The sequence below is a fragment of the Bemisia tabaci genome, chromosome 4 (genome assembly GCF_918797505.1).
Source record: "Bemisia tabaci chromosome 4, PGI_BMITA_v3".
Lineage (NCBI taxonomy): Eukaryota > Metazoa > Arthropoda > Insecta > Hemiptera > Aleyrodidae > Bemisia > Bemisia tabaci.
In genome coordinates, this window is record NC_092796.1 from 10,102,670 (window position 1) to 10,234,338 (window position 131,669).

Below are 131,669 nucleotides of genomic sequence, written 5' to 3' on the forward strand. Positions count from 1 at the left end.
TGATTTTCCTAAAAATTTGGAGGAGCTGCAGCTCGAACTGAGAGCATTTTTCAACAGGTTCAACTGAGAGCATTTTTTGAGCAGGCCTAACTGAGAGCAGGGAACAATACTCTCATTTCTACCAGTAGAGATCGCTCTCGCAGTGTGGATGTTGCACCCTACGAACCCTGTGTATTGAAGATTGAGCTTGGCGCCAATAGTGTTTGGCACTGCAAAGTGCATTGCGTTGATTCCAAGTTCATCGTCTGTTGACGCGTTGACAGGAAGGCATATCACCCTCTAGCTCTGCCGTACTAGAAAGGAACACCGTATGAGCCTTCAGATGTTATCACATTTTCTTCAATAAAAAACGAATTTAGAGGGAAAAATTTTGAATATTTGTCTTCAAACTTTTCAGGCAATTTTGTTCGCAATTCGATCTAAAATATCTGAACATTTCAAAAAAAAATATGAATAACTTTCCTTTAAAATACATGTTTTGCCATGGGAAATTCGGCAACTGTTATGTTCATACGACGTTTTTCTTTAGCACTGCAGACTGCTGAGGAAGAACGCCGCATTAACATTCGAGAGTTGCCGAATTTTCCCAGGAAAACATGTATTTTTGAGGAAAGTTATGCATATTTTTTCTGGAAATCCGCAGATATTTTGGATAAAATTGCGAACCAAATTGTCTGAGAAATTGAAAGGAAAAGATGGACAACTTCACCCAGTAAATTCATATTTTCTCGAAGGAAATTTGGCAGCGTCTGAGGGTTTGTGCGGCGTTTCCCATACTGCCGTGCTAAAGAAAAACGCCGTATGAACCTTCAGGCGTTGCCAAATTTCCTTTGATAAAACGCGAATTTTCTGGTAAACTTATGAATATTTTCTTCCAAATTTTTCAGATGATTTTGTCTGCAATTTCACCTGGAGATTCTGAAAATTTCAAGGAAAAATATTCATACTTTTCCTCAAAAATAAACGTTTCATCGAATGAAATTTGGCAACTCTCGAATGTTCATACGGCGTTCTTCCTTATCACGGCAGCATAGCACGCAGACGCGTGCGGCAACACGGGTGAACACGCAGAAAATAGCCAAAGCGCGTTGTAGTGCGCGTACGGGGGGTTCGGGTTATCTTGGCTCGGGGGGGGGGGGGGGCGGCTCCATTGAAGCGGAGGGTCGGAGATGCGTGGCGTCTGGGGCGTCGCGACGCGGACGCGGTTTCGGCGGCCGTCGCGGCGGTGATCGTCAGTTCACGATGCCCGGGTGCGGTGCTCTCCACGCTCTCGGCTTGGCCCTCGCGGCTGTGGTCCTGTTGACTAGGTCACGCGTCGCGCGCGCCTACCCCTTCGAACAGTTCTACCCCCACGGAGGCAACCTCGATGCCGCCCTCCCCACCGACCGCTGGGGGGTCTCCAGCCCGGAGGTACCCCTCACCGTCCCCATCCGCTTCTACGGGGAGAACTTCACGTCCATCTTCGTAAGTCACAATCAGTTTTTTCGCTCGCTGGAAAAAAGTATGGCAACGTCTACTATCAGTCTACTTGATTTTTTACACAGTAATACTATTTTGTGACGATAACCAGAATTATGGTAGTATTCACCAGAATTCTGGTGATAAACTGGAAAAGAGTCGCTTGGATCTAGAGTCCAGACTCTTGAAAACAATGACAAGAAAAAATACTCTTGATTCAATCGGATTTTCATTGAATCAAGAAGAAATCCGCTTGAATTAAGAAGCTTGGTTCTCGAACTAAGCGAAAAAGCGATTGAATCAAGAGGATTTTTTCTTGTCAGTGTTTTTAAGAGTCTGGACTCTAGATCCAAGCGACTTTTTTTTCCAGTGTACCATAAGACAGTAAATGTCACCATTCGAATCTGTTGCTGATTAGGATATTCGTATCACTGTGTCAGGTATGGTAAAATGTGCCATATTTTTTCAGTGCATTTCATCCAGCTACCGTCTTATCGTCTTACCTCTAAGAGCAGTTAAGTCCAAAATTGAAGTTTCAAGGGGAAAAAATCAAAAAATCCCTAGCTTAAAAAGGTGTCGGTCTGGCTCGACAATTCTTGTGGTGCTGTTACGTTTTGGGGGGCCCTGCAAAAAACTTTCCGGGGCCAATCGTCAGAATTTCTGAGGTGCTGAAGCACCCTAGCACCCCTGGCCAGACCGCCTTGGGTTATAAGTTTGAATGCATACACAAAGAAGATAAAAAATACAGCCATCTTGCCGGGCAAAATAGGCCCTCTCTTAACAATAAAGGTAAAATTCGTGGATTTTTAAAGTTAGAAATCTACCACATATACCCATTATGGATTCTTGGAAAATTGCGAGTTTCCCTACTATTTTCTCACATACTGCTCCGCAATTTTTTGCAAGGGAGTGATGCCGATGATGGCCAAGTTTACTTCTCGAGCTGCATTAAAAAGTGCATTGGAAAGTAGTCGAGGAACACTGAACATTCAATGTGGAACATTGGCTTCTGCCGTAAAGTTAATAAACTCCGACTAATTAAAATGTATGAATATCCTGTCAAACAAATCTTTTGGATTTTCGTAAAACTAAGAATGTTAATTTTACCGGTAACTCGGTGTTCTCAAAAGCAAACCTCAAAGTATTGACATTTTGAGAACTTAATAAGGTCGTTTATCATTTCACTTATCACATTGATGCGGCATTTTATCACTAAGATACAGGATGGTTTCCTATACACTTTTAGCTGATAAGCACGGATTTTGGAGCGCTTATTTCGGGGAACGTTCGGATGAACTGTGGGTTCTGTACGAAAGAATAGAATTTTACAATTCACGTAGTTTGATAAGATGATAGACTCTTACAGCACTCTGGCATAATCATTTCTCTGATTTATCGTAATATGCTGGAAGAGTTTTACAAAAATTATAACAAAGGTTGGAATAAATCCAGATTCGACTTTCTTATTAAAAGAGGCTCGTGTTTGTCAGGAAATACTGCCAACACCATGCCATACCAAATTTTGCCAGTATGCAACATGGTTGTTAAAATGATGTGATACAAAGATCTACTTTAACATCAAGCTGATTGCATTTTGCAATTGGGAACCAATATTTCTGGCTAACAGATAAAATCACCGATTTGCAAAGGAAATGAATGGCACATCAGTTGTCTCTCGGATGATCCAAACGTTGTGGTTACTAATATTCACAATGTAATCTAAATATTGCTGAGCCTGGAGGAGTTTATGTTTGGATCAAAAATATTACCCTCTTGCATAAAGAAATGGGGGGGGGGGGGGGATCCATCAGCATCAGCCAAAATTTGACTGTCACCTCCTTCATTTACCTCTCAGTCAGTTTGTGTCGATTGCACTAACTGAGTTTCAGTACAGAATCTAACAATACTGACCGACAAAGAAAAATTGTTATCATTTGTGAGATGAATTCTATAATAAGTGCCTGGTTACGTCACTGGAGAGTGTGAAAGGCTTGCAACTAGATCAAGAATGCTACGTATGACGCGCGAATAAACACAGTGGAGCTGTGACCTATGACCTGCAACTTGTAACTTGATAATTCGAATGTGCATGGAGATTCGAGTGCTGGTAGTTCCTTAATTAGGCTCTCAATCTGTCAAATAATCAATAAATCCATTTTAGTCAGTATACTACATGTGTCGGCATGGGTTACAGCATTGCAAGTTTGCATTATGGCGGAGCGAAATCTCTTCCCACCGCCTCGTAACAGCTCCTGATGTATTTACAAGACGGATTTGACCAAAACTCTGCCGTGCTAAGGAACTAATAATGAGTGAGTTAGTCAGAACTAATCATCATGTAGGTCAGAATTTTCTGTAAAAGTATAGATACAGTTTTAAAATAGTTTTTTGGTTCTAAGCGCTCGAAATTAAGTGGGAATTTAAGGAAATCTTAAGGAATATCCGTAGTTCACGTCCAGCTCAAGTTTGAAATAAAAAAAAGAGAGAGAACATTGTCAAAAACATGCAACATTTTGTAAATTTTTGAAATTGGACCAACTACCAAGGCAATGCACAAAAAGTTTGATTGTAATTTATGCCCAGTACCGAGAATTGAAATGGAGGAAAACTGAACACGATGAAAGGTTGAAACAGTGAGATAGGAAAACCGGGGAAGAATGTAAGCTCATCAAGCTAATCCAGCCGTTTCGAAAGAAAGAAGGAGAATTTCGAAGTTTCTCGTTGAAATACTTGGGAGCTTGAGGGGTGCCACCAAGCGATCACCCCCGTTCCATTTTACCCAAAAAAAGATAAAAATACTTAAGTTCGTTGATCTGCTTTCGCGTCTTGTAGGGTCCTTGTTCCTCGTCCTACAAATAACCTCATGAGCCGCTTCACACTTCGGTAGACTCGAGGAAGGTTATCGAGATGAAGATTTGAAATGTGGATTCCCTGGAATCATTTTGTCCTCAGCCTCCACTAGAAACTATTCCTGACCGATTTTTACCATCCGCGAATAAAGAACTAGATTGCCTGGAAAAAATCTCATTTGAATAGCATGAAGCTATATTTTTTTAATATATTCGTTTATTATTTTTTTTATTTTATCTTTTTACTGGAGTGGATTTACGATTATTATGAGAAAACGGTTTGACAATCGAAAAATCGATTCTGAAACTACTCGCTCATAGACCCATCACCCACGGTATGAATCACCCAGACCTTTCCATCAACAACCCTTGATCCTCAGCATTTAGAACCTCGTGCATTTTTGCATAAATTAAACTATTTTTACTATTTGTGAGGAAGTTTTCACCTACATTATATTTTTCACTACCCATCGAGGTCGGTGAGGTTCACTTAAAGTCTTAAATTCAACCTGGGGTTGGACATTTCGCTGCGATGGTCATTAAAAACACGAAAATTACATAACTGAAGTCACTCTTCCCTAGACATCACGCTCAACTTAAGTGCGTGATACAACTATTTAAACTCCTGAGCCGCTCAAATTGCATTCATCAAGTTGAAGGCAAACTTGATTTCTAACACCAGTTTCCAGTTACTCAGACGTAACTGCAAGAAAGCTGAGCGATTCAAACTTTTGCAACTTGAAACTTGACGAAAACAATTGTAAATAATAGTAAAAAAAAAAAAAAAAAAAAAACGCGTAGGATAAAAGGGTTGTGAGTGAATATCCGTGTGTTATAAGTCTTCGGTGCAAACAGGTGTATGAGCACTCCCTTTGGTAAAACGACTGTGTGGCTGTTCATGATATGCAATGTCTAGGTTTGACTATGTGCGTGCTGATATGACCTCTTTTTTTCTGAGTCATTCTGGGACTCATAGTCGTTGTAATGAATATGCCTTGCAGTCCCCTACAGTCCCCCTCTCGAAATATATGCCTTGACAAAATGCAAGCTTCAGCACTCAAAACTAACTAACCAATTTCTTCTTCATAAAAAAATTTCTCTATAGGCTGTCAATCAGCTAAGGGCATAGCAGAAATTTCAACACAAACTCTGTTTTAAAAAAAAAAATAAATAAAAGAGAGAGAGAGAGAGAGAAAAGAAAGAGAAAAAGAAAACAGAAAACAGAAAACAGAAAAAAGAGGGAAAAAAACTATGACGCTATTCCAAGATTGCAAAATCTACCTGGACGATTATTTTTCTTGATCGCATGCTCTTCTGCTCAAAACTTCACAAAAAACTGGTAATCCACAAAATCATCAGTGAAATTTTCGATGGTATATTTGCTACATTTACTGAGTAAAAATAAACATCGCGAAAAGAAATATCGCGACGATGAAGTTCAGTAAATGTTTCTTCGACGAAGAATTTTATGCAAGATATTCAACGGAGTTGCGTTAGTTATCACCACCGTCGCCGTTATAAATTAAGTCTTTCACTATTTTAACTCGCGCGCTCTTAAGCTCACGGCTATTAAAGTCATCCCGAGTAAATAAACATTGAAATTATGCGTTTGAGGGCGACGGTTTCTTGTTTTCTTTGTTCGTTTGTCACATATTTTCGTCACTCTACCGCGGCTACGCTTCGAGATGAGCCCTATCGTGCGTATTACTTTATGCTTCTCGAGGCTCACCTGATGAGGATGCTGTTATGTTCTTGCGTCCGTAGACCGAGGACTTTTGACTTTCACACTTTTTCGGGTCCCCGAAAATTATAGGCAAGGTCAATCACTGGCAGATTTGACGATCAAGGCCGCGTTCAACTGTCAACTTTTTGACCCCCTTCATAAGCCGATACGGTCGTAAATTATATCCTAGGAAGTGAAGTCGTCCATGGTGTGCTTTGTTTTTGTTTAATACCTCGCCTTCACCTTGTATTGATGCTTGATGGACGGCAGAGATCGCACAGTTATGGTGACGGCCAGTGGCGTGGCGTGCTTTGCGATTTATCGATTGATCTGTAATTCAAACCTATGGAAAAGGATCGATAAACAAGGTATTCGCAGCAAACACCTTGATAATCGATTCTTTACCATAGTTTGGAGAAATATCGATAATCGATCATTCACGCCACGCCACTGGTGACGGCAGCTAACGTCATAAAATTATGTCAAGTACTTAGGTCCAGGGACAATATCGTCACCTTCCGGCCAAAGTATCAGAGGCGCCATGCGACGTTTAAAAATTTTCGCCGCCGTTTTATTGGTTTACAGAGAAATATTTCAACGAAGCTGTCCGAAAATTTCACTGAATTTTCTTTGTGCTGCCGATAAAATTCAGTGAGACTTTCAAACAGATTCAACCAACAATTTCTCTAGAATAGACTAAAATGGCGGCGAAAATTTTGAAACGTCGCATGGTGCTTGTGATACTTTGGCCAGAAGGTGACGATATGTTTTAGACCCCGTACTGCTATCCTCCCCATAGCATAAAAGCTATTTTCAAAAGTAAACACTCCACAGTTGCCTATAATGCAATGATGACCTTTAACCAAAGAGTTGAGAAATTTGTTTAGTATGAACTAAATCATAGAAGCTCGTCTATACAAGTGCTCACCTCGACTTTCATATATCATAGTAAGGCGAATTTTATTCGAGTTTTGCTCAAGTAATTACCTGTCATTTACCACAAGACGAAAAGTTTTGATCTCTGAACTGAACTTTTGGTTCACTCGATTGCATTCCTTAAATTTGTAGTGCACGGTCTCGAAAAAGTTGTATTTCTAAATAGATCAAAAAGGCAAAATATTTTTGATTCCCCGCACGATCACTATCCGGATAAAGGGTAAAGATAGAGTTCTTTTTTTTGGCACAAACTAAAACATTATGTATACGGTAAATTTTTTTCTTAATTTTCCATTTAAATTATTCTTACAACTGAAAATGAAATCAACTTCTGAAGAAGATCTAAATATTTACAATGAGTCGCTGGTAGTTGACAAGTATAAAAATAACCTCATTTGTATGATTAGTATTTCATCCGGTCAGTGTTAAGTGTACTTGTTGATATCACGCTTTGGATTTGATTTTCCACACATAAACAGGGCCGGATTCACCTACTTGCCGCCCATGGGCCGCCTATATTATGCCGCCCCCTTCTTATTCGTTTTGAAACTCGATAAAAACCATCAAATGAACGTGCCAGCAGGGGAGGAGTACATAAGACGCATTTACTCGTGTTGAACACATTTTTTGGGATAGCCCTGTCAACACTACTAGCAAAAGTTCACGAAACTTTGCGCGAAAGTTAAGTTCCGTAAACCTATCTCTGTGTAGACAAGGCTTTCCATTCATAAGAAATGAACGAAAAAATTATGAAAGAACAAACATAAATGTAGTTCAATTATTTTAACTTCCGCCGCCGCGCTGCGCAGACTGCACCATGTTGGACGCAATGCGTAAAGTATTCACGCAGTCTTCTAGGCGCTGTGCGTTTCACGCTGACCGCACTAAGTTTGGCGCCATGCGTGAGGTATTCATGCATTCTTGTAGGCGCTATCTGTTTCACGCTGACTGCAATGACCGCACTGTGTTTGATGCAATGCGTGAAGTATTCGTGCAGTCTTGTAGGCGCTAATATGTGTTACATGCCGATCGCCGCGCCGAGGGCTTCTCCTTTTCATCTCAAGTCCTCGTTATCATTTCTCTCTAATTCGCGCCATTCCAGGCCAAATCGCGTGTTTGTCTCTCTCTTAACTCGACTTATTGAAGGTGCTGTCTCTTGTATCACTAAGAGACGACAAAATTAGAAATTATATACTATACTCTCAGGAAATGAGAGATTTTGTCACCTTTTCTCGTTTGTAATTTTGTTTTTATAAATCCGATTTTTTATTATACCTACACTTTAAAAAATTGCAAATTTTTGCCGCCCCTTAGATTTGCCGCCATGGTCCGCGGCCCATGTGGCCACCCCCTTAATCCGGCCCTGTACAAGTATTACAAGAATTGCATGCCACTCAAAAATGTGCGCAGGAAACATACATATGGCATAGTGCTTTAGTGAATATCTTGTCTAGTGCCGAGAGTTTTCCAGTCCTTCATAAACCGATGCCTTTTCCCTCATGATTAAATGCGTTTGGTCTACTTTTAAACGCGATTTTGATATAAATTGGATATAATTGGTATTTTAGGCACTCAACTCGAGGTATATGAGTTATGCCTCAAGTGACAATGCTACTGAGTGTTCAGGTGTACGGGCACGAGGTCGTTGTGCTGGTAGTCTATATGTGAAATGAAGGCTAATTGTCATCTACCTTTATGTCATCATGCAGGAACAGTGAGTAGTGGTGAGCAGTTGCGCATTCTGCCGCTAAGTTATCCGTCTTTATCGCTATTCTCACCCGTATTATCAAAATTTAAACCATTAGTTGATTTTTTCGTCACATTCCTACTTCGTAAAAATTTTACTCTTCGAATTTACTAGTCTTTGCACTACAGTTACAAAAACGCACAGGAAAAATGCGAATTTTTTTATGGTTTTACTGTTTCCCGGCAATTTAAAATATTTCCGGTCGTTTTCCGACATTTTCCGCTGATTTTCCGACTTCTGATGCGTCCACATCTGACACATGTTTATAGTCCCACGATCTGACACTGTCAGTGAGTCTGTCAGACTACTAGGGTTAATGATCTGTAATATGGACGTATTTCTATCAAACGGAACTATGTGCATAATGGCATGAGCCCTGTTATGCACCTATTCTTGTGGGTCTCAGGGCTCATGTCTTACTGCACATAGTTCCGTTTGATAGAAATAGTCCATATATCAATCGGCAACGCTGATTCTGCAATTAGCTTTGATGTAGCCGCCCCCTCCCCCGCACCGCGAGGCTGCTATAAACTGGTCCAGCGTTTGGGGCTCCTGGGCGAGGGGGGAGGTGGAACAGGGTTGACGCCGGCGCCTATCTTATCTCTCCGTTAGAGCCACACAAAAGCTCCTGCATTTGCATCAGATCAACTAGGAAGTAATCGCGCGCAGGAAGGGAATCGGGAATCAATGACCTCAGCTACGTCGAAAACGGGACCGTAGGCAGTGCGCGGTCCTTTGGGTAGACACCCAAACGATCTATCAGTCCTCCATCTATTACAGATGATAAACCTACATGGATAAAAATCACTCCGACCCGTTATAAAGGTATGAATAAAAGAACCGCAAATCTCATTTCCCCTCTTCACTTTTATTAGTGGAAAGCTGCTTACATGATAGAAAGTTTGGGAAAAATACTCCTAATCAAGATATTCTTCTACTTCTACAGGCAACTAGGACTTATGGACGGAGTTAAACAGAAAGGAACCAAGCCAAATCGGGATCGAAGCTAGAAAATGAGGTTTAAAGTTTGGCTCCTGCATAAGACTCAATGTAAAAGATAAACTTCAAGTTCAATTTCTGCAAGATTTTCTTCAACAAAAACTTTGAATTTTTGGCGAAGATAGTAGAGCAGTGGTTGAGTTCAAAACCACTCATAACTCAATATTTTCCAAAATGTGGGTTGGTTCCTTTCTGCTTAACTCAGTCCATATATAAAACTCATTCATGACCCGTTACAAACTTTAGAAAATAAGATATGAATGAAAGAGCCGCTTTCATGTCCCCTCTTGAAAATGGTTGGTGGAAAGCTGCTTACATGATAGAAAATTTGAAAAAAAACTCCTAATCAAGATAGTCCTCTAATTTTACGAACGACTAGGACATAGCCCTGTTTATCAGGACGTCTAGTAACGAGCACATTAAATCGTTTAAATATCATTTTCTCTCTTAAAAACTTTAATTCAAAGAGAGAGCATAAACATTTCAAAATCAAGAGTGGAGAAACGCTGCCTCTGCGAATTTGAATACCTAATAGAGCCGAACACAGAGCGGCCAATGCCAGCACGAAGTGCGTATTGGCGTCTACATGACTGTAAGGATACTTCACGCGTTGCGCATACAATTTGACATAGGAATGCAGGGATACTTCACGCATTACGCCTAACGCGCAATGCTTGAAGTATCCCTGCAGTCTTGTAGGCGCTAATACAACACAACAAGCGGCAAGCGTGAGCGGAGCGCTCACGCTTGTAAAATCTAAAAATCGTTAAAAATATAGGGCAGGACTAGTTAAATCAATGTGCCAATTAAGTCAAATCAAATTCCGTCCCCGCTCACCCCCTTGAATGTGAAAAAATTAAATATTAGGAATGATTTCCATGTGGAACTCTTTTGCGAGAATATGCAACGGAATTTTCTTTCGATTGGGGTAGAGATTTTTCCTAGTGTGACTGTCCAGCACAAAAACTTCGAGAAACCCGAAGCTCGAAAATACGCTCACCACGTGTTAGATGCAGCGTCGCTGTGGCGACCGGCAATTTGGAAAAGTTTCAAATTTTTTTCATCCGAATCTCTCGCTCTCGGTTTGTTAACCTTTGCTGTAACACTAACGGTGAGTCATGCGGTCATGTAACTCAATTTGCCCTGTCACTCTTGGAGTTCCCTGAATTATGTTTCCGTCGCGGGCGGTGGCGGTTTAGGAATTTTGTTTCATGCAGAGGTCGTTGTAAGGGTTTTAATTGGTAGAGGAATGCGTTTATGAAAATAAAATGCAAGGGAAGACAGTATTTATAGCTTAACAAATAGACATTAGTTATGTACAAAAAACATTAAGCATAGGGGATTCTTAAAAATAACACATAATCCGTCGAAGTGCTTCATAGGAGACGCGTTCTTTTCAATTATAGATGGCAAGGGTGGCATTTGTTAAATATAATTTTAACTTCTGCATAAGGATAAACTTCATCGCCGAAAATGCTCTTAAATTACATGTATGTATTCCATTTCGCATGAATGCGAAATGGAACGAAGTAAAAATTAAGCAAATTGAGAGGAACTATGTGCATTGGGTTTGCGCGCTACATAACGACGGCGAATCTTAACTTCCAAACCACGTGTCTCGATTTGCGCCGTTGCGAACTTCCTGTTATACTTTATTTTTCAAATTGAGAACTACTAAAGGTCGATTCTTAAAAACTTCCTTGAGTTTTCTTTTTTGTGAGAAGCAAATTCCGGAAAAATGTAAAGGAATGATGAGGATTTGCACATTGTTCTTTCATAAAAAAATAAAATTAGAAAGGAAATTTTCACACACCGCAAACAAGATGTGTGCTTTGGAAGTTTGCCGTCGATAGCTCCGGAGATGTATAGTACATCTTCACATGAGGCCCTTCAGCACGAACGTCCATATTGGGTTTTAATCCGTGCTGCACGTCCAAGAAACAGCACTTGGTTTATTGAACACCTAGACGTATTTCTGCCAAACGGAACCAGAGACAGGTGGGAAAGAAGAGGAGTGCTCGTTAGTCGAGGACCATAAGAACGAATGGGAATTATAAAGCGCCAGTGACGTCGGCGGCGACAAAGCTGCCGCCGCGGTCGCCCTTCCGCCGTATTAACTCATGAGCCCTGTCCAGAAGGCTCTTTTGCCATGCCCATGGCTCATAAGTTGCGGCACGTAGTTCCGTTTGACAGAATGTAAAATCCCACTTTTCCATTTCTCCATAGGGAATCACACCCACCTATAAAGTTTCTCACTGGAAAAAACCCATTGGATCTAGACTTCAGACTCTTGAAAACATCGACAAGAAAAAATACTCTTGATTCAATTGGATTTTTGCTTAAATCAAGAACGAAGCCTCTGAATTTGAGCGAATTTCCGTTTGATTTAAGCTTAAATCTGATTGAATCAAGAGAATTTTATCTTGTCAATGTTTTCAAGAGTCTGGACTCTACATCCAATGTGTTTTTTTTTTTTTTTTTTTTTTTTTTTTTTTTTTTTTTTTTTTTTTTTTCCCCCCATTGCTCTTCTGCAGCTTCAACGAGCACACCCATCTTCCCCACTCGTCCACAGTTCCGTTGGGCAGAAATATGTCCACTCTATAAAGACGTGCTTATCCATGAGACCCCCGACGCGAAAATTAAGAGCTCTTGTAAGTAATCGGCGGGCCGATATCGTTCTCTGCAAGGACCGATGGGTTTCCCAAGACGCAAAGCGAGATTAAGATCAGTGCCGGCTTTCAGGTTGCGATGCACAATTAGCAGCCCGATGGTAAAACACTTAACTCCCACCGCGGTGCATCAAACAGCCCGGGGGGGGGGGGGGGGGGGTTGGGCAGGGGGCAGGGGGCTGGAAAGTGAACAATTGTTTTATCAACTGAGCGGCGGGCGGCCTGCTAATCGCTCCTCTTTGCAAGCGCCGGCTCTCCGCGCCCGCCGACGACGATCGGGAGGCTACTGGAATTGACCATTTAATTCGCGACATTTCCGAACAACGCTCATTTGCGTCCGAGCTTTATCTTCATTCTCAGCCGCGTTGCCAGCTTTCGTGGAGGATGTGTGTGAAATTGGGTGTGCACAGAAAAAAATAGATTTCTGATTCAGAAATTAAATATTTAAAAAATATGTCCGACTCCGACATGTTTCAAGTGTACATTTTTCAATAGTGGAAAGCTAATTGGACTACATTTTGCAGTTTGGAACTATAAATTAAAACTGTAAATAAATTTTGGAACTATAAAGCCCGGTTTAAAAACAACGTATGTGCAATTAGTTTCCCTATGCACGTAAGTGTTTTCCTGGAGGAGCCAGAATTTATAGTTCCAAATTGCAAAATGCGGTCCAATTTAACTACGGGGACGGCCAAAGTAACTTTCTTAACTGTCAAATCTGCATTGAAACATGTCGGACCTTTTTTGTAAGCACAAAATTGTTAAATCAGCAGTATAAATTTTTTCCATGCAGTTTTTTATAATTTTTTGCCTTTAAACCCCCTCCCTATTTTAGTCGGATCGAAGGAGTTTTAGAAGATTGGTGTAAAAAATATTTAAAAAGACAATTTTAATGCATTTTACATTGAAAATGCTATGTTATCAAATTTTCGATAATGTTCCACATTTTAACAGAAACTAAAAAGTATCATTCAAATATTCTAGGAACATTCGGATGACACCCAAAAAACCCAGTAGAGCGTTTTTAAAATATTTTGAATAGACATTCAGCGCGGTGTCAGCACAAATTTTTGTAGAAAGTTTTCCAATATTTCAGTCGGTAATTGACTCGTAATGCTCTCTAACCGAAAGTTCAACTCTCTATCCCCAAAATCTGAGGGGGAAAAACTGGTTTAAAAACGCACTCAAACTTATTCCAAATTGCTACAAACTTGTTTCCAATTCGCTTTAGCTGGCGCAAGAGGCCAAGTTTTTCGAGTGAAAAATGCCTTTTTCAAGTACCTATGACGTTATTTTCATAAAACACACGTTGCCAATATATTTCCAACATCTCAAAAATTCTTATTTCTTTTTCTCTATAAATCTTGCTGATAATCTGTACTTGATTGCATAGTAGCTAAGTTTTGTTGAGTTTACGCACATTCACCTGCGCGGTCGGTTAACTTCTCACTCGGTTGGGCTGAAAAATATTTCAAAAATCAGAAATCAGTGAGTTCCACTTCTTGACACGTTTGGCAACCGTGAGCAATACAGATACGTTGGAAAATTTGCATTCCCACAGTCGGAGTCAATTCTCCACTCAAACCGATCAACACATTTGAAAGGCAGATACCGAATACCCTGGTGCATACCGATCCCAGAGCCGCGGGAACCCACAGTTCAAAGTAAAAAAAACCATTAAGTGCGATCTTAAGGAACAATGCGACCGTAAGATACGACTCCAGACAGCTGTGTTGCCTTTTCAGCGGATCATGTGCCAGCATCAGGACCAGGCCCGCGAGAAAATGAACAAATAGATGTTTAGCGGCAGTAAAATCGCCTGCAAGTAGTTAAGTAGGCAATGTGGTTGACTTTGGAGTTGAAATAGTTGCCAGTTTTGAGCGCTTTTCTCAACTCACATTCATGCTGTGGCAGTAGGAATTATGAGCATGAGTGGAATCAGGATTTTTGTAGAGAAGACGGACCTCTGAAGGGAGCCCCGTCCCTCAGCTAAGGCCAAAAATAGTAAGGGGATAACGTGCAAGTAAAGAGCTTGAACTGTTTTTGAAAATGTGACATTAAAATTGTATGATGAATATAACACATTCTTTAATATAAGAAAAAATGGGAATTGCTGGTGTTTGCATTCCAAGAGCTGAAACGCTTTTGAAATGAAAAATTCTGCATTGAACACACGATTTCAACTTAATTCATGGAGAAAAAAAAACTTCAGTTTGTAAGTTTTCAGTCGAGGTAACTAAGGTTTTCAGTCATGAAAACCGAAATTGAGTTCAGATGAGCCACGTTTTTGTCAGCCATACCAAACACTCGTATATTCTTCAGGTTTTCTAGACTACAGTTATCTCAACTAAAGTTTGGTTTTCAGGACTGAGAATTTTGGTTTTCTGAACTAAAAATGTCTACGCTCCATATGAAATGAAGTTCAGTCCTTGTGACTGAAGTAGTTTTCTCCGTGTATGACTTCAAAATCTGACTTCAGCCAGAAGTTTCTATCATCCACCCGGATTCAGCAGAAAGGGACCAAGCCACATCTATTGGCATATTCAACTGAGCAATTTAATTTTAACAAGAGAACGTGTGTGCGGATTCCTTTAAAAATGTTAAGGAATTTGCTTCGTACTGTGCAGAAAATTCACTAAAATTTGCACAAAAATCCGCACAACTGCTTTCATGTAAAAAAATTAAATGGTCCAATTTTTGGCGATAGCTGATGTGGCTTGGTTCCTTTCTGCACGGAGAAAAAAACCTTGTGCGTGGGACTTGAAGTTTAGGTCATGTGGATCTCTGAAGTTTTCAGATTGAGCATCTGAACACTTTAGGTCCAGCTGTCGGGGTTCGGGTCACACATTTGAAACTTCAGCTCTTACATCTGAAGTACTTCAGATGTGAGAACCGAAGTTTTTCGGATGTGAGAACCGAAGTACTTCAGATGTAAGAACTGAAGTTTCAGATGTGTGATCCGAACCTTGACAGCTAGACCTAAAGAGTTCAGATGCTCAATCTGAAAACTTCAGAGATCCATATGACCCAAACTTCAGGTCCCACGCACGAAGTTTTTTTCTCCGTGTGCTTAACGCAGTCCATGTTTTTGTCCTCTTGCGTCCAAATTAAAGGGTAAAAGCGTCCTCGATGTAGTACAGTGGACTCTCGATAATTCGAAATTGAAGGGAATCGGCTTTTTCTTCGAATTAGCGAGGTTTCGAAATAAAGAGAGTTCGAATTAAAGAGATTCATGTGGAGAAATTTCGAATTAGAGAGGTTCGAACGTAGAGAGGCAAATGGACGGATTTACGTCAAAAGGAACCAAAAATATCAGTTTATTTCTTTACGGCGGTAAAAATTACACTAAGTTATTATTAAGTATTAATTATTTATATTTAATTTTAAAATTATTAATAACATGTTTACATTTTGACAATCCTATCAGCTCTTTCAGACACCCAGGTACATAAACAGTTGACTTCGAATTGTACGGTGAATGTGCCGTCTTATTTCGAATTATAGAGGGAGGACCATATTTACTTCCCACACTTCGAATTACAGAGAGAATTTTCGTCGCAATTCCGAATTATAGAGGGCTTAAAATTTCGAAATAACGAGGGGAGAAAAATACATTGATTTTCTTCGAATTATCGAGAGATTTTCAAGGGAAACGGACTTTCCTTCAAATTATCGAGGTTCGAATTATCGAGGAGTTGAACATTTTGTTACGTTGCAGGTGAACGCGAACGGACTGGTGTCGTTCCTGACGGACATCCCGACGTTCTACAACCTGGAGTTCCCGCTGGACTACCCGATCATCGCGCCGCTCTACACGAACGTGGACCTGCGGGGCAGCGGTCAGGTCCTCTACCGGGAGACCAAGGACCCCGGCGTCCTCACCCGTGCCAGCACCAACGCCCGCTCCTTCTTCCCCAACACAGCCCGCGACTACCAGGCCACCAGCGCCTTCATCACCACCTGGCTCAGAGTCGGCTACTACGACAATGGAAGGGATAAGGTAACCTTTTTCAACTCGTTTTTGACCGTTTCAGTTCCTACACAAATGCCGAATAAACTGTAACGTTCCTCATATTTTATGATAGGAAGGTCAAAATTCTTGAGGAAGGTATCGATGAGGTGGACTGCGTTCAGCAGAAAGGAACCAAATCGCATCAGCTATAGCAAAAGTTAACTGGGCCTTTCCATTTTTCACGAAAGAACGATTGTGCGGATTCCTTTGAAAATTTTAAGGCATTTGTTTCGCATTATGCAGAAAATTCATGTAGGTAAAGGCATTCAATAGGTAAACCAACGGCACATATGTTGTTTCTAAAATAAGCCAGAAATAGTGGCTCCTTATTGCAAAGTTTAATCCATTTAATCATCGATAGTGAAACTGCAAAAATGCGTATCTCGGCTATCGGGTTTTGAAATAATCGCTACTATTTTACTTTTTAAAAAAAAATATGCCGCCTATGTCCTACGATTTGAAACTACAAAAAATTGATGCTGCATAATCATCAAAAATGGAATCAACAAACTTCTCCAAAAAACCATACAGACTTGGCCGATAAAAGCTCACAACTGGCCTGCTTTCGATGATGTATTGGGTTCACTTTTATAGCGTCACAAATATAAGAAGAAATGGACGTAAGAAATGCGCGTGATAAAAATTACTTTCCGGTGCCCGATCTAAATTAAGGCGAGTCCAAAAAACTGCACCTCATAAAGGTCACCAAAAATGTAGGTAATCAGATAGGTGTGGTTTGAATTTGCTCCTACAACGATAATACATTTTATCAGCCGGTCAGAACATTGTAAGCATAATCAACGATACAACACTTATTTGTCTCATATTAAAATGAACACTAGGTTATCGGTCTCCCCTCCTCACTCTCGTGTTTTTTTTTGTTGATAATAATTTTTTATAACCAATGCTTTTAGTAATTTGTATCTACACGTTTATTTGATTAGAGAAAAAATCAATTATCATTAACTGTAATTTTGCATTCCTTGAGGTATGTTTATCAGTTCAGGAACTGAAGAATACGGCAATAATTAGAATCGGTCTACAGGGTTTCTGTTAGTAAGCAACTTCCTAATTTGTTTTCCACCATGTATTTTGCTTACACTATGAAAATTTAACTCCCGCCAAAGTCAATAATTATCTCTAGATCAGACTACTGAAGTGCAAATTTTTTAGCAGTCTGAGTTCTTTCAGCTCGTACATAGTGAGACAAAGTGATCGACATTTTATGTTAATAGAGAAGTAGACGTGTATTTCGTCAGGTACGTGTGCACAATGGTACATATGACCTAAGTAGTACGCACTTGTAACCGAGAAACACTTTAAATTAACTACAAACGTAAGTGGCCCGAGTAAATATCGCAAATCGTGTTGCTTTTCGATTTACAGGCTTTGCGATATTCACTGGGCATGACAGCATGATGGGATGCTCGTAAATTCATAAAAAATTTACTCAGATCCAGAAATTATCGATTGATCGTTCGGTGGATATGTGCCCTTTTTGTATTTAGTGATTCATTTAACATGCTGGGTGTAAAAAAGTGTGCGAGAACTAACAAAACGCTGAATCGACCGCTACAGCAGTTACTTCAGCAATGCCAAGATGAAAAACTAACTTCTGCGGCGGTAAATGCAGTGTTTTGTGATTTCTCAACATCTAGAATGCTAAATCAGTGTTTTTTCTTTCGGTGAGGAGGTTTTACCTAATTTAATGGATTGCAGGTGAATACCTACCAGATTTGCATTTCGACGAATGGGGTGGAGTCGTTCGTGGAGTTCCTCTACGCTGACAACGGTATCCAATGGGTGACAGGGATCTCGCAGTCTCGCTCCGGGCTCCCCGATGCCAAAGCCCAGGCCGGTTTGGTCACCACCGACGGTCGCATGGTCACCCTCAAAGGCTCCGGTACGGACCAGAGCATTCATCTCGATAGGTTTGTGTCAATTTTCTACTCTCTTAATGGATCAAAATGAAGCTTCGTGAATTTTTTGTCTGTTTTAAAATACTGAAAAGAAGTCACGAGCTACATACATAGACATACCAGTGGCGTGGCGTGAATTGCGATGTATCGATTGTTGTGCCATTTAAACCTATGGTAAAGAGTCGATCATTAAGGTGTTCACTGCGAACACCCTGTTTATCGATCCTTTTCCATAGGTTTAAATCTCAATTCACGCCACGCCACTGAGACATACCATCCACGGTTCGTTTCAGAGGGAGGTAAATAAAATAGTGTTGCCCACTCAAAATTCCTTCGGGATCTTGAAGTAGGATGCATACACAGTCATTTAAGCCTAAAATGAAAATATTCTGTCGAGCTCTTCGAAAATAAAATCGATTTTTGTGTTTTTGGCGCTAAAATGGCCTTCAAAAACGATCAATGATTCAATTCCGATGGGTTGTGCATATGCAAAATGGTACATGTATGATGAAATCTACGTATTTTTGGACCAGGAATCGATTGAGCAGGGTCCCGAATCGGTTCGAAGCTTCATTGACCGAAAAATGGGCCTTTTTTTGGATTTTAGGGATGTTTTGGGCCCATTTTTTCCCAATTTTGGCGTGAGAAAACCTGTGCCGTCATGGGTATTGATTATTAGGTACTTTCGGGCGAGAAATCGAATGCGCTTGGTCCCGAGTCACTCCGGGGCTTCCTAATCCAAGAATACGCTGTAGGCCCAGGTGGAGCTCCGGAAGAGCTTTGAAAATATTTTTTGTCTTTTATGTTCAAACTGGATGCTGAAATTGGCCTTTCTTTGACTTTAAAATGAGACTCCTGAATAAGTAACAAGAAACTTTTCTATAATTTGATGACCTTTGGCCTCCTTCAGCCAGTCCACTGTGTAAGCTCCTGCATGAAAGCACGATGCATATCTCAGATCTGATCATGCGCTGTGAAGAATGATATCAGTGCGCACGCATGCTGATCTGCACTGATTGACGGGTTCACACACATACACATCAATTTCTCTTTTTCAAAGACCTTCTGACGAGAAATCGTATGCGCTTTATGAAGAGACGGTATAAATTTGGACTCGAAAAATGAACTCCTCTTGTGGATTTATAATATTTATATGCAGAATAACTATTTTCCCTCCTTTTTCGGTCAAACAAATAATCTTAACCCAACCAAGCCGAGAAAAATTTTTCGGCCTAAGAAGCCCCGGAGTGACTCGGGACCAAGCGCATTCGATTTCTCGCCCGAAATTACCTAATAATCAATACCCATGACGGCACAGGTTTTCTCACGCCAAAATTGGGAAAAAATGGGCCCAAAACATCCCTAAAATCCAAAAAAAGGCCCATTTTTCGGTCAATGAAGCTTCGAACCGATTCGGGACCCTGCTCAATCGATTCCTGGTCCAAAAATACGTAGATTTCATCATACATGTACCATTTTGCATATGCACAACCCATCGGAATTGAATCATTGATCGTTTTTGAAGGCCATTTTAGCGCCAAAAACACAAAAATCGATTTTATTTTCGAAGAGCTCGACAGAATATTTTCATTTTAGGCTTAAATGACTGTGTATGCATCCTACTTCAAGATCCCGAAGGAATTTTGAGTGGGCAACACTATTTTATTTACCTCCCTCTGAAACGAACCGTGCATCCATTCCGGACTCAGAGGCTGTGTGCTGGAGCCGTAGCTTCGATCGCTTTGGATGCTACGCCCGGAAATTTCGGCCTCTGAGCCCGGAACGTGGACGGTATGTCTATGTAGTCCGTAAGTCCGGCTTTCACGGCCGGAATTATATTCCGATTGAATTCATGGACGGGAGTTTTTTGAGGCAGGAGTGAGATGGCAATCCTCTCCCTATGTGGCCTTTGTAATGAAGAATAATGATGGAAATATGAAACGACATAACTCGCTTTGAGACGCACTGCAGATATCCTGTAAAATTTAATTTGTTATTCATTTTTTCTTTGTTCAACTAGACCTATGTTCAGTGTTTTTGCGTCTCATTTTCCCCCTTTTCAGGATTTTTTCTCTCTCTTAAACTCTTAGCTGCGAAATTCAGGCAGTAGGTGTTCTTTCAAATGAAAAATAAAGATGAACGAAAATTCCAAAACACCGCAATCTATATACGGCATATCCAGTTTCGCGCCTATAAGTTTTTGAGGAAAAAAGAGAGGTAACATTCGACGATTAATTGTCGTAGGAACACCATATTTTATTTTTGATTCGTTTAAAATAAGTTAATTCAATTCAAGAACTCAACTAATGTTTCGTGTATCCTTCAAAACTCGAGACCATAGGAGGCCATAAAACTGACTTGCTAACTATATCGACGGTGTAAGTCGGCAATCACATAACTCGATTTGCGACGTCGCAGACTTCCTGTCATACGTTATTTTTTAAACGGAAAACTACTTTACGGCAATTCTTCAAAACTTCCGTGATTTTCCTTATCTGTGCGAAGAAAATTCTGCATAAACTTCAAGGAATGATGTCAATTATCGTTCTCTTTTAAAAAATTAACATAGAGGCGGAGATTTTCAGACACCGCAAACGAGTTATGTGATTGCCGACTTACACCGTCGATATACGACTTTTTCCTCGGGATATTTATCGCACTATCAATAAAAATAAAAGAAATAGAATAACATTGATTATAATTTAATCTCTGTCGGTTTTCAATGCGTTTCTTGATTTTCTAATTTGTTGTTTTATTTCAGATGGTCAAACACAGGTACTCCAGGACTCTGGATATTCAGGATCGGAAATATTGGCACGGATGAAAACGCAGAGGCTCCTGAAATTCCGCAAAGAGGTTAGTTAAGAATTTGCATCTCCTATTTCACTTCGAATATTGGGCGTCAGTCGAATTTCATCGATTTCGTGTTTACTGAGCCAAAAGTTTTGTATGAGGTGGGGTCAAAGGTAAAAGAATAAATCCTATGAAGCGTAAAGTAAAGCCCATAGTGAACGAAATTTTGTCACAGAACACCGGGAATAATGAGCTATGGCTATTTACTGAGATGATGCCACTAATTTTTGAACATAAAAATCATAAATGATGCTGCTACCAGGGCTAAATTCAGGGGATGGCCGCCTGGGCCACGGCCCATGACGGCAAATTTTGCATTTTTTTTAAATGTAGGTATAAAAAAAAATTACAAACGAGAAAAGGCGACGAAATCTCTCATTTCCTGAGAATATAGTAATTTCTAATTTTGTCGTCTTTCGGTGATAGAAGAGACAGCACCTTTAATTAGTCGAGTTAAGAGAGAAACCAAACACACAATGTGGCCTGGAGCAGCGTGGCGCAGAGAGCTATGATGACGAGGACTTGCGATGAAAAGGAGAAGCCCTCGGCGTGGCGGTCGGCCTGTAACACATATTAGCGCCTACAAGACTGCATGCATACTTCATGCATTGCGTCAAACGCAGTGCGATCAGCAGCGGTCCAGCGGTCGGCGTGAAACGCATAGCGCCTACAAGACTGCATGAATAATTCACGCATTTCGCCAAACACAGTGCGGTCAGCGCGGCACCGGAAGTTAAAATGATTAAACCACATTCATGTTTGTTCTTTCATAATTGTTTCGTTCATCTCTTATAAATGGAAGGCCTTGTCCACACAGAGGTAGGTTTGCGGAACTTAACTTTCGCGCAAAGTTCCGTGAACTTTTGCTAGTAGTGTTGACAGGGCTTTCGCGAAAAATGTGTCCAACACGATTAAATGCGTCTTATGCATTCCTCCCCTCCGGCACGTTCATTTGGTGGTTTTTATTCATGTTTCAAAACGAATGAGAAGGGAGCAGCAAAATACAGGCGGCCCATGGGCGGCAAGTAGGTAAATCCGGCCCTGGTTGCTACCAACACTCTTCTATTTTATAGTTGCCCTATTTATACCATGTTCTCTTACTTTCATTTTTGTTCCTTTTTACTTTCTTGTTTCAGAAAATGAAATCGAGACTAGCTGTGCAACTGGTTCAACTTCATGTCATAGCAGTGCAGAGTGCGTAGATAATCAAAGAGGCTTCTGCTGTCTTTGCAAATCTTCCTACTTTGGAAATGGAATCACATGTCTCAAACGAGGTCCGTATTTGGTCTTTCATAAGAGATTTCTTTAGTTTTCCTCCCAGGAAATTTCATCTTTCATATTTAGACCTATCAAATGACTCGATGAAATTTTTAATTTTCTCGTAACTAGGAAAATAGTTGAAGGTTTTTGCGCAATTCTTTTCACATATGATAAAACAGCGGTGAAAAGCAAAGTAGACATTGAGATATGACAAAGTTTTGCACTCATTTAACAAGATTTGCGAAGGGGTATTCGCAACGTTGCGACTTTAAGTGCCCATTTTCACTGTATAATCGTCTTTGAGTCCGCGGATGGCAAGCATGGACGGGAGGGGGCGGGATCGCGGGAAAGAATGCGCGGGCAAATTTTAAATAGCGTCAAGGTATAATGAATGTGATTGGTCAATGGTTGGAGTAGCGCCATTCACCATTTGATGTTGCCAAATCGATGGAACTGAAATCAGGAAATTATCACATAAACGCACGTGAGAACATCCCTCATTGCAGTATCGAAAATAATGTTAAATGAATACTTAAATATAGTCTGTCATTCACGGATGTGTGTGTTTTTTTGGCCCCTTCAAAATTCAAAGTTCAATCCGTAAAATATTCATGGTTAATTTGCGATTGGCAACCTAGCAATCATGAAAAAGTAAACAATGTTTCTTATTTACTAACCTCAACCTCCTCGCATTTCGTTTGTTGAAATATCCCCAAAAAGAAGTAAAAGTGTTCGGTAAACGTGAAAGACTTCATTTGCTTACGAAAATAATAATGTTTCTTATCGCATGCAGCATAATGCAAAATTCAGGCTCCTTACACATTGCACTTTTTTACTTCAAAATCAGGAAGAAGTTCGGATGACAACTAATACTTCACTCACTGTGGGTTCGGTATGCAATTTTGTTTCTTTTTATTTTGCTCCTTCCAAAGAATTACACATTACATGATTCATCATGCAAAAATTTCATTCTGGAACAAAATTCTGACTTGATTCTGTTCAATTCTTCCTCTCAAATTTGGGATGTCGATACTCAGTATCGATAATGGTATCGACTCTAAGCATCGATACCAGTATCGAGCATCGAGCTGAAGTATCGATACTTTTTAGGTATCGATACCATCCATACTACTTCTGAATTATGCCGTAATTCCGAGTGTGCGTATATCTGAGGGCCGTTAAATTCTGCTAGATTTACGCCTCTCTCCAAACCGCCCTATTTGCGTGCTTAGTCAACTATTTTGAGCCCTTTACTACAGTTATCGAACCGAGCTTCTAACATTTTTAATGAAAGTAATTATCTTGACAACTTGATTGCCTACTCCGTCGTTTGTCACAGTGCATAGTGAAGGTGAAATAGAAGGGAGAGAAGTTTTTAAAAAAGCAAAAGAGGCCTTCTTCATGGCCAAGTTAGATTAAGTATCGATACCATCGATATTGGGATCTGAGGATCGATACCACATGGTATTGATATTGTTGAGTATGGATCAAAAGTATCGATACTTTGGAAGTATCGGTTAAGTATCGACATCCCTATCTCAAATCCACAAAGTATTCGTTCACTTTTATGTACCATAGGCTGCGAGTGATTCTCTTTTGTGATTCAAAATCCATCCCATGCCCCTAATTTGTGATTTGTCAGTCAACTTTTTATTACTTTAATTTCTATCTTGGTGCTTTCTGCTAACTAGATATTCCATTGAGGATAAACGGAAAGGTTGATTTCGATTTGAATGGAGTGTCAGCGAAGCAACTTGACCTCCAAGGCTACATTGTCACCGTTGATGGCAGAAGTTATACAGCAATATCCAAGGTCCCCAGCACGATTGGTTATGACTCACAGTTTCTGAATCTGTTCGCGAGTCCAATTTCCTGGCTATTTGCAAAGTCTGTCAATAATGCTCACAACGGTTATCAGCTCACTGGTAAGTAATTTTCATTCTTTGCTTTTCATTATTCAGGTAATTAAATTGCATTCATTAAAATTGATAATTATGTAATTATTCCATTCCATATGACTTCTCATCCAAATTTATTGTAAAACAAGTTGAACTTTCTTAGAAAGTCCTTCATGAATGAATACTGAAGTGAAAAATTAAGATCTGAACTTTTCACCTGACGATTCTGATTTTCAGTGACCGAAATCAATGCAAGTTAAATCAGGCTTGAAAGAAACACATATGCCAGCTGAATGGTTAGGGGTTGGAATCGCAAAAATCTCCCCTCCATTTTGCTTCCCCTTTCAGTAGGTCATTAAGAGAAATTCTGCACCCAGAATAATTCTTTATTTTATCGCTTAGAACACTAAAATGAATTTAGTGCCTGATTTGACTTTTAAGAATCTTGGTTTTTTGATGAGCAGGTTAGCTGAATGGACCAACATAGAAAACTCTAATTTCTCACTGGTGAGTGTAATTGGGAAGTTTCCAATGTGACAGCCAGTGTATTCTGCGATTGAGGCACTCCAGTGTGTGTCATAGTTCCTAATCCTTTACTCTGTTCCATCAGTTCTCTAGTTCATCTTCTCGTAGATAGATGGTTACTTTTTAAACCATCAACAAGTAAATTATTTGCCTCGGTGCACATGGATGCATCACCTACTTACCTCGCAACTGCCAAATTTTTTTTCTTTCAATATTGTCTCGAAAACATTGCTGCAATGTCAGTTTCGCCAGAAGGGTGACAACGTTTTTGCAATCGCTTCTTCCTGGTTGAGTATGGATTAAGTCCACTTTGTCTGAGTCTTTGATGTGCTTTCGTGGATTGATATCTCTGGAATGACTCCTGGCTTCATTTCATAAGTTTGTGTAGTACTTGTTACAAGAATGGAAACCAAAATTCCTATTTTTAAACTGCTCTCTTTTTTTCAAGGTGGAGTCTTAAACTACACGGGTGATATCTCATTTCTGGGTTCTGGACATCGTGTAAGCATTCGACAAAGGTATTATGGCATGGACGTGTTTGACCAATTGAAAATGGATGCTATTATTCAAGGAAACGTGCCATACTTGTCACCAGGATCAAAACCATTCATGACAGATCATAGTGTGATCTACAATAGAGTATCTCCTGGTAATAACCGTCTCTTTATGGTGTAGATGAAATATCGAATGGTGCTTGAGATTAGCAGGGTAACATCAAGAGATAATACTTAGTTAGCTAAGACAACTTTGATATCCATCTGAAGAATATCCAAGTATTGTTCATATCATATCTTTCAAAGAAAAGATACATTCAGGGTCGCAAAATGTTTTCTGCCAGTCTAAATGAAAGTCATTTCAGCAGCAATAACTCCCGAAAATATCAAAATTATTCAGTTGTTTATAATTGTTGAGATCAGAAGGCTTTTTCCTATAGTCTAGGAAAGTTGCAGAAATGGAGTTGTCAAATGGACATATTTATGTCAAAGGGAACTATTTGCAAATGCATAAAGTCAAGATGAACTATTTAGCGCGAAAAACCATATGCTAACAGTCACCTTTGATTCAATCCATTTACACATCGTTCTGTTTAGCACAAATAAGCCCAAATTAAAAATAGGATGCATTATCGGATGATATTTCTATTCCTTCTCTCCCATGGCTCCTATCACATTGAGTAGTTGTTAATGTTTTTCTGATTGCGTAACCCTCTATGGCATAGCGTTACGAATTCGTAGATTGTAAGCTACAAAATAGATGTGTGCCCTCCAGAATGTGAGATCCAAAATTAATTCATGCCTTAGAGGATTAATAACTTAGCAAGTCTTTTCTTAAATAGACTTTGAAATATTGTGAATTGAATTTAGGTACCTCTACCAACTATCAAAGATGTTGTGGTGATTTGAAGTATTCACTCCAAAAATACAATTTTGTGAAGCAGCAAGAGAGGGTTCGAATTATCAGATCAAAGTGCAATTTAATGGTTGCCTGTGGCTTGAAAATGTACTCAACTATTTCTAACATATTTTTTTAGATTCTAGAGGACATTTTCAGGTGACAAGTGATCCAGCATATAAACCTGAATTCACAAAAATTGTCCTCTCCTAAAGTTAGCTTTCATGAATTAAAGTTCTTCTCTGGGTAAAGTCACAAAGCAAGAGCGAAAATGTGTGAAGTTATAATTTTCATGTGTTCAATGTCCTGATCGTGCAAGAATCAGTAATTATATTGCAGAATTCATACGTTTTTTGTTTTTGTGCCCTCTAATTATAAACATACAGACTTCATCGTATTTTAAATTTATGCTCCTATATTTTGCAGGTATTTTAAGATCTCAGTCAACTCATCTTTTCAAATTTGAAAATTCATCACTGGAACAAAAAATCGTTTTCCTTCAAACCATTTACTTCAAAGAAATGTGCCCTGAAAACACCACAAGTAGTGGTTGGAAAGTGAAGGTTGCCCGTAACTTTATTGCCTTTGAAGAACGAGAGAGTATACTCCGTTTTGCATCTACCAACAAAGTCTCGCTTTCATCCGGTAAGCATCTTTTCATCCAAACAATCAGGCCATCAACCTCACAGTGAGGAGTGCTGGGGAGGGGGAGGGGGCAACAAGCCTGAAATCAGTACCCTGAGGGGTTCACTTTTTCAAATTGGCACTAGTTGGCATTGAAAGACCCGCGTTGCAAATGAAAAACTTCAGCCTCTCTAATTTTCAGTTTTTGAAATCCACAGCTGTAGTATAAGAAGGTTTCCTATTAGCTTTAGGCTCTGCTCCATCAAGTTGTTGTGAGTGTGTACGTGCTGGCAAGTAGGAATTGCTTTGCAATACTGCTGCGATTTTTCAGGATTCAGAGGACACTGGTTATACTAAAGTGAGGACACCCCGTAATATCTGAACAGACAAATGTTTAAAATCCTTAGAAATGTTCCAAAGCAAATTAAAAAGAACTACTGTTTAATGTAGCTAAAACTTTTGAAAGTCTATTCGGTAGGTTGTGATTCATAGTTAAATTCAACGATGCAAGAAACAAGAAAATCATTGGAAGAGGAAAGCCATTCAGTAACTGAAAGCAGTTTGGTAATTGAACAAAAATACAATACCTCACGGTAGTCTCTTGCCCAAATCATTTTTTAGGTATTATTTTCCAATTCTTCCTCTCCTTGCTCACAATTTCTTTCATTACAATTTGTACAAGAATATTTCCTAAGTAAAACTTCTGCTTTAAAAGTAAACTCTTTGTAGGCATTCTATGCTACAAAAGAAAATGGGTTCCAGGGTAAGTTCACTAATTTGTCTGTTAATTTATTATTCATTTTATTTACCACGTTTCATTTAATTTTTATGTATATTTATTTTTATGGAACTATATTTGTGTTAAAAATCTTAACATTCATTTTTCTCCGCAGAATCGTCTGATCCATGTAGTGACAGCAAAGCAAGATGTGTAGCCAACAGTACATGTGTTGTAGAGGAGGACACTTTCAAGTGCGTTTGTAATCCAGGGTAAGTCGGATTCCAATCTAGCTTGAAATAATCACTACTTGTTGGTGAAGAAACTAGAAAAACACTTATTTTGGTCTGCAACATTGCAAACTAACGGTCCTGTTTGTTATTATTGTTAGACCTGTTTAGAAAGTGTACATTTCATTTCAAATGCTTGCAGAATCAAAAAACAACTTATAGTATTCATTTTCACTCGTGACATTTAAAATCAAGTTCATAAATAATCGAGAGAAGTATTCGACTTTTGAATGTGGAATGGACCCAATAAAACCGTCACTTTGTGACTTTTATTATTTGCTTTCCTGATTCATTTTTTTATTTTAACAGGTTTGAGACTGTCTATGTTGACAGTGAATCCAAAAATTTTGGCTGTTATGACATCAATGAATGTGCCAAAGGCACTGATACTTGTCATGTTGATGCAATCTGTATCAATGAAATTGGAAGCTTCAGCTGCCAGTGTAAGCCTGGTTTTGAAGGAGATGGACATTATTGTGAAGGTAAGCCACAAGGCTCTTAGCTCAGTATTAATCAAAACTTGTCCAAACAATATTGGAAATAATGTTTCACAAGTATTAATATTTTTTTAAAAAAAAAAACTAAATATTACTTAAAGATCACCATGTAGCATTAGAACGAAAATATGACATCACGTTCTCGAAGGTTGTGTGAATTCTCCAAAGGACGGCCGGCTCGGATTCGGTTCAATTTTAAAATTTCAGTTCTAAAATTCTCGAACTTTTTTGCGAGTACTTTTCTGAAAGGAAAGAGGAATCACAAAAATTTTCAAACAATGATGTTGAATTGTTTTTTTTTTTTTTGGAAGAATCAAGCAGGATAAAAAGTCAGCAACGATTCTTACGAAGGTATTGATGGTGAGACTACAAAAACACGCATCTCAGTTTGCAAAGCTGCAAACTTCCTGTCACATTTTTTTCTCTAAGTTGTAAACTACTCCATGAAAACTTCAGTGATTTTTCTCCTCTGTGTGAAAGATATTCAGTGAAAATTTCAGGCGATGATGTTTGTCTGGTGTCCTGTAAAAAATCAAATAAGAGTGAGATTTTGAAACATTTGGAAACGAGGCACCAATTTTTGCAGTTTCACCATTGACATGGGAGTTGAGAATGTCCTTGTCAGTATTAGATCTGTTGATAAACTTTTATGAGAGGGTATCCACAATGAAAAGGTGCGCGAGATAATAGGTGTGGAGAACGACATAGTGCACAATATCAGGTCCAAGCAGTTGGTCTGGCATGGTCATGTGAGAAGGATGGCAGACGATCAGTTGCCCAAGCAGGTTTTTGATCGGGTTCCTCCTGGAAGGTGACAGCGTGGACGTCCTGTGAAAGGTTGGCGACAAGGGGTGGAGGAGGAGATCAGAAGGTGCCAATTGCCTGATGATCTCTGGGAGGATAGGGGGCAATGGCGATTGGGCGTCGCAGAGCGGGAGGCTGTGCTGTGAAAGCGGCTTAGTGTGTGTATGATAAACTTTTGTTTATTATTGTTATTATCTCTTTTTTTTTCAGAAAAATCAAGTCAATCAAGAGACCCCTCAAGAGACCCCTCTAGAGACCCCTCACGAGACCCCAACTCTTACGGTCCATCTAACAGTTATTGCCCTCAGCCTGGTAACCTCTCAGCTTGCTCCTGTAACCAAGGGTAAGTCAGACATCTCTCTTTTTCTCTCAAAATTATTGTAAAATAGTTTTTGAGGAATTTTTTTATTTGCCAAAAGATAATTTTGTTTTCCTTAGCCTATATTACTTTCTCTCGGAGATGACGCAGCAACTCTGAATTAACTGATTTTAATGTAAATAATAAAACCCACATAACTTATTCACGAGTTGACTCTGAAAATTTCCAGTTTTTGTAACTATCTACAGGGAAAGGGACCATAGTCTGCAAAATTTCTAAATGAAGTTTTTATGCTGATTCATAAAAGAGTACTCTCGAAACATTTGAAGACAATTAATGTCAAATCAAATCAGAGTTTAAACTTGCAGAGTTTAAAAAAATGCTTCAAATCATCATAATTTTGAGGAAATGCAATTTAAAAGAAGAATTTGCCTTGTCCATGGTACTTGCCCTGGATTGCCAAATTGTAAAGCAATTTCACATCTTCTATTGGTAGAGAAATTAACTAAATAAACCCCTCACAAATTAGGATCCTGTCAACCATGACGTCTAACAGTTTTCTGTAAAAATGTCAAAACCTGTCTCAATCAATCTGGACTAAAATCGATGTGCTGAAAATTCTGCCCCATTTTCTGAAAATATTTACGAATTCAAAAAAATTTGCACAAGCTTTTGATGGAAATATATGTCCCAAAATGTTGTAATTCTTCGCCTATCTAAAGGATTATCGCTCATTTGATCAGACTATCAAGTTCTCTAAATATGCTGCTTTAACTGCTGTATTATTTCCTGTTGCATCTTTCTTCTTCCAGTTATTTGAAACAGTACGTGGATGAAACAAGTGGCAGCTTTTACTGCACAGACATCGACGAATGCAGTATGATGCCACCCATCTGTCCGTCACAAGTTTCCATTTGTCGCAACTACCCAGGAACCTATGCATGCACCTGCAGGCCAGGTTACACTGGAAATGGTTACAGTTGCTTCCGTAAGTTTTATTTTAGTTTCTTTTGTATATCAAAGCTGATTTTGATTCCAGAGCATTTTGAAATACTCAGCATTCATCCCACTGAATCATAAGATTCGGCTCGTTAGTGTGAATAATCAATGCTTTTTCATAATGAAAAGTTGTAATCTAAAAATCCAACCTTTTGGATTGATTCTATTTGTTCCCACTTCTTTTGTAATTAATTTTTATTTTCCTCAAATTCTGAAGAAAGTTGCCTCATCAATTTTAAGTCAAAGTGCACTCACTCCTATCACTTTGAACTGTGAGGCTAACATGAAATATTTCTATTCTGCATTTTTTAAAACCCGCTCTTCGTACCCGACCTTTCAAAGGAAAGAGAACCTTGTTGCCAAAGACATTGAAATCTACATATTGGCATCTCTGCACATAGAAGGGTATTTAAATCATTTTAGCTTTTAAACCGCAAAAATTGTTTAACAAAATCGGAAATAAGACAACTTGAAGTTCGCAGTTCAAAAGATTAGCTTCGAGGGAAAATTATTTGAAATCCTTATTTTGCTATGTATTTCAAGTTGAAAATTGCCTAATTGTAATACAACCTCATGCTTTTGGTCCAGACAAAAATGAACTGAACAGTTCTCAACCCATTCTCTAAAACTCGAAAATCTGCTCAGTCAAAAACTCCAATTCTGATCTCTTAACCCAATTCGACAAAAATGACCCTCCTAAAAGAATCTCTGTCCCTTTTTCCGTGAACTATCGCATATTTTGAAATCCCTCCAGTTTGAGAACTCTTTATTCCAAACAGTGCCTCAACATCCTCAATCTTTAATTATCCAGCATATTTTCTGTTCAAAGCAGTTTAAAGTAATTTAAATAAACTTAAAGTGAATCGCAATTTTCTTCTTGAGTAACTTACTTCACATTTTGGTTGAAAAGCAGCTCTAGATGAGAGACCAAGAGAGACCTGTGCTCGAATCTCATGTCCAGCTGGAGCCGAGTGTGTGGAAAACAGAGGTCAAGCGTACTGTGCCTGTTCGCCTGGATACACAGGAGATGGAACTCGGTGCACACCTCTACCAACCAGCGGTGAGTGTCATTAACGCAGTGCTCAATCCATGAGTATAGTTGCTGCTTTTGTGTACACAAGCAATTTAACTTTGTTGAGTCTTGGCCATCAGAAGCAACATTGATGCTATTGTTAATTAATTTGAAAGATAATGAAAATTTGTATCATTGGCTTAGATGAAAGAAAGGAGGAAAGGTATTTTATGGAAGAATGGAATTAAGTTAACGGTTAATTTAAAAAATTTGGCATCACAACTTTTTTTATCCTTTCCAAGATTGCGAACATCCCAAACTTTGTCCAAGTTTTACATAGTATGAATGTGCACATTTTTTTTTCTACATCAACCAAATTCAAAGCATTCTCCTGATGTGTCTTGCTCCCTTTTTGCATCACCTTATCCTAAAATACTGCATAAACATCAGCATGTGGGAGTTAGCAACCCATAAGGAATCAGCATCTAGCAAGTCTTGCGGCAATCACCAACAGATACATGCATGGTTTCTTTCTAGTTGCTCAGTTTTTATGAAATACTTATGCATGTATACCATTCATTTTTGCTTTGAAAACTTATTTCTGTCCGCCAAGATATTGGTTTTGCATTCGTTGTAATTTGCTCTGCCTGACGCCACGTGAACTGCACATGCTCAGCTATTCGAGGTCTTACCTTCTTAGAAGAATAATCAGGACTTGACTCAGTCATCAATTACCAATTACTATGTCTTCGTTCAAGGGCTTCAATGAAACTAAAAACTGTAAGAATGAAAAGAAAATGTGTTCCTCAATCAAAATTTGACAGAAAGACTGTTTTAAAATTATTTAATATTTTTATTGAGATGTACACTATCCGAGTCATTTTGTTTGAATCATTCATCTGAACAATTTTTTTGGAAGTTAAGACCATAAGTTTTAAATATATCACAACTGTTTGTCAGCTTTGCTGAGTTTTCTGCTGAAACGCTGGTTTTAGAATGTGCCTCTATGCCTATTCATACCTTATTTCCGCAGCATCTTGCAACACTACCCACAACTGTTCGCCTTATGCCGACTGCTTATACAATTCAATGACCAGCAGCTATGAATGTAAGTGCCTCTCAGAATTCATCGGAGATGGTTACAACTGCGTTGATGCACGTCAGATTCAGCAGTCAACTCACAACAAACCAGACACCACAGTCCCAAGCTGCCTGATAGGCAAATGCTGGTGTCCAACCGACTACATCTTACACAATAATCTCTGTGTCAGGTCCAATTTCGCAGGACAGGGTGAATCTGATGGTATGTCATATGTTAACTCATCATTTAAACAGAATTTTGAAAGATGAAAAACAAAATATGTAACAAGTCTCCTGAATTTTTAACTTGATCTTATTGGTTACGATTATCCTAAAGATATCGAGCTAATAATCATCGTTCAATTTAGATGTGCTCAAATTAAATCAAATTTCTTTGAAGAGTATATAAGCTGCCAAGACAGTTGAGCTAGTAACAAGGGTTTCATAATCAGGAGACGCAGACCCTTTTCCCATCTTCATGTGCCCCACCACGAAAATACATGAATTTGCTCCTCACCATTGGGAGTAAAGTTTTTCTTCAAGTTTCTCTACAAACAGACTAGTCTTACTAATAATTATTCTCCATCTCTCAGTTTTCAAAAGTCAACAGTAAGTACCTTTAGGTTTGAAGGAGGGCGGAATTTACATGTCATCGTTCGCACTCGTAGTTCAACACACGTCATCAACATACAGTTTAAATGTTTTTTATGAGGTTGATTTTCGTATCCATATGTATTTCTCATTGAAATATTTGAGTTTAATTATTCAGTCTCTGAGGAGCCAACTTCAGGAAAATCTCTACTCTGACAGATTCCAGTGGTATTCAGGTGCCACAGAGCGCCCTACTGTGCTGTAAAAGCAACTAATACATGCAAACATCATTCAGAGTTTGGGGCTGTACAAAAATTATATCTTGCTGAAATTCAGAATGTCTGATTGCCCACCTTCCCCTCCACCTGCCTTGTCACTCACCCACCAATGCAGGTCTGAGCTTCCCCCTTGCCTTGATCAAATCGCATCACAAAACTACATGACGCTGAAAAATCATATTTTATCCTGACGAAAGATTGCAGCTTTGGCTACCCTTTTTGCTCTGGTTGTTTCTGCATGTAGTGTAGGGTTCTGGACGCATGTATGTGACTTGTAACAGAAAGCTTGTTCCGGTGAAGAAATTAAAATTTCTTTGAATTTTCTCAGTAAACCTGTTAGTCACTCAAATCAAATACATGCTACCCTCAGCTGAATTTAACTTGACTTGCTTTTCTTATCTTCAAGCATAGGCCTCTAGACACAGTGCGAATTAAAACACTATGCAACATGGATCCTTTTCAAAATTTTGCAAAAGAAAAACAAAGTACACAACAAGAAATCTGGAAATAAACTCCTAAACAAAGTATAAATGCTCATAATTGGACGTATTTTTGCTAAACGGAGCTAGGCGCCATAGGGGGAAGAAAGGGAATGCGTTTTGGATTGGCAGGTGCAGCCAAGTGACAAGCTCAGTCTGTCCTATGCTCACAATGCTTTTTGGTGGCGCTTAGTTCCATTAGACAGAACGTGCTATCTAGGATTCTAAAATCCTCAAAAGAAACTCAAATTGGGGCTGAGTTTTGTTTAGCAGAAATACGTCCAATTATCATTGTTCAAATGGCAAAAATACAAATGATGACATTTGTATAATTTAAGTTCCATTTGATCTGTGTTAAAAATACTCGATGGTGTTTCGTTCAAGAGTTGATTTTCGAACTTCCCGTTGTGTGAGTTGTTTTCCATGTAAGATTTTGAAGAGAAAACATGTGACATGTTTGTCTGGTGACCTACTCTCAATTTTTTCTGTTGTGAATCTGATTTTGAATCCTCACCTCTTCAATTTTTACAGTTTCTTGCAACACAGTGAATCGGTGCCACTCTCATGCTCAATGCGTGTACACAGGGCGTTCTTTCCAATGTCAGTGTAATGCTGGCTATGAAGGAAATGGATTTGAGTGCACAAAAGTTGGTAAATACTCCCAGCAAATTATTTTTATACACTTTTTTTCTCATGTTATTATTTCTCATAATACGTTGCGATGAAAAATAATAGTTTAACTGTCATTCTGTTTGTTCAACAATTAAATTTTACAGAAAAAAAAAAGGTACATAATATGTAAAATTTTTAAAAACACTAAGTCAATAGTGCTTTGAATAAAATTTACTTTGAAGTTTCCTGTGCCAAGAATTTTGATCAAAGAAACTTGATCGTCAGCTCTGCTTTATCAGTTTGATATTTTTATGAGACTGAGACTAATTGTTTCAATGTTCTTTTTTTTAATTTTACAAAACTGTTTCTCGCTTCTGAACATAATCAATATTATTCAAAGGTAAATCTGCATTCAAGCTGTTCCTTAAACATTCTTAAGTCATTTTTTAATCAACAACTGTCTTATTGTACCTCGCTCTGGTAACTAAATTTATGCAAATTGTGAGAATTAAACCTTGCACCTTCTCGTTTTGATTTCGTTTAACTGTGTAAATGTGAGTTATTCATTCAATGAATTTCAAGTCGTTTTTATATAATTGTAAAGAATTGTCTCTCAATAAAATACAAAAAAGTGTAAGTTTAAATCAGAAGAAAAATTAATGAACTTTTAAGTGAGAATGTAAAATTTTAAATTATCAAGCATCAAAATTTCCTAGACTTCATTTAATTTTAAATCAATAACAATATTTAATATTCATTTAATTAATATTTTCCAGAAACATCCTGTTTAGATTATGATCAGTGTGACACTCATGCTTCCTGTGCAATGAATACAACTCTGAACCGGTATGTGTGTGTTTGTAACCAAGGCTACGAAGGTGACGGAACCAGGTGCTCTGAAATTGGTAAGAACAAATCAACTATGGTGAAAATTTCCTCAACGATAATAAATGCAAAAACCCAAAAACAGAAAAGTTGTATGGAGATTTTCGGGTCATTCATAAATGGACGTACTTCTGTCAAACGGAACGATGTGCATTAAGACATGAGCCCTGAGACCCATAAGAATATACGCGTAACAGGGCTCACGTCATAATGCACATAGTTCCGTTTGATAGAAATACGTCCAAATTACATTATGTACCAAGAAATTTTTGACCACTCGACCAGTGGTTATGTGCGAATATGGGAAAGCCACACACACCCCATTAATATTGCCTGTTTTCGGCAGAACTGAGATAAAAATTGGACGTATTTCTATCAAGCGGAACTATGTGCATTGAGACATGAGCTCTGAGACCCATAAGGATATGTGCATAACAGGGCTCACGTCATAATGCACATATTTCCGTTTGATAGAAATATGTCTAATTGTATGTTTTTTCTAATACCGTGATAGGAACAAGATATTTTTTGCTGATTTGCAGCAGTTTGTACATGAGAGAAATGAGAGGTTTTTAAAATGGAAAGGCCAATTTGAAAAGTGGGATGGCCAATTTGCAAAATGAGAAGGCTATTGATGAAATTGATTGGAAATGGATTTTTGTAATTGTAATAAACATTATATTCTTCGACATAATAAGGTTTCATTTGACATTCTGAGGCATTACCAAAATATTTGTAAGTACCTTTAGTGTTTTACTACTAAGGTTCCTTTTCCTGTGAAAAGTTACAGCTGACTGCTAAATTATGAAACTGATTTTAAAGAACTTTTGATTTTTCTACCCAGCTTTAGGAGCCTGTGGCAACTGTGGAGCCTTTTCAGAGTGCGTTTCTGTGGAAGGAACAGACCGTAAAGAATGTCAATGTATCGCTGGTTACATCAATTATGGATCAATTTGTCAACCAGACACTGAAGGTAAGAAATACCAAAGGATATTAAGCTTTCCAAGGCTTTACCCAATAAATGAAAAAGTATGGTAACAATCACTGAAGTCTCATTTTTTCATTAAAGAAAATTTCGAATATAACTCCAGAACCTGTTGCATGCTTTGTCCAGCTTGTAAGCCTGACACTAAGGTTCTTTCTTAGCACTCCGTTGGTCTCTTGAGGCCAACATGGGCTTACTCATGCTAACTCTTGTCAGAAACTGATGGCAAACTTATATCAGAAGTTGATAGCAAACTGTTGTCTGCTGGGTGCATACCCTGAGTCCAAAAAATGTCAACCCTGGTTGTAGAGATTTCTGAATCTGAAGTATGATTTTGTCAGCTTTGAGACTTCCTGTAAATTTCTTCTGGATTGCAAAAAATATTCTCAAAAAATTTCAAATCTGACTTCTGGTTAGTTCTCAATTAGAAAAATAAAACATGAGAGAAAATCTGGCAATGTCTGATGTAATTAAACTGATCCTGGTTTTTGTCTAAATGTTCCTCCCAAATCTTGAATGTACGATTAACAGCAGATTTGTTTCTCTCAGATTGCGCACGCTGCCATCCAGATGCTCAGTGCGTCATCAACCCACAGTCAAATGTGCTTCAGTGCCAGTGTTTGCCCAATTTCATTGGTGACGGTGTGAATCAGTGTGAGAAAAAGCCACTCGATTGTCACTCCGCCCCCAACTGTTCACCCAGTGCCAACTGCATCTTCAATCACTCGCTGAGTCAGTATAAGTGTCAGTGTATGAAGGTAAGTGAAAATTCATTTTTCAAATTCATCTTCCAATGAACTCTTTATTAGATGTTCGTACCAGCATTGCTCCGATACCAAGTGAATTGAAGTCCCAAATACAGACAATCTACCTTTTTGGCTATAACTTAAACCCTTCCATGTTCTTACCTTGCTCTAATTTTGAAAGTTGTTTCTTAAAATTTTAAATTAACAATCAGAAAATATAGGTGATAAATGACTCACTGGCACTTTTATGTATATATTTTTGTTTAAATTTAATTTATCTTGTGCAATCCATGCAGTACATACGTTTTTACGTTTTTATTAAACTTCTCACGTTTTATTGTAGGTATTAACTTCTTGTGCAATTTTAGGTGTGGAGAGATGAAAACTATTCGAGATACATTTTAATGCCTCAAATTGAATTTTATAAAGGGATATCAACTCATTTTTTTTTGTAAAAAATAATTTTTTATTAATTCTCTGTGAGTTTTCTTCTAACTGTGCAGGGATTTGAAGGAGATGGTTATGAGTGTCGACCTGTCAGAACTTGTATCGAGGACAAATCCATGTGTAGCAGAGATGCATCCTGCGTCCTCAGTAAACTGGGAGTTTTCCATTGTGAATGCAATGAAGGCTTTTATGGAAATGGATACGTCTGCAAAGGTTGGTATTTGTTGATGCTGGCTTTATCATCGCGCACACATTTAAAAGCTCAATTACAGTAATCGATAGTTATTACTCTCAGAATAAGGCTGTTGGAGAACAACCATACTTTTTTCTTACCAACTGCTAGGCATCATAAAAGAAGACACTATGAGCAGTTTATTATCTCTATTCATTTAATTTAATACGTATTTTGCGTTTTTGAAAAGTTAGAGTCTATTTTTTTCTTGTATGTAGTAGGTATGTTGTCTTATGCTGCAGAAAATATTAATAGAAACCGAAATTTAAATGTTCTCACTCTCAAGATTGACTAAAAACAGTGAACAAAAGCTGCTAATTTTAGAATTTTTCATCAATTTCTGCATCATCGTTTCTCCTTATCAATTTTGCAGAAGTGCATCAACCTGATGGAGACTTTCTACTCCTCAATCAAGGGATGACAACAATACGTCTGCCTTTCAATCCATCAAAGAATGACACCCCTCGACCCATCCAGCTTCAAACTAATCAAATCGCAATCGGTAATTATTTCAATAATATAATTTCAATAATAACTTGGTAATTATTTGAAATCTTTATTGAAGCCTAGACATCAGATTCTTTAAAAGCTTCAGCCTGGTCAATTTTTGTCTACTTTGATTTTTTCACTCTTTAAAATTTTCCAAGAAACTCCTAATGACTTTTATCTGGAAGTCTGTTAAACTTTCCTCACTTAATGAATTTTTTCTTTATTTTGAGTTTGAAGCACGATATTGCAAAATCATGCTTATGAAGTTTCTTCCAGCTGCCAATTTCTTATTCCAGGTATTACTGTCGATTGTATGGAGGGCCGTGTCTACTGGAGTGACATCAGTGGCAGAGCAATCAAAAGTTGTAAATTCAACGGCAAAGATGTTCAAGACCTAAATATCACAGGTAAGCCATAACATTCTCTCCAGATCCAAATACTCGGTATGTATATAAACTGCTTCAAAGTAATCTCAGTGCTTGCCTTTTCTAGTATCTAGTAGTCAATATCAATGTAACTAATGAAATGTCACAGGTATCTATCGGTAAACTCATACACTCATAGAACATGAAGACCTTAAAAAAGTAGTTTGTTTGTTTTAATTTCCGTGATGTACATGAAGAAGAAAATTTGTCATTTAAGGAAAAGAGATTTTGAAAACAAATGAATTTATTGAACACAGCTGTAAAAAATTAATTCTGTCAATTAATGAGAATTGAAAGGAGTTATTCGTCTTCCTCTGAAATCTGGACGTGAGTTTTGTTTTTGAAGAATTTTGCTCCTATTCATATAATGAGGCAATCAGTTTCCTCATTTTGTCGTATTTATGTGTGGTATCTTAATGATTTAGTGTATCATTTCAGCTGTGCCTCGTGGTCGAAAAGGCGGTTAGTCTTTTTTGTTGACAAATATTTTACCTCTGTCAGAAAAGAACATTGAACAGAGCTTAACAATCTCTCTTTTATTTGAACAGACGTTATATCGCCTGAAGGACTATCCGTAGATTGGATCAACCGGTTTTTGTACTGGACCGACTCTGGTAAGAAGGAAATTGCTGTTGTCAATCTGGACACCAAACAGAGAACAACTCTAATCAGCAGCGGCTTAGTGAACCCAAGAGGAATCGCAGTGCACCCTTTCAGACAGTAAGTTTTTGACATCAGCCCACTTCCATTAATGCCATTGTCAGAAGGTGGCTACCGCCACCCATGATATTGCAAAATCAGAACAAGCCTCACTGGAAGCAACTTTCCTATACCTATTCACTGTTTAAAATATTTTCTTCTAAAAAAAATTCTAATGCTCTCTGCTATTGTTTCAATGGGTCTGTTTCAAAAATTTTCCAGATTGAAAAAGAGAGTTACTCTGTACGTAAAATTTCTCAAAAAGCATAATAAAGTTACGAGTACAAGGGAGATCTGAACTTCATTCCTCACTCGTGCCTCATTCAGTCTCTTGCAACTTGAAATCTTTTTAGTTGTCCTTCTCTATTGGGAAAATTTTGTTTTGACTCCTATTCTTTTTACCACAAACCTCCTGTTATTTTAGGAAAATATTTTGGTCCGACTGGAACCGCAAGAGGCCAAAATTAGAATGGGCCAATCTGGATGGTTCAGATAGAGCTGTATTTTTAGAAGGCAACTCTGTAGTCCTACCAAACTCTTTAGCAATAGACTGGGATACGGACGAATTATGCTGGGCTGATGCAGGCACCAAATCTATCGGTAAGCATTACAAAACTCCCCTGGTATCAATGACCCTTAAGAAATTCTGTAAGGAAATACTCTTCCGTAGCCAAAAGCCTTTTTGTATAGTAACCTCTTAAAAGTTATGTAACATTTAAACAAATGAAAAAAATGATGGCATCAAAATATCTTCAGTCAAATGAATATTCCTGTGTATTAATTTTAAATGGGAAATAATATTACTGCAAAGTATGAAACATAAAAATTTTCATAGTAAATGAATCAAGAGGATGAAAATGTGACCCCTAAAATAATGAATAAAAAATAAAAATAAAAAAAAAGGCTGAAGTATTATACAGTGCCTGTCAAAAATTTACTCAATCATAAAATAAGTTTGTGATTGAAGTAGGACTTTTTGATTGATCAACAATGTAAATGCGCTTGCCCACAACAATTGACAAGAAATTGTACTTTTCCAGAATGCGCTAGTATTGATTCTCGAACGCACCGATCTGTGGTTTCAAACTGCAGCTATCCATTTGGCTTAGCAATTACCCGAGAAAAGTATTATTGGACTGATTGGATATTGTAAGTATTTTTCAAAATCTCTCAACAGTAAATCATTAGATAGAGTAAGAAACAAGGCGTCACAAGAGCTCACCTAAAGCTAACACAAAGTAAATGAAACCTTGAAATGTCTGAAATCAACTTGTAGGAAATTACCTCAAAATCTAATCGAATCATTACCAACACGCTGTAATTGATACGCAAAAATTTCACCGAGGAACATTTTGAAATAAATCCATAAGTACGTCCCAAGTGAATACATATTGCTAATCAAAAGTCAAAACAATTTGTGATATGTATTTGCTCAGGATGTACTTATAGGGTTATTTTAAAATGTTCCTCTGTTAAATTTTGTGTGCAAATACCTGAAAGCTACATCGTTATAGAATGCTTGGAGATTTTGAAGAAATGTCCTGAAATTTAGATATCATTGTTGATTAATCAACTGTGAAATTGCTCTCGAAAGAAGAACCACCTCGGGACAGGGTATTACTCATTTAATTTTTGACGCCAATAATAATAAAAAAAAAAAAAAATGCAGGAGCTTTCAAAGATCTATTTAGAATCAAGATCAATTTTTCCCGCAAACTATTTTTAGACCATATTAATGAAAGTGTCAATAGTAATGATTTAATTTCAGAGATTTTATCCTCAGTTACAAAAATTGAAAATCGATTTTTACAGTAAACCTCTCGATTTTCTCAATTTTTATTTTAAAACAAGTAATCAATTAATCCTTTAAAATAAAACTGTGGAGATGCCAAGTAGGCTTTTTGTTTACTTCAGCTGTGCATGTAAGGCTAACTCTGTTTAAAGATCTGATTTTCGATTTATTTTTCATTATGCCTGATGCTGTCTTAGTGCTTTTGTACCCTACGTATTGTGACCATGGACCATTTAATTGGAACCCTCAAAATGTTGTTAAGGTCTACTTTTAAAAATCGACAAATTTCTCAGTAATTTTTCTTTCAATTTTCAGGGAAAAAGTCGAAAGTGCTACTCGAAGTGGGAAAAGACTGAGCAATCTGCAATTACCGCTTATTGGAAATGGAAAACTGTATGGTATAACTCCAGTCTTTGCTCAGTGCCCTCGCTCATAACACTAAAGAACTTCTCTTTTTTTGATGGTTGTAAATAATTTATTTTAATACATCTCATTTAATTTATTCTTGTAATTTTCTAAGCTTCAAGTTTGTCTAATTTTATCTCCTGTGTAAAAAAAAAAGATCTTTAGTGCGGCAACTTTTTCTTAATAAATCTCTTAAATTTGAGCTTCTGGTTATCGTTTGTCTCTTTGCAGAACATCTAGTTTTTCCTGATTTCTCAGTATGGCTTATCATTTTAGTTGCATCAGACCAAACAAGTTGAAGTACAACTCAAAAATTAAAATCAGACCAATTTTATTATAAAAGAAAACTGTTGAACTAAACAATGTTACAAATTCTATAATAAAATAAAATTACAAATGCACTTTAATTTACAAACGCTAAAATGTAACAATAAATAGCAATTTTCGATAAAATTGGATTATAAATTTAACCGGCTCTTGACTAAAAGAAATGAATTGTTTCACGAAATGTTACTGACGACTATCTGAGAGGAGAGGAAACAAAATTTTTAAATTAAGTGATTTTTTATACTTTCCAGTCCTCTATAACAGACTGAAAATGCAACTGGATTGCTAAACAGTTTCAGTTTCTAGGTTCAGTGAAAGCGAAACAAAAAGGATTCTACTTTTCGATTCATAATTACAAAATCCTAATTACAAAATCCTAGAGGCCAAATAAAATTAGACTAGGGAAAACAAACTTTCTTTGATACTAGAACTTTAACTTGATAGAGAAACTTCAATGGTTTCCTGGATTTCATACAAAACTTTTTACAGCCATTAATGTAAATAATTGAGTTAAGAAACAGATATTGATAGTGCAGGAAGCTACATATTACAATGTGAGAAATATTTGGATATTTTTAAGAGGGTTTTCCAATCGGATCAAATTTTACGTAAGACATTAAAAAGAGAGCAAATGGGTTGATATTAATTTTAGAAATTGGTAGTGATGACACAAAGTTTTGAGGAAACTATAAAGTGGATGACATGGGTATTTTATTTTTAAAATGAAAAATTATCTTCCACAAAAAGAGCATCTTTTGATGACATTAAATATAAAAATGATGTCTGTTGAATTATCATGAATTTTATAATAATTATAACCAGGGTGCTCAAACAGTAAATTTTAGGTTTGATTTAAAGGGATGCAAATTGAAAAGAAAAGGTAAAATTTTATCTACGCCTAATTTTGATACGTCTTTTTAACTAGAAAGTATGACAAAAGTCGAAAATTATTGAAACGATTAAAAGAAAGCTGACTGGACAGTCATGAGCAAAATAGAGTTTTACATGAACAATTTTGACAATAATAAAGGCAATGAAAAAGAAGTAATTTTATCAACAAAATCGCGAATTGTACTTCCATTAATGTTACAATGAATTGCTATTACGAAAACCGCAATAATCTTCTGATCAAACCTTCAGTTGAGGCAGTAATTGTTACTAGAGATTGTTGTGTCACGGGGAGTCTGATGAAATACATCCCATTTGAAAATAATCTGAATTACAATACTCGTTCATTGACAAAACAACTACAACACTCGACTTCGAAAAACCCTGTAAAATGCATGGAAGATTTGAGAAACTATTGGCCAAAGTTGAAAAAATCTGTTGTTTATCAGCTTTTTATGGACATTAACTTGAAAAATACCAAGTTTAAAACTGAAAATAGTTTAAATTCAACATTTTTGCAACATTATGGTCAAGGTTCTAGAATACCTAAATTAATTTCAAAACAAGCTCCAACTTTCCGAAAAATTTTCTAATTTTGCTTACCTATTATATACACACATTTTCAAGAAATATCACATATCAGCGCAATTGCAATAAATAATAAAATAAAGACATAAATAAATACAAATTATAAGATAATATAAAATTTGGTTTTCCTCTTGTGGCATAAGGACGAAATAACTGACCTAAAATAAGAGAAATTTGAAAGGAAGAGAACATGGTCCTTATTTCGGAATTTCAGCATCATATGGAACTGTGAACGGATCCTAGGATTTATTTTTTTTTTTCGTTGAACTCGAAACAGAATTGTTTAATGCAGTTCCAATTAGAGTAGATTCTAATGCTGGATGATTAGTCTATCGATTGCCTTTCAACCAGAAAGAAATTTTGCCTTTCTTTTTGCTTAAGATCAATCTATTGAACTTTTGAGACTTGCAAACTTAGATTATTGGAAAGCAAAATCAATAGAGTAATAGAAACTGACCACTTCACGAGTAAAAAAGATACGCACCAGTCCCACACTGTTTAGAATCGTGATTGCACTGTGATTGTGAAAAAATTGTTGACATTTTTACGGAGTGAGAGCATGCGGACTCATAAAGGAACATGTACAAAAATAATCATTAATATTAAAACAAAAGATTGCAAACCTTAAATAAGAAGAGTCAAACAGAGGAGGAATCAAGATTCATCTTATGAACTAGTAACGTACACTTATGGCATAGGCAATTCTAGAATAAATTCGTAAAGTTGCACTCCATCAATCAGCACGTCAAATTTGATCAATGCCTTACATTGCACATAATTCAAATAAGTACCAGTGCATGAATCAACTAATAAATGACAGGGCGAGACCCAGATTTGAGTTCCCAAACATTTATGAAAGCCCGAAGATTTAGTGCAGATGAGCCAAAATACTGATTAAATTACATCTTGCAGTGTTACAGACTTACTACTGTGCAATAATTTCTGTAACAATTCTTTCCTGTGACAAAGAGATATGCTGTTTGGTGCAACAATAGTTAGGACCAATTAGGAAGACAACTGCTGACGCTTGTAGAGTCTAATTGGACCCATCATCAGTGCAGCGCACCAAACAGCATATATCTGAGCGGGAATATTGTGCTCAAATGAATTATTTCTCTCTGTAAAGAGCATTTCAGTTTTATACTCAGTTTTACTGGCAAAATCATCAACACTCTATCGAAACGACTTGTGCGTTGAACCGCGATCTGTTCGCAGTAACAATCCTTCAGCCTGCTCAGAGTACGTTTTGGCTGAAGCATGAAGAAACATAACAACAGTGTTGCCAATTGGCAGAAAAAGTCCTAACTGAATGAACACTGTCCACCATCATTCAAACAAAATATGAATGTTTCACACTATGGCGCAAGTGTTCAGATTTGTATGCAAAATACAATAAAATTGAACCGTTGACATAATGGAGGCATACAGACAGACACATAATGGAGATAATGAAGACTAACATTATATAAATGTTAAACCGCTGACAAGAAATGCATAATAAAAGACTTAAAAATAATATTGAATTGATTAAACGCATCGGTGAGGAAATCATACTTATTTTTTTTTACTTTTTATGGTACTCATGGTACTCTGTGGTAAAAATTTTTATGATAATATTATTCAATATTATCGCTCTGATTTGCACTCATTTTAAAGCACATTACCAGACCTCTATACACAGTTTTCAGTTACAGTTACTTTCATTGCAGTCGTTATTTTAATACTGATGAATATTTCTCCAACTGAGAAACTTATTAATCTTAAAAGACCTTATATTACGTAAAATGCACCAACAAATATGAAGATTTTTACAAATAAAGGCAACCTTATCCCATTCTCATGAAGTCTTTCTTTATTTGCACTTAAAATCATACAATAAACCAATGATGAACTTTTTTGTAGAATTAAATATTATAAAATTCTAAAAATTTTCACGCATTTTGGAAAAAAACAAAAAAAAAACCTTTAATCGTTTTTCCTTTCTAGGCCTGAGATCATGCATTTTATTATCAACTATGAACATGTGTTTGACCTATGAAGAGTACTGAATAAATGCTCAATTCTATTACTATGTAATATAACCAGTTTTGTCGCACAGCACTTATTTTTTCATTTCCGAAGCAATTTTTCTTTTTATTTTCACCTTTTTTCACATCTTTGAAGTTTCAAGAGTATCTTTAGAAAACACATCCACCAGTCTTAAATTATTGCACACACTTTTTTTTCTTCAAAAAAATTTTCAGAGCAGCAAGACTTATTAATGGTTTTAATGCACCAAATGAAAGGATTCTCACTCATTCCATGGATTGAAATTGAACTCTACGGTTACCAAGCTATGCAGAACGAGGTTTTGGAGCAATCATTGTCATCTGATAAATTATAGGCTGACACTAATTTGAAACTGCCGAGGACCTAGTCCTGACTCTGCTAAAATAAACGGATCGGAGGATAAAATTAAATAGGAGAGATAATTTTAAACTACTTGATTCTTTCAGCACCTCGATTTTTTTTGGTCAGAGGACACAAAATATATGTACATGAGGTTATATGCCAAACTTTTTATACTAGACAGAATCTGACGACAGATTTTTGAAAATTTTACAATGAAAAAAAAAATTCCAATGTCAATTTTCTCAAAGTATACGCGCTTCAGAAATTCTATTTAATTCATGATGGCGATATTGATTTTTCTAGGAGTATATTTTGGAAAAACAAGGTCTACCTACAATGGAAGATTCAAGAGATAACTCGTCTGTTTGAGGGATGAGTTGGAATTTAGGGTTTGAGTTGGGAAGCTGCTGCTGATGGAATTTGATACCCAAACATTGCCTTGGATGGATTATAAAACGAATTGAAAGACATAACTTAGTATGGAGTGAACAGCTGGTGTCTCTTAAAGTTGCATTGCAACAATGTTAAAGCGAATCAACTGTGATACAACAAAAATGCATATCTCAGTAGTGGTGTTTCAAAATCTTAACTCCTCTTTCATTTTATGGAGGGAGACCAAATCAACATCATGGCTTGAAATTTTCATGGAATATTCTTAATTTTTAGAGGAAAATCACCAAAATTTCAAAAAAATTATGTTCGGTAGTTTTCCATGCAGAAAATAAAGTGTGACAGAAAGTCTGCAAGCCGCAAACCGAAATACACATCTCTGCACTTTCACCATTCAAACAGAAAATATGTAACAACAAGAAATATAATAATGCAGCGTCAAGTGAGGATTTCATTACATGGAAGAGGTCTCTCTGAAGAAATTTTGTAAAACTGTGGCTTTTCATGAAGTGTTTGCAAATAATACTTGTGAGCGCTTTTTAATTCTCGACACTGGCGTCTTTCTCTTTTAATCTCAAGTCTGTCCCTACTTAAGATGTGTTACTAGTCCTTAAATTTTGCACACATAACTTTTTTTGAAACTCCCGCAAGTAGACTGACTTTGTTCGCATAGGCAGGGGCATTTACATAAAAGTAGTCTACCTACACATGTGATCCATAGCAGATAGACGTCTTTCAGGTGAATAAGTCTAAATCTGTCCTACTTTTCAAAAGTAGAACGGTCTCAAGTATCTGACAGGTAACAAATATCACTAATCGGGATGCTGATACTTCGAGAAAACAAAATTTCTTGGGCCTCACTTGACAAGTTGGGGTTTTTCATGGCAAAGTACAAAAAAAATCTTAGAAGGAGCAATGTGAACAAAGGAACTGTTTCCTAAATGATTGATGTCAGCTCTGCAGATTTCTAGATTTAGGATCACTGCATCTTTGAGATTTCAAATCTGGTGGTCATGACTTCCTGTTGATGAAGAAAAAAGAGAGGATTAGGATTGTTCGGTGAGCATAAATCGAACCGAAGATGAGGATCTAATACAATATTTTGAAAGAGTTTAGTGCGAAAACGACACTTTTTGCACACAACCCCCTCCCCCTCCCCCAGATTTCCTCCAAACTGTTTCTATTGATTACTAATTTTGCCGTGCTAAGGAAGAACGCTGTATGAACATTCGAGAATTGCCGTATGTCCTTCGCTAAAATGTTTATTTTTAAAAAGAGTTATGAATATTTTTCCTTGACATTTTCAGGAACTTTCGGTGATATTGCGCATAAAATTATCTGAAAATGTGTAAGAGAAATATTCATAGTTTTACTAGGAAATTAGTATTTTATCTAAGGAAATTTGGCGACACCTGATGGTTTATACGGCGTTCTTCCTTAGCACAGCAGGATACTTGAGCCCTCCTTTTTTCACATTTTCAGAATCCAAAACATTTTGAGACGACTCCATGAGAGGTCGAAATTGGAACCTTTGTACCTCAGTACATCCTAAACTAAAAAAAAAACTGAAATCTGATTTTCACTGGAACTAATCTGAAATTGGGCGCATAATGATTTAAGAAAAGAGTATTCCAAGGTTTGATTTTCAGGCCTTGTTTCATGCATTTTAAATTTAAAATGGAGATATTATTTAGAGGAATAAAACATTAAGATCGCAATTTCAGTTCTGAGCCATAACCGAATTCTTAAATTTATCGTATTATTCCGCATTAAATTAGTGGTCATTCAATGCGGATAGCATGTCATTGATAGTTGAGGTTAGCAGCAACATGTAAGAGCGTTTCAGAATAAAATCTCTTCGTCAGCTTGGGAAAAAAGTCCATTATCACAGGGCTGACTGAGATTGACCGCATAATTCATTTTCAAAGATAAAAAAAATTTAACCATTGTTAAGTTCCCTGTATTCGAGACGGACTTTCTCGAAAATCCTGTGAAAAATGTAACCATGTATTTCTAATCTATATGATTTTTAATATGAAAAAATGTGATTAAGGAATCAAGGAGGTTCCACTGACCAGTGGCCATTTTCACAAGTTGGTAACGCAAGGTTTCATCCATTTAAATATGTATATGTAAAATATTACATCATACATACAACATGTAAATTTCACCACTGTTTGTAAAACGATTGATATCATTCGAGGCAGACTACCTAACCTTGCGTTTATTACTCGTAATGAATTTAAATAGAAGAAAAATAGTGTTGCCTCCTTGCAAGGATGACACTTTGACTGATTTTATATAATGAATTTGAAAGCTGTTTAACGTACCTCATCAGAATCCAAAATTGGCAACGTCCTGCACAGAAATAAAACAGGAAATTAGATAATTCAAAGCAAGAAAGACATAGGAAAAATTATTTTGAAGTAAATTCAAATAAAAATAGGGACATTTTTACATTAGGTTAAGAACTGACTCTGATTTAACTACACCAAGCGAAAAAAAAACTTGCACGTTAACTATTCAGACAGCTCCAACTAATCGCTGTATTTCACCTTTCCCAATTGGTTAGTTACACTACACATAGAATTTTGTTCCGATGATTTAAGCTTATAGACTAGCAATAAATCATCAAATCTGTTCAAACACCAATTTTTACGACCAAAATTAACGGAAATACTGCTCATTGGAAAACCCAGCATGTAACGTCATCCATCGCAGTAGTGCATACCATAGATCCTTTCACCTTGATTTCATCGATCAGAGATGCACAGATTTGCACTAGGTGTGCAACGTAAAACACAGATGAAGCCAAGATAATACGAGCGATGATGCGATGCTTACAAAAAAGATTGCAGTAATTCTGATTAAGGGCATCTGTTTTAGCAGAGATAAGCAAATATTTGGTAAAGAAAAACTAAAACACCATTATTAACTTACGTCTATTTTTCTACAAATGATGGAACAAATATCTACTTTAATTAACTTAACCCAGCAAGAATTTTTTAATGAATTTTGTTTTTTTTTTCAAAAAACAAGATTTATGATATGAAGAAAAAGAGAGGGAGAGGGCTAGGGAATTAGAGTAGACTTACGTGTCAACCAGAGCGGTTGGGATATTTTCTTCCACCCACTTTAAATCTTCTTCCTGGAAAAAAGGAGAGAAAGGAAGGAACTATCAGTAGCTGATTGGAAAAACAAGAAGTAAGTTGCAAAAATTGCATGTGAAAACGTGCATGTTATCAATTCAATCAAGACAGCGCAAAAAAGAGGTGAGGTTATTAAAACAACTTTGCAAGCATTCTTTTGGACCCAGTTTTAATGATGTTTGTACATTTTTGAGGTCAAATATGAAACTGGTCGACAATCTGCATTTCTTATTTTTTTTATTTGCTGAAAAGTTAATTACTGATGCTGATTTCAGTATTTGGAAGTATATCAAATCCATAAATTCTATAAAAATGAAGCATGAAAAAAAATTAGGCAGTCTAGAGCACTTAGGCTGACTGCAGTCATGAAGTCCATCTCAGGACCAATCCACACAGGTCAGTCGTTGCGCATCTTTTTGAGGTCACTCTCCCACCCAGCCCTAACTCGACAGCACTCAATACTACGTCACAATGGGCGCTCCCATGAGAAATACATAGCAGGCACTCAATACTATTTCACTGCGCAATAGAGTTCCAAATCTTGTCCGCGGGAATGACTGACCTGTAAAGATTGGTCTTGGTCCATATATAAGGAGAAGATGAGTTCCTTAAAAAAAATTACCTATCCTGACAATCGAAAATTTTCAATTTACCAAGGTTTAAAATTACTTAAAAGGGTTAATTACTTGATTATCTGTAAACCGTTTTGTCGCTATAATCATAAAATCTTTTACTGAAATATTTTTACAAGTCTACAATAAAAATATTCTCTTTTTGTAGGGGAAAAATAAAAAATAAAAAAATAAAATCTTAACTTTGAAGTTCTTCTATCTCTAACTTCGTAAAACCACTCAGTAAAATTGAATAACTTTTGAGACTGAATCTTCAATTAGTCTTTAATCTAGACCTTGAAAAAAAAAACTTTCTCCATATTGCGTTGTTTAGCTTGATTAGTTTCAACTGAAACACTAAAAAATAAGGAAACTTGTCGAAATCAAAAGTAAGTAAATCCACAGTTTTGACATCACCCAAATAATCTAACCCAAAGAGGTGTCACACAATCACAATTTCGATATAGAAATAATTCTCAGTTTTGACTTCTTCCAAATGGTCCACAGAAAGGACACGTTCTCACTATGGACCATTTGGAAGACCACAATGCTCATCAAAAATATTTTTAGGGAGAGACATTCCCTGGTTTTTAGCATTGTAGTTAGAAATGATGAGAATAAATAACAAAAGCAAAAAAAACTATTTGAAGCTTCTTTTGCTCGGGTTATTAACTTTTTTGCAAGGTTTATGGCAACGATAAATTGATGACATGAAAAGATAAAGACTTTTATCTTATCTTTGCTTCATTTAATTCATCCCATCGCAAAAATTTTAATTTTAGAGATAAAAGGATACAAAAATCAACTGCAGTTATTAAAGGAAGAAATTGAATATCTTACTGGACTATTCGTGGTGCTGGCTGATTTGTTTCTGGTTGGAGAGTTACTACGACTTCCGAAGCCTCTTAATTTCACACCTAAACAAAAATCAAACACTGTAACACAGTTGAAAATAAAAAATACAGTACGTGACCCTCTGAAGGCAGAGAGATTCTAGCCCATAGAGTCAAAGTTTTTGGTGAGCATTTTGCGATTTCAACAGAAAACTCATGTTTTTCACATTTCACAACAACCCAATTTTTCACAGCATGGTGTGAACTTCCTATTCATGCTTAAATTAAATCATAGACAATCCTGACTGTGACCTATAAATTTCGATCGAATCCCTACGTTCTGTTATTATTTTTTTCTTCTTACTTAAAAAAAAGGAAATTATAAGACTTTGCCACTCAGAGGTAGAGAGAGAGCTTAAGGTGATTCGACGGTTGCCATTTTTTGTGTCAGAGTGATGTGCAGTACATTGCATCAAATCGTTCCATAATTTCAGCTACTTGTCATTTTTTTTTAATAATGAAATCGCACTTCTGTTGTCATGAGACTAAAGAATTCATGTACCAAAAACAAAGAAATTCAACGTAATAGAGGCAGGGTTTTTTAGAGGAAAAATATCGCATTCGATAATAATATCGAAACTGAACTCGAATGAAATATTTTTCCTCTAAAAAAACCCAGCCTTTATTACGTTGAATTTCTTTGTCAAATTTGGTACATGAATTCTGTAGTCTCATAACAACAGAAGTGCAATCTCAATATTCGAAAAAAAAAAACAAGTTGCTGAAATTATGGAACGAATTGATGCGATATATTGCACATCGCTCTGACACAAAAAATGGCAACCGTCAAATCACCTCAATACTTAAAAGTTTGACTGACTAATGAATACAATAAGGTTGCTCCCAGAGGGTTTTCATAATTTTTAGGGACGTTACTACAAACGAAATGGATATACTTACCATAGGCATCATTGATAAACCTTTCTTCTTCCTCATCCTCCTCGTCTTCTGATCCATCTAGAAGGGACGTGTGGGCATACCTAGAGAAGTAAAGTAGTGAAGTAAAAATAAATTAGTATTAGCCTATCATTATATTAACAATTCTTACAAGTTCTACTGTGAATGAACAAAATTTAATGGAAGCAAACCAAGTTTTTTGTACAATGCAAAACCACTTACATACCTCCAATTAACTGACTGATCATGGATTTTTGATTGAACTGATTTGACTATTTACACTTTCTTCTAAAGTTCGCCCAAATTATACCTTGACAAATGACAAGTTTTAATTCCTAGTGATTAGACATTAGATGCAAATATTGCAAGATTTAACCCATTCGCCTCACATGACGAGTTTACTCATCAGCGGGCGCCTAGGACATCATCTCAGCTGACGAGTTAATTCGCGCCATTTTCGGCATTCCGACGCTTGAGATGCCATCTACCGGAAAATTGAAAAACCACTAGCAAAAAAATCGCATAGCAACGCTGATAGGTGCTGCGAAGAAACTCGTCAACTGAGATATGTCCCGCGTGCGCGCTGACGAGTATACTCGTTAAATGAGGCGAATGGGTTGACTTTTGTACAAAAATAATTCTAGAGCTGATGATGTTGAATTGCGCAAAATAGAAGTATACTTAACACTCTTTTCAAAAAGATCTTGACCGTGTCAGGCAAGATTATTAGCATCTACATCAGCAAGGGTACTTGAATCACGGATCACAGAGAAAAATTGAGAATACCTTTGATTATTGTTTGTAGGCCTCCAAAGGATCATGATTACTAATAATATAACAGAGAACAAGAAATGCCAGAATGCCTCATCTACCCACAGTTCTTTCCAATCCTGTCAAAAAAGAAGAAAAAGATAAGGACAATCAATGAGGAGAATTCAACGGAAAATATTGATCGAGTTTGATAGAAAGAAACCAAGTTTTTCGGAAAACAAAAGGTATACGTGTTATAGAATTTATTTCATTTGGGAAAATTTTGCATTTCAAAATTTTAAATTTTATAAACTGGACGGAGAAAGTCAAATTTGCAGAAATCATGAAATTTAAGAAATCGTGATTTTATTTGAGTTTGGAAATAACTTGGTCCCCCTCTTCTGAATACATGAAAAGAGCGACAGCGATCTGGAGTAAGGAACCACTTGCACAGTTGGTTCCCTCTATAATTTTCTATTGGTGAAATATATTGATAGAAAGAAAGAAATCAACTGCACAGTGATACTCATGAAAATTCTATATGATAGGATGATTAGGGCTGTGCAAACTTCAAAGTGTGGATCTGAAACAAACCTGAATTGAACTTCAGTAAAAGTTCACTGACCCAAACCAAACCTCAAACTTAACTTCCAGAAATAAAAGCTTTTACTTTGCAATCATCCTTGCCAAAATAAGAATTTTTTTCTGTTTACATCAGGTATTAATGTTACATTTTTGGGAATGTGAGAGTCTTAAGGACATTAATGATCATTATCAATTCAAAATTTGGTAGGGTCCAGAATTTTCAAAAGATCATTTCCTGAGATTTGAAACATTGTTGAGGTAAGGATGATTTCAGTATGAAACTGGATAGAAAAATTTCAAAAACTTCAATAAATGCTTGAAAAGCACTAAAAAATGTGAAGTAACCCTTAAAAAAGCTTCCGGGATGTTCCAGGCCTTCTTAAATCCAACCTCAAATCCTCACATTTGCATCTCCCCATACTTATGACAATATTTAAACGCAAATATAAAAATAAGACTATTACCTTGAGACAGGCGGGAAGTCGAAAGGCTTTGATTGAGTACAACATGAAAACTATGGAAGCAACGACAGCAAATATCAAAGTATTGGTAAAATGTCTGTACAAAGTTAATTTCACTACATTCCTGCAAATATAAAGGAGATGATAATTAAATAAACATTGTGAGGATGTGAAAAAAAAATGCGTTGGAGTCCAACTATGCTTGAATAAAATACCCTAGTAATATTTGCATCAATTTAAAGTTATTTTTGGAGTGAAATATCTTTGGATTACAAAGTGAACAAACTTTTCGACCATGAGCAGGCCGATTGATGAAATTTTGCATTTGCCTGTAAAACAAGACAAGACTGGGGTGTAATGGAGTTCCATGTGATTGGTCAGCTATAGTGCTCAGCTCAAAGATCTTTTTTTCTTGATTCTCTATCGCGTCAGACAGTCAACCCCTTTGGTTACTAACGACCAGTCCATTATCTGATCCATTGAAGAGAGAAGAAAGAGGGACCGTCTACCCAAGCACCACAACCATCATTAAGTAACTCCAATACACCTTGGTATTGTCTTATCAGAAAGACAAATAAAACATTTCAATTTCCCTGAATGCGGTCAAAATTTCCGGTTCATAAAGGTTATAAACTAGTGGCACAAGCGTGTTTTTTCAAAATTTTTACATCAGAATAGTTGATTAAATCAAAAGTCCTCCTTTCATGCAATTACTGCATCATGACAAAATTGATATTACATGCTGGTTAAAAATTAACTATTAAGTTATACTAACCTTCTTAATCTAAGTACCCTAGTGGTTTGAACTAGGCTCGTGAAGATCCACCAGCAAATTGAAGAGTCCAAAATTGCTAGGGGTATAGAGGCAAAGTACATTGCTTTGGACATGTCGTGATATAGACTTGTCACTCGGACGTAAGCCTCGACAGAGGCAAATATAAAATACAAAGCACCAACACCTAACACTTGGTGAAGTACAGGTCCCAGCCTGGGTCTGTAAACAGAAGTTTATGATAAAGAAGTTTTAATGAAAGTAAAAAGAAGTTGCCCTTGAGAAAACTACTACTTGAAATACAAAGTAAACTAAAAACAATTGAATTTTATTGTTTTACTCATTTGAATAGTCCCAAACGTTTAATTTTAAAATAATTATAAGTAGAAACATTAATTGATCTCTGTAGAGGCAATGTATACAGTGCACAGGACAGAATTTAGCAGAAATGCACCAAGTTTGAACCAAAATAGAGAGGTTGAAAGTTTTACTTCTCCATGAAAAGAAAAAAATTTAACAATTATTTTCAAATTTTCTCGACTTTGAATTTTGACGTGAGAAAATTTATAGCTAGGTAAATTCATAGCTACTCCCGCCTAACTTTTTCCTAAAATGCGACTAGGTGTGTTCCTGTTAAACCTGCCCCAATGGACCACTAGACAAGGTACGAATTTCAGCATTCTGATACAGGTTTCTTAACCGAAATTTCACGTAGAACACGATGCGGACAACAAAAACTACCGAAATCAACTCCTCACGAAGAAATTAAATGATTCTTGATGCGTGAATTCAAACCACCTGCTCATGAAAACTCAATGCTATACGTGATTCACATCGCGCGCTAAACGTCATCATGACAGTCTCTGCGATATAAAAATCAGGCAACCTCAATCTTGACGCTTTGGCTCAGTTATAGCAAATTGCTTATAGTTTGAACAACACATGGTGGGAAATGAACGTTTGCTCGATTGAGAGGCTCGCTGAAACCGTTGTGGTGCGCGATTTGACTTACGTAGAGCTTTGAGCTTCTTGTGAGCGGGCCTTTCAAATTCCTCATAACCAATGTGAAATAAAAAGGTTAATATCTTCCTTAGGAGTTGATTTCAGTAATTTTCGTTGCGCAAATCGTGTTCCGCGTGAAATTCTGGTTCGGAAACATGTATTAGAATGCTTAAATTCGTACCTTGTCTAGTGGTCCATTAATAAGCATTTCACTGCCTTCAGGCAGCTCCTTCTGTGCCAGCTTTTGGAAGTTTTGCATGGTATATTTTCCTCTTTTACTCTTCTTAAAAAACCTGCGTTAATAAAATTGAAGCAGTGATTCCAAGAGTAAACGTTTTTGTACTTTTTTTTGGAGGGTGGACATTCTTTTATGCTTTGTTTCTACAAAGAATGGCTCAATAGCAAAGACTTCCATGAAACCTAAATAAATAAAAAAATAAGAAAAACCAAGAGTCAGATTTATAACATTATTACTAGAATACAAAATATTAAAGTCCTGACTTGCAGACATAGGAAGACTTACTTGACAATGCCAAAACCAACGCTGACAATTATGACTAGCATTCTGGCAAGAGCACGTTTTGCACAGGAAACCAGTTCCGCAATCATTGCAGCTCCATCAAGGGCTGATTTTCCTGTGACATTGATACTGCGATACTCTGCGTAAAATGTTGCTTTCTCCAACATACCTGCATCAAATTATAATGTCATACAACAGGACTTCACAACATAAGAAACATAACCTTTCAAATAAATGCACATAAGTTCAATAAAACTTTAAAACATTTTCGCTACATAATCACTTAAATCCCATGAAAAAAGATTTGTTCTTGCGAACAAAATCAATTATGCCTGTTGGAAGACACTTATTCTTAGCAGAATTCTGTGTAACTCCCTGAGGAATCATAGGAAGGAACTTAAAGATCAACACTTTCTATTACTGTAAGAGTAGAATATTAAATTGAAGTTTTAAATTAATTTGGGGCATTGAATTAGATGTTAACTGAGACGATTTACTTCATATGAAATGAGTTGCTCCATGCAAAAAAAAATGAAAGAAATAAAACCAGAAATTTAACCTTTAAAAATGCTGCATTTTTAATTACTGTCTTCTGCTGGTCGTCGATAGTCATTAAACAACTTTCAATAATGAAAGATCATGTTTAATGCTTCCAACAGTACACTACTTTTTCTGCAAGAAACCATTCCTTCAGGAGCTATGACTCATTGAAGGGTATTAGTGACTACATTTGAAAGATTTTGACACAAAAAGTCTCTTTTCTGAAGAAAAATTTCACATCATATGAGTTCAATGTAAGTAGCTCACCTAAAAATATGACTCCTCCTATCCAAAATTGGATTCGCAGAAGGTCTTGCCACTGGAGCGCAGAGAGAATCAACCAGATCACACCCAATATTATGTATATAATACACATTATTTCGTAGAACTGTAAGAGAAAATTTGAACCACTTTTATAATTATTAAAACCCAGACTGTCAACCCTGAATCCTAAAAATAAAAAAAAAACTTAAGAAATAAATTTTTACGCAAGTTATTTCATGGATGCTGGATTGAACTAAAATGAAGATAGGTCACTAGAAAAGGTTTTAGAATGAAATCATAATATAATATGTGTTCTTATCAAGAGAATAAATATTTTAAAAGTAGGCAAATTCAAAAAAATCCGATTAAAAACCCTCAGGATATGAGAAAAAGTATGAGCCGATTTCATGGAACAAAAGACATGGTGAAAATAGGAGGGGCTCTCAAGAATTGAGATCGAATGTTTTGAATTTAAGAATTTTGTTAGCTTTCCTGTAAAGATTCTTCAGTGGCAAAGTTGTGTATTATTTTAATCAGAAAATAAACTAAAAGTAGAAGAATGTGCCTATCTGAGGTGCTATTGATTGAATGCATCAAGCGTAGGTTAATGCCCAAAGTAGGTTGGCTGCCAGTAAAAGTAGTAAAGTGCGAGTTGCGCTGCCTGTTTGCGAATAATTATTTTACAAATATATTGCCACATGAGATATCCATTGTTTTATTTTAAGCACTTTATTATGATTAATATTTCATAATATTAACCTATGAGCTTTTTATGAATATGAAAGGCAAATAAAACTACAGAACACCACTTCACAACATCCGTGTGTGATCAGCTTACCGGTAAGAGAGGCCAGTCCGACGCAGACAAGTAACCATAATCACCCTTCATTTCAATATGAACGCTTGCATTGAATGGCTCCCTATTCATTTGCATTCCAGGCTCAATCTTCAAGATGAGAAGGTAAATTCCATCCTTGGTTATTGGGAAGGATGATCGCTTTGACGGCTGCTTAAAACAAACCAAAATAATTAATATCTTCTAGATTTTTGCAGGTGATGCTCTGTATGATGTATGTATGATGCTATTGATCCTGCACGGAAATTAATGAGGATATCCTGGGAAGAGTTCATGAGAGGAGGACAATTTTGACATGATTAATTTGTTCCCTCACATACAATTGCAAGGTTCCCATAAATTTTTCATTTTCAAATTCCATGACTTTCCCTTCACTTTTTGTGCTCTTTTCCAACCCCTAAATTTCTCTGACTTTCCCTAACTTTGTAGAAAATCTCTACTTTGAGACTTCGATTTTATTTTCTTTTAATCACGCTGGCTACTGTTACACTGTGGGCAAAATTTATTATTACATAAATTAGTTATAGAGATTCTTAATTAAGAAGGAAGGTATTCAGAAGTTGTTTGCACACTCTCAGCTGACACCGCCTTAAGTTGCTAGGCTGGCTTGCTACTCGCAAAATTCCCTGACTTTTCCTGTAAAATCAGTTGGAAGTCAATTGAAACCAAAATATTTTATAACAGTGTTATACATGCAAAAGAAGGAGGCGCCTTTGTCTTCTATTCTTCCCTTCCGTTTGAGTGGCATAAACTACAGAAACTGAAACTTACAGTGTTGTGCGGGGTTTTTAAAGAAAGCTTGCTGCCCATCTCATCCTGATCTGCGCTTCTTCGGGAGATGAAGTCATGCGCCTCTTTTTCTGGCTCCTTACTCACTGGAAGGTTTTTATTGGGCGGCCAGTCCCGAAACTATAAAAATCAAGAGGTTTAACATCACAAAACCAAATATTAAATGTCATTAACAGCAAATTTATCACTTATTGGTGTATAAAATCACGCAAAAGACAAGATTTTGGCTGATAAAAATTATAGAAGAGAATGCTTGCAGGACAAGCACAAAGATTCTTCATACTTTAACTAAGAGAATTGTGGAACTAATTCTTGGAGAACCATTTTAGGATTGCCTTGTTGCATTTCGATTGTAAAACTAGAAGAAATGTGTCTCCTTTCCTATTTTTCAAAACTAGGGGATCCATCAAATTTTTATTTTATGTAAATTTCATGCTTTTATTTCTTCATTTCCAGAGTAAATTTTTTCTCTTTTTCGTCTCACACTCGTACCTCACAAAGACCCTGACAAAATAAAAAAACATTTTAGCCTCTATTATATGATACACTGAAACTCATTAATTTAGGATTAATCAAAAATCCATAAGAATCCTTTCTAAAACCATTAGATTGCACTGAAAGTTTTGCAAGAACTTTGTAACTACCAGCCTTGATAGACACGTAAATGAGAAGAAGAGTCTACGTTTGCCTGCCTGTTGTGAGTTAAAAATTAGGACTTAGAAAAATCTCGTTCATAAGGTGGAGGAAAAAAGAAGAATTTTTACCACATCTATGTGACTGCTGCAGTTGTAAATACGAGGTATGGATTCAACATGAGGCATTGTGAAGTTGTCCAAATTGCTGACAATATTTTCCACCCATAATCTGGAGAGCTATAAAAAAAGGAAAATTCCCAGAATGTAAGTAAAGTTGATAAAAAAGAAATACAAAATAATAACTAATAAAATAAAATAAAATTAACTTCTTACTGACTAGACATCTTAGTCCCAAATGGTAGAGTATACCTAAGTTAAAAGAGGTAAAATCACTGGCAGAGCATGATTACTGAAGCCATCAGGCTATGTAGGATAGAAAAGGAACATATATGTAAATACACAAGGACACAAGTTTCAGGAGAACAATTCTTGAAAAACTAAGTCTCCAATTCGGAATAGGGTTTACAACAGGAAACAATCTCAGTATAAAGTAGGAAGCCATTAAAATCATTTTTATGCTGACGAAGAGAGTAAAACTACATTTAAATCCAAAAATTTTGGACCCTGAACGTAGGAAACCAAAAGCTGAAATGGATCTCTCTCTTACGATACATATTTTCAACGGCTGACTTCAAACTGTCTTTCTTCTGTGGTTATTGTAGCTGTGATTTTGCACAGAGCAAGCAGATTAGGTAGAAAAGATATTCAATATTAATGTTGACAAAAAAAAACCTTAAGAGAACTAATTAGTTGCAAAAGCAGAAAATATGGAGCCACATAATATACTTACATCATTTTTTAGAAAGGCATAATGCTGCCAACAATTCGTTTCAGCTATGATCCATTGAACCCTTACTGTGGCTGAGATGCTCATGGCATCACAATTGACTGAAACAGAAAAATAATAGAAGATCCATGAAAGATTAGGGTCAGATTAGAATTGAAACGTCAGTTTCAAAACAACCCATCTCAGCAAAACTAGTTTTCACAGGTATGAATCCTAGGATATATTTTATGTATCCGTACTTTTTTTAAAGTAGACACCTTAGTTTTTTTTAAATTCTCCAAGTCATAAGATCTACTCAGATCCTTGAATGAATGGTTCAGGAACAAGTTGAAAATTACCAAAACAGCGAATTCAACCACAAATGAGAGAATTGATCTCTGAGTTTATAGTAAATACAGTTGAATCCTATACTTAGTGCATTCTTTTGATTTGCTGAAATTGATTATAAAAATGATACCGTTCAACTTAATTATTTTCATTGAAAATATTCAGTGATCAAACTTGTCCAGGCTGACAATTCTTCAATATGTCAATGTTGTAAAAACATAATTCCTAGATTTAGAACTTGGTAATAATTTTAAAATTGACATCATCAAATACTTACTTTGAACAGATATGGTGGACTTCTTAAACAGACTTTTGGTCTGTGCATACATTGTGTTTGTCTGAAACAAGAGAAAAACAACTTCCTTAGAACCACCACTCCAAAGTTGATGACGAAAAATTTCTGCCACCATTTCATTTTTTTACAGAGAAATTGTTGCTTGAATCTGTCTGAAAATTTTGTTAAATGTTATCGGCAGCACAAAGAAAATTCCGTGAAATTTTCGAACAGCTTCGTTGATCAATTTCTCTGTAAAAAAATGAAATAGCGGCGGAAATTTTGAACTTTTGCATAGTGCTTGTGATACCTTGGCCAGAAGGTGACGACATTCAGTTTATTTCTCCAACTTCGATAACGACAGATCTTTAATCTGAAACATCCATTGAGCCAAAAGAATGCTAAGAAAGTTGAAATCTCACGGACAGCAGCAATCAGCAGCATCTTAAGCGATTTTAGTACACGTTCACCTTGTGCTTCAGGCTTACTTCACCTCACTCTTGGTACAGCTTTTCGGCTTAATATTAACCACATTAGATATCTACTTCAGAAATGTCTTTTCTGTAACTTTCCAGATAGATAAGCCGTTCGACTGGCTGCCTGTCGTCCATTGATTATATACATACCTCAATAATTAGCTTGATGTGAGGTTAGTAAATTGATATGTAAACAGCAGGTTTAGATTTGACAGTAACTTTATATCATTCTAAAAACTATGCGAAAATTTAGTAAAATTTTCGAAATAAAACAAGCTCAATCCACTCATCTTGCTCATGAAGGACACATACCTTCAGCATTATAGTAAAAACAAATCTCCGCGTCCCACCAAAGAGTCAAATACACACTAAAAATCCAGCCTTTCACATGATTACGCACTCTGCATGAATAGATCATCAGAGGCCGCTTCAAACTGATGAAATCGACTTATCAAATGGGCGCATGAAATTTGACCGGAGGAGTTGTAAACACTAAGATTTACAAACCAAGGGTGATTGAGTGTGAATAAAACATTACGTTCCGGGCTACAGAAACGATTCCTCGGGTGTTTCTTCGGTCATGGAAATAGTTATCAGAGCAGCAAAGCATTTCTTACCTCATTCATTGTGATATCCCATATCCCTTGGTCCGCAAATGCGTGCACCCCGAACGAAAACAATGAGGTACATAGCAAAAAACTGATGATCTTCGTGACAAAAACCATTGGGAATTCGGTGTTACTAAAGGCCCGAGTAAACATGATCGAAACCGGGCTGAAAATCGGGCGAAACAGCAAACGACATTGCTGAACACGAAGCGAATGATAAGAAAAGAATACACCAAAGACATAAAGACGGAGCGCTCGTATCTAAAAGCACGGGGAAAAAGTGAAGCTAGGTTCGGCGCTGCGCGCTTGTGTGAGTGTGTAAATGAGCGCGGGAATCCATGGCGGCAAACGGAAATTTGATTTGAACTTGTCCTCTTGATTTTTCCTTATTTCTTCTTCGAAACGTGTTTTAAATGCTTAAAACGATTATATTAAGAAAGTTCGGTCTGCGTCCTAATATATTACACCTATTTTTGCTCGGTAACAGGCAGTAATCTCAGATAAAGTTAGTTTTTCTTCTGCTTATGGTGGTTCTGCAGGTTCAAACAGGCCGTTACAGTTCTAGATCTACGTTACTCTCAAATGAAATCAGTCGGTCGACGACGGACCGAAACTAACCTAAAGTTAATAAAATATGAGTGTGTACCTGAATTTGGGCAAAAATCAACCTAAAATACTTTGTTTCCGCAATTTTATTTATTAGTTCCCGCCCTACATTTGAATTCAAACTTGTCCCGATTTCGCCGCCAATCCTCTAGCCAATAGTAGAGGTGATTGAAAGGAAGCTCTAGAAGCTTCATTTTTTGCTTTTAGTGCTCCGTCTTTATGTCTTTGGAATACACTCGTGAAGTGGCGATAAAAATCTAACCTCTCTTTTCCACAACTCGCACTGCTGAACGGTGAAGGAGCGCGATGATTGGTGCTCGCGAGGTCGAGTCTCGTCAGCCCGCGAAGTGCGAATTATTGCAAGCTATGCATTCTGCTAGCGTACTTACTTACATTGCAAATGAACGGCAGTGATAGCGAAGGACATTGGGACAGTCGCAGTTCCGAATTACATCATCACAATCCGAGATGATATCATCCTACGGCGTTAGTTCGCACTGATTCCTCGAATGTCTGGAGGAAATCTCAGTGGTATAGAAAAGACACATTCGAATTACTTATTAGCCGAGTTACTGAAAAGTTGCTCCACGCCATTCCCCCCTCCCCGCAGTTGTTAAAACAGATTTTAATTTTCATCGTCTTTTCTGATACTTATACCCATGGGCGGGACTGGGGGACAAGCCCCCCCCCCCCCCCTCAACATCTACTTTGCCCCTCCCTCCCAAAAAAAGGTGAGGTATTTCGCTGTGAAAGTCCGTGATAAATCTCTCATCTTTCAATTTGTAATTTGATCGACTTTTCGGCAAATTTTGCAATTTTTTTAAATGCAGGTTCAAAAAAATCGGATTCAGAAAAAAATTGCAAATAAGAAAAGATGACAAAATCTCTCATTTTCTGAGAGTTCATTTCTAATTTAATCATATTTCGGTGGTACAAAAGACTGCGCACCTTTAATTAGTTGAGTTAAGAGAGAAACCAAACACGTAATTTGGCCTGGAGCGGCACGGCGCAAAGAGAAATGATGACGAGGACTTGAGATGAAAAGGAGAAGCCCTCGACGCGGCGGTCGGCATGTAACACATATTAGCGCCTACGAGACTGCATGAATACTTCACGCATTGCGTCAAACAGAGTGCGGTCAACAGCGGTCGGCGCGGCGCGGCGTTTCTTGCCTAACCGGGTGAATAGAAGGCGAACTTCAATTCGACGACTCTTTTAAATCATTTCACTCTTAATTGGTTCAATCAAATCAAAGCATGGATCGAGTTTCTTTTTTGTGGTATCCGGTCGGTTTGTCGCCTATCCATCAAAATTGAAGGCAAACGCCAAATGGACGATATTATCTACGATCGGATCTCTAAAACTGCTCAACTAAAGCAGTGGAACAAGATGATTGTTCATTTTTCAAACGGGTAAATCATCAATGCTTCCTTTTTGGTTTGTCACCTATCCAGGTAAATCAGAGACGAACTTCAAGACTTGAAGTTCAAGTGGGCGATGTAAGTGAACTTTCCCACTCGAGATGAAACGAAATGATTGCTTCAAGAATTTTAGACACCTCGACTTCTCTTTGCGATGTTTGCGTTTACTTCCGAAGTTTCTCCAATTTCGAGGCGTTTTCATACCATTTTTTTCGCGCATCTTTCCGGTTTCCATCCTCACTTTATTACAAGACTAATAAAAACGCAGTTTGGTGTCTGTACATATGTTGATGGTCATGCAACGTATCTCCCTTGCGGTGTTTCAAAATCTCCGCTCCTGTTTCACTTTTCCGTAGAGAGAAATACCAACATATAGCGTTTTTTTATCATAATTTCTAATTTAAATGGAAAACTACTGAATGTCAATTCTTGAAAACTTCTGTGTTTTTTATTCTCCGTGGGAAGAAAACTCTGTGAACATTTCAAAAAATGGTATTGATTTGTTCTCCTTTGAAAAAATAAAATGGGAGCGGAGATTTTTAAACGCCGCAAACGAGATGCGTGGTCCGGTGGTTTCACCGTCGATAGCTTGAAATCTTGAAACTATCATTCTGAATAATCCTTTAATAGAGAAGAGAAGCCAAGAGAGTTTTCACGAAATTACGTTGATTGGTTTTCCAAAGAAAAAATGAAGTATGACGGGGAGTTTTCAGCGTCAAAACGAAGATGCGTGATTCAGGGCCGGATTTAGGGAGTGAGCACATGGGCCGCGGCAAATTTAGGGGGCGGCAAATTTTACAATATTTTTAAACGTAAGGATGAAAAAATCGGATTCAGAAAAAAAAACACAAACGAGAAAAGGTGACAAAATCTCTCATTTCCTGAGAGTATAATAATTTCTAATTTCGTCGTCTTTCGGTGATACAAGAGACAGCACCTTTCATTAGGAGAGTTAAGAAAGGAACCAAACACGCAATTTGGCCTGGAGCGGCGCGGCGCAGAGAGCAATGCTGACGGGGACTTGATATGAGAGGGAGAAGCCCTCGGCACAGCGGTCGGCATGTAACACATTAGCGCCTACAAGACTGCATGGATACTACAATTACTACACGCATTGCGTCAAACACAGAGCGGTCAGCCTGCAGCGGTCGACGTGAAACGCATGGCGCCTTCAAGACTGGATGAATACTACAATTACTACATGCATTGCGCCAAACACAGTGCGGTCATCGCGGCGCGACGGCGGAAGTTAAAATTATTAAACCACGTTTATGTTTGTTCTTTCATAATTTTTTCGCTCATTCCTAATAAATGGCAGGCCTTCGAAAGGAAAGAGGGTCAATCTCCTCAAATCTTTTAAATCGATTATAATATTTCCGTCTAATATTTGACAAGTGTTTTAACATATTCTTTCAGATTTTTTCCGATCATTTTTCCGAGGCGAACAGCTAAGTTTTGGACCACCCGTGGCAGCTCCCGCCCAATCACCGCGAATAAGCGAGACTCTACTCTGTCGTGCTGGGGAAAAGCGCCGTATGAGCATTCGAATGTTGCCAAATCGCCTCTCAGAAAATATTTTTTTTAGGAACTTTATAAATATTTTTCCTTGAAATTTTCAGACACTTTAGATCAAATTATCAGCGAAACACTCCGAGAAATTCGCAGGAAAATACTTACAAATTTTCCCGAAAATTCGTGATTTGTCGAGAGAGATTTGACAACTCCTGAAGGCCCATACGGCGTTATTCCTTAGCACTCTAGGTCAAATTATAAGCGAAATTCTCCGTGAAAAATTCGCAGAAAAATAATTACAAATTTTCCCGAAAATTCGTGATTTATCGAGAGAGATTTGACAACTCCTCAAGACTCATAAGGCGTTATTCCTTAGCACTTTAGGTCAAATTATAAGCGAAATTCTCCGTGAAAAATTCGCAGAAAAATAATTACAAATTTTCCCGAAAATTTCGTGATTTATCGAGAGAGATTTGACAACTCCTGAAGGCTCATACGGCGTTTTTCCTCAGCACGGCAGTACTGTAATCTAGGAATATTGCTGATTTATAGGAGCACAGAGAACGATACTGTCCGAAGGAAGTTCAATCTCCTGCAGGTGGGTTAAGGACCTCAGCGCACGAGACGATGTCGCAATAGGTGAAGGTAGCTCAAGGCTCCTTTTTGAACTCGGTTACGTCCGATATCTGAGGAGTAAATCGTCGCCCTCCTGACAGCAAGGCGTAACTACACTTCGCGATGAGCCCTGTCGTCCATAAAACTCACTGATTTCCCGGGCTCATCTCAATGTTTAGTTACGCCCTTATGTCAGCCAAGCGACGAAATTAATAATCCACCCGCCACAAAAATTCATACCTGCCTCGTCATTGTCATTAATATGTCTGTCTCTCGGTTAATGGATCAATCGAATTGCTCCACTCTTCGCGGATGATATTCCTCGACCACTTAGCATTGAGTTTGTCTTCCGTTGCGTTATCGGGCACTGCTTTTCGCGGGGTCAAACTCGAGGATGTAAGTATATAAGTGTATTTTGCGTAACGTGTCTTGCTCAGTACCGCGAAAGAGTGCCCGTTGATAATTTCGCGAGTCCGTCGAGGACTAGTACGCATAGACGCTTAAAAAATCAGATACCTACTCCACGGAAAAAATGGATTGCTGATTTAACGATTAAATTGTTAAAAAATATGTCCAACACGTTTCAAAGGTATATTTTACAATAGTGAAAAGCTAATTAACCTACCCTAGTACCTAGCGAATTTAACCACGAGGGTGGTTAAATTAGCATTTTTTATTGTAAAAATCTACACTGAAACATGTCGGACAATTTTTTTAACTTCAAGATTGTTACATCAGCAATTTAAGTTTTTTCCGTGTTGCCGTATTTTTTAACGATTCTTCTATACGGGATGTCCCAGGGTTAAACTGCTCGACTGCAGGAACTTGTTCAATCGGTCAAAATGAGACGTTTTCTTTTTTATAAAGTTTTTATCGTTCCGAAAGCGCCCCACTCAAAAATAGCCCCCCCCCCCCCTATTTTTGAGATAGTCATCAGTTTTTCTGCATTTTGTCGACGTTCCTAGACTAAAACTCATGAAAGGTGGATCATTGTAAGGTCTAAATAAATCTACGGCCATGAAGTTGACAAAATCTTAAGTTAAAGGGATTTAAAGAGGTTTCACAGGGTCGTGGATTCTTCGGGGCAAAACTCTTAATATTTCAGACAGTGAGCTAAACTACTTTTAAAAGGCATCATTGCATTTGGGCGTAAAAGAATTTAAAGGCCTAGTCCATATAATTTTTTCTCTCCGGGGCTTGGTTTCTTAAAATTTTTGTTTGAGTGGCATTTGAAAAGCCCATTATTTTACCTCAAAAGATCAAGGATCCATCGAAACCTCCTACAGTCTCCCTCTGACTTAAGAGTTTGATATTTTTGAGGGCAAGAATGAATTAGGTAAGCGCATGCATTTTTGACGAATTTTGATCTATGAGCAGCGCCAGAATTTTAAAAAAAATACGATTTTCTCATTAATTTAAGACAGGGATCTGAAGCTCGTTAAAAACAATTTTTATAAAGGAGAACATTTTTATTTTATCCGATAGAATACGACTTTGCAGTCTGACGATGTAACCCTAGTGGACGATGTAACTCTACATCCTGCATTCCATCTTATCAAAATATCCCCTTGAAATGGTAATTATTTTTGAATGAGTGAAGAGAATTCTCAGAATATTTTGAGAAAATAGTTGCGGCTTTTTCCTTCATTTTTCCATGGAAATTTGCACAGTCTGTATTAGCGTCTTGTTAACTTAGCGAAATATCTAAACGCTTGATCGGCCTCGTGGCTAAGATTACTCTGACGTTTAAAAACCTGAAAAAAAATCTGAATTGCATTCAAAACTTAAAAAGTATCTAAATTTTAGAAACGATGGCGGGTGACTTGCGCGTTGCGGTATGTGTAATTTTAATTTTTGTGCTATCAATCAATAATAAAGTTGAATCAAAAGACTGGTTCGAAAACACAGTTATCTATCAGATCTACCCTCGATCCTTCAAAGACTCAGATGGCGATGGAACAGGAGACTTGCGAGGTAGGAAAACTCTTCATTCAAAGTCTACTTTCTACCACTGTTTCATCCAGTTATACCCAAATTTTTCGTTGTAGATAAGATCGTCTTCGATCGTAAAAATCCTAGGTATCTTTATTGCTCTTCCTAATTCATGCAATACTGCAAGAGCCAAAAAAGACGAGAAACCGTGGTTGTTTACGTGTATTTTAAACATTGAGAGAAAAATTAACTTTCAAAAAGGGGGAAAAACCCCGTAAAAAATTATTATTTGTACAAGTTTTTACAGGACGTCATCCAAATTTTAAGTACATCGTGTTAGAATGAATTTGTTCATATGTTGACATATGTTATCTCTAAAATGAACCAAAAGAGTTGGGTCCCATTTGTGTGATGCAACCACTTAAAAAATCGCCATTGAACACCAGCTGGGTTCTTTTAAACGAGTTCCAAGTACCTAAAGTCAAATCTCTCTCGTGAAGGAATTGAAATTTCATTCATCGTTTCACTGAAAAAAATTTAGGCTCAAATATTAGGCCGTTCGTGATATTATTTCCAGTAATTTTTAACGTATGCTCTCGCTTGTCTATTTCTGAGAACGTTCCAGCTATCGCATTACCAGTTCAAGGACGGAGTATGAAATTGGCAATAAAATGAGAGCTTAATGGGAAACTGCCTTTGCAGAATTCGGTCGGAGTGACATTAAGTACGATGATTTGGATTTGTAGCATAGAGAAAAAGAAGGGGGTGTTTGCATTTCGGGCATCTTGGAATTTTTTTGATGACGTAGGTCGGTACTGCGACTCTCATCATCGATTTTCTTGAAGATGGTGTAGTTTATCGAAAAAAGGCATTCTACATAAAGTGTTTGAAATTATATTATGAGTTTATTTAAGCAAAAAAATCGGACATTATGGTCCGTTTTTATACTTCGAATTCCAGATTTTGCTGACCAGGTTGTGCCGACCTACGTCACAGGGTACACAATCCTCAAGATGCAAACGCCTTCTTTTTTTTCTCTATGGAGTTGCTGTGGTGAACGAGAACTGCCGAGTGAAAGCACGCTCGAGGCTCAAGGCTACATCAGAACAATAAATGTCAACTGGATAAGAACATTTTGCGGTCTGCTTACTCCGCAGGAAGTGAGGTACAGTCAAACACACTAAAATGACAGATAATTAAATACTGCGAGGCTGGACTCGCTTAACAAACATACGTGAGTAAAGCACCGTGTCTGTGGTGAAACGAAAGGCACACAAATATCTCGATTGCAAGTCTTGAAATTTCCGTTCCCACTCTATTTTCGTACAAAAAATCCAAATAATGTTTTTAAATTTAAAACAATTTAAGAGCCCTTTTCATAATGGTTGCAGAGAAATTATAAGTGGCTCCACGAATTAAAATTGATTTCTTTTTATGCACTAACATGAAATGCGCAGTTTTTTTTTTTTTTTTTTTTTTTTTTTTTTTTTTTTTTTTTATATATACCATTAAGCGTATTTAAAGACTGAAAGTTTTCACAAGTTTTTTTTTTTTTTTTTTTTTTTTTTTTTTGGGGGGGGGGTTGTTTTTTGTTCTTTTTTTTCACCGCAAGAATCTGTAAAATAGGCAAAATATACATACGAATTTCCTTAAGAAACGAACTTTTAGAAAGTCTTTTAGCACTTTCGGCTTCATTTTGTGACAAGTTTTTAAAGGTCTTTCATGAACTTTGAATTCGAAGGTGCAGCAATGAAAATTAATGGATGGATGACTAATTTGGACCTTTCAAGTACATAATTAGTTGCAAGTGCCACTCTTTATGCGGGAAATCAATAAAGCCACAAATAATCGAGCAACCGATTAATGTTTTCTTCTTTTTTCTGAGATAGTAAAAAAAAAATGAGCCTACAAAAGATACTTTTTGAATTTGCCACGCCAAAAGGAATTCTATTTTTTGACAAGGGCTATAAAGGGACGAAGTTGCCCGGAGATCAAACCTTCTGACCCATTTCCGACGATTTTCATGGTGGCACCTTAATGCGACTATTCGTGCTTAATGGTCGTCTACATTGCAGACCCAGAGAGTTGAAGGCGTTCCAAATTTCGTAAGCGCCGCGCTGCCACTGCACTGCCAAAGCGTCGTTTTACCCTAGACGTTGACGAAATTTCGTCGAAAAGTACGAAGAAAAATAGCCAGGGACAGGAGCCCCCCCCCCCCCCCCACAAGGGCCGGAATACGATACCTTTTTTTCCTGAGAGTGCGGAAGGGAACTGATGTTTGATGTTCTTCTAATTCCGTACCCTAGCACGGATAATTTGGAGCTGAAAATTGAAGGGGTCTCTTTTTTCTTTTGTGAAGAAAGTTTCCGCTAATAAAAAGATATTTGGTCAGTGCATCTTTTCGTTCCTTTTCTAGGAATCCTGGAAAAACTGGACTACTTGCACGACGTTGGGTTCGAGACTTTGTGGATCCAGCCTTTTTTCAAATCACCAATGGTCGATTTTGGATATGATATCACCGACTATAGAAAAATAGAGCCAATTTTTGGAACCATGGAGGATCTCAGAGATTTAATCGATGCTATCCATTTCAAAGGTACATACGTCTCATGCTGCTCATCATTTACTTTTTTTAAAGATAAATATGAAGGATTATGACAAAATTATTAGGTTGCTTATTTTCTGGCTTTGAATTATCCAAATAATTAATGTTCGTTCATCGCGAGAACCTAAATTAATAAACACAGTTTTTTTTAAACTTTTGAGGACAAATTTCTCTTAAATTTTTCCTCTCGTACCCTCCATGACCCTAGGTTGCAGCAAGAAGGCAAAATTTCATGAAAAGTAAAATATTAAAATTGCAGCAATTTATGAAAGATTCTGAAATAAAACGGTTCCTTTTCATGTTTCGCAAGATGGAAAAACTGTAACTTTCTTCTATTTTTGTGTATTCGAGTGCAGGTTGCATACTGTGGCCCCTGAAAAATATGAAATATTTCACAGCCTCGTGAAATTTCATGAAATATTTCACAGCCTCGTGAAATTTCATGAAATATCTCACTGTTTCCAATCTTTCATTCGTACGTTTCGTCTCACCCTGGGTTGCAGCAAAAGCTGTAAGCTTACCATGAAAGAATACTTTGTCTCCTAGCTTGATCATGGCTATTACTAAACTTATTTTTGTAAAGGATACACCAAGTACCCAACCCTTCTTTATCTCAAAAATCGGCAACATTTTGGACAAAAATTGCGCAGTCATACACTCGTAAAAAATGGCATTGTTCGAGTCAATTATGCAACCACGTAATGAAGTTACGTTCTCTCGACTGATATTCGATCAAATTTGTAGTATTATTCTATGAGAGTGGTTCTATGAGAGGCTGCAATCAAGATACACTCGTCCTTGTCAGTGGCGTGGCGTGAATTTCGATATATCGATCGTTATGTTATTTAAACCTATGGTAAAAAATCGATTATTAACGTGTTCGCTGCGAACACCCTGTTTATCGATCCTTTTCTATAGGTTTAGATGGCATAACAATCGATTTATCGCAATTCACGCCACGCCACTCATCCTTGTATAAGTTTCACCGTCGATATTTTCTTTAAGGTATGCGTGTGATTATCGACTTCATTCCCAATCACACGAGTGACGAAAGCGAATGGTTCAAGAAATCTGTGAACAAAGAAGACCCCTACACGAATTTCTACATATGGAAAGACTCCAAGGAACGTGAACCAGGAGCCCCGCCGGTGCCCCCTAACAACTGGGTGAGTAAATATCGATAAACCTTGATATTATTTTAATGAGGATTGGTATTTTGAGATGCTTTTCTGTGAGGTTTTGGCGGAGAAAGATAATATTGTAGTCCTCTAATACTCAACCTGTCCAGTGGTCCAGTGAGATGTACTGCCGCGCTAAGGAAAAACGCCGTATGAACATTCGAGAGTTGCCAAATTTCCTTCGATAAAATGTTTATTTTTGAGGAAAGTTATGAATATTTTACCTTGAAATTATTAGAAACTTCGGGTGATATTTTGAACAAAATTATGTGAAAAACTGGAAGAAATATATTGACAAATTTTCCAGAGAATTCGTGATTTACCAAAGAAAATTTGGCAATGCCTGAAGGTTCATACGGCGTTCTTCCTTAGCACGGCAGTTTAGTAGGGACTTGATTATCCGCGATTATTTTCGGGGTTTTTCGATTTTTCGGTTTTTTTTTTTTTTTTTTTTTTGGATACGGTGAGTGGTAAAATTTTGGGGGTCAACCTATTATTTACTTTAGGAAAAACTCTCTTTCCATTTGTAAGCTTCCTACTAAATTCTTAATCAATAAAATTGTTTGTCCAATATAAGGATTACATTTTGCATTAAGGAACCACTATCTCTCCGGCTCCTCTGTAAAAGCACCTTTCTGCATAGGGAAATCAATGGCACATATGTTGTTTCTAAAATGAGCCAGAAATAGTGGTTTCTTATTGCAAAATGCAAAATGTGGTCCATATATATTTGACAAGTGTTTAATAGTGTATTTAAAAATACAACATTTTTGATCACGTTTTCCTGGCCAAATAGTTGCAACACAATTATCCGCGACTTTTGATTTTCCGCGGTAGTCCCAGTCCTAATCTTCGCGGATAATCGAGACTCCACTTTACATGGTTTTGAAGTTCAATTGGACGTATTTCTGTCAAACGGAACTATGTGTATTAAGACATGAGCCCTGAGACCCATAAGAATATGTGCATAACAGGGCTCACGTCACAATGCACATAGTTCCGTTTGATAGAAATACGTCCAATTATCATCCATAAACGATCCCAGTGTTCGACCAGTGCTCCGAGGTAAAAAATGTCGCGTTTGCGTTCAGCTTTTTGGATGGCGACAATTCCTCGAATTTTATCTTAAAATTTCCTTTAAAGTTTGTTTGTATTTCGTGACAAAATCTAATTTTAATTTCACGTTTTCCAGTTGAGTGTATTCGGAGGTACGGCCTGGCGGTGGAACGAAAAACGACAACAATTCTACTACGGAGGATTCTCGCCGGGACAACCAGAATTGAACTTGCGAGACCCAAACGTTCTAGACGCCCTGAAGGTAGGCAAAACGAGTAAAGAGGGTCTATGTAAACTACCAAAGGGTCTCCTTCAACCGATATCCTCACGCAATACCGAAAATATTTCTATAGAATACTTTAAAAATATTCCGATAATTTTTAGAGAATATTTAAAATATATTGTGAAATTGCTTTTATGCATATTAAGTTCAATAGGTAATGATTTTATTGTTACCTCACGTCTAGCGTTAAATATTTTCATCGAATTTTTTCTTACGTATGGAGTCCCTTGTGGGTATACTGAGAATGTCACAAATAAAAACGAATCTTAGTTATTGTGCAAAGCTCATGGTATATTCAAGGCTTTATCTAATTTTTTAGTTAAAGTTAGTTAGAATGTTAATTTTGTGGTGACAAATAGTTCGTTTCAGTTAACAATGCTGCATTGTCAGGTACCGTGGGAGTGGAATAATTGCTCTCACAAAAGTAACCGAAAACGAGAAGACAAAAGATAGGATCTTGGACCGTGGACCCACTGTGATCATTGTAAGAGTAATAATTATTTTCTTCTTCGCGAAACAACTCGATTTTCAGAAAATGTTAGTTACGACAATTTTGCACTTAGTTAAACTAAATCACTAATGATACCTACATATCGATAGCCACATTAAAACAATGCGTATACCTTACCATTGTAACATTAAAAATCTCCGATTGTGTTTCACCTCTTTCAATGAAAATAAAAGTATCTAATCATCAAAATGTTTTCTCGCAATTTTATGTACATTCTTCAGCATGAGTGAAGAATACTCAAAAAAATGTCAATTCGAATTATCAGCTGCGTACGTTTTCTTTACAGAAATAAATTGTCCCTGGTAAAAATTGACGATAGGAGCTGCGTTTCAAAATACCATAGGAGCTCTTACAGCCGACCGAAGAGGGCGATAGAAAATCATATAGCTGGCTATGGAAAGTGGAAAAAATCATACGGCCGGGCTACACGAAGCGATAAAAAATTATACAGCCGGGCTATAGTTCCTATCGCCGGGCTCTACACTTTATCGCCTGGCTGTTGCTTTTTTGCCATCAGCTATAAAAGGCTATAAGAAATTGTGTAGAAATTCGTGTGCTTTGTAAATCCTTAAGTTTGTACGGAATCACCTTAATATTTACAAAACACACATTATATTTTCCTTTACTACATATTTTTTTTTCATCAATTAAAATGAGAATAATCCATACAGAGTGTGCGAACATTTCAAAGTCATGAGTTGAAAAACGCTGACTCCACGAGATAAAATATTGGAGCCTATGTGATGACCCTGATTAGGGGTCGATAGGGGCTCAAAGCGAACCGGCGGCACACTGGCGCCTACAAACCTAACAGGGATACCTCACGCATTGCGCAATGCGTGAAGTATCCCTGTTAAGTTTGAAGGCGCCAATGCGCGTTTCGCGCTGGTTGCCCGCCCGCCGCGCGGCGCCGCGCCGCAGCGTACCACGGCGCTTGAAGCAACTATTTCACACCAGAGGTATTGCACAGTATCATACGAAACTGCAGGCGCTCCAACATGTTAGGAATGGCAGGCATCCTTCAAAAGTACGGAGCTTTCCTCGCAAAATAAATCAAGATACTACTGCCCAAAAAGAGAGCGGTAGTCCAAAAACTCACTAAGTCCTAGCATCCGTAATTAGTAACGTTTAGCATAAACTTTATCGCCAGGCTGTTGCTTAGTCGCCATCGGCTATAAGAAATTGTGTTGCCGGCTATAGAAGCTATTGGAAATCTTACAGCCGGCTGTAGGTCTACGATATTTTAGAACACAGATTCTACTGCCAATTTTTACCAGGGGTGAGCGGTGACTTACAAAGTTGCAATCCGATCTAAACTTTTTCGACTTTTCTGCTTGGGCATCGATGTGATGATTACAGCGTAGAATCCTGTTAAGTTCCTCGTCGTATTATGATGATTTTCTTTGTTAACGCAGGACGTTATCCGGTTCTGGTTGGATTTTGGAGTCGACGGATTCCGAGTGGATGCTGTCCCGTTTTTTTATGAGGACGAACAGCTCCGAGACAACCCGTGGGTCTCTCCGGATAAGGAGAATTCGACGGATTTCAACGATCAGAATCGCATCCACAACTTCAAACATCCAGATAATCACCAGCTTATCCATGAATGGCGCTTGCTCATGGACGAGTATAGTGCGAGAGATAACAAGCAAAGGTAATGACCTGGTTACACGATCAAATTCCCGTCAAATTCCGATCAATGGTGAGTATGGTGACTGGTGCGCACCATCTACCATCAAACTGCGGCCTGCAAAAATTTGATGGTAGATGATGGAGCTGTGGGGCTCATCCTTTCATCTGATTTCCACACAACCGTGCTCATTTCATGCTTATTTCAATCAACACGCTGTATTAATTAATTTTACTACTTTTTTGCTTTTTCACTGTAGACACGCGAAAGTAGGAAAAACAAATTAACGAACAGGAACAGGGGAGACCTTTCCGGGAGGAGGGGAGGTCAAAACTTAGAGCCTCTCAAATCCAAAAGACGTCCATGAATGTACCGAGAGCCCCAAGTTTTAGCCTTTGAGTCATAAGTTTTGCATGGAAGATGATTGCGCCACTCCCGATGAGCGTATTTTTAAAACTGCTGGAAGGTAGGTAATGGACAAGGCGCATAAGTGCAGTTTTTGAAAAAGTTGAGATACTAATGATTTTCTAGTCTTAATGCATATGCTGTGAATATTTTGCTTGCTCCCAAATTCCAATTATTTTTAGAGGTAGTTTTGAAACAAAAAATGAATTCACAAGATTATCTTTTTTCACGGCTCCGATATCTTTTGCAATTCCGTTTAGATAAATTTTAAATACATATTTTAATTTTTGTATCCAAAGGCTGATGACGATAGAGGCGTACGAGTCGCCTGAGGAACTTCAACAATACTTCGGGAATGCGACTTATAAAATGTCCCACTTTCCCCTTTACTTTGGACTGGTCACCATAAATTCTACGTCTGACGTCACATTTTTGGATGAAATCATTCATGATTTCATTGACAAGATGCCACCGCATGGTATCCCGAGTTGGGTGGTGAGTTATGCAAGTTAATACTTTACAAACAATATTAATCGGACGTATTTCTGTCAAACGGAACTAAGCGCCAATTTGAGTTCCTTTTGAAGAATTTAGAATGCCGGGTAGCGCGTTCTGTCAAATGGAACTAAGCGCCATGGAAAAGCATTGCGAGTATAGGACGGAATGAGTGCGACGTCCGGTTCCGCCGCCAATCCAAGCCCCCCTTTACCTTCCTCCCCCTGTGGCGCTTAGTGCCGTTTGACAGAAATACGCCCAATTAATTATAATTAATAAACATTGATTGATTTTTTCGAGTGTTTGGCTCCTTAATTCTTCTTTGAATTGAGGTAAAAGTTCATAAGATTTGATAGGGAATATTATGGCTTAGTGTGTGGCTAGCGGCCTCAGCTTCATTGTATGTCAATTATTTTAATGAGGAACAAAATACCCTGATAGCATTTTGAAACAAGAATTGTGAATTAAACTTGCCGTCTTTTGCAACAAAATTGTTTTAGATCAAAAAAATTAATGCGCAAAACAATTGCTGATGATTCCAATTTAATTTAAGCCCCTTCAATTAGCAGATAGGCAACATACACAACACTCCGATCAGTTGCGACTTGCAATAATTTTATCATGCAATTTGCTTTCATGTGACCTTCTAGATGCTAATACGTAGAAAAGAGGATTAGTGCTTATAAAATACTCATAAGCAATGTATTCTGGGATTTCCGGGTGTTATACCTGCTTTTCTGATTTTGCAACAATTTAATTTTTATGGTAGCAAGTACTTCGATTCCAGTAAAAACACAGATGCTGGGACTGAAATGACTGTCACCACGAAGGGAACGTTGTGACAAAGACAAGAAAAAGAGATAGGACCTAGATTCTTTAGTGAACACTGTAAGAGCAACGACTATTTTTCCTGCGTTAGTCCAAAGTATAATTTTTTTTTATTTTCTATTCATGGAAAAAAACTTCGAGTTGCATGGGGCGATTATCCAATGGTTTCCGTTCGAATTCCATGCTCCTTATTTTCTTTTACTTTTTTACTTCTCAAATGTTCAAACAGACTTATTCCTTTTGAAGAAAACCTTACGTCAGGTTTTAACTCGACCTCCTCCTCCTCCTCCTTTCAGCTGCTTTACGTCATTTCGTCGCTCCTCTGACGTAAGTGCGTATCTCAATTTCCGCACATGAGCCCTGTTATCCGTATAACTCTATGCTTTCTGCGGCTCATGTCGAAATGGAGATATACCAGTGGCGTGGCGTGGTTTGCGATATATCGATTGTCATGTCATTTAAACCTATGGAAAAGGATCGATGGACAGGGTGTTCGCAGGGAACACCTTAATAATCGATTCTCTACCATACGTTTGAATGGCAAAACAATCGATACATCGCAATTCACGCCACGCCACTGAGATATACCCTTACGTCAGAAGAGCCACGATTTATGGACGGCCCCGATCCAGCTCGAAGGAGGCAGCACTAAAATTTACTGCTTCCCTATTTTTCAGGCAAGCAACCACGACAATTCGCGTCTTGCGAGTAGAGTGGATTCGGAGTTCGCAGAGGCCATGCTCATGGTTCAGTTGCTGCTGCCCGGGGTAGGCGGAATCTACTACGGAGAGGAGATCCGCATGCGGGATATCTACGTTCGCCCTGATCAAAAGAAAGATTTAACTTTTACGAACCATCCTGCCTGGGGCCACCTCACCCGTGACCTATGCAGAGGGCCTATGCAGTGGGATCAGTCCATTAATGCAGGTCTGCCTTTCAATTTTTTATAACATATAATAAGAATTGATCTATACATGTAAAATGTTGTAAACGAGAAAAAAACACTAAAAAGTGGGCCGAAACTGTATGTAACACGGCGGAGAAATGGTGCTGGTTCCGCACCATTTTGCGGGGAAATAAAAGCCGAGAAATTCCAAAAATTACATTTAGAGTCTAAATATTTTTAACTCGCTGATTATAGTTCTTGGAATTTCTCGGATTTGATTGCCTCGTGAAACGGTGTGGACCCAGCATCATTTCTCCACCTTGTTAAAATATTACAATAGAGTCAATTTTATATAATAACTAGGCAGCGGATTGGAGTGGGAATAATTTTGATCAACTCCTCACTACAATTGCTAAGCATGTACCAAGTTTGAAGGAAATCGCTTCGGCCAATTTTTCTCTAGGTGGGGCAGAGTGAGCCGGTGAGGCAGCTTTATATAGAGTAAAATAATAACAAGTCAGCGATGAATGATCGAAACACGATTCAGTGCACACAAATGCATGACATAATTATGCATTTGATCCATTCGCAATAAGCATTCATAAGCATGTTATTATCCTTTCCACTGCAGGATTTTCAACGAGTAAAACCCCATGGCTGCCTGTAAACGCGGATTATTGGAGAAACAACGTAGCGAACCAGCTTGCGGACCCCAGGAGCACGCTGAACACTGTCAAACGACTTTTGAGATTGAAAAAGTCATCTGTAATCGAATCTGGCAAATTGAAAACGTGCAAAGTGTCAAAATGGCTGTACATGTTTACTAGGTAGGTGGCCTCTCTTCAATGTATCTTATTGTTCTTTTGCGACACGACGCGCGACGGTAAAAACCAGAGGAACTGTAAGTACTCTAGAGTACCTTTATAGCGAGAGTATGGACAGATCGCTTCACGGAGGTCTTCAGGGTCCAAAAGTGCAGCCATCCCTCTAGCCAACTTCTACCAAACAAAGTTTCACTGTCAATCTGCAGAGTCTGCAAATTCCAATTCTAACCAAGATGGCCAAGAATGTACAGAAATGAGCGTTCTTCCGCAAAAATGAGTAAATTTATGCAAAAACTGAGTCAAATACGTGCTTTGTAAACGACGGTTCGTAACAATAATATAAGTAAATCGTTCTGGATAATGAAAATCATAGGTTGGCTGCATTTTTGGGCCCTAACTTTTTTCGCAGAACCATCGGTGAAGGCCTGATGGATTTTCGGAGTTTCACATCCGTCCACCCTGGTAAAAATTGGCAGTAGAATGTGTGTTCCAAAATTTCATAGACCTACAGCCGGCTGTAAGATTTCCAATAGCTTCTGTAGCCGGCTGTACAATTTCTTATAGCCTTTTATAGCCGATGGCAACTAAGCAACAGCCAGACGAAAAAGTTTATGCTAAAGGTTACTAAATACGGATACTAGGACTTAGTTAGTTTTTGGACTACCGCTCTCTTTTTGTGCCCTAGTATCTTGATTTATTTTGCGAGGAAAGCTCCGAACTTTTGAAGGATGCCTTTCATTCTTAATATGTTGGAGCGCCTTCAATTTCTTATGATACTGTGCATTACCTCTGGCGTGAAATAGTTGCTTCAGACGCCGTGGCACGCTGCGGCGCGGCGGGCGGGCAGAGAGCGCAAAACGCGCATTGGCGCCTACAAACCTAACAGGGATACCTCACGCATTGCGCAATGCGTGAAGTATCCCCGTTAGGTTTGTAGGCGCCAGTGCGTCGCCGCGCCGCTTCGCTTTGTGTTAGGCTCTAAATTTGATCTCGCGGAGTCAGCGTTTTTCAACTCATGATTTTGAAATGTTTGCACACTCTGTATGGACTATTCTCATTTTAATTGATGATAAAAAAAAATGTTTGAAAGGAAAATATAATGTGTGTTTTGTAAATATAAAGGTAGTTCCGTATCGAACTTAATGATTTCCAAAGCACACGAATTTCTACACAATTTCTCATAGCCTTCAATAGCCAATGGCGATAAAGTGTAAAGCCCGGCGATAGGAACTATAGCCCGACTGTATACTTTTTTATAGCTTCGTATAGCCCGGCTATATGATTTGCTCCGCTTTCTACAGCCAGCTACATGATTTTTAATAGCCTCCTTTAGTCGGCTATAAGAACTCCTATGGTATTTTGAAACGAAGCTCCTATCGCCAATTTTTACGAGGGTAGTGAGAGTATGCATACTCTCGCTATACAGGTACTCTACTGCACTCCGTCTAATCTAAGGATGCTGTGTTGCCAGCTTCCTTCTCGGTATGTTTTGAGAAAGTGCCTACGAGCGATCGATCCTCATTTGTCAACGGCGATTTTGTAAGTTGGTAACACTAGCTGTTTCCCACCGTTAAAATTTATGTAAAATAATCGATTTAAATTGAGGAAAAATAGTGTTGCCAACTTTTAGGAATCGTCATTGTCATGTTTGAAGTCTCCAGAGACTTTTCTTCGACGTTAAGAAAATACTCGAGGAGAGAAGAAAAGTCTCCAGAAATAATAAGTACTTGGCTAATTATTGTCTTGGATATACATTTAAAAGTACTCATTTCTGAAGAGAAAAGGCGACTCGTTAGGAGGAAAACATTACTTACCCACTGGCCGAAGAGTTGATTATATTTCCTATGTCGACCGATTTGACCTACGTTGACTTTAGGTTTTTCAAATGGGGGAAGTTTGAATGTACTGTGACACATACGTAGACTGTAAAAACTATATTTTCTCACACATCACTTGATTCAAAATTCTTTGAATGAGTTGAACATGCTCTGTGTGAAATTCTATGCGGAAAAGTGTCTTACAAAGTAATTCTTACCCTGTTGAAAAAAATGTATGAGACGAGAAATCTGTAACGTTGCAAATCGAGATTTCCTAAAATTTCGAAGCGAAGCGATCGCATCGCGTTTATAGCTCTTGTGTGCTGGAAAAAACCTCCAATGAGCGCCTTCATGTAATCATGTATGCAACGTGTGCGTCCCTGGGGCAGAAATAGTTGCATCGAGGTGTTAAGGTCAAGTTACACGATCAAATTGAGCCATCAAATTGAGCCTCTCATGGGTCGCATTCTGACCGATGAGAGGCCCAATTTGATGGCTCAATTTGATCGTGTAATTGGACCTTTCAGGACTCGACGACATCGATCTGCCTGGGTGCTTAGAGACAGATTGGGAGTACGTCACGCTTTTCCTTGTTGTGCATAAATGAAAATTGGTAATTTTTTAATTCTTCTTGTTTTGGTCTTTAAAAGGGATTTAGAAGGCGAGCCACCGGTTGTAGTGATTATTAACCTTGGAACTGAGGTGGAACCCCTGTGCCTGAATGAATGCAATCATTCTTTACACGGGATAATGGAAGTTCACACGGCCAGTCCGAATTCCGGTTTCAGCATTGGGTGAGAATTATTATGCGTGTTGTGATTTAAAACATCAGGGTGCTCAATGAAAAGGGTTTAAAAAGTTCTACTTACATTACAATTTTTCTGAAGAGTATGAGACCTCACTTTCGGATATATTTTGAAATAATACACGAACTAATCCATTGGAACTAACTCTTGTAAAAATCAAAGATTTAAGTTTTGCAAAGATGAATACCTTCTCAGTGGCTTGTTTTCAGACTTTACTTTATTAAAGCGCTGCTTCATCTGTGAGATGGGATAAGACACTTCCAGAAAATTTAAAATATCTACTACTCAAAATAAATTCGAAGCTACGAGTGTATAAGAGTAAGACGTTACTCAAGAGGCTTGCTGACTTTGAGAAATCGTTAGAACGGGGGTGTCGCAGATGAATTGAACTGTGCAAAAATTCTAGTATTTAGAGAGAAACCGTGATAGTAGCTGAAAATGTATTGACCGCTTACAACCTTAAGTGTCTCAACAATTTTAATTAATCTCTCAGTATTTTTCTTAACTTCTCAGTCCATGATACCTTTCATTTGTTGTAATGTTGTGCCGCAAAAGTAAATTCAAGCCACCTTTCACGTTTCAGAGATCCGGTTGAAATTCTGAGCGGCAATTTATCACGATGCTCTGCCCTCCGTCCAAAAGCAGGGGTTGTTTTGACTTCGCCTGGCGCTTTTTCCGCCAGCCACGAAACACGCGCAGCACCTTCCCTGTTGATTCCTTTAATATCGTTATCGTGCATAGTCAGTCTTAGTTATATATTCGAAGTGCAATGAAGTTGACTGACGTCTATTAGTGGCGTGGCGTGCTTTGCGATATATCGATTGCTGTGCCATTTAAACCTATGGAAAAGGATCGATAAACAGGGTGTTCGCAGCGAACACCTTAATAATCGATTCTTTAGCATAGGTTTAAATGGCATAACAATCGATACATCGCAATTCACGCCACGCCTCTGACGTCTATTCTGCCGTCCTTAGGAAAAACGCCGTATGAACATTCGAGAGCTGCCAAATTTCCCCTCTTAAAAATCAATTTTTGAGACAAATAATGAATAGTTCTACTTGATATTCTCTGATACTTTACGGGAATATTGCGAAGAAAATTCACTGGAAATTTGGACTGAAAATGTTTACAAATCTTTTGAAAATTCGTATTTTACCAAAAAAAAAAAAATTGGCAACGCACGAAGGTTCATACGGCGTTCGTTCTTCCTTAGCACGGCAACATTTTTTACAGCTATTTTTTTAAGTTTGATTTCCTCTCTCATTTTATTTTTACGATTAAATTTGTTGGTTTTTTCAGCGAACTTGGTTTTCATTTTTTTGTGTGTGGGTTTAAATAGGACCCGTACCACACGTCCAAAGTAGAGCCCACGCCACAAAAAGGCTCATCGATGGCACTGTTGACTGTTGTAGCTTCTCAAAGCTCGTCGGGCCGACACTTTTTGAGGGCAATCGAAGTGCAGATCTTAGATCACGTCTTCAAATTTTCAAAGAATTTCATGCAGAACTAGTAGAGAAATTAAATAATTACTGCCACTTAGAAAGCTCTACTTTGATCGTCAGTAGCGAGGCGTGTTTTTTTTCTTTTTCTTTTTTTTTTCATTGTTTCATTTTTTGATTCAAAATGATCAGGTTTATATCACCTTTGCAGAACATTTTTCGAGGATTATTTGTGTCTACTAGTGAAAATCGTGTGTAAAGACGATAATAAATGGTTTTGTCGTGGGTTTGTACATAAAGAACTAGGGACGGAAAATATCTAGGGTTTCCCAGTGTATCAGAGCGTAAATTTTAGTGATTCATCCGAAAACAGGAATCTTGAAAAATTAAACAGATCATTATGGTTTCAAAACGGTGGGACAGTTCTGGTACTAAGCTTTGTATTTGCCGATACTTCGAGACTGATTCCATTTGCAAAAAACGATACATCTACATTTTTCGGAAATTATCACTTTAAGCTTTCAATGCACTGATGATCCATCAGTTTTCCTTCGATCACCTAGAGAAATTCTTCGTCTCTGATTTTGTGATTGATAGTTTTAAAGTTTGTACTGTCCTGGGTGTGATTTTGATATAATATTCCTTTAAAGAACAGGGAGCAGTAAAGCATTTCCTGACCCATTCAAAGAGGGCGGGGAACACTGAAACAGTGATAGAGGGAGGTTTGGGGGAGAGAAGGTATGCAGACCATCGCTACATGAGGCTCCAAAATTCAATGATTCATTTATTTTCAGAGAAAACAAATTTCTTTCGGTCGTATTACATATTATGATTAGAATTGTATTAAAATAGAGGGAATGGGGAGTGTGTGTTACATATTGACGCTTAAACTGCAAAAAACGCGTACCTCGGTTGCAGTGTTTCAAAATTTCAAAATCTCCGCTCCTACTTTATTCTTTTAAAGAGACCGATCGAACACCCTCGCTTGAAGCACAGATTATTCTTCACCTAGAGGAGGGCCATCGCCGAATTTGTCAAGAAATGAGTAATTTGAATTTGAACTTATTTTTATCGGGCTGCATTATGTTGATGAAATTACCTTTCTCCCACGAGTTTTTTTAACAGTGTTTTACAGTAAATTTTAGTAAATTTTAACAATAGAAGATGTGACTGTTAGTGTTTACCAAAGCGAAGTCGAAGTGACCTGATGATGATGATTAACATCGAAATAGCTATCGTCTGAATACCGGATAAAAAGTGATCGGGAGAAAGGTAATTTCATCAACAAAAAATGAGTAATTTAAGAAGAAAATGAAGTATGACAGTCTACAACGCTGGAAACCGAGCTACGCTTTTCTGCAGTTTTGCCATTGATATGCGTATCAAAGATGTCGAATGAAAAATTTACAAGGACAGTTTGAATAGAAAAAAGTGTTTCTATATTTGAAATTCTTATTACAAAAATAAATAAATAATTACCTGAAAAACAGTTTACATGACAAATTGGACAAGTGGTATGCGTTTTTAAATTTCAAGATCATTTGACAAGGAAATAAATTGCATAAAATTACAACAAAAATACGTTCATATTAAAATTAAATTGATCAAAATCCTCTATGGTTAGAAATCGTGAATGTATATAACACATACATATGGCTCATAAATTGGATAATCTATAATCCTATGGTACAAAAAAGAAGGATGACTGAATCCCTGAGAAGAAAATGTAGAGAAACAGGGAGCCAAAAAGTCGTCCTACTTAGCACGATTCCTATCAAATTTTTGACGCAGCCGTGAGTGCTGTAAAGATGAATTTAGGAACAACCACTTAAGAGCCAAACTATTAGTCTGTCTTTGCACTGGAAAACAAGGTGCTTGGCTCAAGCCTGAGAATTCTTGAATTTGCCGCCGAGAATTCGTTGTATCTTGATTCAAGCTGAATTTTTCTTGATACAAGCATAATAATGCTTGGGTTCAGCGAATAAGTAGTTTCTATTAAACAGCAAAATTCTTGATTTAAGAAAAAATACTTCTTGGCGGCAAATTTAAGATTCTTTTTTTTTTAGTGTGTACTGAGAGTCTTGTATTGTTCTGCGCACGAGGGCCACTACTCACGTTTCTGCTAGCTAGATTGGTAGTTTAGTGGCCATCGTTAAATAAAAATAGTAAACCAAAATATTAAACCTGAAAGTAGGAAAAATAATTGTTTTCCCGTGGTAGAGAGGTCCTCGTGTCGTCCTCTATCCCGCTATCCTAATCAAAGGGCACGAAGTATAGTTGTCTGCCCGCAATGACGGTCCAACCCTCTATTCTTTACTATTTTTCCCTCTCGCCGCGGAGATTTCGGCCTCCGAGGAGGAGGAGGAGGAGGAAGTGGCGGACATGGGCCATCAATCCGAGTGCGCGGAAGATCGCGGAAACGTGACCGAAACCGAAAAAGAGTGCGCGGAAGCAGCGAGTCCTCCGCGGGAAGAGATGTTTGCAACGACTCAGGCACTCCAAGACGAGGAGTTAGAATTGGAGGAAGAAAAACGAGCTTTTGCGGAGAAGAAGAAAACGGAACGGAGGTCGAGAAAGATAGACAATCATCCGATAGCGAAATTGCTTCAGGAATTAATACCCTTCGCGGACCAAGGGCTAGCACCGCTTCCCCGAGTGATCGAAGAGATGAGGTGTATGATGTGCGGAATTCTACTCCAGTCTTGCGGATCCTCTTCAGAAAGATCTACTGAAGATATTCCGCGCATGGGAGTTACAGATGAAACAATTGAAAAGAACAGGAGAAGCGCTACGCTTATGCGGTTGGAAGGATATCGCGATGCTCATGCAAAACGATACCTTCTTCACGACATTTACACGAACGGAACTGGAACCGCCGGTGAAGAATGCGCTCTGCGACTTATGGCTAAACTTAGAACAGGAACATATTGCATCGCATCGCATGGAGGACACCTCCACGTCTTACACACATGCGACTACGACAATTCCACCTGTCGCTGCTACATCACCCAAGTCCTCAGGTCCCGGTTCGGGAAATGGGTGGCTAGAACGTGCGCTAGCTCAAGAAACATTTCATTCGAAAGACGGCGCTCTATCGCAGTATATATGTCACACGGAACACGGGTCGTGCTTAAAATTAACCACTCCGGGGGAGATTGGGTTCGAGGTGGCGAAAATCGAACTCTACCCGTTCACGGAAGTGGTGAACGAGGATCGTTTCAATTGGTGGAGGGCGGCACGGACCCGAGCTCTCGTTCATTTCAATTCGCCTTTGGACCCGGATCTACAGACGATAAAACGAATACTGGACAGGAAGGCGCAGCAAATCTCGGAGACGGAAGGCACGGAAAAGAAGGTAACACGAGTGGCATCGGACAAACAGGAACGCAAAGGTCCCACAAGGGGGAACAAATCCTGAATATGATTATGACGTCAGCTGTAACTCCTTTAGCCCGCTTTTTTGACTCCCACTTATGGCTCGAATCACACTATAAGGCCTTGTCTCCACGGAGCAACTGTTGAAGGAAGTTAGCGCAACTGTTGCGTGTTTGTTCCGCGTTTGTTGCACCAACCGAGGTTCCCTGTCTCGACACACGGCTAAGTGTTCCCGGAACTTTTAAGCGGGAATATTTGAACGACTCAATTACTTTTGAGGTTAATCAGTATCAACTTTTGTAAACAAAGCACTTGTAGAATTGATTGTCCATGTCGAGTTTTCTTATATTGTCATAATGAGTGATGCTCGGTTGAGTGCGGCATATTTTGCCTTTTTGACGAGTGCTGCAGCTGCATCCCTTTATTTTTTAAAGTGTAAAAGGGTGCCACCAAGGTGGTGGGTAAGACCATGGGCAGATTCCCGTCGAGGTACACTGGCCATGGCTCACAACGAGATGAGAAATGAGGATGTAGAAAGCTTCACCCGTTTCTTCCGGATGAAGCCAGAAGTTTTTGATCTCCTTCTCCTAAAGATCGAGGACAAGATTAGATATAATAGACAGGACCGCAACAGTTGCGCTAACTTCCTTCAACAGTTGCGCCGTGGAGACAAGGCCTAAATGGATGCCAAATGATCAGAAATCCCTCAACCAACCCTTTGGACGTCCTTTGCCGCACTGTAAAACCGCGATCACACTCAGATCAAAACACTCCTTTTATCATCCCCATCAGTATCTTGTTGCGATTCATACCCTGTTGACGTTCGTCAAACCCCTCGTCCCGCCATGTGCGGCTCTACTCCGCTCACACGGTGAGTCCCTCTTCTTGCTCGGCAAGTTCATTGGCATCCGGTGCCTTGTTTTGGCGTGCAACGCTCACGTCTTCAACCAAATTTACATGATTGCGGTGTATACGTATGTTTGTTAGCATTTAAAATATCGCGAGGCATTGACATTGGGACAGCCCTCCCAGTAGCAACGAGCGAATTATGGAGGCGTCCAATGTATACTTGCCTTAGGGAAAAATCAGTGAGATTACTGGAGAAGATCTTTGTGAAATAATGTTTGTTAGCATTTAAAATATCGCGAGGCATTGACATTGGGACAGCCCTCCCAGAAGCAACGAGCGAATTATGGAGGCGTCGAATTCATACTTGCCTTAGGGAAAAATCAGTGAGATTACTGGAGAAGATCTTTGTGAGATAACTTCCAAGCAATTTAGTGCTATTACTTTATCCTACGTTTTTCCTAAATTGTTCCCCTAATCCATGTTCCCCCTCAAAGTTTTATGTTTTCCCTGATTTATGTTTTCCTCTCATGAGTATGTTTTCCATATTCCATGTACCCGCCAGAGAGGAAGTTCAGTTGGAGTAACTGAAAATAATGTAGAGTTGAAAGTAATGTTTAAATGTGTTTTAATGTGTTCGCCAAATTTACTAGAAGCCTCCCCCTTTATCAATTGGACCTATGAAAGTCCGTCTTCTTGTGTGAAGAACTTTCACCTCTTTCAACGCAGAAGAATTGCATATCCCCTTGAAAGCAGTGCTGCACAGTCGGCAGTAACCCGTCAGGCTATGGGCTTACCTCAGCCACATCAACCCGGAATTCAATATGAATATTTTCTTACGCAGGCCTCTCTAGAGACAATTATTCAGAGAACTAGTCGAAAAATTTGGGGAATTTTTCACGAAATTGGAACCATTTTCGCAGGGTTATTCGGCATAATCGCGGTGGTTCGCTTTGTTAAAAGTATACTGGACATTGAAAATTTTCTTTTTGGAAAATTGTTACATGAAGTTTTTGGGTTTGGTTGGCAAATGTGTGCACGCTGCTAGTAGGTAGCAAATATATATGTCTTAGCACACCTGCATCTTGCACTGTGTGCTCATCGTGAGCACAAACTGCATCATGCACTTTGTGCTTATAATGAGCACAAACTGCATCTCCCACGTTGTGCTTATAATGAGCACAAACTGCATCTTGCACTTTGTGCTTATAATGAGCACAAACTGCATCTTGCACTGTGTGCTCATCGTGAGCACAAACTGCATCCTGCACTTTGTGCTTATAATAAGCACAAAATGCATCCGTGCTAATGACGACCACAGCGTCACACGTTAAGCACACGTTGCTGATACGAAACAACATATGTCCTAATAATTTACCCGAAAACCGCAGTTCAGACCAATATTATGAAACCGTAACACACTCCAGCAAGGGGCCCGCCAGGGCCCCTTGCTCTGTGACGTCTCAATCTACGCAAGGACACGCATGCGAAGAACTATATTTAGAAGCCGTAGGACACTCCAGCAAGGGGCCCGCCAGGGCTCCTTGCTTTGTCCCGTTTCAATCTGCGCAACGACACGCTACATCCGTCCGCCCTGAGTAACTCATGCTTGACTTCCCGAGTCCTCCCTGCCGAAACAACCTACCCTTAACCGGAACTGGAACACCCAAAATAGACTCCTCAGCTGTCAACTGTTGCAACCAAAAGGAATGTTTTCCCTTCGTGTTACTACAATTATTTTTTCTGTAAATTTGACTAATTTAAGCATCACTCCGAAACTGCAGTTAAGAAAATGCATCTCCACCAGTCTTGTCTTCTCATCTTGTCCTCGCCACACATAAAAAAAATTATGTTCCTTTTCTGCGCTGTGTTGTTCGTGGTTTTGAGTGCCGGTTTCTGTCAACGTCGTCGCCACCGCCGCCGCTCGCGTCAAAACTCGCGAAATGTCTCCCGCGCCACACTTGTGCAACGTCGTCGGAAAAATCTTGGAGCGCGACCCGTCCAGCCCGTGGAACCCGTGATTAATTACGATGCCGAACACCAGTTTCATCGGTCCCTTTTAACTTTCCATTTTTCCCGCGCCCTAAACGAGTTAGCCGCGTACGCGAGGCACGGACAGTTGCCCGATGGCACAAATTTTTCTACTCCGCCCGACCAACGACCGGCCCCTTCCCCCCTCGCTCCGTCCTCCCGCCGTCCCTCAGCTCCGTTATCCCAACTTTTTGCGGAGGTAGTGCCCCTTTTCACGCGGGAATTGGAACTAGACGCGGCAACGGAGTGGCGCGCTTTTGAAAAAAAGCAGGCTGAATTTGAGTCTAAGCGTCGCGCCGTGGAAACTTCCATTGAGGAGCAGCGTCAAAATTTCCACCGAGACCCTCGCGACGCTTTCCAAAAAGCGCAACAGGCTATGGAGGAGGCTTCAAATTTCCAAGCTCTTTTTCCGGAGAAGCGGCAACACCTACCGCGTCTCACGTTGATCAATCCCGACCCCCCCGTCCCCCATCAACCCACAAACTTTGAAGTTTTGTCCGAGTTCGCCGCGAAAGTTACCGAAAAATTAAGGGATCCGCGCGCGGATCCCAAAATCCAATTATCTCTCGCGAGAAAAATCTCGGCCGAAATATTTAACGAAGACGATTTGTCCATTCTCTCCCGTCCCCATGAGTTTTCCGATGCTGCCGGAGCTGGACCCAGCAATCGCGCCCCGCCATCCGCGGTTCCCTCCACGAATCGTTACACTAATCTTTCGTCCTTCGAATCACTCTCCCGTCGTTTAGAAGCCTCGGATCCTGGTGCAGGTCCGAGTCGTGTTACACAATCTGTAACTTTGCCGGCAAGGATAGCTCGTCACCCCGTAACTTCCGTCCCCGCCTCCCCACCGTTCACCGCGCTTCGTCCCGTCGTGGCCCCTGCGACGCTCCCCTCTGTTCTCCACTCTGCGCCTTCCCCCTCTTCCCCCCTCGCTCCCGTTCGCGCTCCGACCCCCGCCTCCAACGTTACCGTTCCCGTTCGTCATTTCATCAGCCGCGGAAAACCAGCTTGGGCAGCCGACTTCAAATTGACAAAATTCCCCATTGTTCGCCTCGTACCATTGGACCCATCAACGTTAGTATACAAATTTCACATTCGTCAAGTATTACAACAATGAACTTTCTCAAATACTACCCAATGAAACTTATGCTTATAAATCCAATTTTTTTTTAGTTGTTTCTTGTCAAGTCTCTGAAAAATCCATCTTTTCAAGCGTTTGAAAGGGAAAGTGTCAAAAAATCGATTAGTCCCGTCGATTTTTGACTTCCTAGTATTCAACTCCTCGAAAATCGATTTATTTCATACGTTGACTTGTTTGTGCGGAGCTCCCTAAGAAATCGATATTTTTCATACGTTTGAATGGGAAAGTACGGATCTTCGATTATTCCCATCCGAATTGATGTTAATAATCGATATTTTGACTTAATTGTTGCCAACTCTCTGAAATGCTATGCCTTTGAATGGGAATAACAACATATACAAATATTTTCAGTTGAACCTACGCGTAAAAATAGATTTTTAAGTTGTTTTTTCGTCAAGAGTGTGGTGTACTTTGTAAGGGTGCTATCGTCTCAATCTGACACAATGCATTATTGGGCTAAAAATTAGGAAACTTATTGTTTAACATTACAGCACACGTATCCTTGAGCAGATTGTGACGACACAAAGCAAGGGGCCCTAGCGGGCCCCTTGCTGGAGTGTCCTACGGCTTCTGAATATAGTTGTTCGCATGGGTGTCCTTGCGTAGATTGAGACGTCATGCAACATTTGGCAAGTAAGGGTCTAACTGCACGGGGGAATTGGGCACGTTCGTGAGGTCAGTGAGGTCTAAGGACGGCTCACGCAGTGGACCCTGTAATTATTCATCACTCCGGCACAGAGGAAATAGTAGCATAAGTTAAGACGCAACAAAGCAAGAGACGCCCTGCTGGATCGTAGTACAGGCTCGGTGGATAAATGTAAATTGCGGTATTGGGCTAGACATTAGGCAACTTGTTCAAAATTATCGCATGCGTGTCCTTGCGTAGATTGAGACGTCACAGAGCAAGGGGCCCTAGCGGGCCCCTTGCTGGAGTGTGTTACGGCTTCTGAATAATAGTTGTGAACTGCGGTTTTCGAGTAAAATATTAAGACATATGTTGTTTCGTATCAGCAAACGTGTGCTTACCGTGAGAAGCTGTGCTCGTCATTAGCACGGATGCATTTTGTGCTTATTATAAGACAAAGTGCAGGATGCAGTTTGCCATGGCCACTGCGATGCATGCATAAGCACAACGAGTGCAAGATGCAGTTTGTGCTCATTATAAGCACAAAGTGCATGATGCAGTTTGTGCTCACGATGAGCACACAGTGCAAGATGCAGGTGTGCTAAGACATATATTTGCTACCTACCGCTGCTGTGACTCCCTATCACAATATTTGGTTCATGATCATTATAAAAAACGGTATTCCACTCGAGTGAGACCCTCCTCAGGAGCCTTCGCCCCTCCTCAGGAGCCTTTGCTCCTCCTCAGGAGCCTTCGCCCTTCCTCAGGAGCCTTTGCTCCTCCTCAGGAGCCTTTGCCCCTCCTCAGGAGCCTTTGCTCCTCCTCAGGAGCCTTCGCCCCTCCTCAGGAGCCTTTGCTCCTCCTCAGGAGCCTTTGCTCCTCCTCAGAAGCCTTTGCTCCTCCTCAGAAGCCTTTGCTCCTCCTCAGGAGCCTTTGCCCCTCCTCAGGAGCCTTTGCCCGTCCTCAGGAGCCTTTGCTTCTCCTCAGGAGCCTTTGCTCGTCCTTAGAGTGATCCCTTCGCAGGCATTTCCTTCCAGGCACCCCAACTTGAAAACCATTATGCAACCCCAAAGCCGCCGGAATACCAAGAATTTGTATGTAAACCGGCGGAAGTTTAAAATGCCTTGTCCTTCTTGTTGCAGATGTCCCTCATCACACATGAATTGCCTGACAAGGAAAGTTTACGTCGTATGCTTCATTTTGCTATTCTGTCAGAATATTACACAAATGTATCACACCCGCAATCTATACCTATTCTTATATTTATATGTTATATATTATATTTATGTGTTATATATATTATATGTTATATGTTTATGGCCCAGCTTCAGAATTACACCTACTATAAGCAGAATTGTACCCAAAATTTCTACAAAATCCCGTTTTAAAAGTAACAGTTACCTTCAAAAATAAAAGTTATCATTTGTGTTTTTCTCAAGAAAGCGAGGGTAACTTGGAAATCGATCCCCTTATTACGGACCAGCATGACTTCGAACTATTGTTGATAAAGTAGGCACTGCATGCTTTCCTTGTTGCATTCACTTACCCTGTACGCCTTTCCTCTTACAGCCACGATGAACGCTGACACAATCCGCCGCTTCGACGCCATGCGCGCAGCAAATTTTCCCTGGTTGATGCTGACGGGGCTCCTAAAACCCCATGAAATTGTAAATCTGTACCTGGCCATAGGTTGGGCAATAGATGAGGCCCTCCTCGCCCCGGTCGCCCTCTACAATAAACTGCCGCGAAGAATCCTCCGGGATTACTCCCCAATCATTAACTGGAAGGCAGCCTCCTTATCATACAGGATCACTTCCCGACAGCTGCGCCGGTACGCGGACAAGATCGACTGAGGTCTCTTGTCCCGCCGCCACGAATTCACCCGGGAGGACCTTCTGACCTTCCGCAACAGAGTTTGCTGGTTCTGGGTGTCGTGCCACGACACCCTGGACGCAGCCACGGCGTGGCATTGCCGCAGCCACCACCATCTGGCTAGGTACATATTCTTTCATATGGACACCTTCACTTGGAGGCAGATCCAATACATAATGGCATTGCAAGGTCTACTCGTATTGGAACTCACGCCTCCGGAGGAGGACAGCTGTCCTTGCCACCCAACCTTGTACAGCGTGCCGATACCAGAGGTCCTTTACGGGCAGATTGTGCCCCCATTTCGGCCATGGCATTTGGATAACCCGGAGGAATTTTTCCCCTTGCCGCCGGTGGAGGTTCTCCACCTAGACGACCCCGCTCCCGCTAACGCATAATTCGCCACCACACTTGCCTTATATGCTCTTGTTCAAGATGATTTCTTTTCTGACTGTGTCCATGCATGTAAGTACAAAAATTAATACATTTCATATTAGCTGAGTTCTTTCGTAACCTCCGGTGCATTAATCAAGAAGTCGATACACAGAAAAGTGATGTATTTATTTCCTTCATCCCTCATAATATCCCTTCATCCCTACAGATTATGGTCCAGGTTATAAAACCCCACGAAGTGATTGATCTGTTCCACGCCTCGGGACGCCTGTCCAATTGCCACAAATTTTCTTCTTGAACATAACCGTCGCTTCTAAATACGCATGTAGCCCTACAGTCATTAGTTAGTAAAAAGTAGTTCTACAATAACATATAATATATAATACTACCTCTACAGTAAAATAAAGTATATACTAATATCCATAGTTATTTATCCTCCTTATGCCTTGTACTTAAATTTTTGTTGTCTTTGGCTATTTTCCCTGTTTAAAAAACAAATTTCTAACATTTTGTCACGTTAGTATACATTTTGTGAGGTCAATAATTCTGCAACTGCCGATGCGTTCTTTACTCAATCCTATCTTATCTTTCTTACTTAAAGTATCTCTGCTCCGCAGCCTAGGGTTGTGCCCTCAAGCACTATGTCACAATTTGGTGACTTCGATTGAGTCTCGTTAAGGCTCCGGTTACAATTTAGTAACTGCGATCGAGTTTCGTTACAACTCAAACCTTCGACGGTGTTACGCACAACACAACTAGTCCGAGTACTTTACACTCACTTCGTTTTACACGCGTTAAGTGTTAATTCGGTGGTAACACGTAAGTTACATTCGACCGCGTACGTCACACGCAAATTCGACCGCGTTCGTTACACGCAAATTCGACCGCGTTCGTTACACGCAAATCCGACCGCGTACGTTACACGCAAAACTTCAACATCTTTCATTTTATGGGGCGCTAAGGTAAATCATCTCATCATCCTAAATTCCTTCATTCTTTCCTACATCTTTCCTACGCCATTTTTCCACTCCAATTTCCATTCCAAAGTCTCTGTAATCAATTCATCTGTAAACTCAATAATTGTAACTTAAATTATCTTGTAATACCTGTAATACTAAATCCTGTTATTTTCCTCAATATACATAGCCGAAAGACTTCAAACGTACTGAGTCCGACTCTTCATTTAATTTTCCTTGAATTCCGCTACTTGAATGCGGAAATGCGCTGTTCTAGACGCACAAGTGCTCTCTTATTTCATGTTTTGTGGTGATTTGTGTTATTATTATTAGAAAATGGCAGAGAACTGGAGCAATGAGGATGCTCTGATCCTAATCGGTCATTATGAAAAGCATCCTGTGCTATGGAATCCCAAGGATACATACTATTACAATAAAATACGTAAACTCGACGCCTGGACCGCAATTTCAAAAGCGATGAACAAGTGCGCAATTTAGAGCGATCAGGGATGCAGCCTACGCACTGTGACATTGTGCCCCTGCAGTAATTTTCATAAAAAATAGAGCGTTCGCAGTAATTTCTTAAAAATTAATCGTAGTCGCGTTGATTCTCTTAAAAATTCAGTGATTTTGCACTAGTTTTGTAAGAAAGAAACACCCTGGTCACAAGTTTTTGTTAAAATCAGTTCATTGAGTGTTCACACCTGATGATAATAATAATACTAATAGAAAATTATGCTCAAAAATGGATGTTAAACCTAGACCAAGTACCCACAGTTCTCAAAGAAATAAAACGATGTATTCTTGGGCTAAATCAGTCACATTTTCAAAGGCACAATCTCTTGTTATATTCAGCGAACCTCGCTTTAGTAACGATCGCGGGAAGCCCCTGCAAAACTGCAATGATACTTCAAGCGTAGCACCATCTCCCCGAGCGAGCGAGCCGCGGAATCCGATATCTAGCCTCGCTCTCGGCTCAGACTCGCGGATCGCGCTTTGAGCGCGAACACAACTTCGGAAGGTGCACGCAAAAACGATTAATTTCCATCATAAAAAATCAGCAGCTGATATAATTCAACGCAGAATTCCATTTTTATCGAGATTTTATTCCTGTGTATTATATGTATATGTATACGTGTATGTATACGTGTATTATGAAAGTAGCGTTTTAGACCCATATTTTTTGTGTAGAATCACACTTATTTCAATAAGAAATAGTCGAGATCTACGCAATTTCTAGAATCGGAAGGAACCGAATTATTTTGACTAAGATTGCATTTCCTGCAGCCGATATAATTCAACGCAGAATTCCATTTTTATCAAGATTTTATTCTTGAGATATCATTTTGAAAAGTTACTAGTTAGAAAGTTTACTTGGTAACTTACTCACTTACCTTAGGGCTGCCCAAACACAATTTTTGCCCCAATAAAAACTTAAAAGACAGGCCTTTGACTGTGATAGAGAGCTCCCCGCGTCGCCCTCTATCCCGTTAACTCATTAGAGGGCACCAAGCACGGTTCATCTGCCCGCCGTATTGACAGCCCGAATTCATTATCTCATTTTCTCCCTTACACCCCTGTAACTGCGCAGGCAGCTCAACCCTCGGGCGCCCACTATAAAACACCGATAACGGCTGCTCCGAACACAGTTCACAGTTCGCAGTCCAGATTTCAACCCTTAGATACTTTAGAGTTTTCACCCCGACGCTAGTCGTCACCCTCGTCCAACCACGCACGGTTCTCTTCCTCTCACACGGTGAGTCCATACCCTTGCACGGCAAGACACCCCAGTACTCGGTACTATATTTTAGCGTACGGCGCTCAACCGCTAAGAGTGTGTGTGCTACCTAGTAGCCTTCATTTGTAGTTCCTTCATTATAGTTCTTCATTATAGTTCTTCATTGTAGTTCTCTCATTTTGTAGTTCCTTCACTTGTAGTTCTCTTGTAGCTTTATCATTATATCTTAGCCCCCTATCTCTTGCGTTTTCCTTTAATTTCCCTCACTCCCGTGAGAAGGTGGTTGCTGATCTTGGATTAGCCCGGATCAACTCCCAACATGACGTGTATTATGAAAGTAGCGTTTTAGACCCATATTTATTGTGTAGAATCACACTTATTTCAATAAGAAATAGTCGAGATCTACGCAATTTCTAGAATCGGGAGGAACCGAATTATTTTGACTAAGATTGCATTTCCTGCAGCCGATATAATTCAGCGCAGAATTCCATTTTTAACAAGATTTTATTCTTGAGATATCATTTTGAAAAGTTACTAGTTAGAATGTTTACTTGGTTACTTACTTACTTACTCACTTACCTTGGGGCTGCCCAAACACAATTTTTACCCCGATAAAAACTTAAAAGACAGGCCTTTGACGAGTATTATGAAAGTAGGGTTTTAGACCCATATTTTTTGTGTAGAATCACACTTATTTCAATAAGAAATAGTCGAGATCCACGCAATTTCTAGAATCGGAAGGAACCGAATTATTTTGACTAAGATTGCATTTCCTGCAGCCGATATAATTCAACGCAGAATTCCATTTTTATCAAGATTTTATTCTTGAGATATCATTTTGAAAAGTTACTAGTTAGAAAGTTTACTTGGTTACTTACTTACTTACTCACTTACCTTAGGGCTAATAAAAACCCTGGAAACTAAGCGTTCAAAACATATTGACGTTCGTCATCACTTTGTGAAAGACCTAGTTGCTGACAATATTGTCAACTTACATCATGTTAGTACTGCCAATCAGATAGCAGATATAATGACAAAAGCGCTCCCAACGGCCAAATTTGAACGTTTTCGGTCAGCGCTTGGAATGATTTAATTTCTCTATTAATTTGCTACTTACTTACATTTATTGTAAATTGTTTATTACTCACTTTTTAACTCAAATTTCCTGAACATACCTTGTTCTTATTTTTTTTCTCTCCGAATTCATTTCACAGAACTCCCAATGAATTTTCTCATTAATTGTATTTTTTTTTTTTATAGCTATTGACCATGTTAGAATTGAGGGGGTGTGTTGAAATCAGCTAATTAGCAATTCTAACATATAGTAATTCTATACAGTTGGTAACCTATGTGCATATTGTATTCTTAGGTTGGTAGTTCCTACTTTTTCCCTAGTGTGTGTGGCCCCCCCTGCGAGGGATCATGGTCAGGTTTTGTTCGCGTCTGTTCTTCGTTGAATATAAATGATTCGTGCACTCATGCGATGTTAAGGCTATAAACTCAGAAGTTTTTCTTCGCCCTTTTCTACAGAGTGTGAAATTAGTAGCTACGATGCTCCCAATGGTCCCCTTCTGATAATTTTGACACGCTGCGACGTTGCCATTTTTCTGAGCAAAATCGTGAATTTCGACTTATTTCAATATCATCTCTCTAGACTTAAAAAAAACTCAGGAGCCATCGAAAAAGTGCGCTAAAACACGGTGATTATACCATGAGTATCTTCTTTGAAAATTTGGACCCTGTAAAATGTTTTACTCGGCGTGAAGTTACCTTACTGCCTGACCGGTCAGGCAGTCAACCGTCTTAGATTTCGAAAGTCTCAAGATAACATTTTTGGCAATTTCTGCCATTTTGGATTTTTGAATTTTATAAATTTGAGTTGAGATTCAAGTTCCTCGTTAAAAAATACCCCCTGACGCCATGATGATAACAGTCAAGTTTCATACGTTAATGCGCCTTCAATTACATTTGATACCGTGCAATACTTTCGTGGTGGAATAGTTGCATTGGCGTCTACAAACCTAACAGGGATACTGCATGTATTGCGCAATGAGTGAAGTATCCCTGTTAGGTTTGTAGGCGCAAATGCAACTATTCCACCACGAACGTATTGCACAGTATCCAATGTAATTGAAGGCGCATTAACGTATGAAACTTGACTGTTATCGTCAACCACTGTTTGCTAAGTGGTAACTTCACGCCGAGTAAAACATTTTACAGGGTCCAAATTTTCAAAGAAGATACTCATGGTATAATCACCGTGTTTTAGCGCACTTTTTCGATGGCTCCTGAGTTTTTTTTTTAGGTCTAGAGAGATGAAATTGAAATAAGTCGAAATTCACGATTTTGCTCAGAAAAATGGCAACGTCGCAGCGTGTCAAAATTATCAGAAGGGGAGCATTGGGAGCATCGTAGCTACTAATTTCACACTCTGATTACCATTCAGGCATCTATAACGTTAATTTATCGACAGGGAAAAATCATCAAAAACAGTCAAAAATCCGCTATTTTAATGCGTAAAAATGGCAACCGCGCGTCGGGTCAAAAGCATGGAGGGGGTCCAAAACTTCACTAGAGTGTAGTTTATGAACTAATTTAGCCATCTGTTTAATTTGCAGACCCCTCCGACTTTATTTTTTGGGAGCGAAAAATTACTGAAAAACAGTAAAAATTCGCTATTTTTGCGGGGATAAATGGCAACTGCGCGTCGGGTTAATTTTGTCCGATTGACCCCAAATTTCATTACCCGTGTTTTTGAACATGCTGTAACCGATTTAGGGGGTTACGGCTATAAATTTCCGAAATTCGTTTTTTGTGGGCCACCCTACTGCGCAGGCAGATCAACCCTGGGGCGCCCACTATAAAACACCGCTTAGCCGCTGCTCCGATCGCAGTTCAGATTTCATCCCCTTAACACTTTTAGAGTTTTCTCCCGGACGCTCGTCGCCACCTTCGCCCAGCCACGCACGGCTCATCGCTCGCTCGATCTCTCGTCCTGCCACGAACGGCTATAGCTACCCTCACACGGTGAGTTCTTATCCTTGCCCGGCAAGCCCTTACTTGCACGGCAAGACACTCCTGTACTCGGTACGATATATCAGCGTGCGACGCTCGCCCGCCAAGTGTGTGTGTTCTACTTAGTAGCTTTCATTTGTAGTTCTCTCACATTGTAGTTCTCTCACTTTATAGTTCTCTCACCTTTAGTTCTCTCACCTTGTAGTTCTCTCACCTTGTAGTTCTATCATTGTATCTTAGTCATCTATCAGTTGCGTTTTCTTTAGTTTTCCCTCACTCCCGTGAGAAGGTGGTTGCTGATCCTGGACTAGCCCGGATCAGCTCCCAACAACACTCACTTCGTTTTACACGCGTTAAGTGTTAATTCGGTGGTAACACGTAAGTTACATTCGACCGCGTACGTCACACGCAAATTCGACCGCGTTCGTTAGACGCAAATTCGACCGAGTTCGTTACACGCAAATCCGACCGCGTACGTTACACGCAAAACTTCAACATCTTTCAGTTTATAAGGCGCTAAGGTAAATCATCTCATCATCCTAAAATCCTTCATTCTTTCCTACATCTTTCCTCTACCATTTTTCCACTCCAATTTTCATTCCAAAGTCTCCATAATCAATTCTTCTGTAAACTCAATAATTGTAACTTAAATTATCTTGTATACTATCTTAATACTAAATCCTGTTATTTTCCTCAATATACATAGTCGAAAGACTTCAAACTTACTGAGTCCGACTTTTCATTTAATTTTCTTTGAATTCCTTATCTAGAATAAATTAGGTAAGAAGGTGAAAGTTGCTTAGGTTGCAAATCAACTCAATTCGTCATTAATTTCTATTAAACTTATCATATTAATTAAAAGCAACCCAAACATCTTCTCACACCCGGCAAGCCCCTTTACTTGCACGGCAAGATCCCTTAGTACTCTGTACTATTACATTAGCGTACAACATTCACCCGCCAAGTGTGTGTGTCCTACTTAGTAGCTCTCATTTGTAGTTCTCTCACATTGTAGTTCTCTCACTTTGTAGTTCTCTCACCTTGTAGTTCTATCATTATATCTTGGCCATCTGTCAGTTCCGTTCTCTTTTAGTTTTCCCTCACTCCCGTGAGAAGGTGGTTGCTGATCCTGGACTAGCCCGGATCAGCTCCCAACGCCAGTACAGCTTATCTGCAAGTCTGGCCTTGTCTCTTTCGTTAAGATGGATACCATCACCGGCAAAGAAGTCTCTAGTGAGATTCCGAGTTTTTATAATGGCGACGTTTCTCTGGGAGACTTGCTGACGGATAAACTTTTTGCTCATCCGCCGGCTAACCTCCCTTACCTGTCTATTGAAAGTTCCACCTTTGTCAAACCTCGGGAAGAGCTCCAGCCATGCGACAAGCCCCCACCCCCCTTATGGCTGCTGCCAATGCCTTTATCCGTTCTATCTCCATACCATCCACGATTTGCTTTGGCCTCGGATCCATCCTTACGTCGTTACCTCCGGCAATAATTACCACTACTTCCTCTACTTCCTTCACTACTTCATTGAAGCGGGCTCCTGGGCTGCAGATTACCCTGCAATCTATCTCGGTGCCCCTTGAAGAGGGAGGGCAGCGGACGATCCGAGACGTCGCCGTTCGGACAAATAATTAAATAAGGAAAGATTGAGTTTTTAAATTTTTGCGATTATCTTCTTAATTTAACTGTACTTGCTTTGTTATTTAGCGTTATTTTCATTGGCATTTTGAACCCTTAAATTTGCCGACATCAAGAACTTTGCAGCTTACTGAACGACAAAAAATGATAGGTGCAACTAATGAACTAAAGTAATTTTAAAAACAAAGTAATGTTTAGCACGTTATATAACATGTAGAAATAGCCTGAGAATAGTGTGAAAACTCCGAGATTTAACGCTACAATATGTAGGTAACGAAAGCAATAGCCCTGATTTTTCTGTGCTTGGTGGTCAACAATACATAACCATAAGATACCTCAATCTGAAAAAGAGTCTTAAAAATTCTTAAAAATTGATGAAAATGGTTCTCTTCCTAAAATTCACAGTCGACATGAAAAACATGATAGGACTTACATTTCGAGTAAATAACACACCCAACAGAGATCAATCAAATTTTAAAGCTAATAGGCCAACATTGGGTCAATAGGGTAACATGATTTGGCAGAATTTTAGATAATATCTATCAAAAAACATGCATAGATCATTATTCAAAAGCATTCATAAATGATTGGCTCGCTGTTGATACCTTCATGTTGATCTTTTAGAGGCTGAGTCGCCAAACAACAGCGGATGAGAAGCCCCGGTTTTCCAGACAGCAGTGTTCGGGTAGGTTGTATTCTTCAAGTTTGGTGAGTCTAGACCTGATTCTTGCAGACAGCCCATGGCGGCCAGGGTCTCCAATCAGTACCGAGCACCCTTCAGCGGAGGCACTCTTCAGCCATGGATACAAGACGGCGGCAAAAGTCTCATCGTAAAACATGTCTCCAATCAAGATGAGATCCCACGGGAAAACCTCCGCCTTCAATAAGTTCTCCGAGCTGATACCGACATCACAAGTTTTACACTGCTCTGTAGGAAAAATCAAACACAGCATTAGGCTCACATTATCATATCATTTCATACTATCTCCTCTAGTTAAAAAGGGAGGCTCAGGTAGCCCTAACTCCAAAAAGCCTAAATAGAAAAACCTGACGCTGAGCGTGTGCACCACCCCTTCCCAACCCTTTCTTCCTTTTCTCTTCTATTGCATCCCTACTTGCACAATCTGCACCCACGGAATCAGCTTTCCTTTTTTTTACTCCACCCTCTTTTTCCCTTCCGGTTTTTGGCCTGTCAATCGGAAATGAATGTAATTTTTGACAGGTGCCTTTCTAACGAAGTTAACTGAGGTATGATTCAGGGGTCTCGGATTTCCAGAAACTCAGCGAATGCATTGAAAGATGGTTTAAATGATCAGTTGAATGAGAATAGACTATCATAATTTTAAGCTTAGTTCAGTGTTGAAAGCTGAGGCAAAAAAAGCCTTGTGGAGGGGGGAATCTTGCTGAAATCCATGTCGAACAACCACTTAAAAGTAAACGCAGGGTTGCCACAAAAATATGGAAATGATTTTCCCTGACGAAAAATGGAGAAATTCCCTGACCTTTGAGAACGCGCGCCATGATCGCACAGCCAAATTTACACCTTGCTAGCTACCATCACACTAATATAGCGTCTCATTTGAAACGCGCTTAAGCTAAGGAGTCAGAAATTAATTGTAGAACGTTTGGAAATACTTAACTCTTGAATGCATCGCGAGATATGCGACTTCATCGCAATTTATATTGCGTTCAAAACCGAAAAAAGAAAGATTTTAAGCAACTCGTGAAAATTGTCAATTTTCCCCTGACTTTTAGCTGTTTTTGGTCAAATTCCCTGACTTTTTCAGGTTTTCCAGAGCACTTTTTTTCCCCTGACTTTTCCAGGTTTTCCCTGAATTCCCTGACCGTGGCAACCCTATAAACGATTTCTCCGATCGGCCTGCTTGATGTCGCATCATAGGTGTGAAAAGAAGGTACGAACCTAGGTTTTCCTGGAGATTGAGTCGGGCGGCGACGCAGGCGACGGGGTCGATGTCGTTGAGGAGGACGCGCTGGGCGCCGGCGATGGCGGCGGCGATGCCGCAGGCCCCGCTGCCGGCGCCCAGGTCCAAGACCCGCCGCTCCCGCACCGCTGCCGGGTGGTCGAGGATGTAGCGAGCGATGGCCTGTCCGCCCGGCCAGTAGAAGGCCCAGTACGGGTCCGCGAAGGGGGCCTCCGAGGGTGGGGCCCGCCAGAGGGTGCAGTTGGGCGTGATCAGATGAAGACGCAGCTCCGGCGTCAGGTGCGCGACGCTCACTTTCCGTGTGCGACCGGATGGTCCGCGTCAAGGTTGTGTCCGTCAAGTCGCTCGGTTTCGAGCTCAGGGACCTCTGGAAAACGCGCGGCAGCCGCAGCGCTTTCGCTACGGAGGGCATCGTCTCGACGAGGAACGATACCTGAAATCAAATATCAATTCGAAATTTAGAAGACATCGTCCACAAGGACCCAGTCCAGGGTTCATGCAAAAAGAAGAGAACGTGGCCACATTTTGGGCAGTGGCGTGGCGTGAATTGCGACGTATCGATTGTTATGACATTTAAAACTATGGAAATGGATCGATAAACAGAATGTTCGCAGCGAACACCTTCATAATCGATTTTTTACCATAGGTTTAAATGGCATAAAAATCGATACATCGCAATTCGCGCCACGCCACTGATTTTGGGCATCTTGGAAAGAGGTCGATGACTTACGTGGGCACGAACATCTCGGAAATCGAGATTCTCGAAAATGGTAGGTATGGTTTGTGGAACACAGGCACACTTCAAAACGTGTTTGAAAACTGAATTTTGTATTGAGTTCCGCGAAAATAATGGAAGTTACGGTTCATTTTCCATGCTCTGAATTTGGGATGAAACGTGAATATTGACGCCATACTATACTCACGTAAGATATAGTTGCTACGATGATAGATGAGTTGCATTCAGAATTCGTTTATTCGACGCTTTCATTTTTAGAGCTAAAAATTGGGAATCGAAAACTTTATATTTAAAAATCACGCCATCACAAATATTTTCGCATGTCTTCCAAGTTTTCCCCGTGTTTTTTACAACTGAAATACAACCTAGCTTTATGATGCATGCAGCAGCACAAAGAAAAAGAGAAAAAATTCTACAACGTCACAATATGTGAAGCTCGGAACGAGAGCTACTTTGATTTATCGAATAAATGACGTGGAGAGTTTCATAAGCGAGCAAAAACAATTCGTAGGACGAGATTTTTTCCACCCCGAGAGACCACGTAAATGACGTTAGGAGATTCGAAAGGACAGCACTTCACACGCAGGCGGAGATTAATGGAGTTCTGGCATGTGTGGGAGATTTGCGACTGAAGCATTTTTTCTACCGTAAAATTTCATGAGAAACAGGATGATGCCACTGGTTTTCTCTGAAGCGAACTTCAAAGCTCAAAAAAATCTCTCAAAGTTGAAGCCGTAATAGAGGGGATGTCCCACGCTATCCTGAGAGTCCACTTGTATAACTAGTCAAACTCTCCATGCAAAGATAGGGAGCAAATGCATTACCAAGGGTTGCCGTGTTTTCAATGTGGAGTCCCCAAACAAATATTATTTGCTTCCTATCTTTGCAGGGAGGGTTTGACTTGATATGGAGGTGGATCGCAGGATGGCTTGGAATATCCCATCCATGTACGATCTCAACTTAGAGAGCTTTTTTGGAGCTTTGGAGTTTGTGAGAGAATCAGGGACACCGTCGTGTTTCTCGCGAAAATGTATATAGGAATCAGTGCTTAAATCGCAAATTCCTGACACATGCAAGAACTCTATCGAACGAAGTAGCATACAATGAGAGAGAACGCTAGAATTTATAATTTCAAATTGAGAGACAACGACAGGAGCCCTTATGACTGTGCACGGAACACGTTTAGAGGGTAACCTTTCTGAGTGGAGGTATTTCTAGCACTTAGGTCGTTTTACAGGGAATAAAGAGTAGTAAATTTATGAATCTAAATAGATAACTTGCTCCCTGGTAGGTTTTTTTGTGAATACGTGAGAGAGTTTTTAGCCAACACGGGAAAGGGTAACTTCAAATGAGCGATATGATAGGGAAGGATATCGACGGTGTAAGTCGGCATTTCGGCAATCACATAACTCGATTTGCGACGTAGCAGACTTCCTGTCATACTTCATTTTTTGAACGGAAAACTACTCAACGGCAATTTTTTAAAACTGGCGTGATTTTTCTTCTCTGTGCGAAGAAAATTCTGCAAAAACTTCAAGGAATGACGTCAATTTGTTCTCCTTTAAACAAATAACATAGGGGCGGAGATTTTCAGACACCGCGAAAGAGATACATGATTGCGGACTTATGCCGTCGATATGCAACTTTTCTTACATGGGACGCGTTGATCGGATGCACGCATTTGTGATTGAAATCTTGTAGGAAATTAACATGGGTTTCATTTTCCGTTTATTCATAGATTTTAATGGAAACTTAGGGCTAAAGTCAGAAGTCTTCATACTCAATCCTTGGTGATGACTGATTTTATAAAATCATTGCGAGAATAAACCAAGGGGTAGGGTCTTGTATGACGGTTGCAAAACGGGCAGGTTGGAAGCGGGTCTGATACTGAGAGACTATATGGAAAATCGAAGACAGCTCCGATGGTTTTTAACTATTTTTTCTCCTTCTTTCTTTTTCCTAATTTCAGTTACAATATAGACAAAAAAAAACCCTCTTTTTTGTAGAGATGAAGCGCAGCGGGACGAATTTTTCCAGTGGAAGGGTATCAGACCTAGTACAGAACAAGACCGGCGGATTTTAAAGTCCGACTTTCAGCGTGACGAGTCTCACGATTTGTGATGAAATCATCTCAAATCGGAGTATATTTTTGGACCTTCAATCTTAGTTTCACCTTAACCTCCGCTGCGGGCCGATTATTGAAACTGATGGACAAAGCGATAGACAAAGAAGACATAGGGAGTATGCAGCGATCCTTTTGGTTGACATGGTTGGTTCCTATAGACTAAGGTAGAAAATGATGGACTAATTGTCGGATCTTTGGTGGGTCACTGTTAGTTAGTCCATTACCTATCTCCTATGTCCATTGCCACCGCCCGCTTCCACCAATAGAATCCCTCCAAATCCCTTTTGTCGTCTTTGTCTATAGCTCTGTCTGTAAGTTTCAATAATCGGCCCGCTGACGGACTCTCTCTCTCTTTCAGACTTCGGTCAATTTCATCTTTCAAAAAACTCCGGATTTTTTTACTGGAACGAATGACGACCGTTGTACGCTCCTAATGGATGTTGATTCGAGGAAAATTGCTGCGGTTGACGCGTGAGTAAGCTGCCTCGAACAAAAACCCAGAATATCCTAAAAATAAACGTCAAACTCCCTGAAAGGCTAGTTTTTTAAGTGCAACCGTGCCTAAGCAGCATTTCAAATCCACGTTCTTTTAAATTGCCATTATGAGGCTGGCACGCAGCTAAGTAATTGCGAGCGTCTAATTAGAGAGTAGGAGCGACGAATGTATTTTCTAGTGAAGTTAGTTTAAGATTCATCATGACGCTGATGACGGGTAAGTTGAATTATATGTATAATACACCACAAATCGATTCGAAAATGTTGAGAAAAAGTTGGAGCCCTTTCCAAAGAAACACATATGTAGCTAAGCGTGATAAGTATTGTCTGGCATTTAAATAGAAATCAATTCTGGAGGGATCAATAGAAGACATTCGTAAAAATCTGAATTCAATTCTGGGAATAACTCACGATCTACAAAACTGAGCTCAGCAGAAAGAGGACAAATGCATAGAGACACGTTGCTGATAAAATCAAATGCTATTTGAAGAAAAATGTCTTATTTTTTGTCTCTGCAATAAGCTAAAAAGTCAGTTTCTATTTTTCATAGAGTTCAACACTCTTTGTCTTTTATAATTTCCTAATCTTTCTTTATTTCAAGGAAAAAATTCAGCAATGCAACTCAAGATTCGCTGTCATTTACCACCTAAGTTTCTGAGAGAGAACTTTTTGGCGAGATTCCTTGATTTTTTTTGGATTTCTTGAGAAAATGTTTTTCGGAAAAGGGGAAAAACGCGCGAAGACTCTTGAAATTGAGAATTGTATAAATTTCTCTTTTCGTGAACTTGCAGGCAAAAGCATCATTCGATAGTGTTAAAATATGAAATCCCTCCGTTCAAATTCCGGCAGTGGCGACAGATTTTGAGTGAACTGACGCATAAACCTACAACCGGCCTTAAACCCTGAATAATTGATAAGCTTGGAGCAAGTATGAGCAAGAAATATTACTTGATGTCTACGGAGGATCGCATATTTAGGTAGCGGTAGGTCCTAACGGAAAGCCAAGTAACGAGCAGAAAAGAAAGTGGAACTCACGATCGTTTGGTTCGCAAGTTCTAATAATCGTTGATTAGATCGGGTTGGCGCGGTAGAAAATAATCAAATGTTCTAGCTGAAAGGGGGAATTTCAAGGTTCCACGGCAAAACTCTGATTTTTCAGGGTTTGGGCAAAATTCCCCGACTTTTACCGACTATTTTTTTTAGGTTTCCACTGGCTTTTGAAGAACTTGCTAACTTGTGTTTGCGGCAGAGGTATTCACTTATTTAGGGTTGCCACAAAATTCGGAAAATTAAATTCCCTCACATTCCTTGATTTCCCTTACGCATTTTGGCGAAATTTCCTGACAATTGAACAAATGCCAGATTTTTAAAAAGACAAAGTTAGAAATAAATTTCAAGCAGAATTCGTTGTTCAGAACGTCAAACCTACTCGAGAAAGCAAATGGAGGTGATTTGACGATTTTTCCCTGACTTTTAAAAATTCCCTGACATTTCCCGGTTTTCCCGGTAATTCCTTACCGTGGCAACCCTGGGTATTCTCTCCATGCATAGGTCCATACTTCTACGTATTTTATGCTCTAGTGATATCATACATTTTGTTTCAGTTTCTCTGGTCACGCTGGCTCTCTGGTCATTCTGTGCATCCAATGTAAATGCCCAAAACTATAAACTGAGCGAATTAACGTGGCACCCTGGTACGTATTACAAATGCATCCACCCTGATATGCATTTTTTAGTGGTGGACAGCGAAACTTTAATCTACACGATGGATCACAGCGTCACTAAAACCTACACGACCGTCGTTGAAGTCAAAAAAAAGTCTGCATTTGCTAATGGAGTCTACGTGAAGGAAAAGATAATCAGAAGGTAAATTCAAGGTTCACGGTATTTTCTCATTTCAAATGCATCCCATTTTCCCTATGTCAGGATGTCTACTATTTTTTTAATTTTGAATAATCCTGATACTTTATAAAAAATTCCTTGAAAATTCCTGATATTTTCCTGATTTTTCTCGACTCCTGGCACGGTAGGCAAAAATCAGCAAGGCTTTTCTCCGCTGAGGAGATTCGCGTAAAAACTGCGGTTTGCAGGACTTCCGCGGAATATTTTTCACGGTTTATCGCACTGTAATGATTGATCATCCTTAGTGACATCCCGATTGCCAGTCTTTCCCATGTTAAGGGCCAGATACACCTGCGAGCTAGACGCGCTTCTTGAGCGGCGGGTAGGCCTTTTTCGTAGCCAATCAGGTTGCAACTGGCCGCCCGCAACTCGCTCAAAGTAGGTTCGAATCCTACTATTCGGGTCAAGATCAGAGACAAGAGACCCTCCACTGGCCTCCTATAGCGACAGGTGGAAGCTTTTACTTTCGGGGTTTCAACAATTCCTTACGGACAATTACTAAGAAGCAACAGTCATCATCCTAATTTCGGCTGTTGACTTACCTACATGGTCGATGATGAGCTTCGGATGACGTCATGAGCCAAACAAGTTTCCCAGACGTTGGCCATTTTCGGCGTGTTTGCAAAACAAAAATGCCAACACGTTGTTGAACATCAACCATGTAGGTAAGTCAACAGGAGAGTGCTGAAGTCCCGAAAGTAAACTAAAAGCTTCCACAACGGCCAAGATACTAGTGGAGGGTCTCTTGTCTCTAGTCAAGACGCGCATGTAGCACGCATGTGTCTCGGGCCCTTCAATGCCGTTCATATTTCCCTTGGCAGGAGCGGGAATTTCAATCCGAACGTGGGGGCCGCGATGGCGAAAAGTCTCATCGGAAAAAGATTGCCGTACGACAAGCTGAGATGTAACGGGCCAAGATACCTCTCGTACTTCCTCTACGGTGAGATCCTTACATCGCGGATTGACAGGTTCGCCCACGGTGGGCTGAGCCCCGACTGTCCACTACAGAGATCCCTCCATGGCCTCACCGTCCACTATGTCACGGACCCCAAATTCGAACTGCAAGACAACCAGGGTCATATGATTCCGGTGGACTCCTTGGAGAATTATCCCAGCTACGAAAGTATCTACGGTTATCTCCGTCATGCTCCGACGTCTCCGACAATGCGGCAACGCTCAAGCAGTCCTGTCCGCAGAGGTAGCTCATTTCTCAGCCGAAGTAAGAGATTCTTAACCCGGGGTCGAAGTTTATTTTTTTTCCGAACCAGCTCTCAAGCCGATAATATCCAGATGCCAATTGGACCGAGTTCATCAGGAAGGAGCCAACAAGTATCAATTCGAAACTGAGAAAAAGAGGTTTGAAGTTTTATTACTGCACAGGGACAAGAGACCCTCCACTAGTAGATTGGCCATTGTGGAAGCTTTTACTTTCGGGACTTGAGCATTCTACTGTTGACTTACCTACATGGTTGATGTTCAACAACGTGTTGGCAGTTTCGTTTTGCAAACAAGCCGAAAATGGCCGACGTTGGGGAAATTTGTTTGGCTCATGACGTCATCCGAAGCTCATCATCGACCATGTAGGTAAGTCAATAGCCGAAACTAGGGTGATGACTGTTGCTCCCTAGTAATTGTCCGTAAGGAATTGTTGAATCCTCGAAAGTAAAAGCTTCCACCTGTCGCTAGGAGGCCAGTGGAGGCTCTTAACTTAAACTCTGTTCCTGCATAAGGCTCGATGTTGAAAATAAGCTTTAACTCCTCTATTCACAAACTAATTTCTTTTCTTCGACTATCCGATGTTGGCAGGAAAAAATAAACGATTATGGGGAACTCAAAAACATTCTTAACTCAATTTTTCGACAATGTGGGTTGGGTTTTTTCTAATAAACTTGGTCCAATTATGAATTGAAAACCGTTCTAGAGAGATGGAGAAGAGCATGAGCCTCCGTTACGGTGGTGTTACGCGAGGGAGCAGAGTCAAAGGCTGCGTTACGTATCGCTGAGACATTAAATTGAGACATTTAAAAATAAAATTAGATGAGAAATTGACGTGAGGTGACGATTCATCATTCAAAATTCATCACAAAACGCAAATTTGTGGGGGAGGATGGAACAGTACAGCGCATTAAATATTATTTTCGGGTTCGAGACCTGCCTTACGAGTGTGTTGTCGGAAGGAGAGGGAAACGACAAAATCCGATTGTCGGCTTTACGTATTTTATGAGCGTCTCCTAGATTATGTTTCCGGACGGCAAAAACGAGATGGATTGATTGGTTCGTTAATATCTGTTCAATATTTAGAGTAAGTTAGGTGCATTATTTTTATGGTTTTTAGTTTTTGCTTTTAATATCTCTAATATTTGTCAAAATTTTAATGAAAATAATGTAACCTCCCCTCTATGAACCCTCAAATGGTATAAATAAAATAGAGTAATTATACTATACTATAATATTATATTGTATTACACTATTAGTGTATTTTATTGCATTATACTTTAGGTTCTTACAAAAATTGTCTGAGTACAACAATTATTTCTACGGCTGTGCGGGCTGCACAGTGCACATTTCAGTTTGACGAACATCGAATTCCAATGTGTAATGAGTGTTGAGTATTTCTTTCTATCCCGATTAAAAAAAACGATTTAGAGGACCAGAAAAGAAATACTCAGCACTTTCAATGCAGAATTTTCATAACTTCTTCGTTTTTTAATTATTTGATTTTCCTTGTTCAAAAAATTTATTTTTCTTGACTCTCCTTGGCCTTTCAATTAACTTCCAATTGAAATGTTTATTTCTTGTAATTACGCTGATTTCTGCCGAACTTTGGACAATATTTCCAATTCTCAAGTGTCGAATTACGGAAGATGGCACTCAGCAAGTCTCTGCATTGTTTCGAATGGCACCGACTGCCATTTGTGTCGAGCCGACGCACGGTGGATCGGGTCAATAGGAGAGGTCGGACAAAATTTGGAAACTTTATAACTCCATTCATACAAAACTTTGTGGTCTTAGAAGTGGTTCCATTGGTTTCCTCGTGTAGTTTTCGTTCCGAAACACCCCTTAAAATTTAAAATATGACAAATTAAACATGAAAATTTGCAGTTTTAGTTAAAAACTTCATGTCCGCCCTCTCTGACTGACTCGATCCACTGTGCGACGCGCTACTCACGAAATTCCCTCGCTTTCCCGACTTTCCAGGCTTTCAACGTGGCCAGAAACTCTGCAACGACCCAATCAGAGAAACTCAACCTCAAAAAAAAAAAAAAAAAAAAAAAAAAGGGGAGGAAAAAAACTAAGATGAATTTTTGTTGATTAATTTAAGGAGGGGGGGGGGGGGCTAAAGTAAACACGAACTATTTAACTTTCTTCTACATATAAGATTTGGGCACTTTTCAAAGCGCATTTGCGCCGCATATTAACACAAAATAACCTTTGAAAAATTATTTGGAAGGAATTTTATAGGAATCAAAAAGGACGAATTTCACACAATCGCAATCGAGAGCACACAGGTATTTAACACTTAGATCTCTTCAAGTTGAACTAGCGCATAAATCGCGGATGAAGTCATTCGTCCTTCGGACAACGCTCAACTAGATTACGAGATACGACTATTTCAACTCCTGAGCCGCTCAAATTGTATCTGTGGAGTTGAAGGCGAACTTGACTTCTCACGCCGGTTTTCATCTATTGGATATGAGTGAGAGAAGGGGGCTCCTGCCAAGATGCTGCGAGAGGGGTATATTTCTAGACTACTCACTTGTTTCAGTTATTTTTGAAGAGCTCCCAACCAAGCCACGCCCACAGCTTGAAAAATAGCATGACGGGCACTATCACTATCGATAGAAGGGCGTAGTACTCAAACGTGGTTAGCTGAAGCTCGTCGTCGACCATCGTTGAGGATCATGACTAGACGGAGATGGTGAACCGCCGAGCGCGCCTCTTCGCTGAGTCCATCGGGGTTCCAAATCAGACCTGAGAGCAAAGAAATGAAAGAACAAATTTAGTTTACTCCATTGAAAATAACACACACATGATGCCATCAGGGTGTCTACAATAAAACAGACTGGTCAAAAATAAGTACTTTTACAGTACTTTTTCAGTACATTCTCAAGGAATTCAGTAGCTCCTCCAAAAGAAAAAATCCGTAATTTTTCAGTACCTCCATTTGACGAATTTAGAAAACTTTAAAAAATTTGAAATTGCGACAAAAATGACCAAAAATTTAGAACGATTCCGGACCTGTTTGCGGAATTTCCGCACTTTTCCAGTACTTCCGGACCGCCCTTAAAAAATCAGTGCTATTTCCGGACTTGTAGACACCCTGGCCAAGCAGCTATAAAGAGATATTTTTAAATACTTAATATCAACAGAATGATGTTGAAAAATAGTTGAAAGTATTTATGTTTAAAAAAGATCTTCAGCTTTTGCGCAATGTATTCTGGGTACGATCGATTTATCTCAAATTTGAACCTTTAGGTGGATTATTTTGGGAAAACTAAATTTCAGTCAGTAGATAAATCACTGAAGAATGTTCCTGTCGAAAATCATCTTTCAAAATCTTGAAACAAAATCAAAAATACTGTTTCCATTTTGCAACCCATTTGAATGTATGGATATCGATGGTTATTCGGAAACAGTACTTTTGACTTCGTTTTGAGATTTTGAAGGGTGATTTTCGGTACGAACATTCTCCAACGATTTATCTGCAGACTGAAATAGATTTTTCCAAAATAATTCACCTGGTTAAAATTTGGGATACATCGGTCGTACCCAGAATGCATTGCGCAAAAGCTGAAGATCCACCTGAACATGAGAACTTATTGTCGACATAGCTTCAAAGGTGAAAGGTCTGCGGTAGAGGTGACCGCGTGGTCTACGATGGCGGCCATGTTTCAACTGGCGTCAAAACGTACTTACTGAGAAAAAAAAAAGAAAATCGGGCCATGCGAGTAATATCAGATCATTCCTTTATTTCACAAACCTCAGAATGCCTTGCCAAATCTACGGAGAAAACTGCAATTTTTCCGACAAAAAAGAAGACTTTGTTGTGTGGAACTTTAAATCATAGATATTTAGGTGAAAGAGAGAGCCGTGTAATGACACTATAGTTGCCCTTAAGGATGCATCCAATCAAACTTAAATCGTTTTGATCCATTTAAAGATATCCGTCATTAACCTATTTTTCACTTTTTTGGCCGATTTTTTTTCCTTCGTTCTTTTACTGACTCGAAATCCATATAAGAAGCGAGCAGTGCTCTAAGTTTACGCAAGTTACGGTGTCATACGCAAAACGCGCCTAAAAATCAGACTTCCGCGTCGAAGGGAACTGCTCCAACGCACGAAAAAAAGAGAGCTGGGGTAAATTGGCTTTCCTAGTTTACATAAATTGAACCGATTATTTTCCAAATCACGTAAACGCCAAAGTTACGAACGCGAGAAAAACGAGAAGAACCGTTTTATTCGCTTTGTTGACAAACTCCGAATTCCAAAAAAATGTATGTTTTTCAGAGGGCTATTTTAAAAACAGATATGATTGATTATACCAGAGAAAACAAAGAAAAAACAACCCATATACCATTAAAATGGAGATTGGCGCTTGCGTGATTTGGAAAGAAATCGGTTCAATTAATATCTGCTGCAAAAATGCAATTGCGCTACCTGAACAATTTCCCGTTACAACGTCAACAGTTTTTTACGACTCCAAAAAATTTGCAAATGGCTTTTAACATTTTAAGGTGTAATTAGAGCACTCAGCGGAAGTAACTACCCGATCGCGCTTGAAATGAGAGGGAACGTGATTGAAACTTGACACAAAAAAAGGACACTGTTCTTGGTCCGCAAAACAATCAACAACGTAGAAAAAATGTCACACCTGGCAAACTCGACACTGACGAAAATGAGACACATTAAATTTTTGGTTACCATAGAAATTTTGCGGCATCATAAGTTGAAGGTGTGCTGTGAGCACTTGGGTCTGTTAGATCCTAGTTGAATCTTATCAGTGGTGGTTGGTAGAGTATTAAAAGATAGATGTTTAAGATTCGATGAAGTGGTTATGTTTGTGGCCTTTCACCTCCGATGTAAACTTTTTCCTTTATTTGTTCTTACAAAAACAGGTACGCTTGATCCCTCTACTTTTCACTTGATTTCGCTCGCGGAAATGTCCTCATTACGAGTTGTCACAGAATGTAACTGAGCTAAATATTAAAAGCACAATGTAAACATAACCTTTGCGTCGGGGCGTTTGAAAGAGATGCAGCCATCCGTCTTGTGTATAATTATTTTTGGCATGTGCGAGATGGCAAAAAACAATGGAATTTTAAAGGAAACTCAGCTTAGAGTTGCCACGGAATTTAGATGATGAAATTTCCTGACATTTCCCAGTATTTCCAGACCGTGGCAATCCTGTCAGCTGAGTATAAAACATGTATTAAGGACTTGGCAGACATCAAACCTATGCGTGCAGTTAAAGATGCTTACCGCGAGACCAAACGTATTTTTTCGCTTTTTTCGCACTGCCACAGTCTAAATAATAGAACATCCATCCGAAGATTTCTCCAATTGAGGGTACAAAATACTCAAATTTTAATGCTAAAATCGTTAAAATTACCAAACGTTAATGCTAAAACCTTGTGTTAACTACGTTTCCATTGTTTTCATCTGTAAAGAACTTCCAACTTTTAAGATGGCTGTCGCGATCGAGAAAGTCCGAGCGAGGCTGCTATCTTCAAGGTTACCACAGAATTTAGAGAATGAAATTCTCTGAAATTTTCCTGATTTCCCTGACACATTTAGGTGAAATTCTTGGAGAATTGAAGATGTGCCAGATGGTTAAAAATACATGATTAGAAATTTTTGCAGGAAAAATTTGTTGTTCGAAACGTCAAACCCATACTGGAAAACAAGTAAAGGTGCTCATTTTTCCCTGACATCTTCGTCATTTTCGCTGACTATTTAAAATTCCCTGACATTTCCCGGTTTCCTCTGAACGTGGCAACTCTGGAGGCTGGCTATCTTAAAAGGTGGAATTTTTAAACCGACGATGACAGTGACAGAAATGTGACCTTGGACCAAGATTTTTCGCCCTTTTGTCGCTAATCGCCACGAAAAAATGGATTTTTTTGCCTCTTTCTCGGCAGCTGGGAATTTGATCGACTTGTGCTTGAAAATTGACATGAATAAATCGTATTGGTAGGAAAATTAATTGACTGCATTTGTTATAGAATAGCTTGAAGAGGAGCAGAGATTCTACATCACTTACAGGCTCCTTCAAAGTCGAAGCATGGAGTTACAAAACTTGGAAGAGTCGGGTCGGATGAGGCCTTACGAAGAAATCCACAATGAAGTAAGGAAAAGGTTTTTCTCGTCAATCTCTTCTCGTATAAAAATATCTTCTTCAGTGGCGCGTCGTGCTTTTTGATGAATCGATTTATCTGCCTTTTAAACCTATGGAAATGGATCGATTATGAAGGTATACCTTAAGAATCGATTCTTTATCATAACTTCAAATTTAATAGGAAAATTGTCTCTAATTGATGGAATTCTAACGCTTTTTAATGATGTGCGGGACCCCTAACTCCTCGACTAAAAATTAAGAAAGTAGTGCAGTAACACTGATCCAGCCCCAGCCCCCCCCCCCTTATTTAAAAAAATCGCGAGAAAATGACCAACGAGTTAGGATTGCTGTAAAATAAAGATGAATATTGGAGTTTGAGTTGATGGACTTGACACGGAGTGCATGGTTTCCGCTGATACCTAATTCTCTTCATTTCATGAAAAATCTAGGAAATAACGAACAAAACATACTTGGGGAACCCGTAAAAACGGCTCAAAATTGTCGAGGTTCCTTCCCATTAAACGGACCTGCGGGCTGATTGTTGAAATCGATGGACAAAGCTACACACAAAGAAGACATAGGGAATATGGAGTGATCCTATTCGTTGAAATGTTTGTTTTCTATAGACTAAGGTAGAAAACGATGGACTAACTATGGGATCTCTCGTAGGTTGCCGTTAGTTAGTCTATTATCTACCTTCTTTGTCTATTGAAACCACCCGCTTCCACCAATAAGATCCATCCATATCCGTTTTGTTCTCCTTTGTCTATCGCTTTCGACAATCAGCCCGCTGTTCAAGGATAACCACTGACGTTTCACTGTTCTGATTACAGATGACGAGCGAACAAGAAGAATGGTTCGACGGACCAATCACGGTTCACGGAGGAATGGGCGTGGAGACCGATTCCTGCAAGATATGCCAGAAATTCTTACAAACCCGTCGTTTAAAAAATATGTACAAAACCAGATATTATCAATTACTAGAAGAGTTCGAACAGGTAATGAGAGTGCATGGGTATTCAAAAAGTGGGACTTGGAACATGAACCAACTTCCGAAGAGGGCCTTCCATTGAGTACCTTCGCACATGTATTTAGGAGGGCTCTAACAGATAACAGCTATAGATTTAATCGACTATGGATACGGTATAACACTGTCGCACAAAACGTGTTTTCTAACCAAAATTTTACGCATAAGTGCGTTGAACTTATGGATATACGTTTCGAAAGGAACTCATGAGTGAGAAATTAATGATGATAGTTAACATTAGAAACAGTTAATTCGAACAAGAGCGAACACAGTACCACACGATAACGCAACGCTGGTGAGAAATAGAAGCTGGAACGCCTTCAATTTTCTGATCAGCAACACGGACATCCGTTGAGAACGAATAATTGCATCCAGGCTTTGACCATTCGTGACGGCTTTAGCCACAGGACAGGCGCGTTTTAACTGACAGGAGAATAAATCGAATAAAGATTCCTCAATTTCTGTCATTCGTAGGAATATAAAGGATGCTAAGGATAAGGATAATGATAAGGATAGGGATAAGGATAAGGTAAAGGATATCGTAATTATTCTCTCTTTAGTGGTTCATCACTAAACGGGATGGCAGGATATGATGATTCACGATAAGTATAGAATGAAACGCATCGTAAACCTATACAACAAAAAAACTTTCCTTGATTTTTCAGACGATCAATTCATTAAAAGCATCGTTTGAGGAAGCAAAGCAATACTTCAAAATTTTAATTGAAAACCCTTTGGACCTGAGGCCGGAGATACAATCTCACAAGTACTGCGTTACAGTAAGTTCTTGTGATCAGTTTCGTTATACCTATACCATTTGACCTAGAATATTATGTTTGGGAAAAAAGGGGAGGAAAGACAGGTTGAACAACTCCGATGGTTCAAACGCTAAAATGTGACCTTCAATAAGATAAAGAAGGAGGTAAAATTTTCTCGACGAAAAACTCTCATTGGCGTCTTAAAGAGTAAGCTCAGACAAACGAGGGGGTAAAGAAGTATTAAAATCACGCGATTTGTATCACATACCTGGGGATGTGCTGTGGCAAATTAGAATTTGAAATAGTTCATTCTCGAAACTTAAATTTTAAACGGCGAATTTCAACAGGGTTTCCCACTTTTTACCGAATATGAAAATTCCCTGGCTTTCAGGCCACCCAAGGATCATTTTTTTTTGCGAAGCTTATGATAAGCTGATACGCTTATCACGACTCATAGGCTTGCGCAGTTATGCAATCGGGAAGATATGCGATGTTTTTGGCAGGCCACGAACTGTAGAAGGACCGAGCTTTATAAGATGATTAATTTTAAAGTTGACGAAGAAAACAATCGGGAAAAATCACGTGCCTCAAACGTTGAAATTACCTAATTTTTATTAGACTCAGGAAAAGAATCCCTTTACTCTCTCTCGTTTTACAAGTGAGTGGGAAACCCCAAATCTATTCTAGAAAACAAATGGAGATGATTTAACAAATTCTCCCTAACATTTTCGCCATTTTCCTTAATATTTTCGTCATTTTCCCTGACATTCCCAACCTATTCTGGAAAGCAAATAAAGGTGATTCAACAACTTTTCCGTAACATTTTCGTCATTTTCCTCAACATTTTTGTGATTTTTCCTGACGTTTCCCCGCTTTCCCTGACTGCGACAACCCTATCCGTTATTAAGGATGATTTCGTTTCTCAAGACTTGTCAAAAATTAAGGTGATTCGATGGACGCCATGTTATGTGTCAGAACGGCATGCAATATATCGCATCAATTGGTTCCATTTTTTCAGCTACTCGTCATTTTTCTCCGATTTTGAGATCGCAATTCTGTTGTCAGGAGACTAAAGCACTCACTTACCAATTTTAACGAACAAATTCAACGTAATAAAGGCGTGATTTTTTTTAGAGAGAAAACATTGCACTCGATACTGATATCGAAACTGCACTCGAATGCGATATTTTCTCTCTAAAAAATCACGCCTTTATTACGTTGAATTTCTTTGTTAAAATTTTCAAGTGGGTGCTTTAGTCTCCTGACAACAGAATTGCGATCTCAAAATTGGGGGAAAACGACGAGTAGCTGAAACAATGGAGCCAATTGATGCGATATATCGCATGCCGTTCTGACACAAAATATGGCGTCCATCGAATCACCTTAAGGATGATGTCTTTTCTCAAGACTTGTCAAAAATCAAACCTTTTTCATTTTCTCGTCCCTTCAGAACCAGTTGGCCGACCAATGCACCGAAAACGCGAATCTGCACCTGGAGATCCGAAAGCTCAACAGGCTGCTCAGGTCGGCGGAGGAGGAGCAAGAGAAAGAGCGCTCCCGGTGGCGACGGGCACTCGAGGAACGCGAGAGAACGATCGCAACCCTTCGCGACAACATCTACTATTTCATTCGGAAGCTCAAGTTTAAGAGGAACCCGGGGGTCGGCCTCGGCGGTGTCATCAAACGGACGCGTTTCAAACGCAACATCAAGAACATCCTATCAAGCAACACGAGCAACATGTGCAACATCAGGTTGTTCGCGGGGAAGCTGATCAGTCCGGATAGCAGTAACGTCAACTATCATTTTTACTATAAGAACAAGTTCGAGGGAAGCAACGCGGATTTCCAGAGTTCTGTCCAAGTCCCTTCTGAGAGCTCCCAGGCGACTCTCATGCCGCTGACTCTCCACGGTTCTAGTGATCAGGTAAAATTCGTATTGTTATGGGTCAGTTGCCCTGATCATGATCGCGTTTTGATAGCTAAGCTTACAAATCAGCAAAAAGCAATAAAATCTGTCCAGGCGCCAAGTTTCTACAGACAATGGAGATGTTGCATGTGTGGGGGATTTGCGGTTTGACCATTGATTCTTCTGTAAAAGTTCGCGAGAAACACGATGGTGCCACTGATTCTCTCTGAAATCATCTCCCAAGCTCAAAAAAAACTCTTAAAGTGAGGCCAAAACGGAGGGGATATCCCACCCTACCCTGAGAGTCCACCTCTACATCAAAACAAACTCTCTATGCAAAGATAGGGAGCAAATACATTGACAGGGTTGCCGTGTTTTCAGTTTTGAAGTCCCTAAATAAAGTGGCAACCCTGCTAATGTATTTGCTCCCTATCTTTGCAAAGAGAGTTTGTTTTGACGTAGAGGTGGACTCTCAGGGTAGGGCGGGATATCCCCTCCGTTTTGGCCTCACTTTATGAGTTTTTTTTGAGCTTGGGAGATGATTTCAGAAAAAAACCAGTGGCACCAGCGTGTTTCTCGCGAACGTTTGCATAAGAATCAATGGTCAAATCGCAAATCCCTCACACATGCAGCATCTCCATTGACAGATATATGTTGTTGGGAGCTGATCTAGGCTGATCCAGGATCAGCAACCACCTTCTCACGGAGGTGAGAGGAACTAAAAAGCAACACATGGCGGAATGCTGAACTAAAGATATGTTCAGAGAAACTACAGAGAGAGAGAGAGGTACAAAGTCATGAATGCTACAAGGAGGAGCACACACACTTGGCATGCGAGCGCCGCACAGTGGATCGAGTCAATTAGAAAGGTTGGACACGAAACTCCTTACTAAAACTGCAAATTGTACGAATATTTTGTCACGTTTTAAATTTCAAGGGATGCATTGTGAAGAAAATTTCACGCGAAAACCAATGAAACCACTTTTAGAACCTCAAAGTTTAGTATAAACGGAGTTATCAGCGTTTAAAGTTTCCAAATTTTGTCCGACCTCTCCTAGTGACTCGATCCACCGTGCATCGCACGCAAGTGGAATGGTACCGTGTACTAAGGTGATTCGATGGACGCCATTTTTTGTGTCAGAACGGCATGCAATATATCGCATCAATTGGTTCCATTTTTCAGCTACTCGTCATTTTTCTCGAATTTTGAGATCGCAATTCTGTTGTCAGGAGACTAAAGCACTCACTTACCAATTTTAACAAAGAAATTCAACGTAATAAACGCGTGGTTTTTTTAGAGAGAAAATATCGCATTCGATTGCAGTTTCGATATCAGTATCGAATGCGATGTTTTCTCTCTAAAAAAAACCACGCCATTATTACGTTGAATTTCTTTGTTAAAATTGGTAAGTGAGTGGTTTAGTCTCCTGACAACAGAATTGCGATCTCAAAATTCGAGAAAAATGACGAGTAGCTGAAAAAATGGAACCAATTGATGCGATATATCGCATGCCGTTCTGACACAAAATATGGCGTCCATCGAATCACCTTGAGGCGCTTGCCGCGCTAGAGTAGAGACTCACCGTGTAAAAATGTAAGGGCCGGGCGAGAGTTGACACACAACAGGTCAGATGGACCCACTGAGAGAAACTGATGGGGATGAGAGAAAAGTGCGAAGGGAGCCGTGCTTGATCGGTGGCGACGGCGGGACAAGGGTTGCTCTGCCCGCGCAGTTACAAAAGGGAGTCTCCGACATGGGGGAGGGAGACATTGAATATTGAGCAGAGTTGACGCGAGCAGACAACTGTGCTTTGTGCCCTCTGATCAAGACAGCGAGATAGAGGGCGACGCGGGGAGCTCTCTATTGTGCTGGTTACACGCTCAAATTTCCATCAATTTCCGATCAAATGGTGACTGGTGCGCACCATCTACCATCAAATTTCTGCGGCCTGCAAAAATTTGATCGTAGATGATGGAGCTGTGGGGCTCATCCTTCATCTGATTTCCAAACAACCGTGCTTACTTCAATCAACAGGCTGTTTTAATTAATTTTACTCATCAATCTAGATAACTCTCGACCGCCATCTTGGTCATCATTTTGATCGAAATTTGACGGAAATTTGAGCGTGTAACCAGGCCATATCACGCACAATATTCGCTCATTAAAAAACATGGTCCATGACGTCATCCTCAGCGCCTGCAAGACTTCAGGAATACTTCACGCATTGCGCCAAACAGTCCGGTCAGCTTCCGGGTCATTTTAGCGCCTACAAGACTGCATGAATACTTCTCGCATTGCACCAAACTTCGGACACCGGCCGGTCGCCGTCGTCAGCAGTCTCAGCAGGATCGCGAGCCGCGGGAATTCATAAGGAGGAAGAAACGTCATGAGGTTTAGACGTGTGATGTTTTCAAATTCTGACGAAAATCCAATGCGGCAGTGCATACCGTGGTTTCTTCCACCTGTTACATCCGTGTTTTACGTTGAGCAACCAGTGTAGTAAATGTGTGTCTGCTGATGAATAACACTAAGGTGGAAGAAACCGTGGAATGTGCAATCATGATACGCCATGTTTTACACTAAGACCTATCCCTAAGTAGACCTAATGACCCTAAGGACCTAGAAACTTGGCGTTTGATTAGACTCATTGTTTTTTTGCTAATCTATAAGCTTAAGCAATCAAAAAAAAATTCTGCGACTAGCGCAACTGACTAGTCATTATCAAGGTTATTGACAACTATCCAAAAGCAGAAGGACAGTTAGGGAGGTTCTCGATGGAAAACCACAGGACTTTGACTCAAGGTTCGAGGGTTTCTGCAAATCTGCCAAAGAATGTCTAAATTGAGTATACAGAAATGGTTAGCCAAAGATGCATATCTCATTTTTATCTATGGTAGCTAATGCATTTTGGGACATACCCCATCTTCAAAGCATTATATTTGGTGGACACGATTCAAATATCTAGGTGCAATTTTGTATTACAATTTTGAGAATAATGTTGATTCATAAAAAAACAATAACAGAACAGTAAATGCAGTGACAATAACTCGTCACCTTCCGAACGAAGTATCACAAGCGCCATGCGACGTTCCATTTCCGCCGCCATTTTATTTTTCACAGAGAAGTTGTTCTACGAAGCTGTCTGAAAATTTCACTGAATTTTCTTTGTGCTGCCGGTAAAATTTAGTAAAATTTTCAAACAGATGAAACTAACAATTGATTGCATTGGCAAAATTGGAACCACTCGCATTGCAACGTGCTAGATGTGCAATCTTCGTCATGGAGGAAAAACCAATTATGCATTCAACGATTCATTATCGCTAAAAACAGTGAAGTTAGACAAAGTTACATCAAATCGTGGATTTTCACAATTCCGCAATTTTATGCAAAGGATGAAGCTGCACAATTGTAAGCAAATTGCAATGCCAGTGGTGCCTGTTTGCAAAGTGCAATCAATTATTTCTCTGTGAAATATAAAATAGCGGCGGAAATTTGAAACATTGCACTCACTGCTTTTAGCGATTAATTTTTTCCGTGTCGGCCGGCAGGAGACGATTTTCCTGCCCGGAATTTTCGGTTTTTCCAGTTCCTGGACACCACGAACTACCGCCACCTCCTTATTTTACTCTACGTGGATGTTTGTGCTCTGTTCGACAGGCATGCTCGCACCGGGCCATCCTCCAGGAGCGCGACATCTCCGAGTGTGCGAGTAGGACTCATTCGCTGCTGGAATCGTTGCCTCGCGCCTCGGACAACGACGAGGAGGAATCCTGTCACTGCGACGCCTCCGAGCTGAGCGCTCCCGAAACGACCGGCACAGACTTCTCACGCAACCGCGGTCTCCCGAGGAAGAAGCAGGATCGCACCAAGCACTCGATAGTCTTTCGGCGAGGCGGCCCGCTGTCCAGGGAACCGCCGAGGGTAGGGAGTCTGTCGAAGGGCGACGCCGGGAACTTCGGCTGGAAGCGGAGGACGAAGCCCTGCCAGGCGTCTGATGAAGAGAGTTCCTCTGCAGGGACGTCCATTTCGGAGGACTTTCTAGGCGGCAACAGTGAGTTGGACGGATTTCTACCAAACAGAACTATGTGCAGGTGGGAAAGATGAGATGTGCTCTAGGGTGTCTCTTATTTGGACGTATTTCTGTCAAACGGAACTAGGCGCCAATTTGAGTTCTTTTTGAGGAATTTAGAATGTAGGATAGCACATTCTGTCAAACGAAACTAAGCACCACGGAAAAGCATTGCGAGTATAGGACGGAATGAGCTTGACGCCCGGATCCGCCGCCAATCCAAGCCCCCCCCCCCCCCTTACCTTCCTCTTCTATGGCGCTTAGTTCCTTTTGACAGAAATACGTCCATTTTTGAAATTTGAGAAAAGTTAAGCTCCCCAGGTCTCAAAACGTGCTATGAAGTGTGCAAAAAAGGAATGTGTTTTGGAAAAAATTTTGAAAAAAATTTTAGCGCCCTCTCAAGCTCCCTAAAGGGCGTCAGTCGGAAATGTTAATTTCTGGTAAAGTGGACATTCTATACTAGGTAAATTGACGGATTAACGCCTTGAGACAAAAAATTTGGTCGGTTTGGTCGTATCTTTGATCGTTCAGCCGAAAAACCGACTTTAATGGGCGGGAAGTCGAGTCGCGGCCGCGCGCCGGCGTGCTCGTTAGTCGAGAGCTGTAAGAATGAATGGGAATTATAAAGCGCCAGTGACGTCAGCGACGACGATCCGAGGCATTAACTCATGAGCCCTATCCACAACGCTCTAGAGACATGCCCACGGCTCATGAGTCCCGCATACAGTTGACGCATAGTTCCGTTTGGCAGAATGTAAAATAATTCAGCAAACGGAACTACGTGCCAGCTGTATGCGAACACATGAGCCGTGGGCATGTGTCTAGAACGTTGTGGACGGGGTTCATGAGTTAATGCCTCGGATCGTCGCCGCTGACGTCACCGGCGCTTTTAATTCCCATTCATTCTTACGGCCGTTGACTAACGAGCACACCCTATCTTTCCCGCCTGCACGTAGTTCTGTTTGGTAGAAATACGTCCCGTTTTACTTGTACAAAATGGTGGTATCCAGGATGGAGCTCTTGCACACGTCAGGGATTGAATACTATTCCGAAAGTAGACTTCCGAGAGGAAGGCTGCACTGGAAAAAAAAAAAAACATATTGGATATAGAGTCCAGACTCTTAAAAACATCGACAAAAAAAAATACTCTTGATTCAATCGGATTTTTGCTTAAATCAAGAACCAAGCCTCTTAATTTGAGCGGATTACCCTTTGATTTAAGCTTAAATCTGATTGAATCAAAAGTATTTTTTCTTGTCAATGTTTAAGAGTCTGGACTCTAGATCCAATGTGTTTTTTTTTCCAGTGTGTAGTGCCACTGGTTTTCCCTGAAACGAACTCCCTCAAAAAAAGTTCTCTACGTTGAGGCAATATTGGAAAGGATCCCCACGCTATGCTAAACGTCAATGTCCAGTCAAACACTATCTTTGGCTCTCCCATTAACGCACTTATCTGCATAAGGAAACCAATGGCATGTATGTTGTTTCTAAAATTAGCCAGAAATAGTGGTTCCTTATTGCAAAATGTAATCCAAATGTCCAGTAGCAGCGAGCAGCGACTGAGCACCGGGCGGCCTGCAGCTGCACCCGGGATGGTGGATTAATCCCGGATGTGGTATCCAAATGTTAACGAAGGGGCGCGCGGCGCTCGCACGCGGGTTGCCAGATGTTCGATCTCATCAGTAGGGTTGCTTCGGTTCCAGCCTCGGAGTCCCCGCACAAAGTGGCAACACTGGAAATATATTTAATCCCTATATCTTGACGAGGGTATTGACAGATCGATTCAGGGAGGGTTTTGGGCCCAGAAGGGTAGCGAGCCCTCTGACACACAGATTTTACTATCAATCTTTAGATTCCAATTGAAACCAAGATGGCCAAGAATGTTCATAACGGAGCATTCTTCCGCAAAAATGAGTGAATTTATACAAAAACTAAGTCAAATACTTTTTTCTGAGTTCTTTTCAGAGAGAAACTAGTGGTACCATCGATTATCGTGTACATTCCGAAAAAAAATTATGAAGAAGACCTTAATCGCAAATCCCTGACTCGAGCACGAGTTCTATTCGGGAAATGAAAGCAGGATCCTGTTCGAATATGGAGTTTTTTTTTTTAGATTTTGCCACTTTTTTGGTTTGAAATAATTCTTAAGGCTCATGCGTAGGGGCAATCGTTCTTTTTTTGGCTAAAAATTCAAAATCTGCTTGAATATTTGACTTATCAATGCGATACATCCCACGCTAGGTCGACCATTTTTCTAACACTCGCGGAAATTCTGAAAGGCACCATACATTTTATTTCCACAAAAAAAAAAAAAAAAAAAAAAAACAAACCGAATACGATATGCTTCATACTGTGCTCGTTACAAATATGGTTACTTACCCCATTCCGCGGAGATTTTTTATCCACAAGTCATGGTAATATAACTATTCAACGCACTGAAAAGGGAAGCAACCCCGAATCAACGCTTTCTGGGCCGCGGCCCGAACGCTACTGATGGACAGCAGGGACAGAACTCGTTCTTATCGACAGCGCCACCCTACCGTATGGAACAAGAAATTGATCTGTTGCTACATCCTACCCGGTTCCGCTGCCATGTCTCGCGGCGCGCGGTGGAGCCGGGGAAAACAGTTGATTAAGCATCAATCTCTGAATACAATTTAAAGTCTCCAATGGTTTAACGGACAAATTTGAGAGAGATTCATGACTTTCCACCTTGAAATTGTAGGAAAGTGTTCTGTTAAATCTCGGGATTTACAGAAAGTTACGAGAAAAAACCCCTGATAACGCATGATGCAAAAATTCCTCACCTTATTCCCTTCCTTTAGCTCACCCACACACCCTTACAAACGCCAACATCCCCCAGATGTCCCTTAAAATTTCAGAGTGAAAAAAATCCATAATTAACACAATTTGATTACGACGGAATTTTCCCCGCGACGCACACTGGAGAGGGTCAATAGGATGAGTCGGACAAAATCTGGAAACTTTGGAAGCTTTAATTTTCGAAAATATTTGACAAAGATGTTTAAGAATGGCTCGATTGTTTTTTTCGTAAAATTTCCTATCAGCAACACCCTGTGAAATTGACTTCGTGACGAAATAAACATCAAAATTTAAAATTTTAGCAACACATTTCAGTCACGACCTCTTCTAATAGCTCGACCTACTGTGCGACGTTCCAAATAAAAACTCCCCTCACTTGAAAAGGACTCTTTCAATTTGTTTCATTCTTCTAACTCTAAGTTACCATTTTAATTTGAGTTGATGTTTTTTTTTTTTTTTTTTTTTTTTTTTTTTAATGATAATGTCTGTTCCAGCTAATTATTCAAGCCAGCGACACGCATACCAATGTCATTATACTGACTCCGACAAAACCTTAACAGAGGATAGCGATCATGGAAGCGAAGAGAGAGGCGAAGAAGCATCAAAAAGGTTTTTGTTGAGGGATTCTTTCGAGCCCTTCGACATTGACGACATCCCTCAAATACTAGCAGCCAGCTTTCCGAACAGGGAACTAATAATGAGTCCTCAGGCAGCGAATGAAACCAATTTGCCCAGTGAGTTTTTTTCGAAACAGATGGAGAAACCTCAGTATGCAACGGTTCACTCACGACTTAGAACATGTTTGTCAACAGTGCAAGAGATGTCGAATGAATCAGATCTATCTCAAAGGGAGTTGGCTCGATCGAGGGCTATCCAAAGGGTTTACCCATCTTTATCAAAAAGTAGAATGCCCCGAGAACTTGTGGGTGAGGAGACAGAGACAGAGGATGAAGAATCAGAAGAGTTAGAATCGATTTTGGGTTCAGAAGTCGATCAAACAGCGTTTAATAAGTTCCTCGATGGATTAATTAACATCGATAATTTTCCTCTGAGAACAGAATCAGCACCAGCTAAGTTGCAATCGGTGTCTCCCGACCTTTTTTTGTAAAAAAATGTTTACCTGTCAATTACACCCAGTTGGCGAAATTGCCCGGTTTGGAGACTGCGGGCTGATTGTTGAAATTGCGATAGACTTACGCCGCAATCACACGCTGAATGTGGGAGCTGAATGTGGCTTGAATGTGGAAGTCATCGACCCGATGCCTGAATTTGGCGGATGCCTGATAATGTGGGATTTGTCTAAACTATTCGAACAGATTTGATACACATTTGGATGAAAATAACTCGAATTAGTGAAATTTCAGCTGTTGAGCGCTGAATGCTGACTGCCACATTCAGCTTCCAAATTCAGCAAGTGATTGCAGCAAAAGAAGACATAGAGAGTATGGCGTGATCCTATTGGTTGAAATGGGTTCTTGTAAGCCGAGGGAGAAAATATTGGACTAACTATGGGGCCTCTCGTGGGTTGCCGTTAGTCTATTACCTATCTCCTTTGTTCATTGCAACCACTCACTTTCAACAACAGGATCCCTCCATAGCCTTTTTGTTATCTTTGTCTATCGCTTTGTCTAACAATTTCGACAATCAAACCGCCAGTCTAAAATTACGCCAACATCGCCAATGGACGTCGTGGTCGTTAATTTTAAATGCAATCCATACGCTAGGCGATGAATGTGCCCTACTGACCGAGTTTTGACTAATCATTCGCGAGATTTTGAACGAAACTTTAAAGTGTCAAAACAATTTGCAATACTTTGTAAAAAATTTACGACTCATTTTTCTTATGTTTCACAAAAGTTCTTCAAACAAATTTACGGGTTTTTTTTTAAAATTTTCAACAATTGTCAACATTTTAAAATGCATGTTTCAAATTTACAAATTGAAGGAGCTTCCACTTTACATAGTTAGAACTGACAACGAGTTGAAATCGGTCAATAGGGGGCATTCCTCGAATAGCGTATAAATTGCAGCTAAAGTTAAAATTAAAATTTCATTGGCGTAATTCTCAGACTTCAGACCGGCCACTCCGCACCCTGGCCGCCCAATTCACAGACTAGACAATAACAGCGGCCGGTCCGCAGACTGAGAAACGAGGATGACCAATCCGAGGACGAGGTAAAAAAATTGTTGAGTCCGCGAACCGGGCAATTTTGCCAACAGGGCGTATCATACCTACTGGTTAATTTAATGTAATAGTATTCACTTGGGTATTCGCCGAATTTTAAAGCAAAAGAAAGTAATTACATGTAATTTAGAATTTTAGAAAAACAATTTGTAAATAATGACAATGTGAAAAAAAATGCTCGATAACTTGGATGATCAGTTTCTACGCTCCATGTTTATTACGTTTTTTTCCTTAACAAAAGCCTGTCTCCGCGAAAATGTCGTTCGCTTAAAAACTCCCGATAAATCTAGGATGCTGGTGGTATGATAAGTTTATTTACCGATACAGGAAGTGTCAAATCTGTAGATTTTTGTAAGGATTTATTCTGTAAATATAGTGCAAACACATGAAAATACATTTAAGTTACAAGCTAATTAAACCAATTACAATTTGACTGATTGATTCTTTTTTCATCGTATGTGATCTTCTTTTAATTTAAGAAGATGTAAAATAATAAAGAATGTCTTCCTCCCCTGCTACATTGCTACCGAAAAGTAACGAACGACTGTATCAAGTGTATCACGACGACCTGGGAAAAAATCATATCTACTAAAAGCCACAGGTCCTGAAACTTCTGAGCCTTCTCCTATTTTTAACCAATATTTACAACTTTGTAGATCCTCCTCGGGACCAAAAATAAAATAAATTCTCCCACATGATTAGCTTTCACCACCCCTGAAACACTGTAGGTAGCTGTAAAAAGACCAAAAATATCTTCAGAGGTTTAAAAATTTAACCGACCAAACATTTCACGCGATCCGGGATTTATCCCTCAATCAACTCTAAAAAACGTCATTTCCCCAATTTTTAAAAAAATTGCCGCTTAGCCTTAAACTTGAGCTTGGAAATCTTCTTCTGGATAAAAAACGAAAAAACAACTTTCTTAGTGGCTGTCAGGAATGCTCAAAACGTCTTTTCAAAAGTCGAAAAAATCAAAGATCGTCTAAAATTTTTCGGAGACGTGTAGGGCAAAAATGTCCTCTTATTCCCAAAAATTCCTCAGCATTCGCATGATCGGGCGCAGATTCTGCACCTCTGCAATTTTCACCTCAGTATCGCGGAAAATTTCAATGACGATGCGAGCGTAATTCATTACCAGCAATATTTTAAAACACGCGAAAAGCTAAGATTTTCCTTCATTTCCGCATGATATCACACACCTACGCCGGAGTTTGAATAGTTGCGTTCTTGATTTCTTTCATCGTACATGCAGCGATTTTGTGTAAAAGTGAGATACCTACTAAGCGATTTTCATCACAATATCACGAATGCCTACGCGAATTTAGCAGCGGATTTGTTGCATCATAAGAAATCAGCACTGGAAAAAAAAAACACATTGGATCTAGAGTCAAGACTCTTAAAAACATCGACAAGAAAAAATACTCTTGTCTTGATTCAATCAGATTTAAGCTTAAATAAAGAACCAAACCTCTTAATTTGAGCGGATTTCCTTTTGATTTAAGCTTACATCTGATTGAATCAAGAGTCCTTTTTCTTGTCAATGTTTTCAAGAGTCGGGACTCTAGATCCAATGTGTTTTTTTTTTTTTTTTTTTTTTGCCAGTGAGGCGATTTTCGACTCAGTATCGCGGGAAATACGCAACTGTTTCAGCGATTTTTTAAAACAGAGCAAATTTACGCGATCATCACCTCAATATCGCGGCAAAAACGCGATATTTCCAGCGGTTTTGTAAAATCATAAAACAAATACGCTTTTTTCACCTCAATATCGCGAAGGATACGCGATTTTGATATCGATGCGAGCACAATATCCATACTCGTCAGTGATTTAAGACAGGCGAAAAGATAAGATTTCCTTTTCCGGAGTTCGAATAGTTGCGGGCTTGATTTCCTCTTAAAACAATATGCGAGCAAGAGAACAGTATACTACAAGGCCGGATTTACTTACTTGCCGCCCATGTGCCGCCTGTATTTTGCCGCCCCCTTCCCATTCGTTATGAAACATCAATAAAAACCATAAAGTGAACGTGCCGGAGGGGGAGGGGGTGCATAAGACGCGTTTACCTACTCGTGTTGGATACATTTTTTTGCGAAAACCCTGTCAACACTACTAGCAAAATTTCACGGAACTTGAAGCGAAAGTTAAGTTCCGTAAACCTATCTTTGTGTGGACAAGATCCTCCATTTATAAGAAATGAACCAAAAAGTATGAAAGAACAAACATAAATGTGGTTTAATAATTTTAGCTTCCGCCGCGTCGATCGCACTGTGTTCGGTGCAATGCGTGAAGTATTCCTGCAGTCTTGTAGGCGCTATGCGTTTCACGCCAACCGCTCCTGACCGCGTGACCGCACTGCGTTTGGCGCAATGATTGAAGTATTCATGCAGTCTTGTAGGCGCTAATATGTGTTACATGCTGACCGCCGCGCCGAGGGCTTGTCCTTTTCATCTCAAGTCCTCGTCATCATTCCTCTCTGCGCTGAGCTCCAGGCAAAATTGCTTGTTTAGTTCCTCTCTTAACTCGACTAATTAAAGATGCTGTCTCTTGTATCACCGAAAAACGACAAAATTAGAAATTACTATACTCTCAGGAAAAAGAGATTTTGTTTCCTTTTCTTATTGATAATTTTTTTTTCTGAATCCGATTTTTTGTATACCTAAATTTAAAAAAATTGCAAAATTTGCCGCCCCCTTTTGCCGCCATGGGCCGCGGCCCATGTGGCCACCCTCTTAATCCGGCCCTGGTATACTATGGTAATTTGAGAAAGCATGCATGAAAATAAGATTTTCCTTCGTTTTCGCGAGATACGCCACATACCTACTGAGGAGTTCGAGTAGTTGCGCGCTTTAGAGCATAATGCCTACATTCATAAACATCAGTATTTTGAGACAGGCGAAAAGCTAAGATTTTCCTTCATTTGTGCATGACACTACATACCCACTCTGGAGTTCGAATAGTTGCGCGTTTGGTTGTAGCAAATTACGATGTGAGCATACATTTATTAACGTTAGTATTTTGTAATAGACGAAAAACTAGGATTTTCCTTCATTTTTGCGTGATACCTCATACCTACTCCGAAGTTCGAATAGTTGCGCGCTTGGTTTCAGCATAAGACGATGCGCGAGCATACATTCATTATCGTCAGTACTTTGAAACAGACGAAAAACTACGATTCCCTCATTTTTGCGTGATACCACATACCTACTCTGGAGTCCGAATAGTTACGCGCTGGATTTCCTTAATTAACGATGGTGGCATAATACATGCATTCATAATTCACGCTCAGCGGCTTCGTAAGAAAGTGAGCGATGGCGCGATATTCATCTCAGAATCGCAAGAAAGCCGCAAGACCTCCAGCGAATTCGTAAAATCATGAGAGATCACGCAATTTTCATCTCGGTCTCGCGAGAGACGCGCGATTTTTATCTCAAATCGACGGGAACACCCTGACCATGAATCTCGTTTGTGATGTTTGAAAATCTCTGCCCCTTTCATTTTTTCAGAGGAGACAAACCAAAATCTTCCTTGCAGTTTTCACAGAATTTTTTTGGCACAGAGAAGAAAAGTCATAGAAGTTCTTAAGAGCTGACATTGGGTATAGTATTCCATTTAAAGAATTAAGAACGGCAGGAAGTCTGCAACATCGCAAACCGAGATACATAGTTTGGGAGATTCACCATCGACATATTAAATCCCTCAGATAGTATACCTCATACGGCTCCCTAATTTTATTCAGCCCCCAGAGGTTCCCTCATAGCTGTCAGTTTCGATCCCCTTGCTGACTAATAAGTCCTGGAAGCAGCATACATTGAGGGAACTGCTCCAGACATTCGCGCTACCCTGAGGGTTTAACCTCAGAACATTGACACCTTTGTATAGATTCATTCCTATATTAAACCATGAAAAAAGCTAAGTGCTACGTCTCAGAACAGCAGTAATTGTTGTGATTTCACACAGGGGAAAAGTCGCAGTAATTAACTACAACTTTAAAGTTAGTTCAATTACATGATTTTGCTACCCAGTCTTTTCACCCAGGCGATCTTGCCGAACCTTCACAGAGCAAAGACTTGCCTCAGCACAAATCGAGAATCTAGGTAGGTGTACGCAATAATCTCTTACACTCCTGGGAAAAAAGCATCAGAAAGTGACTTCAACTGGGCACCAGCTTAGATATAACTGTAACGTTTTCAGTGACTGTATGCAATGACATCAAATCTAACAAGAAGATGTTTTTCCTATCCAGACCACAGTGGAACGTGATGGAAACGATGCATCAAAGTGTTTCTAGTCACAGATCCTAAGCATGCTCCAATCGATCATATTCGATAGTGGTTCAATGTATCGTTCGGTTCAAAACAATAGAACATAACCTCAAACCAAAATGTTAGGATAT

General features: G+C 39.2%; 5 protein-coding genes across 8 annotated transcripts; 3 read left to right on the top strand and 2 right to left on the bottom strand.

Moving 5' to 3' along the window:
* Window positions 1-1,215: 1,215 nt before the first annotated feature.
* Ndg (Nidogen) lies at window positions 1,216-41,850 on the top strand. 3 transcript variants are annotated; one of them, XM_072299281.1, is made up of 25 exons: window positions 1,216-1,464; window positions 16,100-16,381; window positions 18,113-18,324; window positions 21,074-21,168; window positions 22,302-22,439; window positions 24,117-24,350; window positions 25,297-25,497; window positions 26,667-26,885; window positions 27,758-27,854; window positions 28,182-28,354; window positions 29,384-29,516; window positions 30,305-30,480; window positions 31,402-31,551; window positions 32,537-32,806; window positions 34,463-34,582; window positions 35,320-35,448; window positions 36,273-36,401; window positions 36,963-37,171; window positions 37,663-37,819; window positions 38,212-38,340; window positions 38,624-38,734; window positions 39,301-39,472; window positions 39,876-40,051; window positions 40,492-40,600; window positions 41,559-41,850. In XM_072299281.1, exons 1-25 carry the CDS (start codon window positions 1,243-1,245, stop codon window positions 41,677-41,679), a joined length of 4,164 nt encoding a protein of 1,387 aa, XP_072155382.1. In that variant the 5' UTR covers window positions 1,216-1,242; the 3' UTR covers window positions 41,680-41,850. The 3 variants fall into 3 exon arrangements, with proteins under 3 accessions (XP_072155382.1, XP_072155383.1, XP_072155384.1); XM_072299282.1 differs by having other exon boundaries at window positions 1,217-1,464; window positions 31,405-31,551; XM_072299283.1 differs by lacking the exon at window positions 32,537-32,806 and having other exon boundaries at window positions 1,217-1,464.
* A 112-nt stretch (window positions 41,851-41,962) lies between these two features.
* On the bottom strand, window positions 41,963-62,424 carry LOC109033493 (transmembrane protein 87A). Its single transcript, XM_072299284.1, has 17 exons — window positions 62,323-62,424; window positions 61,498-61,713; window positions 60,408-60,468; window positions 59,807-59,904; window positions 59,086-59,193; window positions 58,304-58,441; window positions 57,515-57,685; window positions 56,680-56,800; window positions 55,876-56,041; window positions 54,354-54,572; window positions 53,582-53,702; window positions 52,569-52,672; window positions 51,786-51,865; window positions 50,833-50,909; window positions 49,328-49,380; window positions 48,563-48,590; window positions 41,963-47,253 (listed from the first exon to the last, which is right to left on the bottom strand). The coding sequence occupies exons 2-17, from the start codon at window positions 61,639-61,641 to the stop codon at window positions 47,212-47,214; spliced, it is 1,731 nt and encodes a 576-aa protein (XP_072155385.1). The 5' UTR covers window positions 61,642-61,713; window positions 62,323-62,424; the 3' UTR covers window positions 41,963-47,211.
* Window positions 62,425-66,069: 3,645 nt separating this feature from the next.
* LOC109033419 (maltase A1) lies at window positions 66,070-82,156 on the top strand. The gene is made up of 11 exons (XM_072299285.1): window positions 66,070-66,128; window positions 67,449-67,616; window positions 69,991-70,170; window positions 71,185-71,345; window positions 72,550-72,675; window positions 74,623-74,861; window positions 75,542-75,737; window positions 77,243-77,492; window positions 78,083-78,278; window positions 80,743-80,886; window positions 81,482-82,156. Exons 2-11 carry the CDS (start codon window positions 67,454-67,456, stop codon window positions 81,669-81,671), a joined length of 1,845 nt encoding a protein of 614 aa, XP_072155386.1. The 5' UTR covers window positions 66,070-66,128; window positions 67,449-67,453; the 3' UTR covers window positions 81,672-82,156.
* Window positions 82,157-100,429: 18,273 nt separating this feature from the next.
* Window positions 100,430-102,344, bottom strand: LOC109033504 (electron transfer flavoprotein beta subunit lysine methyltransferase). Its single transcript, XM_019046161.2, is given in 3 exon segments — window positions 100,430-100,899; window positions 101,893-102,205; window positions 102,207-102,344. Coding segments are annotated over 3 exon segments (741 nt in total). The 5' UTR covers window positions 102,327-102,344; the 3' UTR covers window positions 100,430-100,591.
* Window positions 102,345-113,011: 10,667 nt separating this feature from the next.
* On the top strand, window positions 113,012-127,752 carry LOC109033502 (uncharacterized). 2 transcript variants are annotated; one of them, XM_072299286.1, is made up of 7 exons: window positions 113,012-113,288; window positions 114,401-114,517; window positions 115,342-115,506; window positions 116,201-116,314; window positions 117,744-118,217; window positions 121,858-122,251; window positions 125,586-127,752. In XM_072299286.1, exons 1-7 carry the CDS (start codon window positions 113,217-113,219, stop codon window positions 126,197-126,199), a joined length of 1,950 nt encoding a protein of 649 aa, XP_072155387.1. In that variant the 5' UTR covers window positions 113,012-113,216; the 3' UTR covers window positions 126,200-127,752. The 2 variants fall into 2 exon arrangements, with proteins under 2 accessions (XP_072155387.1, XP_018901703.2); XM_019046158.2 differs by having other exon boundaries at window positions 113,013-113,288; window positions 114,396-114,517.
* The last annotated feature ends 3,917 nt before the right edge of the window (window positions 127,753-131,669 follow it).

What these genes read in the sequence shown, in the direction of transcription:
- Ndg (XM_072299281.1), top strand. Translation starts at nt 1,243, where the DNA reads ATGCCCGGGTGCGGTGCTCTCCACGCTCTCGGCTTGGCCCTCGCGGCT. An exon ending in ATTTGAGTGCACAAAAGTTG is followed by an intron (nt 34,583 to 35,319) that starts GTAAATACTCCC and finishes AATATTTTCCAG; the next exon opens with AAACATCCTGTTTAGATTAT. An exon ending in GCAGTGCACCCTTTCAGACA is followed by an intron (nt 39,473 to 39,875) that starts GTAAGTTTTTGA and finishes CTGTTATTTTAG; the next exon opens with GAAAATATTTTGGTCCGACT.
- LOC109033493 (XM_072299284.1), bottom strand. Translation starts at nt 61,641, where the DNA reads ATGTTTACTCGGGCCTTTAGTAACACCGAATTCCCAATGGTTTTTGTC. An exon ending in ATGCCTTTCTAAAAAATGAT is followed by an intron (nt 59,194 to 59,806) that starts GTAAGTATATTA and finishes CTTTTTTTATAG; the next exon opens with CTCTCCAGATTATGGGTGGA. An exon ending in GTTGGTTTTGGCATTGTCAA is followed by an intron (nt 54,573 to 55,875) that starts GTAAGTCTTCCT and finishes TTCTGTTTACAG; the next exon opens with ACCCAGGCTGGGACCTGTAC.
- LOC109033419 (XM_072299285.1), top strand. Translation starts at nt 67,454, where the DNA reads ATGGCGGGTGACTTGCGCGTTGCGGTATGTGTAATTTTAATTTTTGTG. An exon ending in ACGTTCTAGACGCCCTGAAG is followed by an intron (nt 72,676 to 74,622) that starts GTAGGCAAAACG and finishes TTGTTAACGCAG; the next exon opens with GACGTTATCCGGTTCTGGTT. An exon ending in TGGCTGTACATGTTTACTAG is followed by an intron (nt 78,279 to 80,742) that starts GTAGGTGGCCTC and finishes GGTCTTTAAAAG; the next exon opens with GGATTTAGAAGGCGAGCCAC.
- LOC109033502 (XM_072299286.1), top strand. Translation starts at nt 113,217, where the DNA reads ATGAAGTGGTTATGTTTGTGGCCTTTCACCTCCGATGTAAACTTTTTC. An exon ending in CTCACAAGTACTGCGTTACA is followed by an intron (nt 116,315 to 117,743) that starts GTAAGTTCTTGT and finishes TCGTCCCTTCAG; the next exon opens with AACCAGTTGGCCGACCAATG. An exon ending in GGACTTTCTAGGCGGCAACA is followed by an intron (nt 122,252 to 125,585) that starts GTGAGTTGGACG and finishes TGTCTGTTCCAG; the next exon opens with CTAATTATTCAAGCCAGCGA.